Genomic DNA, 130,086 nt, shown 5'->3' with positions numbered 1-130,086 from the left:
ATAAATTTATTTAATAAAAGTATAGGAGAGGCAAAGTTAACAAATACCAGGAAAAAAGATCACAAGTAACAACATATATATGGTATCGTTAATTTGTAATGCATAAAAATTTCTTAAAATTCCTAAAACTTCTTAAGGATTTTTATGTCTAGGTTTGTCCATGTATAAACATTCTACAAAATGCCTAGGAATGCTTAAAATACATAATGCATTTCTTTAAACACCAAAGAATATTTTGCTATATCTTTTAGAATTAGTTGATTGAAAGTCTGAAATCGCAGAAACAACCACAGGATGGAAGATTTCTTTTTCAAGATTTGTTAAAAGTCTCGTTTGAAATCAGAAGCCTATGTGGTTGATTTTTTTCTTTAGATTTTTCACTGAAAATTTCAAACTATGATTAGGATAATATCGTATGCCGCTGCCTATGAATTTATATTTTGCCTCTTATATGATGTGATAGGTTGGTTTGAATACAATATGATTTTGAAATTTGTTTTCAAGTAAAGCACAAAAAGAAGGGGTGTTAAAGGGAGACTACAAAAAAAATTAAACAATGTAGCAGATAAGCTTCTCTATTGTCCATCTACTGAAATTAAATGTAGCACAAACAAGACATTATTGATATTAAATGATGAAAAGGAAAAGGAATTATACTCCTGCTTATGACTCTCAGCAAGAAACATCTATTAGTATAATTGTTGGACTAATCTTTCTAAAAGATGAAAAAGCTAGGAAGCCTGTTGAACACTTAAAAAATTCAGAAATATTGGTTGAAATTGGTGGATGTAGATCAAAATAGCACATAATAGATGTACTGAAAAAGAGAGAATATAAAGTCTCGACCTATTGAAGTTTATAGTCCATTGCATTCAATTCAGATTTTGTTTATAAATACGAAGGTCCATAAAACTTGCAATTACATATACTCTCCTATCAAGCTTAGCACGTTATAAAATCCTGTAATTATTGGCTATTAGGAAATAGATATGATCATAATAGTGGCCCTAAATAGAAACTCGCTGCCGTAGCTTAAGATTGGAGAAGTCAATTACATAAACCTGATGGATTTTGTCACAACATATATAATACAAAATCTTTTGGGTGATGTGGAATTCAAATCTTTAGCTGAGATATAAATGAGACAAAAACTTAGTCTCATAGTACAGCAGACAATACAAAATCTTTGAGTTTTGAGATTTTTATTGATTATACATCAGTGCTAGGACCAGCAGAATGCCAACAGAGATACTTTAAAAATAAGAAAGGTACAACAACCAAATTCTGGGGCACCTGAGCAATTAGAATGCCAAGGGAACAAATTCCATTTCAAGAGCTCTTGATTTAATGGAGCACCATGAAACATATAAATTATGCATATCTAAAAGATTTGCAGCTTAGATGACTGCACTCTTCAGTTGCCCGACAGCTGAAAAATAATAAAAAGCATTCATATTGATCGAGAGACTTTGAAGTGACAATAGCGAGCTGGTAGTATTCTATAAAGATACTCGGAAAATTATTACATAAACAAAAGTTAGCAAACCTTGGATCTAGACATCTAATGAGCCTGTCAAATATATTACATCATTGAAGTATTTCATAACCAAATTATGCATATGGCACACTCATGTGATGGACTGGTTAAATATGCCCTCAAATCATTTAGGGCATTAATTGTTTGTCAATGAAACATAGATACATGGAATTCACAACCTCAAAACTTAGACAAATATATGCTCATGAGGCTTCTGTAGTTAATACAATAAACAACAATAATACAGTGAAAACATCTTGTGTTGTGCCTTAGTGATTGTTAAATAAATCCAGCGATACCATGAGCAAACAAGATAGTGAAAGGGCCATTTCAATCTGATTTAGAGTTTACCCGTTGAAAAAAATGAAAGCAAGAATTGATCAAAAATAGATGATGCATAGTATATATGCATCATGGATGCTACTTGCCTCATTCCTATGTCAAGTCTTTGAAGGGGGAAACTGACATGGATGAGGGAAGGTTTTGGAAATTGGCAGGGACAAAACTAATTTTTTTAATCTATAGTACTCAACACTTGTTCTACCTAGGAAATGCCAAGAGAACTTGCAGATGAAAGATACAATTTCCAAGATAGTTTCGGTCAATTGCATGGAAACTTAAAACAAAAAATTGAGAACCCTAGCAATCTTTATCTTGGAGACAAGTAGAAGGCTTTTTATCCAAATCAGCTGTTATGTTAATAAATGAGTAGAAGAATTCAACCCTATGCTGAAAATCACTACCTATCTTCGCAAAGTAAGGTTCATAATTTAATTATAACTATATATGTTAGTTGCTGAAGCCTCTCATATTTATGTTTCAAGTCATAAAGATATCTTACAATGTTATAGAAAGCTAATCAATCATGAATCACATGGATCTGAAATCTTCACAGAACTTGGATGTCCTTTCTAAAGATTCATTTTAGGTGATGTAAACATTATTAGGTTAAAATTACATGATCAGCAAGTTATGCCTTTTTTATGTGAGAGGCAAGAGCTAGGGTTCTTTGAGCAAGATGAGTCATTTGATTCCTAGTAAAATAACTCCATGTGCTGCTCGCCATGCTTTTGGACTACATATCTTTTGTGCTTGTCATAATCATGTAGGGAAGCATAAATTAATCAATTTGTCCTTTTCTTTGTTGGATTTCTCAATGTTGTATAAATACTTTCAAGAGTCGAAGCAAGAACTATTCTAATTATCCTTGTATAAGTATATTGCATTTCTACTACAAGCTTTTATTTGTCTTTACAAACTAAATGCGATCCATGCATAGAGCTAATTCTTAATATCTTGACTTATAGAACAGTTACAATAGTACTTTGAGGATGTAAGCACAATTACATGAAGCATGTAACTTGTTAGTGTTAAAACGATACTTGTGCCACTGCATACAGATCTTTATTGGCACATTATAGTGTGTGACTTAGAGAAATAGTGGTTTCATAGTTATTTCTCAATCATCAAAATTAAATACCACATTGATGCTCAAATTTGCTTAAACCATCTATGAGTAATTTAAACTTGTTGTAATCCTATTGTACACTTTAATGCCCAAGCATGTGTCTCAAGCTTTTCAAGATAAGCTCTGGTCTATTTAGATGAACTTTTGCATCATATCGGATGGTTTCATGGGAACTAAAGGACAACATCTTAATAAAATACTACAAACTCTATTCTTTACATATGCTCATTGTTCTTAAGAGTGCTCTAGATTTGTGAAGTCTCTTTCTATAGATTTTATTGAATGCTTAGGTATATATTTAAAGTCATTGACTATAGGATATTTGCTTGAAAGATTCATGGTTTCTATAATGTGGGCTTCCTATTTTCTTGTTAAAAATATATAGACTGCACCCTTAGTGACAAGCCATTCAGCTACTCTCAAGAGCCATAGCATCAGGGCCTTGGAAATTTTTAAAATTGGCAATAAGTAGTAATGGACAAGGTAAAGAATATGTTCAAGAAAATCAATTTTGCACAATATACACATAATATAGTATAGCATTCCGACTGCATAACATTGATCGCATTCAACACCAATTTTACGTATAAAACAGATCGCATAATATACATTATAATCACCAAAACCAACTGCTGTCCAAGATTTTATAGATGTACAACTAAAAGGTTTGGATAAGCAGTCGATATTTGTATGTTTGAAAAGGTTCCAATTGCTATCTGACATCAGCTTGGAAGGTTCCTAACCTGTTTAGCACAAGAATTTCTGAAACAAAGAACATCATTAGTAGGTTTTCCTCTTGCATGGTGCAGATGAATGATTAGTATGGGTTATAGCTTATGAGAGACATCATCTCTGGTTTATAACATTACTCATTCCTCTCACAGTGCAGATGTGGTAGTAGATCTATTTGCACTGGATGAAGTTAAAAAGATAAAATGTTTAAACTTCAAGTGTTTAAATATAAAAGAATCTTTCTAGAAACAAGTCTACACCATAATTGTTATCTCATGGTCAATCTAATTTGGCTCAGAAAACTTCTATAGTTGTATCTTTTCTTCATGTGACAAGTAGACTAACACCTAGGCCAAGTATTTTGCTAAGCTAGCCATAGCAGGTTGAAGCTAACTCCCATCATATATGAGATCCTATATTTGAGGAGGAGGATAGAACGCCACCCACCAACATTGATTTTTAGGAACTTCTAAAATAGAAGATGTTCCTTTGTTTGAGAATCCAACTGACGCAATGTGCCTCAAGGAATACCATTCGAGAACCCAAAGGCAGTGAGTTTTTAACACCTACAAACTTGAAACATCATATTTTAATTGCTGAAGGGGTATTTGCTCAAGGAAAAATCACCCAATGCAAAAAAAGATCTGAAACATAAACATAGATATTTGCATTGATATTTTAATCATCAAGAGGAATAAAAAATGAAAAAATATTTTCTTTGTGCGTAGAGAGCATGCAATCAAATAATCACCATATATAGAATCTGACTGCCTTCAATTTTGAATAAGAAATATGAAATAATTGAATTTTTTTTCTTAATGGGATATAATGAACCATAGATAAAGGATAAAGAAGTAAAATGATGAAAACCTCTCAAACCCACTTTTCTTCCTTACCTTGAAAAACCTTACAGTGCAAAAGATCAAATGATAAGTAAAGCATGTTTGGTTGGAGGAAGTTGGACTCTAGAATGGAAATAGGAATGAGTGACTTCCATTCCAACCGTTTGATTGAGGAGAATTCCATTCCGATTCTGGAAAAATGGGATACCCCAATCTCTCAAAATTCAATCCCTACTCTCTCCTAGTATTCAAATTCCATTCCGATTCCAGTAATTCTATCACGAACTAAACACATTGGGGGATATGGCTGTTCCGATTTCCAATCCAATCATTCTAATTTCGATTCCGATTACGAACCAAACACACCCTTAAAGAGAATGAATCCAAAGAATACATTCAACTCCTAAAACACCTCCATGCCTTAAAACTCATTTGGAAAAGGGGGTGATTGGGATTTGTTCTTTTGCCTTTTTAAAGTTTAGGTGGAATTTACCAATTTAATTAATTTCAAGCCAATGAATCATCAAGAAATCCATTTTCTCTTAAAAAAAGAATTAAAGGAAAGGAATAGGATCCAAACATTAAATCCAACCATCAAAAAGTACGATGCCAAATGTGTTCACTCTCAGATAGCTGAAATAAGACACAAACAAAAACTAGCAGAGAACAAAGTATGCATTCTTCCATGCAAACAATCTCAATGAACATATTAAAACCTCACATTACAAGGGAATAGGAGGAGAAGAAGAAGAGAAGAAGAAGACGAGGGACTTCAGGACAAGATCACTCCATCTAGAATCCAGTTCTCTTCGAGTAAAACTCGTCAAAATCCATTAAAGCAAGGGCAAATTGGACATTTGGAAAATTGCAGTCTGCTGACTTTGTTGGTGTTTTTGGACTAGGGACTGATTTGGATACCTTCTAAGAAATGTGCAGATTATGCAGCAAGAATTTGAAAAGTGGAGGTATTCTTGCAGTTTAGACAAGGCGGAGATGATGATGCAAGACACCTCAAAGTTTATTTCTTAGTATCTTTGCCACTTTTTATGTCAAGAACGCTGACACTAACTGATCTGTCCAGTCACTTTCCACTCCAAGAATTGCTTAAATCCTACACCTAATGCACCTGTGTTTTAAAAGCTTGGAATTTAATTCATCAGTGATTGGTAAAAGGATGCAATCAGAGAAAGCTCATTTCAGATCACTTCCCACAATCAGTCATTAAGTCATCCAACAAATATGGCTTAAGTTTACCTCATGCAATACCATGCATCATACTGTGCACCATTGGTGATGCCAAATTTAGGATAAGATTCCAATCAAAATATTCTGTCTATAAGATTTGATTTATTAAATTTTACCCTGCTTCAAAGATCATGAATTCAATACAGTATATATTCAACAATCTGCTGCAAATTATCAACGGTATAGCTTTTACTCACGAGGAAACCTCGGTGATGAAATTCTAGAAAATTTTCCATCTTCCTATTTGGAATTGTAATTCCATAAGTGAATTCTTGTTTATGGTGGGCCTGGTGCTGTTAACCATCTTGAACCATTGGCTCTCGGGATCGCACGATTGATCTTTGCTTAGGCACCTGCATGGATTTGTAACAATACTCCTACCATCAGAGCCAACATCCAAGCACAAACTGCTGCTATTGGATGAACTCTTTGTAGACACATGCATCTTGCTGTCTGATATTAACTCCCATTTCGAACGAGTGTCGCTGCAAATGATTCCAAGCTTTGCTGGTTTGCTCTCGCCATCAGCTTTCAGACAAATGAGTGTATCTTTCAGTGCTATGGTTTGGTCTGCTGTGAATGTCCAGGCTTCTGATTCGTTGCAAGGGCCTAGCCCAAGTGGCTCAAATAAGGACTTCTTTAGAACACATAGACCAGTTGATGGATGAAAGATTATTGTATAAGGCTGCATGCTGGAAAGCCCTGGACCTGCATGATAAAGTTGATAGCCAATGGAAACAGTAGGAGGTGAGTAAACTTTTCTGTAATCATACATCTTGATTCATGCATATCTATAATATAGCCTGAACCTTTAATTGGCATTTTTATTTGAGTGAATGTCTTTCCAAGTGCTTTTTGACTCTCTCTCTCTCTCTCTCTCTCTCTCTCTGAAGAGAGCTGTGTTTCTTGAGTTAGGATTTCTTAGGTTGAAAGGTAGGGAACCAATAAAATGAATTGGAATGGAGGTTAGTAGAAACTTTAGTAAAGGTGTTGCAAGGGCGTGGAGGTATTAGGTGCCTTTGGACGAGAGGGTTCTTCATTCTTATAGTCTCTCTCTCTCTCTCTCTCTCTCTCTCTCTCTCTCGCTCTCTCTTTTGGAGAAAACAATAGGATCCTATTGAGATTCATCTCATCAAGATGATGAAATGACAAGAGAGGAAAAAATCAAACTATTGAGCTCTTCTGTTTTCTTCTTTTAAGACAATGGATCAGGCTGATTTGGTGTCCAGAATTTGAATATTTTGGATGAAATGTATGAAAGTATTTTCGGATGATCTTATAATTCGATCACTCAAACAATAAATCAAACCTTACACTAGTTAAATCTAATTTTAGCGAATAAGAATCATCTACCCTCATATAGGTCCAATGTCTCCAATATTATCTAAATACCATGAGATTTTAGCTAAATGTTGGGCATGAGTTAGGTAGCCTTCTTGTGAATTAAAACATAGAATAGTGATTAACTATTTGTGCACTAAATCATTGAAGCCTTCTCACCAAAACTTGATAGCATCTATCCTAGTTGCTTGTAAATCTCAATCATTATTTTTTACTCTTTCTAATAGTAATGGTTGGAAAGCCAACTATCAGAATATGAGAGGATTATTTGAGCTTAAACCATCTGGCCCGAGTCCCATTTGGATACATTTAGATGTTCGTTTCCTCGAAAAGTTATGAAGATAGAATTATTTCCATGGGGAAGACAGATACCTTGGAAGGGAGCTTGTATAGATTGAATTCTTTGCAACATGCTAGAGTTCCTGATCTTGCACCAATCCCAGGCTAGCACACCATACACCTCATCTAAGCCTAGATTCCCTTCTCTGACATAGTAGTTTCCTTGCAAGGCCCACAGAGCCCAGTCCAAATCCAATTCAGCTGCAACCCCTAGCATGCAGCCCAAGTAACGGTTGTCGTTCACATTGGTACCCCTTTGATCCACTCCAAACTCACTCAAGAACAAGGGCCACCCCTGATCTAGCAGGAATCCTGCCCTCCTCATCACATTTGCAGCAACCCTTCCACACACTTGGTTTGGGTTTCCATTTGCCCAGGCCATGCCATCGGAGAAAGCATACCAATGTACCTCGAAAACAAGCTTTCCTGCGAATGTAACCTCGACTTGTTTCTTCGAAAGATAGCTCAGATCATTGTCGAAGCTCAGACCGGACAGTATAACAAGGATGTCCGGGTTCGCCGAATGCACTGCTTCTGCGCCCCTTTGCATGTACCTGCATGGTTTTGTTACAAGGATTAGTAATTTGGCTGGTGCCATAGATTATATTATCAATCCAACCTCCGATATGATATGATATGATATGATATGAATTGAACCTAGATTAGCCATCCCAAACCTAACTAGATCATAATCTCCAATTAGGTCAGACTGATATTTTCTTCCCTGTTGGATAGCCATCTAAAGCCAATTGAAGTCTGATTTCAATCAACATTACATGCATCCTTAGATATAGATCATCATAATTACCCAATAACCGAAGTGGCTGCAAATTTATGATCATATGGCTATACCTGTACCAATCATTAACATTTTGCCTAGCTCCTCTGAGCTCGTTTCTTAGGCTCATGCCAACTACATTGGTCGTGCCATTGAACGTTGTAGCCATTCTTGTCAGCCCCTTGACCCAAACATCTGGGTCAAAGTACTTGTCTCCAAAGAAGCCATTGCCATCAAAGTTGCTGCAGCACCACCCTGGCTTGCTTATATGATTGTCCAGTATCACCATAATGTTGTTATCTCCAAGGTTGGTCACCACTGCCTGGTAGGTTGCTTCCAAGTGTAAGTAAAACTAATATATTAAGAAGAATGCACTGATCGACGGATCTAAATCTTAAGACCACACCAGTGTCATTAGTTTTAGGAACTACAGACACTACTAGTTTAGAAAGATGTCACCTTGAATGCTTGGATTAGTGGAAGATCCACAAGAGCTTGGTTGTTAACTCGGATAGCAGCAAGGGACTCGGCGAGACCGAGAGCTTGGAAGGACTGTTGGACAGTGAGGTTGGCCAGGGAATCGTTGGTGGCCAAGAAGAGAGGCCAGGTAAGCCTGACACAGTTGAAGCCCATGGAGGCTATCTCCTTAGAAATGGTGTCCAGTGGCTGTTTCCCCATGCCCTCAGCCAGCACTGTTTCCAGATGCGATGGCCAGTTCACGCATGCCAACTTCACGCGCTGGCCGGACTCGTCGACGATCCACCGGGAGCTCGTGGAGAGTGGTAAGGCTGTTGTGGGCTTTTGGAGGTTGAAAAGACTTAGAGAGAGGAGGAGCAGAGGGAGAAAGGAAGGGAATGGCCTCATGCTTGTGTTTTGTTATGTTCGCAAGAGGGAACTGACACGGTTTGAGGGTCTGGTGGTGGTTTATAGGCACCACAACGTTTGCTTCACCTTAAGGAAATTGAGGCTTCTAAGGCTTCTGAAAGTGCCATTTTGATGCGTGGGAAATTAAGCAATGCGTAGGATCTCGTAGCACCTTGGTCTTTGTTGTTTTAAGCTTTCATACAACCGTTGTGCGCTTCAAGGGTTGGCATTCAAATGAGATCATTGCCTTGCTCCTACCTCATAGTAGTTGAATAAACTATTTGGTTGGTAGAGAGTCGATGGATGACTATCTTCTCTCGTTCTTTATTTATGGGGTGTCCTTTAATTAATATGGTGCTATTATTTTGCCCAAGATGGCGACCCATGCAAGGAGTGCCTCCAGTTAATTTAGGTGCACTACAAGAAACAGGGGTTTTAGCAGACCACTGGAAGAAGTAAGAAAAACCGTTGAAGGAACTTTTTCCTACGGTTTTTTCTGATCGCTGCTATGCCGCTGGCAAAAGCGCCATTAACTCCGACGCTTTTCACAGTGCTGGGGAAAGTGGAGTTTCAACGGTGGGTTTTTTGAACTTTTACCAACCGTTTTGACCACTGGGATGAATCTTTTAGCAATAGTTCCGACCGCTGGAAATAATGTTTTTGCAACGGTTTTGACCTTTGGGAATAATCTTTTAGCGGCGATTCCAACCGCTAGGAATAATCTTTTAGCAGCGGTACTGACTGTTGGGAATAATCTTCGAGCGGCAGGTTTGACAGCTGGTAATAATCTTCGAGCAGCGGTACCACTTAAAGATAAGCTATATATACTACTTAATTTTTGTATTTCTTAAGGGTGGAAATATAGGTGTAGCAATAAATTTTACGGCTTGCAAGTTGGAATGATGGAAGGTGTTGCTGGAAATTGGACCCAGGGGCAATCTTCGGTCGAGTGAGAGGGAGCAGCGGGTCACCACGGCGGGGCGGCGACCGGTCGGCGGGCGGCGTCCTCCGCTTGGGGTGGCCGGAGAGAGGGAGCTGGGGGTCCTCACGGCGGGGCGGCGATCCGTCGGCGAGCGGCGTCCTCCGTTTGGTGTGCCTGCAAACAAGCCGGTGGCCGGGTCTTCCGGCGCCGGCCCTCCGACGCTCAAGTCAGGGAGGGGGCAAATAGTGTTGAAGAGGAGATAAAGTGTTTGTAGAGCGTGTAATTCCCCCCCCCCCCCCCCCCCCGCCTGAGAAGCCAAGGTTCCCTTTTATAGGTGGGGGTCGGTGTACCTATGATGTAACGGGGCGAGGCCGTAGTACGGCTTGGCATGTTGTCCAGGTCGGCGCACGGTCAGGCGAATTATTACATCGATGTCGGCGGTGAGGTCGTCGTACGACCTGAATTGGGGCGCTGCCAGGCGAATTATTGCATCGGTGTCGGAGGTATGGCCGAGATCGGGGACTTATCATGGTTGACTAGACTCTGCTGGGCTAACTTGCCGTGGAGAGCCGAGGATCCGTAGATGTCAGGAGCCATGCGCATTAATTGTGGAGTAAGCCGGAGATCCGCATTAATTGTCGAGTAAGCCGGAGATCCGCATTAATTGTCGAGTAAGCCGGAGATCCGCATTAATGGTGGAGTAAGCCGGAGATCCACATTAATTGTAGAGTGAACCGGAGGGTTACAGCGACCATGCGCAATAAATGCTGAAGCAGTGGCAGGGTATGGTCCTCAGTTAGACCTCGGAGGAGTACGGCCGTAGTAGGTGGCTGACAAGGGTAGACCTTGAGCATCAAGATTTTCCTAGGTCGGATGTCTTGAGGTCGGGCGTTCCGAGGTCGGACGCCGACTTCGGCTGTTCAGGGTCGACGATTGTGCGGCTTCTTGGGGGCATTCGTGTCACTTGGGGGAAAAATCTTATTCTCCCAACACTACCCCCCGACTTCCGAGTTCGAGCGGCTTGCGGGCTCGGACGTGGGAAGTAAAGTCTGTCATTAGAGTTAGGGGGCGAATCTCGTCCGCGCCCTCGTGTTTCTCGGAGTGTTTATGGCGAGACCCGCGCCCTTGGGCGTTTCGAGGTTGCTTTATTCAGCGAACTTATGGTGGAGCCCGTATCCTTACGTTTCTCGGAGCGGATGTAACGGGGGTGGCGTCTCTTGGATCGCCAAGACCGCTTCGTGCGGCGGACCCATGATGAGGGTCCTCGGGCTCAACGAGGCGACGCCTCGATCCTGTAATCGGAATTCTCCGCTCATCAATGAGCGTGCCGTTACGGGGTTCAAAACGGACACGCGGCATGACCTAGGATCGGACGCTTCCGATCTCGTATTACTGGATCATGGATCCGGCGAGGTGAAGGCTACGTCGGGGCTCCACGTGCCCCAGGGCCTTATTAAATGAGGGGAGCGGAGGTGCCGTCCGTTCGTTCTTCAAGGCGATTCGATTCTGCGGACCCATAATGAGGCCCCGAGATCCGATGGGACAGGGCTTCGATTTCGTACCCGATTTATTGATCCGGAGTGAATACGGTGCCTCGGTCTCCGAGGTCAACACGTGACGCAATCCGATCGGGGGATGGGAACCGACCCTGCCGATCTGGACCGCCGAGGGGGTCTATATAAACCCCTCGAGTTTGCCCTAAGGGTTTTACTTGGCTGCTTCTTATTTTTGTTGTCTTTCTCCCTCGCTTCCTTCCTCAACCGAACCTTGCCGTCGGTGCCCGGAGCGATTTCCGGCGATGTCTAGTAGGTTCCTACCCTGCAACTGCTAGGATTCCCCTTCCTTTTCCTTCCCCCGTTTTCATTCTCTGCTTTCGATTTCACTTCGCTCCTGTAAAATGGGTCTTGGTCCGGAGGAGGTAGGGTCCAGCCTGTCAGGGGAGGAGTTGGAGTTAATCCGCTCCCGGTTTTTCTTCCAGCCCGGGTTTCGTCTCGAAACTGCGGGGCCGGAAGATAGGGTGACGCGGCCGCCCCCAGGTCGGATCGCGATTCACCGCGAGACCCTCTGGGCCGGCCTGCGGTTCCCTGTCCACAGGTTTGTGAACGACTTGCTGGTCGAGTACCAACTTGTCCCAGCACAGCTCGCTCCGAACTCGTGGAGAACCATCATCGGGTTCATGTCTCTGTGCCTTGGGCATGGGGTCCCGATTTCAGTGAGTATTTTTCGCCGGTGTTTTCTGTTGAAGAAGAACCCGGCGGACGCGGAGTGGCTATACTTTGCCTTCCGAGGCGGTATGTCGCTCTTCCGCGGGGCCCCTTCCTCTATACACGAGTGGAAGGAAAAATTTTTCTTTCTGGCGTCTGAGGCGCCGTGGGGGTTTAATCCGAGGTGGGGACACCCTCGGTTGAAGGCTCTCAACAAGCTCTCCGAGCCCTCGGGGAGGGAGCAGAGGACCCTGGATTCTCTCCGAGCCCTCGGGAAGGGCTACGACCTGACTGAGCTCCTACGGGAGGACGCCCTGGCGAGCGTGGGTCTGAGCTCGGCGCGCCCCGAGGGTAAGGGTAGTTACATTACTTTTTTTTTTTTTCTTGTCCTTTGTTTTTACTGCTAATGGTCTAACACTTGATGATATTTTTGATTTCAGATATTCTCCATATGCCGACCAGCAACACGTCGCTTTTTTCTCGCCTGAGGAGGCGGGAGGCCGAGGCCGGGGGAGTTATGCCCCAGCCTCGGAAGAAGGCGAGGCTGGCCGGCGCTTCTACGTTGGCCGAGACGAGCGGCCCCGAGGCGGGGGCCTCCTCAGCCGACCCGAGGCGGGCGCGGGTCGTCGACGACGCGGGCCCCTCGGCCCCTCCTTGCCCCGCCCCCGTTTCCCAGCGGGAGGGCCCGGCTTCGGGTTCCTCACAGCGCCCGGGGCCCGAGCCGACCAGGGGCCCTGAGGCAAGCGGCCCCAGGGTCCCGAGGCCAGACGCGCCGAGCTCCTCAAGGTACTTCGAAGAGGAGTCGGATGAGCCGGACTCCCCTATCCCTGTGGGGAGTTCGGCTATTCATGATGCTGAGGTCGCACGCGTCGTGTTTCGGCGTGCAATGCTTCCGGCGGACCGGGCCGAGTTCCGGAACATTCCGTTGAAGGACATTGTTGACAGTGCCTACTGCAACACTGCCCGGGTAAGTCCTTTTCTTGATTTCCTTAAAGTTATTAGCGAGTCTAGATGTTTTTAACTCACGATCATTTTGTCTCTTTCTTTACAGCATATTCACGAGCTCGACTCCCTGGTGTTCATCGCCCGGGGATGTCAGGAAGAGACCCGGCGGGTCAGCCGGCTAAGAAAAGGATCGCCGAGTTGGAGGCGGCGTTGGCCGAGGCCGAGGCTCGGAGGGCGGCCACCGAGGCCGAGCGCCTCGCTATGGCGGAGGGGCTCAAGGAGGAGAAGGCTGCTCACGCCCTAACCAGGTCGGCCTTGCGCGCCTCGGAGGCGCGCTTGGGGGAGGTCCAATCCGAGGTTGCGGGCCTCAAGTATGAGGACGGGGTTTCCCGCCTCCGAATCGAGCAGCTCGAGGCCCGAGAGAGGAGGGCACTCGAGCGAGCTGATCATGCCGTGGAGCTCTTCAAGGGGTCGCAGGAGTTCCGCGACATGTTAGAGGAGGAGACGGTCGACGGGTTTCTCCGGAGTTTCGAGAACTTCTGGCTGCAGGTGATCCGGTACTGCCCCCAGTAGGACTTTTCGACGATCCGTCCGAAGATGAACCTGGGCTACGGGTCCAACACGGAAGACATTCCTGCCATTTTGACATCCGAGGCGGGATTGTACGAACAAGACCCCGCCGAGCCTTCGACGAGGGCGGCCGAGGCGGACGGCATCCCGGAGGCGGCACCGGCGGCCGAGACGGACGGTGTCCTGGAGGCGGCACCCGAGGCCCCTGCCCCCGACCCCGAGCCTGTGCCGGCTGAAGATCCCGAGGTCATCACAGTGCCAGACGATCCCCCGGATGTTGCTGCCGCCGCTTAAGGCTTGGCGCATTTTTTTCATGTCAGCGGACGAGATCGTGGAGGCACAGGTGGAGAAGATGGATCCTTCCCCGATAGAGATGCTAAAGAAGCGTGGGCAAGACAAGTTAGGGAGAAAGAAAGGTGCTGACTTGAAACGGGAAGGGGGATGGCATGATCTGGAAAGTGCTAAGCCAGTTGGAGAAGACCCCGAGCCTGTGCCGGCTGAAGGTCCCGAGGCCATCGCCACGGACGACCCCGCGGATGTTACTGCCGCCGCTTAAGACTTGGCGTATTTTTTCTTTTTCATTGTATCCGAGGTCGGCTCTTGAATGGCCAACCTCCAATTTTGTAATTGGCCTTCCGGCCCTTTGTCAATGAAAAATACTTTTGTTATTTTGTGCTCGTCTTTCCCTTTCTTGTCGTGAATGAGGCTAGAGTCTTAGCTAACCGCCTCGACGACCTCTAACTCTGTATTTTAGTTCTCGGGCTACTTAACGAAGTTGCCCTTTTCCTGAGTTATATCTTAGCCTTCTCGGATCTTAGTCATTCCGAGCAATGGGAGCTCCGAGCTTAGGTTTCCAGAAAATTTTTCTAAGTCCTATAACTCGGATCTTAGAATCGCGAAAGTCGTCACGTTCGGCCTTTAGGGAAATCCCAAGGCATTGAGGTCGGGCCTTAGCCCTTCGAGTAGGACCGGGCTAGGTCTGTTCGTGCCGCTATTCGGAGAGTTTAGTCGGGTTTCCGAACTCAACTCCGGACCCTTCGTGGGGAACGTGGGCTGATAATTAAGTTATTGCCGAAGATTTCCATAGTTATCGTTCTCGAAATTTACCGAGATTTCGGTGAGTAAGGCAGGAATCTCTAAAGATCGCCTTAGTATCTGTGTTCGGCTGGTATGCTCGTGGCTGAGACCACTTTCTCAGCTAGACATCGGAGTCTGTGTATGGGGGCCGAGTTGGACCCTAATTTATGAAGATTTCGAACAAATTGTGGAGACTCGGCGGGCGGAGCATGCATAATGTAGTTAGGAGATCGGTCTTAAGCCAACCTGTTGGGGTAGCCCGGCTTTGGGGCGAGATAAGACTCCAACGTTGGATGAGATCCCGCTTAGCAGTATGTAGATAAAATTTGACAGGGAGGGCGTCGAGTTAGATGTACCTCTTGCCTTCTCAAGAGTTGTGCTTCACATGGCGGAGTAGGCCGCTTCACTCCTTCGTCGACCTCCGGAGTCATTTTTGACTTGTAAAGGGGGCTCGAGCTTCCGACGGCACCCGCCGAAGTTGAAAGGATCTGGAAAGGCTTTATTGATTTGTAGCTCTTTTCGAGGTCGAGGGAGCTTGAGACCCTATGGTCGGACCTCGGGGCGCCCCAACATTGGTCGAGGGATCTTGCACCAGGTTGGCGGGTTTGCGGGCGCTCTACCGAAGTAGGATGCGCGCGCAGCTCAGTGGCGGAGCTCTGCTCCAGGAGGTATTATCCGCTTTGGGGATCGGGGATCGTCGACCGCTCCCGGGGGTCCACTTTGTGGCGCCCTGGGTGGAACCACCCCTCACGGCTTCTTTCCGAGGTCGAGGGAGTCTGGTTCTCTATGGTCGACCCTCGGGGCATCCCGACCTTAGTCGAGGGATTGTTTGTCAGGTCGGCGGGTCTGGACACGCTCTACCGACCTGCGACGCTTCCCGAGGTCGAGGGAGTCTGGTTCTCTACGGTCGACCCTCGGGGCATCCCGACCTTAGTCGAGGGAAAGTATTGTCCGCTTCGGGGATCGGGGATCGTCGACCGCTCCCGGGGGTCCACTTTGTGGCACCCCGGGTGGAACCGCCCTTTCCACCCCTCACGGCTTCTTCCCGAGGTCGAGGGAATCTGGTTCTCTACGGTCGACCCTCGGGGCATCCCGACCTTAGTCGAGGGATCGTTTGTCAGGTCGGCGGGTCTGGACACGCTCTACCGACCTGCGACGCTTTCCGAGGTCGAGGGAGTCTGGTTCTCTACGATCGACCCTCGGGGCATCCCGACCTTAGTCGAGGGAAAGTATTGTCCGCTTCGGGGATCGGGGATCGTCGACCACTCCCGGGGGTCCACTTTGTGGCGCCCCGGGTGGAACCACCCTTTCCACCCCTCACGGCTTCTTTCCGAGGTCGAGGGAGTCTGGTTCTCTACGGTCGACCCTCGGGGCATCCCGACCTTAGTCGAGGGAAAGTATTGTCCGCTTCGGGGATCGGGGATCGTCGACCGCTCCCGGGGGTCCACTTTGTAGCGCCCCGGGTGGAACCACCCTTTCCACCCCTCACGGCTTCTTCCCGAGGTCGAGGGAGTCTGATTCTCTACGGTCGACCCTCGAGGCATCCCGACCTTAGTCGAGGGATCGTTTGTTAGGTCGGCGGGTCTGGACACGCTCTACCGACCTGCGACGCTTTCCGAGGTCGAGGGAGTCTGGTTCTCTACGGTCGACCCTCGGGGTATCCCGACCTTAGTCGAGGGAAAGTATTGTCCGCTTCGGGGATCGGGGATCGTCGACCGCTCCCGGGGGTCCACTTTGTGGCGCCCCGGGTGGAACCACCCTTTCCACCCCTCACGGCTTCTTCCCGAGGTCGAGGGAGTCTGGTTCTCTATGGTCGACCCTCGGGGCATCCCGACCTTAGTCGAGGGAAAGTATTGTCCGCTTCGGGGATCGGAGATCGTCGACCGCTCCCGGGGGTCCACTTTGTGGCGCCCCGGGTGGAACCACCCTTTCCACCCCTCACGACTTCTTCCCGAGGTCGAGGGAGTCTGGTTCTCTACGGTCGACCCTCGGGGCATCCCGACCTTAGTCGAGGGATCGTTTGTCAGGTCGGCGGGTCTGGACACGCTCTACCGACCTGCGACGCTTGCCGAGGTCGAGGGAGTCTGGTTCTCTACGGTCGACCCTCGGGGCATCCCGACCTTAGTCGAGGGAAAGTATTGTCCGCTTCGGGGATCGGAGATCGTCGACCGCTCCCGGGGTTCCACTTTGTGGCGCCCCGGGTGGAACCACCCTTTCCACCCCTCACGGCTTCTTTCCGAGGTCGAGGGAGTCTGGTTCTCTACGGTCGACTCTCGGGGCATCCCGACCTTAGTCGAGGGAAAGTATTGTCCGCTTCGGGGATCGGGGATCGTCGACCGCTCCCGGGGGTCCACTTTATGGCACCCCGGGTGGAACCACCCTTTCCACCCCTCACGGCTTCTTCCCGAGGTCGAGGGAGTCTGGTTCTCTACGGTCGACCCTCGGGGCATCCCGACCTTAGTCGAGGGATCCTTGCGTCAAGCCGATGTTTCATCGTCCTGCGATACTTCTCGAGGTCGAGGGAGTTTGGGACTCTACGGTCGAGTCTCGAGGCATCCCGATTTTGGCCGGAGAATCTGAGGATCACAGACGGCCCAACATTAGAAGAGAATTACAGTCATCAAGATAAAAGAATTATTTGCAGAAAAGGAACTGAGTCCATTGTCCTGATTGTCTTGAACCCCTAGGGGTTTTACTGGTAGTACATTCGTAGATTCTCGGAGTTCCAGCTTCGCGGGATCAGGTTCCCCTCTAGGGACTTTAATTTATACGCCCCTGGTCGTTGCACCCGGGCGATTTGATACGGCCCTTCCCAATTTGGGGCGAGCTTTCCTTGCTCGGTCGGTTGAGAAGCCTCGGCTCTCCTGAGGACGAGGTCCCCCACTTTGAAGAGCTTGGGTTTAACTCTGGAGTTGTAGTATTGGGCCGTTCGCTGTTGGTATCTCGCCATGCGGACCCGAGCAACCTCTCTTGTCTCTTCGACGAGGTCCAAGTTGCTCCTGAGCTGGGAGGAATTGGTGTCGGGGTCGTAATGCTCCACCTTTGGAGAAGGCAGGCCGATCTCCAACGGGATGACGGCCTCAGTGCCGTATGCTAGGTTAAAGGGGGTCTCTCCCGTGGGCAGTCGGAACGTGGTCCGGTACGCCCAAAGGACATTGTACAAGTCCTCGACCCACTGTCCTTTGGACCGATCAAGCCTAGCCTTGAGTCCCTGCAAAATAGTGCGATTAGTTACCTCAGTTTTTCCGTTTGTCTGGGGGTGAGCGACCGAGGTGAAACGGTGATCAATGCCGAGCTCAGAGCAAAATTTCCTGAAATGAACATTGTCAAATTGTCGACCATTGTCAGATATAAGGATATGGGGAAGTCTGAATCTGCAGATTATGGACTTCCACACGAAGTCCCGCATCTTTTGCTCGGTGATCCGGGTAACGGGTTCGGCCTCGACCCATTTGGTGAAGTAGTCGATGGAGACGACCAGGAACTTTCTCTGTCCGGTGGCCAGGGGAAAGGGCCCCAGGATGTCGATCCCCCATTGGGCAAACGGCCAGGGGGCGATGATGGAGGTCAGCAGGGCTGAAGGTCGGTGCTGGATATTGGCGTTTCGTTGGCACCGATCGCACTTCCGGACGAAATCCGTTGCATCCTTCTGGAGTGTGGGCCAATAATATCCTTGTCGCAGGACCTTATGGGCTAATGCCCGACCCCCCAGGTGATTTCCGCAGATCCCTTCATGGACCTCTCGGAGGGCATAGTCCGCCTCGGAGGGGCGGAGGCATCTGAGAAGGGGAGAAGTAAATGATCGCCGATAGAGTCTATTCTCGTACAAGACATACCGGGGGGCCTGGCGCTTGATTCGGCGAGCCTCCATCTCATCAAGAGGTAGAGTCCCGTCTTGGAGGTAGCAGACGAGCCCATCGATCCAGCTCGGCTCAGAGTCGATGCACATGGTGGGCTCGGGTTCCTCCGTGCTGGGATCTGAAGGTACTCGAGCGTTGTTCCCTTGGGAAGCTCGCTCATGCGAGAGGTTGCCAATTTGGACAGCTGGTCTGCCCTGAAGTTTTTCGCTCTGGAAATGTGCTGAATACTAAAAGAATTCAGGGTAGATGTGAGTTCTCGCACCTTTTGGAGATACTTTTGCATGGATGGCTCTTTAGCTTCAAAGTCTCCTTGAATCTGGTTCACTACCAGCTGGGAGTCGCTGAAGGCCGTCAGGTCTTCCACTTTCAGTTCTTTCGCCAGCTTGAGCCCGGCGACGAGGGCCTCATACTCGGCCTCGTTGTTCGAAGCCGGGAACTCGAGGCGCAAGGCTTGCTCGGCCACCACTCCGTCTGGACTGGTGAGGATGAGTCCGGCTCCACTACCCCCCGAGGTTGAAGACCCGTCCGAGTGCAGGACCCATGGCTGCCTCGGGGCTTCCTCCGCGGATACGGGTGGCAACTCGGGGTCGTCCGGCAGGCTGCACTCCACGATGAAGTCGGCGAGTATCTGAGCCTTGATAGCCGGCCGGGGTCGATACTCGAGGTCGAATTCCCCGAGCTCGACCGCCCATTTGGCGATCCTCCCCGCACGATCCGACCTTTGCAGTATTTGCTTCATGGGCTGGTCGGTCAATATAGCTATTGTGTGGGCTTGGAAGTAAGGCCTGAGTCTCCGAGCCGAGATAATGAGGGCGAAGATGGTCTTCTCGAGCTTAGAATATCGGGTCTCGGCATCCCTGAGAACCCGGCTGGTGTAATAAACCGGCTTTTGGAGCTTGTCCTCTTCCCGGACGAGGACTGAGCTCACTGCAGCTGGGGAGACGGACAAGTATAAATAAAGGACCTCGCCCTTCTGGGGCTTGGTGAGCAGCGGGGGAGAGGCCAGAAGGCTCCGGAGCTCTTCAAAGGCTCGCTGGCATTCTTCTGACCACCGGAAGTCTTTCGGCCGTTTGAGGCTCTTGAAGAAAGGAAGGCAGCGCTCGGCTGATCGAGAGACGAACCTTCCCAAGGCGGCAACTCGCCCTGCGAGCCGCTGCACCTCCTTAACTGTCTTCGGAGGCGACATCTCTTGCAGTGCCCGGATTTTCTCCGGGTTGGCTTCAATTCCGCGCTGGGTCACTATGAAACCCAGGAACTTGCCCGAGGTGACCCCGAACGCACATTTCGCCGGGTTGAGCTTCATTTTGTATCTTCTGAGCTTGGCGAATGTCTCGTCGAGATCGGCTATGTGGTGTTCCGCCGCTCGGCTTTTCACTAGCATGTCGTCCACGTAGACTTCCATATTTCGGCCGATCTGGTCTTTGAAAATTTGGCTGACCAGTCTCTGATAGGTGGCCCCAGCATTTTTCAGGCCAAAGGGCATCACCTTGTAGCAGTAGGTGCCCTTGTCGGTGATGAAGGCCGTCTTCTCCTCGTCTTCTGGCGCCATTCGGATTTGATTGTACCCTGAAAAGGCGTCCATAAAAGCTAGCAGTTGGTGCCCTGAAGTAGAGTCGACGAGCTGGTCGATGCTTGGAAGGGGAAAGCTGTCTTTCGGGCAGGCCTTGTTCAGGTCGGTGTAGTCCACGCACATACGCCATTTTCCGTTGGCCTTCTTTACGAGGACTACGTTGGCGAGCCAGTCCGGGTAAGAGACCTCCCGGATGAAGCCGGCTCCGAGGAGTTTGTCCACCTCCTCGGCCGCAGCACGTTGCCGTTCCGGGGCGGAGCCCCTTTTCTTCTGCTTTACAAGCCTGCTGGTTGGCCTCACCTGGAGTCGGTGAACCATGACCTCAGGGTCAATCCCCGGCACGTCCGCAGGCGTCCAGGCGAAGACGTCAGCATTGTCCCGCAGGAAGCTGACGAGGCGATCCCTCTCGCGGGCGCCGAGGCCGGAGCCGACCTGCACGGTTAGCTCAGAAAAATTTTCTTTTAGTGGAACTTGAACAAGAAGCTCACCGGGCTCTACTTGCTTCTTCCAGAGGGTGTCCCTCGCATCGAGGGTTTCTATGGGCAATGAAGGGCCCGTTGGCTGAATTGTCGCCTCGGTCGGTTGCTTTACTCCGTGGGCCGCCATGTAGCATTGCTTGGCGACCAGCTGGTCTCCTCGGACCTCGCCTACTCCTTGGCCGGTGGGGAACCGCATGAGCAGATGGTGGGTTGAAACTACGGCTCGAAGGGCATTCAGCCCTGGCCGCCCAAGGATGGCGTTGTAGACCGAGGGCAGTCGGACCACCAGGAAGTCCGTCCTCACAGTGCTCTCCCGGGGGGCGAGGCCAACTGTGACAAGGAAGCTGGTCTCACCTTCGACCGGGACCGAATCTCCGGTGAACCCGACCAGTGGGGCGTTGATCCTCCGGAGATGTCCTTCTGTCAACCCCATTTTTTGGTAGGCATGATAATACAAAATGTTGGCTGAGCTTCCATTGTCAACTAGGACACGCTTTACATCAAACTTATTTACAATCATTGAGATGACCACAGCGTCATTGTGAGGGGTCTCGACCCCTTCTAAGTCCTCGTCCGAGAACGAGATGACTTCATCAGTGCGTGGGCGTTTCGGGGGTGCTCCCGGGGCGGCTGCTCCTGCTGAGGCCCTTCCAATCATGTTGATGGTGCCAGCAATGGGCCTGTTGTCGTCCGGATTTTCGGTTGGTACGACATCCTCCGCCGGCCTCCTTTCCTCACGCCGGTTTCTCACGAACCGGTTGAGTACTCCTCGACGGATGAGTGCTTCTATCTCGTCCCGGAGCTGGAAGCAGTCCTCCGTGTCGTGCCCACGGTCTCGGTGGAAGCGACAGTACTTCCTGGGATTACGGAAAAATCCCGTGTCTCGCATAGGCGGCGGGGGTCGGAAGAAGTCCCGACCCTCGATTTCCATCAGGATCTCGGCCCGGGGGGCGTTGACGGGTGTATAGTTCTCGTACCTCTCCGGGTACGTCCGAGGCCGTGGTGGGGACCTCGGTCGAGGAGGGGTCCTCTGCTGAGGTCGCCCCTGCTGACGGGGCGGGCTCCTCAGTCTGGGGAGATTCTTCTTTCGACGGGGGGATCGGCTCCTTTGTCGGTCGCGCTCCTCGCGGCGCTTCTTCTGCTTCTTAGAGGCGGGCTCAATTGCTCCCCGCCTAGAGGCAACTGCCTCCTCGGCCTTGGCATACTTCCGGGCCCGGGCCAACATTTCGGTGAAGTCGGCCGGGAAGCTCTTCTCGATGGAGAAGAGGAATCGGTAGGAGCGAACCCCAGTCTTCAGAGCCGACATGGCTATCGACTGGTCTAGCTCGCGAACCTCCCATGTGGCGGCGGTGAAGCGGTCCAGGTATTCCTTGAGGGACTCCCCCTCTTTCTGTTTGATGCCGAGGAGGGAGTCTGACGTCCGTCGCTGGCGTCGGCTGGCAGCAAAGTTGGTGGCGAACTGCCTGCCGAGTTGCTCAAAAGAGGACACCGTGTTCGGCTTCAGTCCAGAAAATCAAAGCCGAGCGGTCCCTCGGAGGGTTGCTGGGAAGGCCTTGCAAAGTATGGCCTCCGAGGACCCTTGTAGGGCCATGAGGGCCCGATAGCTCTCCAAGTAGTCGAGAGGGTCGGTGATTCCGCTGTAGGGCTCCATCTGAGGCATTTTGAACCTCGCGGGAACCGGCTCATCCTCGATCCGGCTGGAGAAGGGGGACTTGGTAGTGAACTCAAAGTCTCCCTCTTGCCTCGCCTTCTTGCTGTGGAGTGCCGCGATCTGGCGCTCCAGATGCTTAACTTTTCGGTCGAGCTCCCCTGCCTGCGGAATTGTTGCCGTGGTTTGCACCGGCTCACGGCAGTCCGGAGCTGACTCAGCCTCAGAAGGCTGGAGTCTTCTGTCGAGATCTTCCCTCGGCAGCTCTCTCTGGGGGGAAGTCCGCTCCTCGTTATTGGCTCTGGAGGAGCCATGTAAATTCTGGCCGGGGAGAACCGGGCCGTTGGGAGGAAATTCCGGCGGGAACTGGGCCCGCGGGGGAAGCGTTGGTAAAGCTTCCTCGCGTCGCAGGCCCTGAACGGCGGCGGCCAGGACCTGGACTTGCTGTACTAAGGCGTTGAACTGTTCCGGCTGGACCTGAGGAATTGGGTCAGCCGGAGTTGGAGAATTCTGGACGGAGCGTCCAGGACTTTGCGGGGGACGCCGGGAGACGTTGGAGGCTCCCTTACTTCTCAACTTCATGACTGCTACTCGGGCCCTTCCTCTAGCGCCAACTGTTGCTGGAAATTGGACCCGGGGGCAATCTTCGGTCGAGTGAGAGAGAGCAGCGGGTCACCACGGCGGGGCGGCGACCGGTCGGCGGGCGGCGTCCTCCGCTTGGGGTGGCCGGAGAGAGGGAGCTGGGGGTCCTCACGGCGGGGCGGCGATCCGTCGGCGAGCGGCGTCCTCCGTTTGGTGTGCCTGCAAACAAGCCGGTGGCCGGGTCTTCCGGCGCCGGCCCTCCGACGCTCAAGTCAGGGAGGGGGCAAATAGTGTTGAAGAGGAGATAAAGTGTTTGTAGAGCGTGTAATTCCCCCCCCCCCCCCGCCTGAGAAGCCAAGGTTCCCTTTTATAGGCGGGGGTCGGTGTACCTGTGATGTAACGGGGCGAGGCCGTAGTACGGCTTGGCATGTTGTCCAGGTCGGCGCACGGTCAGGCGAATTATTACATCGATGTCGGCGGTGAGGTCGTCGTACGACCTGAATTGGGGCGCTGCCAGGCGAATTATTGCATCGGTGTCGGAGGTATGGCCGAGATCGGGGACTTATCATGGTTGACTAGACTCTGCTGGGCTAACTTGCCGTGGAGAGCCGAGGATCCGTAGATGTCAGGAGCCATGCGCATTAATTGTGGAGTAAGCCGGAGATCCGCATTAATTGTCGAGTAAGCCGGAGATCCGCATTAATTGTCGAGTAAGCCGGAGATCCGCATTAATGGTGGAGTAAGCCGGAGATCCACATTAATTGTAGAGTGAACCGGAGGGTTACAGCGGCCATGCGCAATAAATGCTGAAGCAGTGGCAGGGTATGGTCCTCAGTTGGACCTCGGAGGAGTACGGCCGTAGTAGGTGGCTGACAAGGGTAGACCTTGAGCATCAAGATTTTCCTAGGTCGGATGTCTTGAGGTCGGGCGTTCCGAGGTCGGACGCCGACTTCGGCTGTTCAGGGTCGGCGATTGTGCGGCTTCTTGGGGGCATTCGTGTCACTTGGGGGAAAAATCTTATTCCCCCAACAGAAGGATATTAAATCCGGTTATTTGTAAGTAGAGCTGCAAATAGGCCGGGTCGACCCGTGACCCGACCTGATCCAACCCGACCCGCGTAGGACCCGACCCGAATTTTAGGATCCACGGGGCCGAGTCGGGTCCTAAATTTAGACCCGTTCTATTTTTTGGGTCGGGTCGGGTCCACCCAATCTCGACTCGGATCCGACCCGATCCATTTTTTTTTTGGGTCAAATTTTTTTTTTTAGACCTTCAAAAGTTAGAGAGTGACAACATCATTTGGGCCTACCTTTTGGGTTTGGTATGGGTTATACATGGACCCGACCTGATCCAAATGATCCGTCGAATCAAAATTTGTAGGCATAGACTCGACCTGACCAAATCCGATTTTTAACCGGGTTGGGTCTAGGTCCAAAATTAGAACTCGAATAAGAAACTGGGTTGGATCGGGGTCACTCAGGACCTAACCCGACTCGATCCATTTGCAGCCCTATCTGTAAGTGGTATATATAGCTTTAAATACACAGAAACATTAAAGTAGTATATATATCTCTAACCCCAACAAGGCTAGCCAATCAGAACCGGTCCATCCTTGGAACTAGTTTTTGGGAGGAGAAATTAATGGCCAGTCCATCTTTGGACCGTGCCTTTAACTGTTGGTCCCTATGGACCAATTTTATAACAACTGGTCCACATGCAATTTGAAATTAAACGATCCATTCCTTCGGACGAGAATGCCCTCCATTTTTCGTCATCCCCAAATAGTCTTTTCCTAGTTTTCCAACCGTATTCTATCAAAGGCACTTCCTAATTTTCCAACTGCCTCCTTTCCGATTTTCCGACTGCCTCCTTCCGTGATTTTCTGGCTCTCTCTCTCAATCGGCCTCCTTGCTCGTCCAACATGGGATTCTCTCATCCGACTTTCTGATCGAAATCCTACGGCCAGTCGATCATACCCATTATTCCCAGACCCTCCCGACTTTGGCCAACTCGTGTTCAGTCGAAGTCTCCTTCACAATTTTCTGAATTCTTCTCACTCCGCCTACTCACTCGATTCACTTTCTTTCGACCAGTCGGAAACGTACTTCTCAAATCCTCTCATCTTCCCCACTCCTCCGTTCAGCTGATATCCTTGAAAATATCTCTGTGGCTTCGACACGCTAATTTGTAGTTTTCCAACTTCCGCACTCCTCCATATTTTTCTCTTCCGCGTGCATAGGCGTTTGTCATTTTGTCTCTGGGGTGGGTCATCTTTGCAGCCTATCTCTAGGTAGGTTAATCATTAAAGTATAATTAACCTCAATTTATATAAATACCAAATTGTTATATAGTATTCTAGGTCATTAGTTTTTTTGATAGTAAGAAAGATCAGAATTTGAAAAAATAATAGATAGAAAGTTTAAGCTAGTACATTAAACATATTTGTCATTAAAAAATTATTATAATCTTTCATTGATAGTTATTCAATGCTATTTCTATTATTTATTAGTGTTATGAAGATCATTAATTAATGTATGATGATTTACTCAAATACACATTTCTAATTTTGAAATGATATTACTGAAAAGTATTGTTTGAATATCATTTGTGATGTAGATATCAAAGATGGGAAGGCTAAGAAGGAGCAACATCAAATCTGAAAAGCACCTTCTGTTGGCTCGAAGAATATGGCCGATGGAAGGTGCTACTTTAGCCACTCATATATATCACCGTCATCCTTGTCGAGTCCATGTATGAGAAGCAAAAGAAAAGGGTGACCGACACTCCATTTGGACATAAGCTAGCTCTTCCATATATCAAGCAAAGCAGGCCAGTCCTAGATACATTGCTCTCCTTTTGAAATGATGATGAGGAGGATTTTTGGTTTGGTAAGGTGCTTGTGCCTTTTGTAGGGACCATTTTTGTACTCATCCTTGGTTTGAGGGCCATGGATGATGAGGCCGAATTGCAGAGAGAGAGGAGGGTTAAGTCTGACCTCATTACCCAATTTTTTGAGGGTAAGCACAAAAAGGCTAACAAAGATATAGTAAAGAATAAATTAAAATATCTTGTTGGAAAGAGTGGACGATAAGATGTAGAGTATTTCACAAAATTATGGGTTCTATCCTCTTTGTGACTATTCTCTTTCCAACCATACACTACCATGTTCCTAAGGCATTGTGTTTATATCTTAATGTTTTAGTCCGCTTAGGATCATTTAGTTGGGGTCATGTCATTTTCACTTTTCTTGGCTAGCAGATATCTAGTCTAGCCGAGAGTATGAGGAGAAGGAACATCACTAACAAAGGATCTGCTAGGTATAAGGATGGTTCATAACGCTCTGGTGGCAAACATCATTATGTTTCTTTGTAATTTCATTGTTGAGATACGTATTGATATGATGGTTACATTTTTTTTTGGCTGACATAAGCTATTGAGTATGCAAATAGCCTTCAAGAAAGCCACCAGCCACTGTTCATGTATCTACGTCTCTTGCATTGGAGCAAGCGCTGCTGAGTTACCCCATGCGCGATGTGACGATCGCAGTGGAAATCGCGCACGAAGTTTGTTCATCTCATGAACTTGCCACAGATCGTTGAATTCAAAAAAAATTCTGGATTCAATAATCCAGAAGATCTCTTTGAATCCATAAGAGAGAGGAGACTAAGATTAAAAATTTGATTACAAAACCAAAAACAAAAAATCAGAAGTAAAGATCTCATCTTTACATTTATGCGTGTAGAAGCTCGCCACAATCTGATGATCATTGTATAGATTCTTCTTGTAGCCGCACACGTGTCCGGCCTCTACAAGTATCCACACGAGGATCTAAAAATCAGAGAATAGGATCTCACTGGGGTGCTAGCTCCTTGTAGAGATCTCTCCTGATTGTCGTAGAAGAAAGGAAGAAGAACAACAATCAATCCTTGCTCCTTGAAGAAGAAACTCTTTCTTCTTCTTCTTCTACCTTGCTTGCTTGTGATGGAAGAGGAGAAGGAAAGGAACTTTCCTTGCTGCCTTGGAAGAGGAAGAAGGAGAGGAAGAGGCCTTAGGCATGGAGGAAGAAGAACTCCAATGATCCTTCACACGCCTCCCCTCCCTCCTTCTTATACTAGGTGTTTAGGGTTTAGTCCATCATTGGATTAATGCCAAGTGTCCATGGCGCCTTGATCAAGAGGATTAGAATCCTCTTCATGCCACCCTTAGATGCATGCCATGTGTCCCATGGCTAAATCATAATCAAATTAGGAGGAGGGGAGGCGCCATGCATGATCCTGTGCCATGTGGACTTTGGACTCCGCATGGTGTGAACACGACTTAAGGCATATTTATCCTACATTGCCATGGGACTTTAGAGTACGCATGGTGTGAACACGACTTAAAGCATATTTCCAAAAATATACCTTGATCTAATCAAGGTTGACCCAATCATGAGCCCAACTCCATTTGGGTCGAACCCAATTTGATTTAGCTTATCAAATCAGCCCAATTGCAATCCAGTTGCAATCAATTCTACTCATTTCTTCTTCTTTTAACTCATTAACACTTAACGAGTTAATTCAATCACCAATCATATTGATAATTGACACCAATTGTGATTCTAAATCACAATTACAACCATTTGACTAATCAAATTCTCTAATGTGCGTGACCCCGTAGGTTCTATTCTGTCTGGTAGTGATATATATTAAGATCCTCATCTCAATATCACTGACACTTCTTTCAGTGGACTGAAACGATTTCAGTTCTACTCATCAGAGTTTACCAATCATCAGATAAATACCCGTGAGTCTCACAATCCACCAGTGACACTTAATAGTATGTAGTAGCAACTCTGCAGAACGGAATGTATGAACCTTTAGGTGCAGTTAGCGTATGATATAGTCCCTCTATCATGGATTCCGATAGGACGGAGGTTATGGATAACTTGTCAAACCTCATCGTCTATCATATGCAAGATTTATTTGACTCTAGTTCGAGATTTGGAAAACTCCTTTTCCAAAATATCTGGCGAAGAATTTAATCGAACTCAGTCTCATAAATCACATAGGATCACTCTTAATCTATCAAGGTCGATAGATCCCTTCTAAATGCACTTCTATTCCTATAGTGAACCTGCTGCAGCCAATCTGTATGACAAGGACCCGAATGGCTAGGGCCCATGTGTATGTACTCGTCAAACTACAGCAACCTCACAGTGAATAGCCAGCCAAAGCACCGCAGGTCAAAGGACCAGTCATACAACTGCAATATAAGTATGTCACTGACGAGTGGATAGATATCCATGTGACTACTTGCTTTGGTCACGCTCAGTACCCTTGTTCTCTAACAAGCACTTGCACAATCACTTCAGTATCCCCACATTGTGGACCATCCTTGTGATGATCCATCGATCAGGAGCATTTAGGAATTAATCACTAATGACGCATGCCTCAAATTCTCAACTCTTGAGAATTTATATCATCTTATTAATTTTCTGGACGATTCATAGACACATACAAACATGAATGAAAATAATGCCCAATCTTATTAATAATTAATAAGGGTCAAGTATAAATTTATATTTCAAATTACAAATATGCGTCAGCCACATTGGCTTCTAGGACATAGTTCTAACACGCCCCATTCCCTCGCAAGGTGGATGCGATCATTGAAGTTATGAATAATTAAAAAAATTTCAGGTTTTTAATGTTTATTTCTAACATTGTAACTATTTTAACCCGATGCAAAACTTAAGTTTTTGCCTGTATCAGGTGATTGAAAAGCTAGAGCCTAGGGAGGAGTTACACCTTCTCTCGCAAGGAAGGCCACAAGTGCAAGCTCCGATAGAGAAGCGAGGAGATGAGAGATTGCAAGAGAGTGTGGGGCTTTTGATGTAAGCTTGCTAATTACCTTATGGACAACATTCAGCCTTGGAGTCTATGTGGCAGCATTTAATAAATCAAGCAGCCTCTTTCTCTCAACTACATGATAATGAACAAGCACCTGCATTGATAATTATCAAAGGATCATACGTAGGGCTACAAAAATTAGTTATTAAACTTCTAACTTAAAATTTTAGAAAATGATGCTGCAAATCTGATTTTTGAAGTTGTCTTTTGCGTCACGGATACAATATGAGTGGTAACTACTAACAAAATATTTCAACATTGCTTTAATAATTTTCTGAAGTTTATCCATCATAAGCGTGAACTGTTGACCATGATAGTCACGGTAAATATGAGTTGCTTCTTTCAAAATCCGACAAAACCATTTCTAATTATCGTCAGTCTCTGTATCAACCACAGCATATGCTATGGGGAACATATTATCATTGGGATCTTTGCAAGTCATGCCAAGTAGTACACATCCGTCCTTATGCTTTATAAATATTCTATTCATGAAAATCAGAAGTCTACATCCTTTTATTAAACCCATTATTGAAGCATAAAATGAAATGAATAGACGTGTGAATCGACCCTCACTTATTTCATACTCCATGATGCTGCCGGGGTTGGTCAGAAGAATGGCATCGCAATACTAGTGTATCTGGTCATAAGATAGTGATTTGTGACTATAAAGCTCCTTCATAGCCACCTCCTTCCTATGCCAACCTTAATAATATGGAAATTCAACAACATATTCTCGACAATTATTTTTTACCATATTACTCGGCCTATATAACATCATATCTTAAAGTTTCGAAGCCTTATTATGAGACTGAACTTGCAACCCTCTATTCTTACTATTCATTGTTTTAATTGCAAACCTTTCTTGATTTCCAAATCAAGAGGCATGAATACACCATTAACATTCTTCATATCCACATTCTATGGTCACTCGCTGACAATCGTTCTTCACAAATACAAAATCTCTAAAATTTGTGATGCAGAAGTTATAAATTGTGTCACGAAAAGTTTCCACATCCTTGAACTCCTGACCAACACCCTCTATAGAGGTTTTCCAAGTATCCAAAGAATTTCTTTGACTAGGTTCCTCTTCAATTGCGACTCTTGTTTCTTCGACAACTAGACCGAAATTACTTGAGCTGCCAAAAGTGGTAAAACATAAGAAGCTATTCTTTGAATCATCCTTGTAACTGCCTCTATACTCAACATTTTGGGATGAGCCACTATCCCTACAATATATTTTTTAAAAAATAGCATATTAACAATCAATTTTGTGCTTAAAATAAATTGCAATACAACACTAATTAAAACTAAGAATACCAAAATAAAAAGGGATGCAAATATCTTGTGCATTACCTCATATCGATTAACACATTAGTAGCTTTAGACAACCATGGAGAATGACTAGCAACCATTCTGATCACCGACGCCGCTAAGTTAACATGTATTTGATGCATATTCCGAATATCCTTATCGCCTATGGGCATAATAAGCATTTTCAACTTGTTGGGAATATAAAATTTTACTTCTATCATTGTAGTAGGTAGATGTCTCCACTATTCCACTATTTTATTGTAAATTCGATTAAGATTTCTGCCTCAAAGATGGAAATAATATAGGTTTCGCTACCATAAGAACAAACAACCATAAAAATTGGGCTACTTGTGTTTTTTCAAGCTATGACAACTAAAAAGCATGGAGGGATGAAGAGATGCTCCAAGATGCTATTTCAATATTTTTTGAGAAGAAAATGATGATATAGAGTGAGGAGGATTTTTCTTCATGGACTCCTTTTACGTATTAATAGACTAAAAATTGGGACTATTTTCGGTTCACATTTTACAAGGAGATAGAACCAAATGGGAAATAAGAGATTTGGCAAACAAGGAATAAAAGATTTTGGCCACTTGAATAAAGAAGCAATTTCAATATTGGCGATCACCCAGGATATCGGAGAAGAATAAAGAAGCGATTTCAATAAACGTGTTGATTTGCATAAATAACATATTTGGGGTATGCATATAAGATCGTCATGATGCTGCTATGATTAATTCCCTTAACGGAAAGGGATTAATTGCGATCAGCTAGGATATCGAGAAAAAAATCAACGCATTGTAACCGTTTTGGTGGGGGTCGTGGGGGCATCCTCAGGATTTTAGAATATTGAAATGGCCATTAAGGATAAGAAATTATGAAGACCCTTATCTATGGACCAGAAATAGCAGTTCTAGTCAAGGAAAAAATTTTGTTATAGCATGATCATCGAGAGGATGAGGAATTAATTTCTGCTTTTTTGGGAGAAATAAAGGGCCAATCCATACTTGGACAGTGCATTAACTATTGGTCCCTGTGAACCGATTTTATAACAACTAGTCCATATGCAATTTGAAATTAAACGATCCATCCCTTCGAACGAGAATGCCCTTAATTTTTCATCATCCCCAAATAGTCTTTTCCCAGTTTTCCACCTGTATTCTGTCAAAGGCTCTTCCCGATTTTCTGACTGCCTCCTTCCCGATTTTCCGACTGCCTCCTTCCAGGATTTTCTGACTCTCTCTCAGTTCGCCTCCTCACTCGTCCAACCTGAGATTCTCTCATTCAACTTTTCGATCGAAATCCTACGGCCGGTCGATCATATGCATTATTCCCAAACCCTCCTGACTTTGGCCAACTCGTATTCAGTCGAAGCCTTCTTCATGATTTTTCGAATTCTTCTCGCTCCGCCTCTTCGCTCGACTCACTTTCTTTCGACCAATTGGAAATCTACTTCTCAAACCCTCCCATCTTTCCTACTCATCTATTTAGCTGAAATCCTTTAAAATATCTCTGTGGCTTCGAGGCGCTAATTTGTGGCTTTCCAACTTCCGCACTCCTCTATATTTTTCTCTTCCGCGTGCATAGGCATTTTTCATTTTGTCTCTGCAGTGAGTCATCTCTGCAGCCTATCTCTAGGTAGGTTAATCCTTAAAGCATAATTAACCTCAATTTATATAAATTCCAAATTGTTATATAGTATTCTAGGTCATTAGTTTTTTGATATTAAGAAAGGTCAAAATTTGAAAAAATAATAGATAGAAAGTTTGAGCTAGTATATTAAATATATTTATCATGAAAAAATTATTATAATCTTTCATTAATAGTTATTCAATGCTATTTCTATTCTTTATTAGAGTTATGAAGATCATTAATTAATATATGATGATTTAATCAAATATACATTTCTAATTTTGAAATGATATTATTAAAAAGTATTGTTTGAATATCATTTGTGATGCAGATATCTAAGATGGGAAGGCTAAGAAGGAGCAACATCAAATCTGAAAAAATACCTTCTGTTGGCCCAAAGAATATGGTTGATGGAATGTGCTACTTCAGCCACTTCATATATCTCACCGTCATCCTTGTCGAGTCCATGTCTAAGAAACAAAAGGAAAGGGTGACCATCACTCCATTTGTACATATCTTAGCTTTTCCATATATCAAGTAGAGCAGGCCAGTCCTAGATACATCGCTCTCCTTCTGGGATGATAAGGAGGAGGGTTTTTGATTTGGTAAGGTGCTAATGCCTTTTGTAGGGATCGATTTTGTGCTCATCCTTAATTTGAGGGCCACGAGCGATGAGACCGAACTACAAAGGGAGAGGAGGGGTAAGTCTGACCTTATCACCCAATTTTTTGAGGATGACCACAAAAAGGTAGGGAGAGATGCAATAAAGAATAAATTAAAATATTTTGTTGGAAAGAGTAGACAACAAGATGTAGAGGAGTTCACAAAATTATGGGTTCTATATCTTTTTATGACTATCCTCTACCCAACCATACACTATTATGTTCCTAAGGCATTACTACTTTACTAGATCATCCATGCACCAAAAGGAGGAGCTAACAAAGCCACCATCCATCAAACCATCCGAGCACGTTTGGTCACATAGAAGAAAGCCCCACCAAACCCTCACTAGAACTACAAAATCAACAAATAAACCAGCAACAAAAATCAACAAACAAACCAGAAACAAAAATCACAAGAGCAAGAAAAAATGCCAATGATTAAGCTCATAATCAATTGAAACACTTAATAGGAGCATTGCAGCAAAGGCAACCACAATATGAGAAGCCAAGCAAAGTGCCTGCCGCTCAACCAATCAGCCACATTTCACCAAACATGTTGAGAACACCTTAACAAAACTCCCAATGATAAAGCACAAAACAAATCCAAGCACTTAGTAGCAGCATCGGAGCAATGGAAACTATAATGGGAGCAGCCAAGAAAAGCACAGGTCTCTCAACGATTGATCCATATTTCATCAAACACCTACGACAACACCAAACAAAAGTAAAGTACTAGCAGGAGGACCATGAAGAGGATGACACATCTAGGTTGATCCCAGCCGACTCCCTCACAGCTCCTCCACCCGATGCCAAACACGGACAATTCGTGCAAAACTTAAGGGCATTGCAAATCTACTCTTAAAGGAAAGTATACCTCAACAATCCTATCCATACTCAACTCTTATAAGGTATGTATTTGCTGATTTCATCATAAAATAAGATATATCCGATATATGATGAATTCTTTACAAATCATTATTTCCAAATAATTAATTCACGTCAAGCAGACCATTTAACATTAAAATAAAAATAATAATTTCAAACCTTGAATTTGTAGTTGCACTTTCATGTTGGCAAAGTCCCATCTCTTTGCATTTCTGCTGGAAAGATTTGTCCAGCCGACTATGCTTGGGAGGGTAATTTTAAATGAGTAGTTTGGCTCTCTCTTTCTCTAGTGCTTCTGATAATTTTGAACCATTGGCTATCTGGATTGCATGTCCCATCCTGGCTTAGGCACTTGCACAAATTAGTTATGATAGTACCGTCCTGGCTGATATCCAAACATACAGTGCTGCCATTTTTGGGAAGCTTGGATGAAACATGCATCCTGGAGTCTGAAATTAGTTCCCAAATTGAATTGGAGCCACCACAACCAGTTCCAAGCCTTGCCCGCCGACCTGCGCCTTTGGCTAGCATGCAGTATTTTGTGCCTTCTAGCATTACATTCTGCTCTGCTGTGTAGTTCCAGGCTTCTGAATTTGCACACAGGCCTAACTCAAGCAGGTTCTTTGATGAAGACTTTTTTACAACACAAAGTCCAGTTAATGGATGGAAGATTATATCGTATGGAGAATTATTGGATAGACCAGGTCCTGCATTATAAACATGTTATCATTGCAATGTTGTTAAATGCAACCTATGGTAGATGAACAAAATAGTTTTCTTTGCTATGGTTTCATGAAGTTATCAAGTATGCTAAATAGATTCTTATTAATAAAACATTTGATGACATACCTTGGAAGGGAGCTTGTAGAGCAGCAATTCTATTTACAAAACTTGAATTCCTGGCCTTACACCAATCCCAGCCAAGCACACCATAGGTCTCATCATATCCCAGTTGCCCCTCTCTAATATAGTAACTCCCTTGCAATGCCCACAGAGCCCAATCCAGATCCAGTTCAGCTGCCACACTTAGGAAGCAGCTCAAGAAGCGGTTGTCAGCCATATTCCTTCCACTTTGATCCACCCCAAATTCAGAGAGGAACAATGGCCACCCTTGTTCTAATAGGAAGCCTCCATTCTTCGTCATGTTATCCACTACACTTCCACAGACTTCATTAGGGTTCCCATTCTCCCAATCGCCACCATCTGAGAACCCGTACCAATGTAGCTCGAAAACAACCTTGTCTGTGAATGTTAATTTCACTTGCTTCTCAGATAAGAAGCTGAGATCTTTATCATAGTCTAACCCTGATAGTATAATTAAAAGATCAGGATTTGCTGCATGCACTGCCTCTGCACCTATTTGCATGTACCTAAGTTGTAAAAAAAATGAAAGATTCTGTCAATTAAATGAGAAAAGCCATGCCATGAACGGCGCAATTAAATCTGTATACCTGTACCAAAGGCTAATATTCTGCTTGGGGCCGCGGAGCTCATTCCTCAAGCTCATGCCAACCACATTGGCCGAACTGTTGAACATTGTTGCCATCATTGTTAGGCCCCGTAACCATTCATCAGGATCAAAGTATTTGTCTCCAAAGAAGCCATTTTCATCAAATTTGCTGCAGCACCACCCAGGCTTGCTTATTTGATTGTCCAGTATGACCATTATGTTGTTGCTGGCCAGATTTGACACCACAGCCTGTTTCATGTTTTTCTAGTTTTAATTTGTAGAATTTGAACCTCTTAAAAGTTTGATTGTGTTAACTAAAGCTTCGTACATAAGAAGTTGTTTGAGAACCAGATGGTATGAGCTATTTACCAAAACCATTAAAAGCAGACTGCAAGTAACTGTCTTGCGTTAGCTGTACTACCTAGAGAGCCTCATCTTATTAACTTAAATAAGCAACTAAAATCCATGTCATGGTAAACTTAGAAGAGTATACAGCCTAATGAGCATCAACAGAGCAATACTATCCTGTTGGATCTTCGGAGGCTGACTACTTTCATGGTTTCTTATGCTTATCAACCATCCTTTTATTCTATGCTTGTGGATGAACACTTGGATGAGACCATAGTTTCTTTTGGTAGTTAATGAGGACATAACATCTGCCATTAAATCTTCTATAACAGGTCAGGTACAGTCGCAAACATTTTCAAGCATACAGCCTAGAGAAGTTGAGCAAACAGGTTTGAGCTAGAAAATTCACAGAATAGCATACACTGTTGCCTTCTAGTTACCAAAGAGGGTCATTACTTAATGAACCAATTGTCAACCGAATTGTAAAGAAAATGTTTAGATGATTGAGTCCAAACTTATCATATCATTGACTAATAATGATAGTATTTGATTCCTCAAACAAGCAGGGCTTAACGAAGTTGGAATTTATTTTCACACCCCAAATAGGGATGTAGTTTGAGGGAAGGACCAGTGGAACAATGACCTTAACATTTTTTTCTTTGATGAAGTCTAGAGAGGAGAGGCCTCTCTAATCCTCTGAATCTTGTACTAGATACTTGATTTTCAGAAATAAAAAACCACATCACTCTCCTATAATCTGTGAATTAGATAGGGCATGTTTCTTATAGTTAAGAAATCATGCTTATTCACAAAATTGTCAAGAAAATTCCTACGTTTGATTAGCAACATTCATAAATATGATGAAAATATCTGCAATATCCATGCATCAGAGAAAGCAAAGCTTATAACTATTTTCGTCACCTTGGAAACCACTTCTAGTTGGTTGCTTGTCACCAGCCTCCTAAATTAGATGGTCTATGTTCAATTCCGTTGAAGGTGATCATAAAGAATTTTTTGACCCTTTTTATCATGCAGGTGTTATGGTTTGTGATGCAATTAAGGCATGGTATGAGAGCATTGATGTATAGAAATTAAGTTGCATTGTTTGAGCACAGTGCTGGATCAGGCTGTCCTCTATTTTGGCAAATCATCTATCCAAAGTGTTAGAAAAGCTTGTCCAGGGGGTCTACTAGCAAGACATGGTGGTGGGATTCTTGTAATTAATGTGCAATTTGTATGTCATATGACTAACTTCAAAATTCAAAAATTGAAGGAAATGATCGACGGGATCCTCTAGGTTGCGACTTTTGCAACTACATAATGCAGTACTATCTTAGATAGCTACCACATCATCCATCTTGGAGATAGATAGCTCTCCTTCATATTCGCACGCACTATATATCGTACTGAAAAATATTTGGACATGTTCTCGGGACAAAAGAGAGCCATCCGTCTTCGAGATGGATGATGCCGCAACTATCCACAATGGTATGTGTTGTGGGATTTTTTGGGCCCGCGCAACAGCATAGCCCACACCGGCCGGGCAGAGAAAGAGACCGCGTCCCCCACGAGGTATTGTTCGCTTTGGGCGCGCCTGCACGCCAGGGGGTCCGCGTAGGTACTGCCCCTAGGTCGTACGCCACGGCGGTCCGCGTAGGTACTGCCCCGACTCTCACAGTTTTGTCCCACAAAAAGGGCCCTCGTGAGGAAAGGGCTTCGCCCTTCTCATTATAAGGCACAGAACCTTTCCGCTGCTAGTCGATGTGGGACTATGTTCGGCCCCCCCACAACATAGCCCCCCCAGCAGGAAGGTTCAGTGCGCCTCCCAGTCCCGGAGGTAGCCTGCGGCAAAGGGGCGCTTCCCACAGACGGCGCCATCTGTTGTGGGGTTTTTTGGGCCCGCGCAACAGCATAGCCCACACCGGCCTGGCAGAGAAAGAGACCGCGTCCCCCATGAGGTATTGTCCGTTTTGGGCGCGCCTGCACGCCAAGGGGTCCGCGTAGGTACTGCCCCTGGGCCGTACGCCACGAGGGTCCGCGTAGGTACTACCCCGACCCTCACGGTTTTGTCCCACAAAAAGGGCTCTCGTGAGGAAAAGGCTTCAGTGCTTATTTTAAAAGTTTGATTGTGTTAACTAAAGCTTCGTACATAAGAAGTTGTTTGAGAACCAGATGGTATGAGCTATTTACCAAAACCATTAAAAGCAGACTGCAAGTAACTGTCTTGCGTTAGCTGTACTACCTAGAGAGCCTCATCTTATTAACTTAAATAAGCAACTAAAATCCATGTCATGGTAAACTTAGAAGAGTATACAGCCTAATGAGCATCAACAGAGCAATACTATCCTGTTGGATCTTCGGAGGCTGACTACTTTCATGGTTTCTTATGCTTATCAACCATCCTTTTATTCTATGCTTGTGGATGAACACTTGGATGAGACCATAGTTTCTTTTGGTAGTTAATGAGGACATAACATCTGCCATTAAATCTTCTATAACAAGTCAGGTACAGTCGCAAACATTTTCAAGCATACAGCCTAGAGAAGTTGAGCAAACAGGTTTGAGCTAGAAAATTCACAGAATAGCATACACTGTTGCCTTCTAGTTACCAAAGAGGGTCATTACTTAATGAACCAATTGTCAACCGAATTGTAAAGAAAATGTTTAGATGATTGAGTCCAAACTTATCATATCATTGACTAATAATGATAGTATTTGATTCCTCAAACAAGTAGGGCTTAACGAAGTTGGAATTTATTTTCACACCCCAAATAGGGATGTAGTTTGAGGGAAGGACCAGTGGAACAATGACCTTAACATTTTTTTCTTTGATGAAGTCTAGAGAGGAGAGGCCTCTCTAATCCTCTGAATCTTGTACTAGATACTTGATTTTCAGAAATAAAATACCACATCACTCTCCTATAATCTGTGAATTAGATAGGGCATGTTTCTTATAGTTAAGAAATCATGCTTATTCACAAAATTGTCAAGAAAATTCCTACGTTTGATTAGCAACATTCATAAATATGATGAAAATATCTGCAATATCCATGCATCAGAGAAAGCAAAGCTTATAACTATTTTCGTCACCTTGGAAACCACTTCTAGTTGGTTGCTTGTCACCAGCCTCCTAAATTAGATGGTCTATGTTCAATTCCGTTGAAGGTGATCATAAAGAATTTTTTGACCCTTTTTATCATGCAGGTGTTATGGTTTGTGATGCAATTAAGGCATGGTATGAGAGCATTGATGTATAGAAATTAAGTTGCATTGTTTGAGCACAGTGCTGGATCAGGCTGTCCTCTATTTTGGCAAATCATCTATCCAAAGTGTTAGAAAAGCTTGTCCAGGGGGTCTACTAGCAAGACATGGTGGTGGGATTCTTGTAATTAATGTGCAATTTGTATGTCATATGACTAACTTCAAAATTCAAAAATTGAAGGAAATGATCGACGGGATCCTCTAGGTTGCGACTTTTGCAACTACATAATGCAGTACTATCTTAGATAGCTACCACATCATCCATCTTGGAGATAGACAGCTCTCCTTCATATTCGCACGCACTATATATCGTACTAAAAAATATTTGGACATGTTCTCGGGACAAAAGAGAGCCATCCGTCTTCGAGATGGATGATGCCGCAACTATCCACAATGGTATGTATTGTGGGATTTTTTGGGCCCGCGCAACAGCATAGCCCACACCGGCCGGGCAGAGAAAGAGACCGCGTCCCCCACGAGGTATTGTTCGCTTTGGGCGCGCCTGCACGCCAGGGGGTCCGCGTAGGTACTGCTCCTGGGTCGTACGCCACGGCGGTCCGCGTAGGTACTGCCCCGACTCTCACGGTTTTCTCTCACAAAAAAGGCCCTCGTGAGGAAAGGGCTTCGCCCTTCTCATTATAAGGCACAGAATCTTTCCGCTGCTAGTCGATGTGGGATTATGTTCGGCCCCCCCACAACATAACCCTCCCAGCAGGAAGGTTCAGTGCGCCTCCCAGTCTCGGGGGTAGCCTGCGGCAAAAGGACGCTTCCCACAGACGGCGCCATCTGTTGCGGGATTTTTTGGGCCCGCGCAACAGCATAGCCCACACCGGCCGGGCAGAGAAAGAGACCGCGTCCCCCATGAGGTATTGTCCATTTTGGGCGCGCCTGCACGCCAAGGGGTCCGCGTAGGTACTGCCCCTGGGCCGTACGCCACGGGGTCCGCGTAGGTACTGCCCCGACCCTCACGGTTTTGTCCCACAAAAAGGGCTCTCGTGAGGAAAGGGCTTCGCCCTCCTCATTATAAGGCACAGAACCTTCCCGCTACTAGCCGATGTGGGACTATGTTCGCTCCCCCCCTCCCCCCCCCCCCCCCCCCCCCAACAGTATGCAAAATCACGAGATTGGGAATGAGACCTTAAACCTATCTCAAAGGGAAATTTGGCTTCCCTCTCATCCCAAAGTGGTCAAGGTTTGTATCTATGTACATTGTCCATCATCTATTGGCCAACAATTGGTGCCAAGCAAAATTTTTCAAACCAATTGGTATCGTACTATATCAAATGTAACATGCCATACTGAACCTATATGCTATATCATAATACTTAATGTATCATGTACCGTGTACCGCATTATAATTATAATAATAATGTAGCAGCATGGGGTTGCTGAGACAGTGATGTTGGTGCCAAGATAAGAATCAATACTGCAACACCAATATCTCACGCAAAAAATGTACAGAGCTTACACGTCAGCTAAGTAAAGTTTTCTTGTCGAGACTTTTTCGTGCTGCTGCTGAGCAAAGCTTTGATTGGAGAATTGAATGGTGGGATCGGTGGCTGACCTGAAAGGCCTGGAGGAGAGGGAGATCCAGCAGCGCTGGGTTGTTGACGGCGACGGCGGCGGCGGACTCGAGGAGGCCGAGGCCGGCGAGGGAGGCGCGAAGGGGGAGGGAGCCGAGAGAGGCGTTGGTGAGGAGGTAGAGTGGCCAGGTGAGACGGACACAGTTGAAGCCCAGAGCGACTACTCGCCGTGAGATGGTGTCGAGTGGCTGCTTCCCCAGCCCCTCCGCCGCCGCCGCCTCCAGGTGCGCCGCCCAGTTGACGCAGGCCAGCTTCACCCGCCGGCCGTTCCCGTCCACGATCCATCGCGAGCTCGTCGACAAGGGGAGAGACGGCGATGATGTTGCCAATCTCGCCTGAAGAGAATTGGATGGAAGGAATGAGAGGAGGAGGAGATATAGAAGGGGTCTCATGGGAATCTTCATGTAATTTTATCCCTTAGGGGTCTTCTCGCTTGTTAAAGAGCGAGACAAGGGTGGTGGGTGTTGAGTGGAAGCGACTGCTCATTAATTTCGATACGCAACAAGATTTATAGTTCCCGGCTCAAAAGAGAGAAACATTGACTTAGAAGTTGATCATAGGCCTAGAAGAGTGACGTTGAATTCTAGGTGGCATTTAGCGATCTAAACAAGATGATGTTAGATTAACGGTGATTCTTATCTCAAATAATATAATTTTTTGATGATTCAAAGTTACTATACCTAGCATACTATATTTTAATGATTATTTTTTTTGATATTTGTGAGTAACCCGTTGGGATTCCAAAATTACTTGCCATATAAGACCAAAATTATTTCTGATATAAAAATATATTTATTAATCATATAAATTATATTATAATAAAATTTTAATATATATGTTAATATATTAATTATTAATATATTTTATAAAAAATGTATTTATTTATTCTATAAATTATTAATTCTATAAAGGTATATTAATTGTTATTACGGAATTAATATTTTTATTTATAGTTATGATATACTATGTTTAATACTAATATTTATTTTGATTAGGAAAATAAGACAAATAGAAGTAATATATTAAATAATTTAATTATATAAATATAAAGTAAAATAATATATTTTTACTATAATTTAAAATTATCATAATAATAATATAAAAAATATGATTAATATATGATATAATATTGATATAATATATTAATGGTATATTGATAGACCAATTTTTTTTACTAAACTAAGCGGTATTTTTGTCGTCAAATTTCAGTTCAATATCACTGTCTTAGAATGATCTTGATTACCTGACCTTAAGGACAAGTATTCCATCGCTGGATTATGTGATGATTTGAGAAGTGTGGATGATTTGAAATCACTACTATGTACGACTACTATTGTGCAACTAAATGTGGTGGCCTCATCATCTCCATCCGCATCACTCTTTATCTTGGGATGTTCGTCCCATACCAAATGTTTTTTGAGAATTTTGTGTATCTAATCCACTCAAAAAAAGGTTTGAATAAATCCAGTGATGAAGATATCTCATTTTACAATGTTTTTTGAGAATTTTTTTTTTAAAGATAATATCTCAGTTACAATCGAAGGATGGGTGACACGATTCGTGAGCTTAGGGACATAGAGAGAGGATTTCCCACACAACTTAAATTTGATACTATGGGAGAAGAAGTAACAATGGAAAGATAATAACTCACATAGTTTACAAACAGGAAGATAAAATAATAAAATATATTATTTTTGATATTCACTAAGAATATCATTATTAGCTTATTTTTTTGGATAATACTTCTGTAAAAAACTAAAGATATTTTGGTTGGTACATTTGATAGAGGAATCTATTTGACATGTTTCCTTTTCATTTTATAATGAAGTATAGATACGGTCGAGAGTTCCAATTTGGTCGGACCCGCCTTCAAGGAATAGAGTGGGAATAAGAGTAAAAAGATGAGGATTAGGAAAAAAGAATAACGTTTTGTTTCTGGGTGCCAAACATGTATATAATTTGCTGGTTGATACTACTTTTGCAGGCTACTCTTTATCCTTTGCCTGGAGTTGGAAGTTGTATACTCCATGAAAGTTAAAACTTTATGGTGGAAATTAGTATAGTTAAAGATATCTTGTAAATCGGTCCTCCATAGATGTGGAATTATTGGGTCTGATTCTCAATTTTATGATCATTGCCCAAGTCAAGTGGAGGAGTACAAGTATGTTACTATAGCTTCTTCTTAGCAGAGCAATACGGTACTGTGAGCTTTTTTTCTATCTCTTGCCAGTATCAGTGGATGTTTTGTCCCTTGTGCAAGTAGAAAAATGAGTAAAAGCAACCATAGCATGTATAGTATGGCTTATTTGGAAAGCTAGAAATGAAAGGGTCTTTCAAGTTATGGTTAATCCACCTGCAGATGTGGTTAGAGGAACACTCAATTTGTATTTGATTTTATCCAGAGCCATTCACTGGTTGTCTTCAACTCTATCACAAGGCACTAGAGTAACCGAAACAGGAAGCCTTCTTTTTAGTAACTTGGTTACCCCCTCTCCTCAGTGTATTTAAGTATAAAGCCATCCAAGTTTGGCCAGAGGGTGACTTATGATAATAATCTCCTCAATAAATAGGAAAGATATCCATATGCATTAAACTAACCCTCTGTTACAAGATATTCTGCAGCTGAAGAAGTTTTTTTTTTTTTTGAGCTTTTCAAGCTTGTCACATTTATACAGGAGGTAACCAGATAGCCGATTAGCTGACATCGTTGGCATTGGAAGCTTATTCAACCTGGAAGAAGGGTGATTAACTTCAAGCAAAGATGTTGCTGATGCTTATGGCTTCTTGCTGTAAATGCCTCCCTTATTGTACAAACAAAAAAGGAAAAAAAAATTTGCATATACTACGAGACCTGAGGATTATGAATCATGCCATTTTTCTTATAGTAACTCATCAAGAGGCATTTACAACAAAATATTGGCTCGATGCGATATAGGAAAGACCTGGTGTGGATAATCTTGATCGGATCTAGCCCCATTCGATCCAACAACCCGACCAAATCTCTCTCATCTAATCGCATAGAGGGTCGTCTCATCTCTGCCCTCTCCTCCACCGCCTCCCTCTTCTCTCTCCATCCATCTTGCCGCCTCTTCTCTTCCTTGCTACTTGCTAATGGAAGACCATTCTATAATAAATCTAAGTGCACTACTGTTAGGCGCAAATATAAGAATTAGAAAAAATTTATTTTATTTAGGCTAATTTTATTTTATTTAAAAATTAGAGAATTTTATTTTTATTTGGAATTCTATTTTTATTAGGACTAAACTTTTGTAAGGACTTCAGTGTTTTGCGTCGATACAGACTCTTACTAGGATAATATCGAGTTGCCCTTCCCATGGATTCTTCTTCTCCTTCCTCACTATTTTTCCCTCATCTTCTTTCTCCTCTTCTTCCCTCTTCTTCTTCTCCCTCTGTCCTGCATTAGTTGGTATCGGAGCTAGGTTGATCCACCACCACTACCATATCATTGCCGCTCCATCATTGCAGCCCTAGCAACCCTTTGAACCACCCCCCCAAGATTTAACTTGTCCACCGCACCATCGCCAAAGGTGAAAAAAAATGGAAAAGAAATCACCCAAATCCCTATTCATCCATCGCAACTATCGCACCCATCCGGCACACCAATATTTAGCATCTCTGGCTTCCGGCCACCCTCGTTCCTCGAGTTCGACTCTCCACTCCGACAATAGAGTTCTTGTCTTCAGCTCGCTCATCAGACTCCGCCCTTTTGCCGCTTGATCGGATGCTCAAACCCACATCCCTACTTCCTCCAACTACACCACAACACCTTAGATATTTTGCTTTAAAGTCGAAGCAGATCTAGGTTCAAAGTCAAATTTGATCCACAAGTTTGACGCAAAAGAAGCTTTAGTTGATCCAAATTTGAATCAAGATCTGACCTATTCGCTTGATTCAACCCACAAATTCGGATTTAAACCTTATTTGACCCGACCCAACTTAGCAACTAGTCGATACATCATAAAGGCAACAACCTTTGACTTGTCATCACAGTCATGCAGTCCGACAACATCATCGGCCGTGTCAGCACCACATTAGCGGCTTTGCCACATCAACACCACATTAGCACAAGAACCTGTCCTAGCTAATTTCTACATAACATCTGTTTCTATTGTTTTAGCCTCTATAGTGAGTTTTCTTTGGCTAGAAGATAAAGTAGTAGTTTAAAGTGCTCTTAGTGAGGTAACACCTTCCCTTTGAAAGCTTCATTGATATTTATTTGGTTAGATAACTAGTAAATTGCTTAGTTCAAGTTTAACTTTATCCCTTTCTTCTAGCTATAAAAAAAGAAAAAAATATTCTTGCGCCTAACCCTTATTTGCACCCTTCTTAGTTTTTAAACTTTGGCATATCATCTATATTAAACTTATTAGTTTTATGTGTGTACATCATATAGTTTAAGCATCTTAGTTTATTATTATAATTTTTAGTCTCTCTCTATATAATTTTATTATCCTGCACCTGAGTGCATCACACTATGACCAGAAACAAACAGAGTGGCCACTGATCTACTATGGACCAAACTACCATAAATTCTGTTGACCCTCAATCTTTATAAGCTTCATAGGCCAGAAAATTGAACAAATGAGAGAACAATATGAGTAATTAAGTTAGCAGGTAGTTTGCCCTAAGAGGTTTAGGGGTAGACGAGTCTGCTAAGCAACTTGATGGATCTCCTCATTCAGATGGGTCCAGGGTATTCTTCTTACTCCTATGTTAGTTGTAGCTACTAATTGAATGCGTTATGCTCTTAGATATGCCAGAGTTTTACCTAGAGATCCTTATTATAATATGGAATTTAGGGCTCTTGATAATGTTCAGGAGAAGGATGAGTTTATAGAAGAGCATTAGATTTCTAGGCATCAATGTAGACAGAACCATAGGTAACTAGTTTATGATTGTCTAGGTGAAATCCATCATATGCCAATTGATCAACATGTTAGATATCATGATAAGATCAATATGCAATTTCCTCCATCTCGTAGACATGATTAGGAGGACATTAGTGGCATTACTAGGTTGGCTAAGGTAGATATGTGATCTTATGATGGTAAATTAGACCCTGATACCTTCTTAGATTGGTTGGATGAGCTTGAGGATTAATTTAATTGGTATGATACGTGTGATAGAGAAAGAGTTCATTTTACTAAGATGAAGTTAGTAAGAGCTGCTAAAAAATATTGGCAGGATGTCCAGCAAAATTTTAATGTCTAGATGAACTATTTATCACCTACTGGGCACTTATGAGACATAAGTTAATGAAGAAGTACCTACCTTCCTATTATATGAATCAATTATTTGATCAACTTTTGAATCATAGAACACCCTCAACTATGTCCAAATACATGGAGAGATTTGATGAGCTTATGCTTAGCACCAGGATACAGGAAGACCCATTCCATAAAATTAGAAGATGTATTAATGAGCTTAGGGAACATATTAAAAGGGAAGTAGAATTATATGCATCTGATTCCTTAGAGGCGGCATATCAAAAGACCATTACTATAGAAATGTATCTTGAGACTCCTCAACGTAGGTTCTTTTGTCAGGTGAGTGACTCTCATTAATCTAGACTTGTTTCCCAATCGAATTTTACTATCCAATCTAGGGTTGTTTTCTAGATAGCTTCTTGGGATAGTACTGTTAGGAGTAGGAAACTTTAGCTTGTTATTCATTCTAGTGGCTTCGTCAGTGATCCTTGTTCTAGCGGTTTTTCGATACAGTGTTATCATTGTCATAATAAGGGTCACATAGCTGCACGTTGTCCTCAACATGCTTTAGCCTTGAAGCAAGAGTTTGATGATATGCAAGAGGTTGAGGACCAAGTAGTTGATCCCGTAGAATATTCTGGTGATGAAAAAGAGTTTGAGTATAATTCAGAGATCGTTGACCACCATTATGATATCATTAGGTATGTTTTACCTGCTGCTACATTTGCTTATAATAACTTTGTTCATAGATCATGGTTAAGAGCCCATTTGAACGTGCTTATGGATATCAAACCCGTATTCATGTTGATCTCGTTTCTTTGGCACTTGATAGCTATATTTCTAAAACTGTTGAAAATTTTGCCCCACACATGTATGATTTGTATATAGAAATTAGGCGCAAAATTGTAATAAATAATGCAAATTACAAACTTGCTATCGATGTACATTATAGGGCTAAGGAGTTTAACATAGAGGATAATATCATGGTTCACTTTCGTCCAGAACGATTGCCTAAAAATTCTTTCAAAAAATTAGATGCCCAAGCCATGGATCCATTCCCTGTTATTTGAAAATTTGAATCTAATGCATATATACTTGATTTACTTGATCGAATGAATATTATTCCTATCTTCAATGTGGAGGATTTATTCTCTTATCGAGGTATCTTTAAGCCTCCTACTTTGCTATCTAGTGATCCTATAGGTACTTCAATTTTTAAGGTGTTGCATCTTCTTCCGCAACGAGATAAAATAGAAACATTTTTGGATAACGAGATTGTTACTTCTTCTGGTGATAAATTTTATCGTTATCTTGTCAAATAAAAAGGCTGCCCTTGGATTGTAGGGGATGAGTTTTATGTTTTAAATCCAGAGTTTTTTTGAGTGGTATTTGCAGTCAAATTATCGAAATTGAGTTTTTTTCCAAATGAGGGAGTATAGTGGAGGACTATTTTATAAGAAATCTAAGTGCACTATTGTTTAATGCAAATATAATTTTTTAAAAAATATTTTATTTGGACTAACTTTATTTTTATTTAAAAGTCAAAAAATTAATTTAATATTTATAGTTATTAAAATTTTGTGAGAATTATAATATTATTTTTATACGAATTTTTATTAAAATTTTGAACTTATAAATATTTACAGGACCTGTGTTGCCGAGATTTGATAGTATCGAGTTGGCCTTCCTCTTACTCTTTTCTCCTCTTCTTTTTCTTCTTCTTCCCTCTCCTTCTTCTCCCTTTGTCCTGCGTCACCGCCGCTCGATCCTTCTTCTCCCAGTCCGCCTCCTACAACTCCTCCGATCTCCGTCGAGTTCGTCAAGCTCTCCACCGCCGACTCCTCGTCCTCCTCTGCCCCTCTTGACCTCCCTCCTTCTCGGCATCTGTTCTATTTACAGAGATTAATTTTGTTTGAATATGTAAGTTGGATCAAAACCTGGTAACTGGTGTTCCGTCAGCAAAATTCTAATTATTATTTTTCTTATCTTGGAGTTTTTCTCGAATAATCCTATATTTTTCTTCTCTTTCTTGCAGGGGTTTCGTTAAATTAGATCTTCCATGCCCTAAGAGCTCGGCGGTGGTACATTCCGCCGATCCCGAGCCGCGCTGGACGCTTGACGATCTGCTCACAGAGCTGAACTCGTTAGAGCGGCAGCTTGGTCCTCCTGTGCCTCTAAAACAAGCAGACTGGTAGTCATTACCCCTCCTCATTTGTCTTAGCTTTTTAGGCATATCAGGATTCATGTGTCTTGTAATCTGACCTTTTTTTTTCTCTCCAGGGATTATTCTGAAAGAAAGGAGACAGGTGGGAGTGGTAACAAGCCCTTTGTTATGTGCGTTTCTGATGATGATATAGCAGGAAGTGAAAGCGATGATGATCGAAGTGTGGTGACAGGAAAGCGATTTTCTTGCAATGATATTTATTTGAGGTGTGCGTCTTTTCTGTCATATGATTCGGTTATTCAACTATCTAGTTCTTAAAACTGATGATAATATTGACTGCATCAGTTGATATTTGTTAAAAATCTCTCCATTCCAAAATTTAAAATTGGGCTGATGACTGGAAGAATAAGGGACAGTGGGAGGAAAAGAATCGAGAAATGGCCACGATAAAGTGAGTAGGAAAAGGAGCTGAGAACTGGTATTTACCAGGTTCAGCTTCCTAATTAGAATGTCATTGATACTGTCAGAAGGAAGGGCTGATAAATGGAAAAAGAGAGGTTGTCTAGACTGAGGCAGATCACTACTGAAATATAGGATTGCAGTTCTCGCCCTTCACTGGGATAGGTCTCTGTTAACAAATATATCTTGGTTTTGGGAGACCTGACTATTTTTTAACACCACATGCACAGTGAATTGTGTTGATTCCATGTCAGCTATATAAGTTGCTATGCTACATGGACTCATATTCTTGTATGTTGGGTTCAGGTATGTGTCTAAGCATCAGATCCTTTTAATATCTAAGAATTTCTTTTCATGGAGTGTCATACTCATGTTCTTGTTTAAGTGTCAGGTGTGCATATTCTAGGCTAAATAGAAGAGTGGGTGACATAGGTGAGTAGAGAGACATGGGCTGTTATGTGCTGGTTTGGATGAGCTGCTAGGTGTAAGACTGGTGAATATGGAAAGAGTTGGAGGAGATTAATGTCCAACCAGGTCAGTGTACTTCTGTTTTGGGGTATAAAATTCAAGAAATGGCATGAATGCTTGTTGAGAAACAAAGCTGGCTGTTAGTTAGGATTTTTATTGATTATTTTTGTCTGGAGAAAGGGACTTCTGGCTTTCATAGGTGCTTTTTCTTTTTCCTTCAAGTTTATTTTGTTTGAAGGAAGTCTATATTTCTGTAAAGATGTGGGAATATCGGGGAAGCTCTCAAACAATGGTCCGTCGAATTAACCTAATGCTTTGATGCATGTGGGAAGCTATATTCTACCTACATTGGAAGATATTGGCTGTTTAGTTGATGCAACTAGAAATATACCATCAACTGGACTAGATCATTATGAGATAACTTAGATAATATTGGATGCATCCAAAATTAAATAATCTACTAGAAGGATTAATTTGACCAATAAACAGAGAAATAATATATTAACTATGGCAATGATCATGTTTGGCATTGTAATGGAGTCCCTCGCCTCTGTGGCACTTTTAGTGCTTGAAGGACTCATAGATGGGCTCGTTGGATACATGGTTTGCATTGTTTACCCAATAGAGGTTGCCCTAGTACTTTTGGAGTGTCATATTGGTATGAATGGAACCACCAATACGTGACACTCCAGTTGTAACATGACCACCTCAATTCTCGATGTTGCATCAAGAGACGGGCTATCTTAAATGTCAAAATATTGCCATTGTTGTTTATTTTATTATTTCTTTGTTCATTGGTCAAATTAGTAGCAATTTATCTCATCTTGGACACACTACAATTTTTAGTATCATTCATTAAGTCACCAATCTCCAGTAACCTAATTATTCAATTGTTTAATGTAGAACTCTAGTTTTTTAATTTTGTTTTAACTTTGAGTTATGTGAAATTATATATTCAACTAACAATTGAAAAACTTAAGTGCACATCAAATAAGATAGAAAGAGCATTTAGATCAATAAGCTTACTATATTTATGCAAAAGCATACCATTAAAGCAATAAAACATAGGAGAAAAGACAAAAAAAAAAGGAAACTGAAATAGGCCATTCAAAGGTGTAGTAGTTGATATTCTTTGTTGGTATGGTACACAATATATGTATTCCACCAGCCAGCCATCAGTACATGCCCTTACCTTGAGATTCGAATGCACGATCCCTACCTAGTTTCTTATTTTTTCCCTTGATTTAGGTTCAATTTTTTTCGGAAAAAGAGTGCAAGAGAGACCATTACCTAGCTAGAAGCTTGCTTCTGGCGCCAAATTCAGTGATTGGAGCTCTAAATACACAACGCCTCATTGTTCTTACCTTTATACTCCCTCTCCCGAGTCGTTTTACAAAAAGAGGTCCCTTTAACAAGCTGTGTTTGATACCAGGTGGTACCGAGCAGTTTTCCTTCTATGCAGGCCAGATTCACCCTGATCTAGTGAAATCTAGGTACTTCAGGCTCAATTTAGCCAAATCAGGGCATCCCAGCCCTGATAGTACCAATAGTCAGCTGATACGGGGCTGTTATGGACGGTTTTTTTTAAACCTTGATCCATGATGAATTTCTTTTAGTTCACAATTAGTTTTCTCACCATCTTGACTAGCTACAGTGCTCTTCCCATGGCTTGTACACTTGGTGTGGTAAATATTGTTAATCATCTCAGTTATCTGGTGTCCTCAACTTGGTGAACATCAAGTCTTCTGTTCCAGATCATAACCTCTTGATCCAAGTCTATATAGTTACTTTAGTACCTCTACTGTGAAGATGACATTTTTCCATCTGTTGTTGATAGCCTGTAAGCTATGATCTCTTGTATAGGAGTGTTGTTTGCTTTTCAGCTTTGATGTGGATGGTCTGGGTTAAGAGTTTATAAACAAAAAAATTTCTGTTCCATCTTTCCTGTGTCTCTATTTCACATTATCTAAAGCTTGACTGGTCATATTATCACTAGTCAAACACTCAACCTGTAATATCTAATTGGTTGCCATCAAATCTCCTTTAGCTGCCACTTCATTGATCACTGAAAATATTGGTCTCCATGATAACTTGACATAGCTGACGAATCCTGTTAAAATATCACTAGTCCTTCGGGAGGATCCTTATGAAAAGTTCTTTACATATCCTCACAATTAAGAAACCTACAGTTCACTCACTTTGACAATGTTCATTTTGTGTCTGACTGTGAGACACTGAGACTTGTTCCTCCCCTCTTTTATTCTGGCATTATAGTCTGTTCTTTCTGCCACTTTAACTGTTGAATGTTGTTGACCATCTATCCATTTTTTCGTCATATATTAGGGTTGTGTAAGCCATTCATTTCTATAATAATTTCAGTTTTGGTCTGATAATGACTATAACATTCCCTATCAGAAGTCTAGAGTCTTGTATTTTCATCTCCAAGGTCAACGGGTCTGAGGATATTCATATCGTTATCTGTCAGTTTCTTGTCTTATATCCATGAATTAACATTTAGTTTGGGCCACATTGTATTCTTCTGTTGTTTGCTGAATTTATCCTGAAGTGTAAGTTGACCTATCAAGCTCTCTTGCAGTCTTGTGGTATAGGCTGCTTCTTTTCTTCTATTAATTTGGAAGGAGATGTTTCAAACATTATAATGATCATCTTTGGCATATGATTTATTTGGAATACTAGCTCTAGGATCTGAGTGAATTTCATTTGCACATATGATGGTGGAGAATGGTTTGAGAATTACATCATATATGCTACCAAGCATTTTCTAGAAATATGACAGGGATATTAAGATTTAGCTTCTCAGAAATCCAAAAATTTATAAAAGATTACAGGTGACACATGATAAACCATGGTGATACCTGGCAGACTTGATTATTGTAAAGGATTTGTATATATGAAAAAAATTAGTTGAACTTATGTGTTTGGTGGCCTCACCTGTGATAACATGTTGGCATATTACAGGTTATACAATTAGTGTGTTATACAATCAGTGCTAGCAAAATTGCAATTGCACTTGTAGAGTTAGCCAACATAGCCAAGGGCAGCTTGAGAGCATGAAAATATTAACTTCTGATGCATAAAAGAGTAGACCATGGTAGCCAACCCTTGAGTTATCTTTTACGACTTCTACAATTTTATGTTCTAATACTCATTATTTGCCATTGGTGGAGTTTATGCCTATGATGTAGTCAAATTTATGATGCAAATTGTGTATATCTGTAATGATGTTCGAATTTTCTTCATAGATTTTACTTGCTTTTTCCTACTGTATCTTGGAACATATACCATGAAATTATATCTAGAAAATAAAAAGCCTTTGATCATATCTTTCGATGTGTTGCATCTTTTTACTTTGTATGCATCTTGCATATAGGTTTTATCTTCCATTTAAAATATACACTGATTTTCCCATTTCAGTGAGTCTGATGAGTCTGATGATGAAATGCATACTCAAGCAACTGAATCCGATTTGTTGTACAAAAGAAGCAGGGAGGAAGGCATTTTGTTTGAACTTGAACGTGAGCACCAGCTAAAAGTAAAGGTGTGTATCATGACTTAGTTTTATTTTATTGTGATATATTCTGCAGAAAGACAAGTCTTGATAATGCACAAGAAAATAATTTTTATCTCAAACGTGTTTTTTTTGCCATAAATTTTAACACTTCTATTAATTCCTGCATATCTTAATTGTCTTTATATCAATTAATATTACAAGATTTCCTTTAACTAATTTTCACTTTCGCATGGTTGTCAGAGGTGCCTAGGCAGTCTTCAATAGGTGCTTGGACAACCCAACTGCCTAGGCACCTGCCACTTTCTAGGCCTTAAGGCAAGACGGCTTCCCAAGCACCTAGTTTAGCACCTTGGTGGTTACACTGTCCACCTTGGGACTGCTACTGTCTTAGATGGGGGGCATATTCATTGATTTTCTTTCTTTGAGGGCTTTGAAGCTTTAAACTAATTTGTTATTTAAGTAAAAAAAATAATTTAGTTTAAGAGAGTAAGAAGTGGGTCCATTTATAACATGCCCCATTAATAAGAATGTACTTACTTAAATAGTAAGTATTTCTAGGAAGTTGTAAACATTTAAAATCACCTACAGAAAATTAAGTAAAACTCTAGTAGTTAAATCAAAAATTTCATTGTTGTATAATCTTAAGTAGTTATAACCATAGTATTTATTAGTATGATGAAATTTACATATATTTTTTGATCATAACATTAGCAATTACACTAGGGATGCTGCTTTATTTCTTATTGAGCATAACATTTGATAGTTTTATCGACCATAATATAAGCTAGATTTAACTTAAAGTCATTGTCTTTGAGAATGCATCTAAGAGAAATAGACCGACTTTTCTGTAATCTGTTCTCCTGCCGCATAGGCCGGTTACTATACTCAGTTATCCATTTTGTATTGCAACTATATTGGGTCAACATAATTGAAATTATTAATCCATAGTAAGAAAAACTCAATCCTCAAAGGAGATTATTGCATATCTTGGTCTCATATCTACATGTATATTGCCTGTCCGTGGTTGTAACATATGATGGTCATCTCCAACAAGCAAGAATTTGGGGGATGCCTTTTTCTGTGAAGATGCCAGCAATCTTTCTAGGTCATTCATGAGAAATGCATGATACAAGACCCTAATCCTTAGATCATGTTCTTTTATTGTTAGACTTGATATTGTGGGATTGTTCAGCTTGACCATATTATTTTATTTCATGCCTTGGTGCCGAGAATCTTCAACCTATGCAGTCCCATCCACCCGAATATCTCACTTCCACTCCTACACCACTTCTTGATGCTTCAAAGTTTGAACCTTCTCATCGGTCCATTTAAGGTTCGCCATCTTGGTAATGGATGCCATACTGGTACCATGTTGAAATAGTGTCGGTATGCCCGGTATGAGGAGTTGGTCTGGCATACATGGCATACCAAGACTTAGTACGTTTCCTGGACTGAGTCTTGATTTGGTACAGTTATGGTACGATCATCGGTATGGCAAACCTTGATCCATTATCTTTTATTTAAAAAGAATTTTTTTTTTAAAACTTTTTTTGTTGTTTTATCAATTTTTGAGTTCTTTTTCTTGTTTGATTTAAAAAATGAGTAGCCAAAAAAGGAAACATATAGTATTCGATCAAAATTCTTTCTAGATGCTTCCTCACCTTAAGGATGTGTATGCGCCATCTCCATGCTCCCTAACCAAAGTTGGCTCCATGCAACATTTCTGTTTTTGAGTGAACCGCTACACTTCACTGGGAAGAATGGACATCCTTGTTGATGTTTAGTGAATTTCTAGGGGCCGACCAGGTTTATATCTGAATTGGTTGAATGAAAGGTCGTCTTAAAATAGAAATATCAAGTACCCATAAAATAGGATTAATTTTTGCTTAACCAATCCCCATTTGGTCTTTTACTTTTATGAATATGCTTTTCACTTCAGCATGCTACATATATGTGCAATATATATAGTTCTTTTTTGTGATATCTAAGAACTATAACCTGAATGGATGGATATACCTGATTGTTCTCTTGTTGAAAGCTACCATTTCATAACGAAATGCTTCAATTTCCAGGCAGAAGTTAGGAGTAAGTTAGCTGAACTGGAAGCATATCAGAAGACTGAAATTGAGAGATCAGTTTCTGCCATGGCTCAGGTTGAGAAATATACAGAAACAAGGCGGGAGATGGATAAAAGATTAGACAAGCAATATCAACGAAAGATGTATGTTTTTTTTCTGCTTCAGTTATGGTTTTCATAATGTTAATATTACACAAGGCCTTCTTACAAAGCCTTAGTGTATGGTTATTGCTATAGGAGGTGTTTGCCTGCTCATAACCAAATAACATGATATTACATTGTTCGGAAACTGTCTTCATTTCTTGTTAATGGTGGTTTTGGATGGAAGCTTTTGATACATCCTATGAGCTGCTAAACAAATTTTAATGACTTAAAGTTGATTTTCTTCTTGTATCATACTAAAATTTTCCTTCATTTGTTATATCTTTTGGTTATCTGTCAGGACATTATTTATCCGTTTCGGCATAATCTAGTGCCAACATGTACATTTGCTTTTTCTTATATGCACTTGTTTCAAACCTAGCAAGCATGCAAGATGAAATATTTTGTAATTTCTCACTCATTACCTTGCCAGTAAGTTTTACAAGTATGTGAACTAGGTTGGCCATGGATTCTTTATTAACGTCTTAAGAAGTGTCTTTGTAACACATATGATGTATATAAACCAAGAACCGCCGAACCGGTCTTGAGATCTATACCGGTCGGTACGGTTCGATACCGAGTCGGAACGTGTAGGGCGTGTCGGTTCCGTAACGGCATGCCCCTTTTTTTACTTTTTAAGAATATTTAATTGGTAATCACCCTTTTTAAATTTTTTAATGATTTTAAGTCTAATTTGATTTTTTTTGTGTTTTCTTGATTTTTTTTGATGTTTCTATGATTTCGATGTAACCTAAATGATGCATTTTATTATTTTAAAATAATACAAATCATAAAATGATTAGTGAGATATTGCATGCTACAAGAAACAATATAAAATATCCTCAAATCAAGTAGTGATGTAAAAATTATAAAATAATACAATTACTTACATACATTTAAAGTACAACATACATACTGATATCTATTGCCACTCGTAGATATCCGGATCATCAACATAGTCAGGAGGCACATCAACCCACCCCTCTAACCAAGCGATGCTGTAATCTTGTACGTTCATACTATAAGAAACGCGCGCCGGATTATAAGCACTCTGGATCTCTCGCTGAAGTTCTGGCTCTAAAAGATGTCATCTGGCTGATAATACGGCCGTAGAAGGGCCTATCCGAGCATACCGATAGCAAAATCCGACCTGTGAGATGCTCCCGGATGTGTAGGATAGTAGCCATCGGATGATGTCTCAGACGCACCATATCTATATCCGTATTTGTATGAGTCATAGGCTGTCTGTGGCTGCGAATAATAGGATCCGGTATACGACTCGGAATCTGATACATCTATGGATTCTACTCTGTGTGAAGTCATCTGCAACTGCATCGTATCCTCCTGCATGACCTCGAGAAGCCCGTCTTCTATATGCAATTGTATGCTCGCGGGCTCTACGAAATCGTGCACCGTTGTCCCTATCCTATGTAGCATGCGTAAACTGGGACTCACCGGTGAATCGAAGACCACCTTGCGGCTGTGTCTCATAAACAGCGGTCTCTTATTCTCTACTCTCTCTATGACAAGCAGATTCATGGCTACTAGAACTGTCATCACTGCTGCTACAGGTCTCTGAATCTGAGTGCATTGACTCCTTCTCGACACTCTCCATTGGAGTTGCAGGTGCCTTTTCTTTTTTTTTTTGGTGTGCTCGGCAGCTGCCTTCTTACCCTTCGTACCCCTCTCTGCCTGGCTATGTCGTCCTCCTGACCGAGTCGACCGGATAACATAGTGGCCTTGTCTAAGTATCTCTCGATCATATTTCTAAAAGGATGTCTCGAACAAGGAGGCATGTGGTGACTAGCTGTCCTATGGCTGTGGTTGATCAGCTGTAGGAATGTGTGGAATATTGTACTCTGCCCATTGCCCTGCATCGACCCTAGCCTTGCTGGCTATGAAGCTGGCTGGTCGTGGAGACGATCCTTGCTCGTTAAGCTTTGGTTCCTATTGCTGGTTTACAAGCCATCCGATCATAGGATCATTCTCATCATTAACAAAAACACTATGAATCAGATCTGTATACTTGAGCTCCACTTACTTCTGAATGCACTTCATCCTCAACCTCAGATTGTAGTGACATATATAAGATTGTTGAAGCGCTTCTGTATCAAACGGTTCCTCCGTCAAACGGTTCTTTTGCTTGCTGTGGATGAGGGCGAAGGTAGACCAGTTGCGCTTACAGCCACTCGAGGAGACCGTTTGGGAGAGGATCCGGATGGCTAGTCGCTTAAGATTTTTGATGGACAGCTCAAAATAAATTCACAATTCAGTGGCAAAAATATTGAAAAAAATTACATATAAGATAGTACCATATTAGTAACCATCTAATGCTAGGTAAATGTCTTTTTGATGTGTAACATACCTGGATTTATACTTTTCTTACTTACGATAGTTGCCGATACTCCAAGAAGCTCACCGTAGATGTTCTTCGGGCTTGGAGGATCTACATCGGGATCGATAGCCTGTATGGTAGAAATGACAGACCTGTAGTACGTATTGTCTGCCACATTCGCTGGGATGCGGCTAAAATGGAATTAGGATCCAATAGCCCGCCAGATATCCTTCTTCTTATTCTTCTTCAGCATTGAATCACCATTCTGCTGCTTCGAGTCTCTATTGGAGAAGACATGTAGATCTAAATTATGGATTACCGCTCCTGGTGGACTTTTTCTGGATGACTTCTTTTACTTCCAAAAGCCCTCAGCATAGATGTAATTCGATCACCGCCTCTGCTGACGGCCTCCTTGATTGAGGAGATCCTCCTGAACTCTGGAGTTGCTCTACTGCTTGCAGAACTAGAGCCCGACACGTAGTACGAGGGTTCATATCGAGCTCTATGCCCGGCCACCTCATCTTGCTGCCACTGATCATCCAGGCTCGCCTGCATGGCAACCTGAATTTGTGCCTTCTCGTCATCTAGAGTGGACGCCTCCTTTGACTTCCTAAAATGATAAAAGGTGGCTCTACTGCTCGGCGGTCCACCTCTGCCTTCTTCTTGGCAATCTTTTTCTTCGCTGCTTTGAAATCAACGAAGTGCTTCTTTATCAGCTACTGAAACTCTTGTAGGCATTTGCAGCACATAGATACGTCGGAGTAACCATCAGCTAAGTGCTGCTTCAGTCTAATTACCCCTCCTCTCTTGAACTCCGTGTTGCACTAGTTGCACTGCCAATGATGCCGGTCCGAGAGAATTTGCTCATATCCCCAGCCAATATCACACTCTGTATCCTTTTTCCTTGATAGCTCCATTCCTGCGGATTTATTAAATACGCCAGTTTATCAAGTACGACGATAACTTTTTTTTACTTCAGAAAATACATTTGATTTATCTAATACATAACCCTATTTTTTCATATTTTTTATTTATTTATATATTTTTTATAATTTTTAATTTAAAAAATATTTATATATTGTAAATTCCGAAAAATATGATTTCTATTTCAGAAATTACTTCTGAATTATGTAATACGTACTACTAATTTTTCGTAATTTTTGGTATTAGTTATATATTTTTTTACAGTTTTAAATTTTAAAAATACTTATATATTGTAAATTCAGAAAAATATGATTTCTACCTCAGAAATTACTTCTGAATTATTTAATACGTATTACTAATTTTTCGTAATTTTTGGTAGTAATTATATATTTTAATTATTTGTTGAATTTAAAAATAATTTTTAAATATTAATATTTTAAAAACTTAATTTTAGCTTAGATCCATGTAGAACTCAATACTGGATGCTATATATATTTTTCTAGGCCCTCGGGCATGCATCAAAGGCTATTTATTTTTTAATTTTTTTCAAATTTAGGTATAGGCTACCGTGCGCATGATTGCATCAAAATTTGAATGAATGGACACCAAATTTTTATAGAGAGTAGCTTGCATACCCTCAAATAAGTTTCTAATTTTACAGTTTACTTTTATCTTTATTTATTTTTTAAAAATTATTTTTTAATTCAAAAATATATTTTTAATTTTTAAAAATTATATATAATTTGAAAAATTAAAAGTTTTTATGTTAGTGTGTACGTTGTCCATAGATCTACAATATATAAAAAAATAAGCCCAAATCAAAAATTTTGGCATGATTTTTTTTTATTTTGCAATTTTGGAGCTATTTTTTCAAGCTCCCCCCAAAAAAGGAGGAAAGAAGATAGGAAAGAGGAAGCATACGTTATTTAGCCTTGGATTTTTCTTCTGATAGGTTGAATTGGTATTGTTTGTGGATTTTTTGGAAAGGAGAAGTGGCAGAGCCGTTTTCAAATTCCGTTGGGAAGGCCTTCTCGGGCCTTCCCACCACCACCTGATGCTTGGCTACCATAGTGGCACTGTGGCAATAATGCCACAGCCAGTCCGGCTCGAAATCGAGTTGACTCGGTGGGAACCGGATGGTTCGCATCGAGTCGGCATCAAACTGGCTAGTTTTGGCCGGTCCAATGGGCGTTCCGGCCGGTAGGGGCCGGAACTGAATTGAAATACCGAACCGACCCGGTTTCGCATCGGGTTGGCTCAATATTGCCTGAATCGGGTGGTTCAGCTCATTTCGACAGACTCTGATATAAACAATATATGATCCATAATGGCATGAAAACTTGAAAACTGAATAATGTGTTAAAAACCAGAAAAAAAGAAAAATGCACTAGTGCAATGTAAATATAAACTGTGATGATTAGAGGAGCATTCCATTTATGAGAGGAAGAATAGGACATGAAATTTCAGACTGAGTTTTATATATGGAAGTTGTTCTGCATATGGCCACAAATATAACCATAACCATTAAACATTTTTCTATTTATTTGAGGAGAAGTTGTTTTAGACATGTAAGATTCAATTGCTATATGTATTGTCAGGTTGAATTGTCAACTTGTTGGTTTTCTAGCACTTCAGTGTCACCTTATTAACTTTTTCATACAATCAAATTTAGTTGGGTGCTGCTTATAATTTTTCTCATTTCCAATGATGCTTAACAATATATAAAGGTTCTGCAAGTAATGCTTGTTTGATTGATGTTAATGCCGATGAGATGATGCTTGTAATGGGTGATGTAGTCATGAAATTCTCACTTGATCGATCAGATTGATAATGATTTTCTTATTATGAGATCAAAAAGTAGGCTTATTTACATCTTACATGCCATTGCATTATAAAAGCCAATTAGGTTTGAGCTAATTCAACAGATACTGATGCCATGTTCTTCATATCTTGGCTAAAAGAAATAGACTTGGAGGAATCCAATTGAATAGGATTCTTTCTGACCCACTCATTATTTTTATAGATTGGTTATATGTCCAGCTAGGAGCAGAATCAAGGTCTTAAGACGTTTGATATATTTTATTTATGAGTTATTTTTGTTTGGCTAAGTTGCATTTTGTGTTTACATCGCTTATTCTGAATGCTTTGGATAAATATATACTCTGTCTAGCAAAAAGATTACATGCCTCCTGTCACTAATTTTAGGAGCAGCTAGCATTACAGTAAGGTGGCTGGTACATATGATTCCAGTTTTCTATTTGAATTATTGATGCTTGAAGACTAAGGGTTGCCATTATTTTCTTGTTGCATAGGTAGTACTTAGTAGTACAACCTTTTCTTACATGGAAACAGTCACATTGCATCTGCTTGCATCACTCTAGTGCAGAAGTACTTGATAAACACTTATCTGCCATCCAAAGGGATCACGAGCAAAGATCCCAAATCGAAGAACGGAGAATAAGAGATGATGCAGCTCTTGAAGAAGCTAAAAGGAAGGAGAAAGCTCTTCATGAGGAAAAAGTGCGTCAAGAAAGAGCTAAAGCAGAAGCAGAGGTTAGCTTTACATACATATATATTCATATACATTCATATGTACTACATAAGCACATGTATGCACACAAATGTAAGCATCACATATGCAATACATAAATATACATACTAGAGATAATTTATTCTGATAAAAGTGACTTTTCTAATTTAGAGTATCTAGACTTAATGCATTCATTGGTAATTTACTCTCTCTCTCTCTCTCTCTCTCTCTCTCTCATCTCAATGGTACGGTACCAACAAGATGCGTTGGTACCATTGGTACATGAATCCTTGCAAAGACTGTACACAGTTACTATAGTTCTATATGTTACTTTGTACTGTGACTTGAATTTATGTGGATGGACAAAGTGCTTGCATCCAGCCTCTAATAGGTTTGAGCCCTACACTAAACTCTTATTAGATCTCTTTTACATTTACATCTCATTTCTCATTTTAAATTCCACCATCTTTTCAGTAGGCTTTTTTTTTGGTTTCTTTTCTTTTTCTTGCACTTCATATTGGCCATCTAAGACTTGTAACCTGTAATGTGTTGTTAAACTTCCCCTAGTATCATTTGCAATCCTTGCATGCTCTTTTCTTAAGAGAAAAGGCAACTTATCAGGCATCAGAGTCATATTTGATCCACTTCTAAAAGTAATAAAATGTTCATCTCTCTTCTTGAAACAAGGTTTGCCATCTTGGTATTGGTCTTATATTGGTAACATCTTGGTACAGTATCGGTATGCTTGGAATGGGGGTCAGTTTGGCATATCGACACTTCGTACGCCCCCTATACTGCTTACTGGTTTGGTACCAGTATGGTACGGTACCACTAGATATGCACAAGTACTTACAGTGTACCATCTGTTGAAATATATGTTTGCAATTTGTTGATTGTAAACCATTTTAAACCCAGATCAGAATCTTCGTTTTAATTCCTTGCACTAATGTACTACTGTTTGAAAAATTAACTTGAAGCAATGTTGACACAGTCTAGTTATTAATGATTTTTTAAATTAAACTTGAATAATTCTTGTATTATTTTTGTGATCTGATTATTCCTTTTGCAGCATTTATGCTTACAAGAAAATTTGAGCTGAAAACTTCAATTTGTCCCAAAGATCTAAATACCATGATGTAGGAATTGTATGTACTGCCTATACCAGTTTGTATTGATGTTGTGCTAACCTCTACTAGTACAAGGTAAAGACCATGCTAGACAGACGTATGTTGGTACAAGACTATACGGCAATTCATTCCCTTATAGAAATCCTATTCAAATACTCAGCAGTCCAATTAGAATTCAAATCTCCTGATTTGCATTCTTATAAGCAATTATATTAAATATGACTTAGGAAAGTCCATAGCTGTATTTCGAACAAAGGCCCACAGGCCTTTTGTGATTGAAACTTCTAATTATGGAATTTTAGTATGATAAGAATCCTTAGACTTCTCCAATTTTCACTACTTAGGGTTCGTTATTTTCATGGTCTTTCCTTCCAAACTGCAATAATTTTGGATTATAATGTGTCCTTTTCTTTTCTTTTTGGGAGAAATAGTTTGGCGTTGTAATTAGAATTTGATTAATTTTATGCAAATAGTGGTTTGTGTCATTTCATTTTGAAGCTTACCTCAAACTTTGTTTTTGTTCTTTAGGGAAAAAAAAACTATCAGAATCTTTCCTTCAAAAGAGAGAAAAATGTAATCCAATTACTAGTGGTGGAGGAAATAGTAAAATAAGAGGGAGTAGCCCTTAAATTTTTGGCTAGTAGCAAAAATTCTAGATACGACCTTTCTACCCATCTATTTGATATGCATGTGAATACTATGAATATTTGTTTCGATCAAGATAGGCGCACTGTAACGAACCGGATGGTACGAGGCGCATTATACCGAATCAGACGGTACGGGGCACACTGTACCGAACCGGACGGTTCAATAAGGGTACATGGTGTGTGGGGGCGTACCAACACTCGGTACATCGAACCGGCGCTGTACCATACCATACCGTTACAATGATAGTGTGGCACTGGTACAAGATCCGGTATCGAGATAGCGTACCTTGGTTTCAATTGATTGGAATTTCTCAAATTAGGTTTATAGACTATACTTCTAATAAGAAGTAAAACTTGTTGGTTAAATTCACCATTTGAGGTGTGAGGTCCCCATTTCATACCAATTCTTTGGATGTGATTCTGAATCATAATATGATATATGAAGCAAAAACTGATTTCAAAATAGTTCAAAAGTTAGATCATGTTTAGATCTTAATAGCAGCAATCGTCTATCTAGGGTAATGAACTTGGTTCAGAATTTTCTTAGAATCTTGATCCTGCGCATGTCTCCTAAGCACTTCCTTAGTAAAGTGTTGTTAAGGCATCCATTTATCTGCATCCGCACTTTCATCAGCTCCTATATCAGTACCTGATTCTAGATGGTGTATAATATTGTCAAATTTATAAGAAGTCTTAGTCTAAAACTTGATTTGTGGATGAGACATGGAGGACAAGTTGGCCTTGGCAGTAATAATGACTCAATCCAATCCACATTGAATAATATTTGTTGTGGATTGAAGGTGACCATAGTGAACATAAACAATCAATTTTGAAGACCTTTTGTAGGTGAATTTAAATTTGGGGGGATGTGATTATGAGATCAAATAGTAACCGACGCATCCTTGGGCGCCATCCTATTGCAATGAATATTTGTAAACAGTAACGCCATGTTCATCCAGTGTGAATTCTTGGTATTTGGCTTTTAAAATTGGGTTGTATGTGTAGTTTGTGATTTTAAAAGGGGATCACTTGCTGTTCGCGTCATTTCAGCTTTGAATCGTGGTGCTATATTATTTGTGGCCTAATTTGGAGTTGCAATGAGTTAAATAGGTAAGTGGCTTATAGGCTTCTAATGAGATTTGTTTCCATATCTAATGCGATTTCTTTCTGTATCTATGAATCCTGATAGGACTTAAAGCTTGCTTGAAGACAAGTCAATGTGGGGTTAAAATTATGTATTCAGAAACAACTTGAAGGGAACTGTATGACCAATTCCATTCCGTTTTGGCACAAAACCGGAAGGATGCTGAAACCCAATTTATGGGACGTAACAGCTGTACTAGTTTGTATTGGTGCATACCAATATTTTATACTGACCATACCAATACATACCAATTTTTTATTTTTTAATATTTTCAATTTTGGTACATATTAGTACTGGTATTATGCCCATTCATGTGGAACAATGTTATAGGGTTTGGCAAGGTTTGCCGAACTAGGCTGAACCTCCCGGTTTGGCCCATACCGAGCCGAACCGCCCAGTTCGGCCCAATACTCGGTGGGGGACCGGATTGGTTCATTTGTTTTTTTTGGAACCGGCCATAACCAGTCCCAAACCAATAGGAATCAGCCGAAACCGGTTGCGAACCACACGGACTCGTTCTGAATCGAGTGGTTTCGTGCGGAACTGGTCCGGTTCACACCGAGTCGAATCAATTCCGAACCGGCTCCCTCCCCTCTCTCTTCCTTTTATTTTAAAGGTAAGTTGGGAAGGCCCGAGGAGTTTCTCAGGCCTTCCTAACCTCGAATAGCCCCCCCTTTCACACGGCGAAAAACATGCTGATTCAGCACGATTGAAGGAGGATCCAACCCTAAATAAGGTATGCTTCCTCTCTCCATGTTATTTTCTCTTTTTTTTGGATGCCAAAAAATACCTTGAAATTTGTAAAATAATGGGAGATCATGCCTAAATTTTTGATTTTGGCTTGATTTTATGATAAGTTGTAGATTTATGGATGATCTACATAATCATATAAATTTTTTTAATTTTCAGATTATATATAATTATTAAAAATTAAAAATATATTTTCGGATTAAAAGAGATCTTTTAGGAGGACACAATGCAGCTATAGATGACCTCGCACGTGGAATAGGATCCGTAGACGTATCAAATTTCGAGTCGTATACTAAATCCTATTACCTATAGCCACAGGCATCCTATGACTCATACGGATATGGATATGGATATAGTGTGTCTGAGGCATCGTCTTTCGGTGGCTACTATACACATTTCGGAGCATCTTACAGATCGGATTTTGCTGCCAGCATATTCGGATGGCCCCCTCCACAATCGTATTATCAGCCAGATGACACTTCTTAGAGCTAGAGTTTTAATAAGAGATCCGAAAATGCTTATAACTCAGAGCGCGTTTTTTATGAGATTAACATACAAGACTACAACGCTGCTTGGTTAGAGGGGTGGGTTGATGTGCCTCCTGACTATGCTAATGATCCGAATATTTACGAGAGACATCACCACTTGACGAAATTTTAGATATTAGTATGTATGTTGTACTTTAATTTATGTAATTTATTGTATTATTTTATTTTTTTCATATAACTAGTTGATTTTAGGATGTGGCATGTTGCTTTTTTAGCCTGCAATATCTCATTATTTTATGTTTTGTATTACTTTAAAACAACAAGATGCATCATTTAGGTTATATCGGGATCATAGAAACATCAAAAAACATCAAAAGATATTAAATTATATTTAAAATCATTGAAAAACTTGAAAAAATTGATTACTAATTAATCAAACTTGAAAAACTTTTTTTAAAAAAAATTGGGCATGTTGGCACGCCCAAGCATACCGTGTGTTGGTATGGTACCGAACCAGTACTGTACCAACCCGCCCGCCGACCGGTATGGGTCCCGGCACCGGTTCGGTGGACCTTGGGTTTTGGTACTAGTATTTGAAACCTTGGTTTAAATATACCTAATGGCGGAGTGTTCTTTTCTTCTTTTTTTTTTTCCCTTTTTTCCTTTGTCAAAGAATTGGGTCTGGTTCTGCTCTCTTGTTTCCTCCTCATATCTCTTGCTTTAAATTTTTCCGCTTCCACTCTCCTCCTTTCCCTTAATTACTGGCTTCTGATCTCTCTTGCTTTAATAATTGTCTGAATTCCTTCTTTCCCCCAATTTCTGGTTTATATTACTCTTTTTGCTGTTTTGCAATTACCTGATATGCCAATATATCTCATGTTGCAAATGCTATCTATCTTCTTACTAATTGCATTTCAAATGTCCTAATTGTTCATATTCCCTTAAATTGGCTGCTATATGCAGGTTTTTACTCTTTGTGAAAGTTCACTTGCTTTTGATCATCTACTTGCAGTTTACCCCATACATACATGCATATATGTTTTAGCCATGATAGAGTTAAATTGCTGGCTACAGCACTTGCTCCTAATGGAAAACTAGTTATTACCCTTGAATAATTGCATTGAGCAGCTTTACATAGATTTGAGTGTTTTGATCATTTAATCCATGCTATAGTTGGAACTTCCTTTTTTCTTTTTATAATAATTGCTCCACTTTCGATGCCATGATTGCAAGGGTAAAATGGACCAAAATACACATGCAAAGAAAGTTGCACAATGTAATTCCTTAAGAATGAAAGTAACATTCTCGGTAGGAGCAATTTGCAACTTTCTTGTCTAGAGCACTCTATCTCTGCCCATATAGACATACAAATATATATGCATATATATCAATAAACATTAAGATACGCCATCTCAGTACCCGGCCTCGTACCAGTGCCACCCTATTACTATATCGGTACGCCCGGTATGGAGGCCAATTCGACGACCGTACCATATACTGATATGGTACGGTACACTCCTCATACCATATTGGTTCTGCATGGTATGGCATATCTTGATAAACATTGACACATATGTATGCTTGTGTATGTATTTTGGTAGCACGTATCAGATTTTTCACCCTACGATAGAAATTCAAGTCAACTATTGACCCTTGTTGATCACCTGGTCGACACTAGATTCTCACTTTCTTCAAAATCCATGGAAAAATTTTGACCCTGCATGCTCTATCTATCTTTTTTGTTATACAAGACAGCTAGACATTCTTTTCATGAAAAATCTACTCAATTTTCTTTAACTTTAAGTTCCATGAATGCCCTAGCAGGCCTTCCCAATTGGTCATGCATCAGATGATGAGCCAAGTGGGAATCGATCTTGATGTGTTCAGTCCACATTTGGAGGACTAGGATTTGCCAAGAATAATCAGCAGTGGTTATTGTACTTTGTATAGAAATGTTTAGTCTACACCTGCATCCACGACGATGGACAAAGTGGGAACGAAATTGATCTGCTCGGTCCACTAATGTAGCACTGAATTGCTGATGACCTGCATAGCCAGTTATCCCAGGAAAGAGAGGCAGTGTATGTGATATTGTTGTGCCATCAAGAAGGCACTAGATGTGGACAAGCTTAACAGTGGTATTGACAATAGTGTAATTTATGCGTTAGTTGACTAGAATGAGACAATGTCTGGCTATCTCTCTTGGAGATGAAGGGTCGCCAAGAATGATATTAAATAGGGGAGAGTAAGTCTTTGGTATTATCGATGGCCCAACCAACATCATATACACAGATTTGAAGAGAGGAGATCATAATGAGTAGCAATGCCTCGATGGTTGTGCCCTTGAAATAGCTGAATGCTTACGTACTTTCTAAGTAGAAAGTAATAGGAGTCTAAGATCTAATGTATTACCATGTATCTGATGTCGGGTGTTAAATGATGAGACAAAAGTCATAGTATATGTATTGTTGATTGTGAGACCATAATGAGATAAGCAACGTCTTCAACAAGTCTCTATGGTTGGTGGCATCATTTAGTAACAAAGCATGCCGTACCGGCCCGAACCGGGCAGTATGGGGTGTACCGTACCATACTGGTTTGGTACCAGTACCTGGTATGGATGGCATACCGACACTGGGTATGCCAAAAAAAATTTCGTACTGTACCGTACCAATACTGTGCTAATGTGGCACTGATACAAGGTCTGGTATCAAGACGGCGGACCATGCTTAGTAATTCATTGTCATCAATAGTGACTCTAATTCAGGCATGCATTAGAGAGGAGATAATTCTTGTGCATTTGTTGAATTAGGTGACATCAAGTACTAGGAAGTTGACATGGTGACATAGGATCCTTCATCTCAAAGTCTTGTACTAACATTAGTCATGTTATTGCTATGGGTTTGAATGGTGTAATTGTTTGAAGAGGTATAGAAGAATATGGCACGATCATTCTTGTCAAAATTCGGGCTGGTTGCTATGATTGTATGACTAGATTTCTTTATGCTTGGCACTTGCTTGACACTTGCTTGACACAATTGATTGCCTAAAGAAGGTAGTAGGCATGTTGAGGAGGATGGTAAAGGCTTGGGGAGTACTATTTATAGACCCTATGACTCTTTATGAAGATCATGATGCCGAGACACATGTTTTGGTACTAAAAGAGTATCGGGGCACAAAATTGGTTACAACTGTTTAAGACAAGGAATGAAAAGTGGACTTACTACCAAATAGGAATGGAGAGCTTCATTTTATAAGTAAACCCAAGAACAAGGTCCGCAAAACCATTATGGGAATTGTACCAATATATTATTAGTTCGGTTTGGTACAGTACGCTTCCTGTGTGAAGACAGTCTGTCGACACTTTTTTCTTACTCTTAGCCATTATTCCATGTGAGACCAAGAGGTATAGTTCGATATAATGCGATACCTTGGGGGAGGGGGGTGTTTCTGCTCGGTTCGGACTGCTCGGCTCATATAACAAACTGAAACTCAATGCTTTATGAGTACCTTATGACAAACCTTGCCTTGGAGGAGGATGGAGGCAATGTGATGGCTTTGTATCAGTAGTCATGTCGACCTCAGTTGAGAATATATGATTGAATCATGATATGCCTGATGAGCTAGTACTCGCATTTCTATTAACACTGCAATGGTATCTTTAGGAAATTGCAGCCGAACAAGACAAATATTTAACTAGCAACAAGTTGTATGCCAGCCCCAATAAGAAAGTTAGACGACCACCATAGTTGAACAAGAAATTGGTAAGGAAAAGAAGCCTGAGTGCGAAAAATCAAACTAGAAGCTGAAATGGTTGATAGGGCTTTATAGTATTGTTACCAAGGACACTTGCATCAATCTCTAAGTAACCCTTTATAGATACTAGGCACTAAATGGCAAGGATTATAGTTTAGGGGAGAGTTAGATTTGACAAGTCCAGCTCTATATTTGAAGTGATTTTGATGGAGCTTCATCTAGGATGTAGGCCTTAAAAAAGTTTGCAAAATGCCATGTATTTATTATCCTTGAGATTGGAGTTTAGATGAGGCATATGTAATTTGATATCATTACTATTTGTAAGACATAACACTAACTTATAGGTATTTCTGAAGCAATCAAAACATAATGTCGATGTTGATCTACTTCAACATGAAGTATATTGTACCTCCAATGCACATTAGATTATCACGATCACTGAAGTTTACTGTACTGGTCGGTACTGGTGTGTACCAACCGTACCATACCGGTACAATCAATACGCAGTATGGAAGGCGTCTCGGCACTCGGTATGCCAAACCGGGTACCATGATCAGCATACCGACATTATAATAGGATGATACTAGTATATGGGGTCTGGTAACGAGACGATGAACCTTGATGGATATGTTTGGAATCAAAAGATATATATATATATATATATATATATATATAGAGAGAGAGAGAGAGAGAGAGAGAGAGAGAGAGAGAGAGAGAGAGTAATGCCATCTTCCAACTTCCTATTGAAGTAAATTTATATGTTTTGGTTTTTCCCAAATGAGAATAACTTTGCACTTCTTGATTTGTCTCATCTATTTGTTAATTATTGTAATTTACACATTTGATATATTTGAAGGCATTTAGTTGCTCTATCCGTGCAACAAAATTCTTTGGCTTATTGAAAGGTTTGATTCCTTTGGTCAAAGGTTCTCTTCGTAGATTATACTAGATTTTAAAAAATGATTTTCTGAATTTATAGTGACTTGTGGATATCTAATGATTTTTTTTTTGAATTCCTATTTCTCTCAATTTCTCCTATTCATTGAGTTGCTTTTAGTATTTTCCAATTAATATTCACATTTTTGTTTTTAATTTTTGACGTACTCCAAATTTCTCTTGATTTTTCACCAAATTACGAATTGCATACTTTTATTAAAATGATATTGAATCTTGAATTTTAATAACTCTACTAACAAATGGCTTTTGTCTGCTTTTGATTCTTAAATACGTTTCTGTAGTATAATAAGTTTTCCTTTGATTGAATGCAGGCTAAAATGAAGGCTGAAAAATTAGCTGAAGCACAAAAAAAAGCTTTAGAAGATGCTGCTGAAAGGGCAGCTAAAGAAGCTGCAGAAAAGGAAGCTGCAAGAACTAGAGAGAAAGCTGCCGCTGAAGTTGCACAGAAAGGGGCTATGGAGCAAAAATGGGCAACTGGTGCAGAAACAACTAGTGAAGTAAAGGCTGGAAATTTAATGTCAAAGGATGAGCGTACTATTGTACCAAAAAATGTGCAATTGCCAGGTACTTCAGTTTTCTCCTGCATCATGTATTTTTATACTGAAATTTTGGCACATCTTATTAGAAAAGCCCAACATCTTTCTAAGGGTTGAAGTGAAGCGAATCATGCACCTGCTAGGGTGTAGGTTGAATAATGTGTGGTACTGTGTTCATGCTTGGCAGGCACCCATAGGGAAATGTATGCACTAATTCTTTTTTTTTTCCAAAAAAACATCGGCTAATTGAACTGCTTTTTGGTAGTGTGTAGACTGTTTTAGACAAACAACCATTTTACCCAAGGTTTGCCGTACCGGTTGGTACCGTACCATACAGATATCGGATTGGTATGCAGTCTCGTACTGTACGGATACTCTATACGCCTTGCCATCTCGTACTGCACCGTATACAGACGTTGTAATAGGATCGTATCGGTATGAGGTCTGGTACTGAGACGGCGAACCTTGATTTTACCTATTGAAATCTATAATAAATCATCTTAGATATCTTTTAGTTGCCTTTTAAGGTGTGTAATTCATTATTCAAACTAACATTGGACTTGTATAAACATTAACAACAGAAATAAGCTTAGAAATTAACCCCCCAGAAATGTTTTCTACGTGAGTAATATTGCATTGTAGCTAATTGTGTTTACAGTTGACTTTACATTGTAGGTATTGTACATATTTTGCTGTTTTATTAATACTTCATTTTGGTAATACTATGGAAATCTGATATATAATTTGCTACCTTTGCTTTTTAAGTTTCACGTAATGTAGAATGATTATACTTTCTTGTTACCATGTCCAATTTTTATATTGAATGTTCAACTCAACAAAATAAAATTGAATAGTATATTGATATGCAGCAATATGGGGTGCTTTAGGAAGAAGAGGGGCTAGAAATAAGTCCTCGAGTGTTGAAGTTATGGAAAATATGTAAAAAAATTTGGATATAAGTTGCAAAATAGGATTTGAAAGGTGTGCTTTGATTGAAAATTTAATTGCTAGATGGGTAAATATATTATTCAGTTTTTTCAATCATTGTTAGATGGGTGACTATATTTCTTATTCTTATGATTATTGTTATTTTCTTTTGACTGTTTTAGAATCATCTTTTGGATGAATTCATTTATGTCCCTTTGGGACTCATCTTATCTGATTTCTCGTTCTACATGCTAAGGATTGAGGACTTGATCCATATTGATGGGACTATATCGGAAGAAGAAAGTCTAAGTCCTCGGATACTCTAGAACCCCGGGTGATAGGGTCATCCTGGCTTAAATGGACCAAGATGGTCGTGTCTCGGCACTTGGGATGACATGGTGTATGAGGACACCAGTTTTTTTTCTCCTCTCTTCATCTTGTTGTTAATGGTCATTCCAGTTTGTCCTGATACTGTACTGACTAAGCCCCAAACCAACATGGTCCCAGTACTAGGGTTTAAACCCTTGTAAGTGCAACTGACCTCAAAAAGAGGTGGCTTTAACTTTTTGATGCTTGACTAAGTGGTTCGTTTTATTATAATATTGACATGGAGCATATGTATTTGAAAACTTTAGTTTTTTCGGAAAGGAAGAATATATAAATATAAAATAAAGAGAGGATAAATCTGAAAAGATGAGGCTAGAAATTAATTATAGAAGTTACCATTAAAGGATAAAAGGAGTCTAATTAGTTGCGATGGATGGCTTGTGCATAAAAGGCCTTACAGGCCTTGATATAGTAAGAGTCTTGTGAGAGATTTGTCACTATTCCGATGGATGGTCTTTTTGTTTAGCTAGTTAACTAACGAGATAGAAGATAGTAGGTAGATTTATATTATTTCTCCAGTTCATCCTAACAACCACCTCAATGCTTCTTTTGCCACATAATACAAAAGTATAAACCTTGAATGATCTCCTCTAAGTGATCTATCCAATTTCTGTAGTTTAACATAAAACTTCCTTTCAGACATGCATATCTCTCTCTATCTATCTTTTTCTCTCTACATCCCCTAGCCCCCTTGCAGTGCGTTTCACATGCTTTTTATCACACATTATCAATAATAGATAGTTCTTTTTGATTTTCTTATCAAGATCCAAATATGCCTGATTCTATTCTCTGTGTTTTTTTTTGGAGCTGTCTAAATAATAGGACCATCACCATTTTTTTAGATTCATATTGAAAGTCAAATGAGAAACATTCAAATTGTTTTGAAGATAATTAGATAAACTAGTTTCTCAAAGTTCTTTCTTTCCAAACTTATCTGAAGTCCATGTACCACCTTTATCAATTCAATTTAAGCTAGTGCAAGTGCATGGTGGCCTTGTTAACTAAATTGTCTTGAGTTTAGGTTCACGTATGCATCAATTAATGTTTGGTCTTGGTTTGATGTCTTGAAACGAGGGCCTCTTACCATTTCGAAACCTGAGAGGGCAGCATATAAATGGAAAAACTCTGGACAAGTTCATGTAACAATAGGAGCCATTAATCATCTTCTCATCCTTGCTCCTATAACCAGATAAGCCACTGCAACTTCTTCTGATTCGATCGACCAAGATCATAGAATGTATGCCACGGGAATGCATGTGCTGTTATCTGCAGTTTTCTTTAGTTACATGCAGAGCTGTAATATATGGACTTTCAGTTGGAGGTGTGCCATTTGACATATCCTTAATATCTCTCAGGGTACCAGGAAATAATTGACAATAATGCTGCTTGCAACATGATCTGACAATGAAGAAAACATTATATTTCACACTATCAGATGATTCATATATATTCATTTCTAATTAAGAATAACATTTGATAACTTAATTCAAATTGTAAATATAATGTTTGCAATACTTGCATTTAGGATTACAATGCTTATAAGAAATAGAATTTGTCAAATTATGCATGACAGGGGTCAAAGTTCTGGCTGCTGAGGCTGCACTAAAAGTGGAGGCAAACAGACTAAAGATATACAATGAAGTGGCCGAAAAAATCCATTTGCTTGCTCAAAAGGTTTGGCTTGTTCCCTCAAGGTCATATTTCTACTTTCATCATCAACTTGTGCCCCGTTTTATTTAATTGACTTAATTCTTATGATTAAGAAAGCCATCGTTTTAACTCTTAAGGACCATACATTGTCTATTGATACTCTGGACATCAGAACTGATTGTATATAAATACTTATTTGAAAGCATATAAATACATTTATCCAATAATTTATGTGTTTCTCTATGTAACTCGCATTCTTTTTTGAACCATTTTTATAGTGCTAAATTTCCTTGAAGGCACTTTCATACTTTCTTCAACAAGTCTATGCTCATGGGCAGGATATTGATAGATGTGAAAGACAGATCACTAAGTATGTAAACCAAATAGCTGGAATTATAGAGAACGTAAGGTGAGGAACGCTACTTTGATAACTGGTACCTTTGATATTGTTTAGTTGCATGTTATTTTTTTTATAAACTCTTCTTTGTTAATGAAGTTCTATATCTGTATCAATCTGAGGTTACTTCAGAGAGTTCCTTAATTCTAGCATTTGTATATAAATAATTAAAACTTTAGTAGTTAAGGTATGACAGAAACATTCATTACAGTGGACCGCGTAATTGTTTCTTTATTTTTAGGCTTGAAAGTCATTTTCTTCTCACTGAATGAGATGACATCTTGCGGCAATTACTGATGAGCGAAAATTCAATAATGTGAAGAAACTTTATTTACATATATAGAAGAAACCCTAGCATAAAATTCTCCTTTAGGCTTATTAAAGTTGATAGTGACTATATGTTCCAAAATCCACCAGCCTTACCCATAAGATTAATAAAAAAAAACAAAGCTCTAAATGAAACTGAAATATTCATTTGTTTTAAGTTCATTTGAATGTTTTTAGGAAAGGTTACTTAGTTGTCTTGTTGTTTATTAATTTGCACTCGAGGGAAAACTTAGAGCATTGCTATCTTGTTGTATGAGCTTGAGCTGCGTAATTATAATTTGAGTACCTTCACCACTACCTGGCTTTCAAGTTGCTGGCCAGCCTCCTCTTTTGTTAATGCTGCTTCGGAACCTCACGTGATAAATATGAACATAGCAGCTGCAACTCACTGCCTTTCCTCCTTCATCTTCCCTTGCTCTTTATCCCCCTATCCTTTCTCTAGGTTTTAGTATTTATATCTTAATGGAATTCATATATGCTGCAAGTATCAATCCTACTGTTGGAAAAGATGAAAGGAGAGGGATATCTTATGGAAGCAAATAAGGCATGCAATGCACATTAGAGGAAATGACTAATCAAAATTACTAAAATGAATATTTGAATGGGGAAAATAAAAATAAAATTTAAAAGAACTAAACAATAAGACAAATAATACAAAAAAAATAAAACAAGAATATATAAATAGAACGGAAAATAAATGTGAGAAAGTATATAGTGGATAAGTGTCACTTTATCAAGCAATGATATATTTGGAATTATTCATTTGCTTATTTGTGCTTGTGAATTTTTAAGTATATCTTGCCTTTTACTGTCTTACCTTTTATTTATCCTTTTGAAAGAAAATGAAGAACATATAAAGACAAAGGAGTGTATATTATGTGATTGTAATGAATGGTGTTATCCCAATTCAAATGGAATAAAGCAGCGACATCTTTACTTATGACAATGGGATATCTTTACTATTGGATGCAATTTGTTTGTGTCATATTTTTGTTCTCAAACCCTATTTGTAACTGGCCATCAAAACTAGCTAGTCCACAATCCACAATAGGCTTATGAACCTCACCACTGTCGACACCTCCTGCCTCAATAAATCCAGAACTGCTGCTATTCTCTTCCCCAACAACAATAGCCTGTGTAGTTCTAGTGTAGAATTTGAAGTGGTGTGGCCTTCTTTAGCAGAGTCTAATTAATGGAATCACCACTTTCTTACTTTCTGTCAAACAAATTGGGTTTGATGGCTGGTCACCCTTAAAAATAGGTTGATTTATTTCCTTCTTTTTACATCTTTGAGGTGATGAATCTAAATTAGATTACCTTAATGGATTAACCTTACCAACGTGCCTTATCCTCTCTATATATTGTTGGTTTAAGATGAGAATTCCTAGTCCCTAGATACTGAAATAATCTTTACTGCTCTCTCTTATGATAAATGAGGGGATCAGAGAATATATGTTGCATGTTTTGTTAGCCTTTTTATGAAAGTAAATAACATCTGGCAGAGTTTTGTTCAATCTTTTAATCCAGAAAGTATGAAAATCTGCTTGATCATCTATAAAATTAGAAACAGTAATTTCTATCTGATTTATGCTCGGCACAGAATTATTTCGAGGGATTTTCCCAATTATACTGTTCTTCCTGAAAACCTGAATCCTCAACTTGGTGACCTCTCTGCTTATTGATATGATCTTTAAAATCAAAACTCTTCTGCATGTTGAGAACAACAAACTGACTAATGGTTTAAATCTAGATACCTACACCTGGTCTAATCTGGTCCTAGGTTGGAACAGTATCGGGATGGTCCAGGACAGATGGGTACAGGCTGAAATAGTCATTAACAACAAGAAAAAACAGAAAAAGAATTGCATCCCAGGATGCCAAGCTGTCCCAAGTATTGGGACGCAACTTTCCCAATCTGTCCTGGTCCATCTTGATTGGTACCAATTGGGACATTGCAGTATCCCTGTTCAAGACAGAACTGGTGCTCCCCACACCTGTCCCAAGTACCATTCTCTTACTGGAGCAGTACCGACAGGACAGACTAGTACCATTAGTGACATGAATCCTTGAAACCAGCCTTGAACTCTTCACCCTATAACTATGAAAAATGATCTTTTTTTTTGGAAACCTATAAATTGGGTACTGAAATAGGATGATATCATGTCAATAGCACACATATAATGAGATATAGATGAAATAGCTAAAGATAGCTTGTCACTTAATGTGCCTTATCACATGATTTCTTTGCATCCACTAAGCATGAATATTGATACTAGATGAGGAGACAACAAAAATGGATACAATGATATGACAAATCTTGAAAAGTTGAAATGATATGATAAAACAGGATGTACACACACATATGCATACGATTATACATACATCTCTATATGTGTGTGTGTGTGTATCTATATGGATATGTGTATTTATGTATGTACATACATATATATGTACTTATGTATGTATTTGTGTGATGTGGATCGAAGTTCCTGTAGTATTGCATCATAGAGCTGCAGCTTAGAGATTTTATTAGATTGAATTAAGTTATTATTTTTCTGTATTTTTCTTTTATTTTTTTTGGTTATTTTCAGTTTTAGTTGGTTATTTTGGAGTCTAGGGCAGGGATTAGAAGATCTCAATGCTTATCTGAGAATTTAATTGCTGTAGCACATTACTGTTTATGGCACTCTTCATGCTACAGTAATTGTGAACAGTAACCATGCGTTATTAGGGGTACTTTTGGGATCTTGAAATAGTGTTTCTCTTTTGTTATGAAAAGAGACTCTTAAAGTTTGATGTAATAAGATTTTATGTAGATTATGAATGAAATAATGGAGTATTTGTTACTCTTGTGGCGTGATCCTCCAATAGAGGTGTGAGGCCTTCAAACCTTGGGTGTGATTCTTAGGTCCTTGAGCGAGCCCAGTATTATTTTTAGTAATAATCCGTGTTTTGCTTTACTTATTCTTTCCTTTTTGCATCTATTTTTTCCCTTGTTTTCTTCTTTGTATTGATTCCAAATTGCTTCCTTTGATGTCTAAACAACCTATGGACCGGCTATAAACCTCGCTGCTCAGATTAGTCTTTCAATATCCCTTTAAATCCTTTTGTTTCCTTATTTAGATTTCTCCCCACGAGTTAAACCCTAGTTTCATAATCTCTAGGTTTTGTTGTCACATCCATCATCAATTTCATGTTAAAATTCCAGTTTTTATAGTTCAGATTTATATAAAACTCAGCTCTGCAATTAAAAGTCCAGCACCTTTTAGGTTTCAATCCTCTCCTAAACCCTTGTAAATTCCTGTCCCTTGACTGTCCTACATCATTGTGTCTGAATATGTATAGAGGAAATCCAATAATCATAATGGTTGTTCAAATAACATTGTCCATGCTTCATGAACAACATCAACATCTCGTACCGTAATATTAATCATCTACCGTGTCCATCTTTGGAAGGTTAACATTCATTTTTTATATATAGGAAACCTGTAGTTGAGCAAGCGAAGTTGGACTCATTTTTATTTGTTCCATGAGATGAATAACTTGGCGGGACGTGTTATTGAAGTATGTAACAGAAAACCAGTGCATGTTCAACATCTCACATCCATTGCACATGACATGTGAAGACTCGTGCTTCCCCCCAAAACAAATTGTACATGGGCATTTCCCTTCATATGCCCAAATCATTCTCAGATGCCCCGAGAGGCATCTTTCCTTAATTGGGCAACGAGCTTGTGTTTAGCCTCAGGTTGGCTATGCAATGGGTAGATCCTGTGTACATACCGAAGAGCCCAAACAATACCTTCCGGTTAACCTTTTTGGGTGAGGTCCTAGGTTGTTACAAATGGTATCGGAGTGGATTTGGCCCATGGCCCATGTGGACTAGAGAACACTATAGCATAGGTCTAGATTGGATTTGTGATACTTATGATTGGGTTTGAATGGATTTGGACCATTAGCCTGACGAGGACGTCGGGGCTTAAATAGAGGAAGTATGCGAGTATGTGAGGACCATGTGAGCATGTGTTTAATCCCACATTAGCCATGCAAGGAGTAGATCCTGGGTATGTATACAGGACCAAGGAGCCTAAACATTACTTTTCGACTAGTCTTTTTGGGTCATTCCTAGGTCGTTACATGACAAATGCTAGCTAGATCCAAAGAAGGGACTTCATGCATCCTTCAAGCCATCTCTGAAGAGCAGCTGATCACATCCACTAAGATCTTGAACCTTTTTTATATAAAAATTATGGAGATATGCACACATGTATCGTAGCTGTAGCAAGTATCTGTATCTCATACGTATTGAATATGGACACGAGATGTAATTTGAAGTATTCATGCTTCTTATCTTAGCATTACTTTCTTTTACTTTTTCTTTGAGTGGTATGTTCGTTGTTTGGTATTAGTTATACCAATTTCAAGCACTTAATTTTAGTTCTGATAGTGAAGAAACTAGTAATGCAAAACTTCATCTTTAAGCAACAAAGTTGTTTAATTCTCTCATCCACTTCCCAATTTATCCATATGTATAACTCTAAATATTTAATTCTTTGTGCAAGTTGTGTTCGGGAATATACTGCATTTATCTTATTACATTATAATGTTATAACTTAAATGTGAGAAGCCACATGATAGTTGCTTGCTTGTGTTTGTGTAAATTTACCAGTTTAATAGAAAATAAGTTACTTGTATTTATGTAATCTTTGAAGTGGTTGTGGTACTTTTTCATTTTCCTCACTGTTAAAGCATATTTTTATGCAATACAATTTTTGGTTTTCTTAAAATGTAATGGAATTGCCAAGGTTCTTATGTACATCTTTTATTTTTCTTCTTTTTTTCCTTTTTGTTTCATTTTTATATACAGAGCCAAGGCACAGGCGCTGATAAATGTAATCAAGGATCCTGCATGCCCTCCTTCTATCTCTATCTTGTTATTTTCAAAGAAGGTATCCGACATTATTAATTGTTTTTTTTGGCAGGATTGGTTAATTTTTAATATTTTATTAATTTTACCTTTGCCTCTATACATTAGGGTTCCAACTTCAACTTCATGACCTAGTGAATTGCTGCTCGTTGGTGTTTTTCTTTGATAAAAGAATTTTTTATTTAATAGGCCTAGTCAAGCTATCCGTTGGAGCACAACCAATTACAATTCCCAAGTCAGAAACATGGAAAACACCTTCTAAGGTTCGAATGGAGAACCGTGGGCAGGTGCAACTGCTGGGCTATGGCCCAGTTTGCATGGACATGTCATGTGATACAGTTGTAAGAGAATAAGCTATATTCAGGGGTCATATTAGTGATCTTGGACAACTTAAGTGTATTATTAGAATTTTAGCTATCAACCTTCTCTGATTTCTCATTTTCACCTGTAGCAAGATCATTTCTGAACTAGTCATGGACTCATCGCACATCACGAAGTTTAGAGCTGAGGATATGTTGACTATAGACTAAAGAAACATGCTTTCTTGATGAAACTAGATGGTATTTATTTATGGGCACGAGTTTTATGATAGGGCAAATAGTTTACATATGCATCACATTCAAGGTTTATTCATGGCTTCCATCAGAAATAATCAATTAAGGTATTGATGGATTCAAATCAGAAATAATTTATCCACCAAATCTTTTTAAGGCTACAAGCCTTACTTCATTAATCTAGTTCTAACATTGGACTGCTGATATTGGTAGATAGTACCTCCCTTGTAACCTGTTAACATGCTGATAATAACAGCTAGGTTGCATTTTACTTCAAGTGAATTATTTTCACTTATGTACACCAGCTATTTCAAATCTTTGCCCTTGCTTTTCTGTTTCATCCTGTTTTCATTTGTTGTACATCAACAATGTGAAATCTTGGTTCATTATGGGTTAAAACTAGATTCGCAGTGGTAAATAAGCTCTTATGAACTCCAAATATTTTTGAATAGAAATTGTTCCATGCTTCTTATAATGTAAGTCTAGATATTCTTGAGTAGATTGACGAATATATGTATGAATCTTATAGAAAAAGATATTTTTTTTGTAAGAAATGCATTTTCCTTTTTTTTTTTGCTCAAAGTTATGATAAACCTAAAAATGTAATTTACAAGGCAGCAACAAATTTCTTGCTAACAAGTCTTTGTCACAATACCTATGCCTGTGTTTGTGGAATGCGATTGCGATGTTGTGGTGCATGGAGTAGATGAGAGAATGACGTGTCATACTATGCATTTAGAATCATCCTATGGTATTAGCGATTAATCAATACTTAGATTCAAATATCAAGGTACAAGGGTGTGGTTATGGCCAGCCGATATGGTATGTGTTGTATTACATGCTGTATTGACAAGTGGCACCAACAAGTATGCTTTGTTATGGCTAGGGCATCCTTTGTATTGCCTATTTTGGCCTACCAATTTGTTTTTTGATTATGTTTTTTGTTTTAATGCCATGATTCTGCATAATAGATTTGTAAGTATTAATTTAATGCCCTAACTATCCAATTAAATGTACATTGAATATCTTTTGCCAATTTAACACATTACATTACTTGCAATCAGAACTTTATTAAAAACTATGTAAGCATTAGCAATCAAAATGTAATTAGGTTATCAGCAATTAGTGAGTTAATGAATGATTTTGAAAATTGCCATGCATTCAAGGTTAAACAATCTACTAGTAGCATTGGTTTGACAAATGAACAAAGAAAAAAAAATTAAATTTTGCATAATGTTGAACAAAAATGATTATGTTTTTGATATAACCACATTTTTTCACTTGATGTCATATTGGGTGCTTGGTGGGCTCATAGATATGTAATAGCCCACCATATACTTAAAGGACTATATATGCATATATGTCACAATTAATTATTAGTTTCATTTTTAGCGAGATGCTTTAGAGACATACAAATTATTGTTGTTGGGCTTTTGGGTTTTAGCAATGTTAGAACAAAATAAAAATTATGAGCCTTTAAGATTTAAGAAATGGCTTAGCACTAGAAAGTTGGACATTTTGACCAAACCTTAGAAATCTAGAAAATGAAGTAAAATTGAGAAATCAGCATTTTTATTCTTATGAATTTTGAATCTTTTGAGTATTTTCACTGAACTCAAATAAGGGGTTGTTCCTTATCTGTAATTTTATAAATAAATATAAAAATCATGGAATGCCGTACCGGCCGGTACGTACCGGTCCGGTCCTAGACCGGTACTGGAACCACAAGAAAACCGGAATCTCCGGTTTTCTTGTGCGTACCGGCCGGTACGGAGCCGGTACCGGCTTCGTACCGGTGCGAACCGGCCGGTTCGCACCGGTACGAATTTTTTTTTTTATATGAACCACAGCGCGAGGCGCTGTGGTTTTTGGCTCGCGGTACCGGCCGGTACTGTACCGATACCGGCCGGTACGTACCGGACCGGATCGGTACCGTACCGGTCCGGCCCGCCACCGGTACGCCGACCGGTACTGGTACAGCGGACCTTGATAAAAATTAAATGATATTCATGTAAATAAATTTGCATTTATTAGCTTATATGCCTGCTTATAGATATTCTTCTTTCTTCATGGTTGTTCCCACCTTTAAATGGTAGAGAACACAAAGAAGGGGTTTAAGAGGCTTTTGACAAGCAAGGTTTTAAGTCTCGTGGGATGGAGGTGTCCCAGTTTCTCCATGAAATGGGATGCCCTGCTGTCCTACTCCATCCTAGTGGCTGTCCCAATCATGTATTCCAATAGATATCCGCTATCTCTCTCCCCTTCTTCTTTCTTTTCTTTCTTTCTTTTTCTTCTTTCTTTCCTTTCCTTTTCTTCTACCTTCCTTTTCTTTCCTTTTTCTTTCTTCTTCTTATCCCTTCTTTTATTTCTTTTTTCTTTTTTTCTTCTTTTTCTGTTTTCTTTTTTCCTTCTTTCTTTCCTTTCTTTTTCTTCTCCCTTCCTTTCTTTTCTTTTTCTTCTTCTTTCCTTAAACTTTCTCCTTTTCTTCATCTTTCCTTTCTTTTTTTTCCTCTTTCTTCTCTCCCTGTATGTATAGATTTTGGAGTACTGACCCTGTCTTGGTCCTGTTTTCTTATAGGAATGAGATGAAATGGCCAGGATGCCCCCCGATCCCACTGGCACTTAAAACCTTGTTGACAGGTACTAAGAGGTATTGGTCCTATCTTGATCTATCCCAATTCTGTGTGGTTTGAGCAATTTGGGTCTAGTTAGGCCAAACTAGGGCATATTGACTTAATAGTACCAGCACCTAGCTAGTTGGGGCTACCGGAATTGTCCAAGATTTAAATATCTTATTGGTACGAATCATGGTCTACCGAACCGGGCCGAACTGCCCTGTCCGAGCAGTGTCGAGACACCGGGTCGGCTCACCTTCCATTTTTAATTTTGGCCCTGTAATGGGGAATCCGTATCAAATCGGTCGGAACTGGTCCCGAACCGATTGGAATCGCTGAAAAGGGTTCGAATTTGCCGAAACCAGCCGGTTCAGTGCAAACTCGGTGCCAACCGGCTAGTTCGCACAGAGTCAACTCGATTCCAAACTGGGTTGTCATTGTGGACTAATCTGATGCTTTTAAAACATCATATTGCTGTTGGGAAGGCCCGATAAGGCCTTCACAACAACAAATAAAAGCGGCGAAGAGATTTTCGCCGCTTTTCCTTCCCAAACAATCAGGAAACCCGCCGATTCAGCAGCTCAGAAAGAAGATCCAAGCCTAAATCAGGTGTGCTTCCTCTCCTCTATCTCATTTCCTTAATTTATTTTAGGCTTGAAAAAATAGCATGAAAATTGCAAAATAAGGAGAGATTATGCCAAAATTTTCGATTTAAGCTTGAATTTATTATATGTTGTAGATCTATGGACGATCTACATGATGACATAAAAATCTTAAGTGGCTAGCTATCTGGATTCTCTTTTAGATGGTCTTTTTGAGTGGATGTGAGTGCAACTGGTCCACCTTTGCTCTCATCCATAGCAAGCAAATGAACCGTTTGACATAGATGCGCCTCAAGACCTTATATATGTTCACTATTATCTGAGGTTGAGGCTGAAGTGCATTCAGGAGAAAGTGGAGCTCAAGTACACAGATTCGATCCATAGTGCTTTCGTTAATGATGAGGATGATCCTATGATCGGATGGCTTGTTGGCTTGTAGCAGGAGCTGAAGCTTGATGAGCGAGGATTGTCTCTACGACCGGCCAATTTCGTAGCTAGCGAGGGCTAAGATCGATGCAGGGCAATGGGCTAAATGGGCTGAGTGCAATATTCCACGCATCCTTCCAACTAATCAGCTACAATCACAGGGGAGCTAGTTACCACATGACTCCTTATTCGAGATATCCTCTCCCAGATATGATTGAGAGATGCTTAAACGAAGCCACTACACTATCTGGTCGACTCGGTTAGGAGGGCAACATGCATTCTCCCAACATAGCCAGGCAGCGAGGGGCACGAAGGTAAAAAGGCACCTGTCCAGCACACCAAAAATGAAAAACAAAAGATACCTGCAACCCTAATGGAGTGTTGAGGAGTCAGTTCACTTAGATTCGAAAATCAGGAGCAGCAATTTTGGTGGTTATGGATTTGCTGGCCAGAGAGGGAGTGAAAGATAGGAGACCACTGTTTATGAGACAACCGCATGGTGGTTTCAATTTACTGGTGAGTTTTAGTTTATGCATGCTACACAGGATAGGCCACGATGCACAATCTGGTAGAGCCTGCGAGGATATGATTGCATATAGGAGATAGGTACTTCGAGGTCATTTAGGAGGACAAGATGCAGCTGCAGATGACTTCGCACATGGAGTAGGATCCATAGACGTATCAAGTTTCGAGTCGCAAACTGGATCCTATTATCCGCAATCACAGGCAGCCTATGACTTATACGGATATGGATACAGATATGGATATGGTACATTTGAGGCATCTTTCAGTGATTACTACCCTACGCAGTCCGGAGCAATCTCACGGGTTGGATTTTGCTACCGGCATATTCGGATGGGCCCCTTCACAACTGTATTATCAGCTAGAGGACACCTCTCAGAGTTAGAGATTTAGCGGAGATCTGAGAGTGCTTATAATCCGGCACGCATTTCTTATGGGATTAACATACAAGACTACAACGCCGCTTGGTTAGAGGGGTGGGTTGATGTGCCTCCTGACTATGCTGATGATCCAGATATCTACAAGAACCATCGCCATTCGACTCGATTTTAGATATCGGTATATATGTTGTACTTTAAATGTATGTAATTGATTATATTATTTTATAATTTTTACATCATTACTTGATTTGAGGATATTTTATGTTGCTCCTTGTAGCATGCAACATCTTACTAATCATTGTATAATTTGTATCATTTTAAAACAATAAAATGCATCATTTAGGTTAAACCGGAATCATAGAAACATAAAAAAATATTAAGAAAATACCAAAGAAAACATCAAATTAGACTTAAATCATTGAAAAAGTTTAAAAAGAGTGATTACAAATTAAATATTACAAAAGCTCCAAAAAAAATTTTGGGCGTGCTGGTACGGAACCGGCACGCCTTACCCATACCGGCCACGGTACAGTACAGAACCGTACCAGCCATTGACCGGTACGGGTTCCGGTATTGGTTCCGCGGACCTATTATGAATCTTTGACTCTATTGGACATAGGTTAAGGCATATAACCATCACATTCTAAGGTTTAAATCCCATCCTTGGGACCCATATCAGTCCGAGTCTCGGTTGTGACATTTTTTAACCAAAGTTTGGGAAATGTTGGCACCATGGTGATTCACTGGGATGCCCTTTTTAGTTGTTATATATATGTATATATTATTTAGAGGTTTTAGGTGTTTGCTGAAATGTAGGGTTTAGAGTAGGTTTGTCATACCAGTTGTTAGGTTTATGATGTTGATGGTTTCAAAAATTCAAAAATAATAGTAAAATTTAAAATGCCGCTTATTTATCATGTCATGGACAAAAGTTATGAATTTAAATAAAGATACAAGAAATCTCTAAAGAAACATTTAAAGCAAGAAAAAAAAAGAAACAAATAATAAAATTGGTGTCCTAATGAATTATGGGATGCCAAGCCATCCCATGTGTCAAGATGCATTTTGCTTGGTTCGTTATGCTAGGATGCACTAGAATGGACTGGAACAACATGGTCTAGAGGGACTTGGGATCCTGACCCTGTCCTAGAAGATGGTCTCTCTTTGGTATGAACCTAGGCCAGGTCTTAAATCCTTGACTACACTTCCTCACATTTGTTGTCTTATTTATTCAATCATTTTATCAGTTTTGCATATAAAGTTATTACCCTAATTGCATTTTTGTGTACATTGGTAAAAGACATGTTTTTGTTTGCTTTTTTGTAATTTAAGAATTAAAGGTGTTCCTGATGTTTTCTTATAAAAAAAAGAAGAAAGAATTAGATGATGATATTGGATCTCAGCAATGTTAATTCTTTATCTTTCAACAAAGCCATGTATCTTGCCATGACAATGGGAAAGCAATTAAAACAGATTAAAAGGAATACATATTTCAATAGTGCTTACTATGGCACCAGCTGTTCATCTCTTAACATGGTCAGGCTGATGCCAAAAGTGCATATATACCAAAGATTTAAATGTTGCTAACATGAGGCTGGCCGGCCAATGGCTAGCATGTGCCTGCTACGTTGGGCTATTCTATGCTGAAAACATACAATCCCATGCAGACATAGAATAGAATAGGATTGAATAAATAAATAAATAAATAACTTAATAACTTAGGGCCCCCTTTTCACTTGTACCATGTGGTATGAGGCAGCTCACTTGATACTTGGTATCATTTGATAGCAAGTGACTTGCTTGGTAGTTGGTATGGGCCTAGTATTAGATGTCAATATTGCCCGTGGGATCCGCAATATATAATCTTCCAAAGATCTGATTTGCATGTATACCCTTCCTTTCATGTTGTATTAGCTTTTGTTATCCTAAGCTTAATTTACTTGTCCATCGACTATTTTGTTCTTTGTTATTATATATTTTTTATAATGTGGTGTTGCATTTTGAAACTTTGTGCAACGACATATATTGGTTTTTCTATGACAAGCAAATAAGCAGTAAAGCACTATATGAAAAGTTTATATGTAAAAATTACTGAAGGGGTTAAATGATAAAACAGTGAGGTACTGTTACTTTTAATTTTTAGGATGTCATATCGTGATGGGGCATATATGTAAATTTGAGTTTTTTTGAAGGCATATATGCAAATTTCAGATATTTGGATGGGTTTATATATAATTGAGGGGTATGTGTACTCATATTTTCTCTTGGATGAGTAAATAAGCTTGTGATGATATGAGCATATTTTGAAGGTTATGTATATGCAAGAGTTGACTATCATTCTAGTGATGATATCATCCCTTTTTCCTATAAGATTTCAGTGAATCTCAGTCCAACTTGATCTGTGCTTAGCTGAAATCTTTTCATATTAATCTAGATAACAATTCTTGACTACTATTATTGATTCCAAGAAAACCTTTAATGTATTTTCCCTTCCATAGTTAGCTTAGAAACCTTCTCATTGAAGTTCAAACCTTAGATAACTTTGTGCTTTCTAGTTTCTACCTTATTTTTTTCATGCAAAATTTCTTATTTTAAACACTTAGAAACAAGGTTCGCCGGACCGACCGTACCGACGTACCGGTGAGCACCGATACCGATTGGAACCGGTACCGAACCGGAGACGTGCTCGTCTGCGGCCCCGCGCATGCGCGGACATTAAAAAAAAATAATAAAAAAAACAACGCGTCCGCGCGTGTCCGCGAACGCGCGTGGACGCGTTAAGTGTCATAGAGTGGCATTAAATGGCCCATGCGGGCTGGCAGCCCACGTGGGCGCGCTGCCCCGCACGAGGAACCGCGTGCGGGCGCGATTCCCTGCTGGGGAATCGGTTGCGGGCGCGGTTCCGGCGCGGGGAATCGCGCGTCTGCGCGCGATTTCCAAAAAAATCTACGCGTCCGTGCGCATCTGCAGATGCGTTAAATGCCACAAAGTGGCATTAAGTGGCCCACGCGGGCGCGGGCGCGTGCGCGCGGGGAAAAAGTAATTGGGCCGGGCCGGCACCGGCCCTGTTCGCACCAGTACAAGTACGGAACCAACCGGTTCCGACCCAAACTGGGTCAGAACCGTTTTTATACGCTGTACTGTACCAGTGCCCTTCGGCACCAGTTCGGTACAGGCTGAACCGACCGGTTTTGGTCGGTTCAACATACCTTGCTTAGAAACCTTCTCATTGATGTTCAAACCTTAGATTACTTTGTGCTTTGTAGTTTCTACCTTATTTTTTGCATGCAAAATTTCTTATTTTAAACTTTATCAGCTCAAATTCTTGGCTGAACCATTAATTGCAGCTATATATCCTGTCTAGTTCAAGCCACATCAGCTGTACTGAATCCTAGTCCAGGCGCTCTCTTGCATCATAGAGATTCTCATGTACATGAAAACTAATGGAGCTAGATGAACACTCTTTTTGACAATATAAGATCTCACCTACACTTCCTGCTTTGCTGCTATGGTAGTCCCAGGATTGAGGTGCCCAAGCTGCTGCATCTGTACACCGGTTAGTGCATACAAGACTTGCACACATAAAATAAATAACAAGAGAGAGTAGCTTTAAAGTAGAGAGAGAACAGCTCTCAGCACTTGCCTCTCTAGCAAAAAGAAAAGAAGTTTCTTTTGGGTGGGAGAACAAAAAAACTTTATTTGATGATAGATATCGTTAGGTTACATAGAGTAGTATATATTACTACTTTGATTTAGTTTGACTAGAATTGAACTAAAGAACTCCTCTACTCCTTTGAATAAGACAAGATTCCAATTTTGGGTGGAATTCCACCTCATAGCATTTAGAGCATGGTATGCCGAACCGGTCCATACCGGCCGGTACAAACCGATCTGGCCAGCTACCGGTATGTTGGAGCCGTGAAAACCGGTACGGGTTAGTTTTGTGCCGAAGACGAAGAAGACGAAGAGAAGAAGAGAGAGCGCGGGGAAGAGAGGGAGGGAGGAAACCTGTGGCCACCATCGGAGAGGGCGGCGGGGGACGGGGGAACCCGCCGTCCCACCGTGGCTCTCCGATGGCGGCCACAGGTTTCCTCCCTTCGTCTCTTCCCCGCGCTCTCTTTCGTTCTCTTTTTCTTCTCCGGCTCCAGCAGGGAAGAGCTGGTCGGTTCGTACCGCTCGATTCCGGTACGAACTGGAACCGTACCGGTACGGTTGGCGACCGGTACGCCTACCGGATCCGTTACGGCGGACCTTGATCTAAAGTATAATGCTAAATTAAAGCTTATATTGAAGTTACCACGTCCCACCAAGGGCTTCAACAACTCAACGATTGTAGGTCTACTACTCCAGATTCTAGAACCATGATGAGGAGAATGTCTGGACATCAAACTTGGAAACCAACTCGGACTTGGCAACACCATGAACTCGACGTCGACATTATCTTTAGCATTCCCACATAATTCTAATATCCTTAACTTCAAGCGCATCTCGGCAAAACACAAACATCTACGATGGCATCAGCTATGTAAAGATGTTGGCAAGCTACTTCTCCATAATGCAGTAAATTAGTTGTATGCTCCTATTGGCAATTTGTTCTTTGATGGAGCAATTTTCATTCTTGATGTGCTCTATGCACAACTATAGAGAAATCTGTTGGCACAATAAGCAAGTTCTAGAGTGATGTTTTGAGGTAGCAATCTTTTATGTATTAAATGATTCTAGGGAGAAGAAGCACAATTTTACTAGAAACCATTAGGCCAACACTTTAAATAAAGTCTAAAGATACAAAAATATGGATTATTTGCTTACATATGATGATCTGATTTATTTTGGGAACACTAGTAAATTGATTTATGAGTTTTAAGTCTTGCATGATTAATGAGTTTGAGATGACAATATGGTTTGATTGAATTCTTTTCTTCATTTGGAGGACAAATAGTGCGGCACTCGGACTTTTATTTATTAGATAAAACATAAGTGGTTTGAAAGTATGCGGTGCCGGTACTGGGCATTGTACCGATTGTCTGGTGGTACAATATGGTATGGTACTATGCCCATTCCGTTTTTGGCTTTACCGACAAAGCCAAAGTTGGCAAGGGAGGGGGACACGGAGAAGGGAAAAGAGGGAGAGAGAGAGAGAGAAAGAGAGGGAGAGGGAAGGAGGGAGGGAGAGGAAGAGAAGGGAGGGAGGGAGAGGTAGAGGGAGGGTAGAGAGAGAGAGAGAGGCGGAGAGAGGGAGAGAGAGGGCTTTCGAGCCCCCATCTCTTCCATAGGTGGTGGCCACACGAAACAGGGGCTCCTGCCCTAATTTTTTTTAGAATTTTTCTAAGTGAAGTCAGCAAACTGTTTGATTTGGTGTCTACTTTATGTCACAAATATGAGGCTGAATATCATGTAGGCTACTTGTTGTCTGGATTTATGCAGAGCCCAAGTAAAATTAATTGGGTTTCAGTAAAGAAAATCCAAAGATGCTTGAAAGGGACAAGTGATTATGGCCTATAGGACACTAGTGCTAATGAATGTAGCTTTTCTAGTTGTTCTGATAGTGATTTGGTAGGTTGATAGATGATCACAAAGGCACCACTAGATCGTGTACATTATTAGCTTGAGGGCTATTTGTTGGTCCTCCAAGAAGAAACACTCAATAACACTATCATCTTTAGAAGATAAATACATGGCAGTCACTGCAGCAACTTGCCGAGCTATATGGAAGCGACAATGTGCTAACTAACTTGAAGCATGAACAAGTAGAGATGATGACCACCTATCGCGACAATTGCTCCATTATCATGATCATGAGGAATCTAGTGCATCGCAGCCATGAAAAGCACATTTTGAGATTTGGCATCACTTCATTTGTTAACAAATTGATAACATGAGCATCCAGCTGATTTTGTTGCATTACTAAGAAACAGCTCGCCGACATATTTATGAAACCATTACCGTTGGAGGAATTTATGTTTTGCCAAGATACAGTTGAAGGACATCTTTATTATGAGGGAGTCTTGAAGATAATGCCGATGTTGAGTTCGTGGTGTTCAAATCCGTGTTGGTTGCCAAGTTTGATGTCGAGGACATCCTCATCATAGTTCTCTTATTTATACTAAATCCAGAATCTTAGAAGTGCAGTGTATGAGCTTTACTGTCCTTGGTGGGGCAAGATTTCTCCAATAGAGGTTTTAGTTTAGTTTTGTATTTTGGAAGCTATGAGAGGAATTACACCACAAATGGAATCTTATCATATTCGAAGAAACAAAGGAGTTGTTTAGTTTAGTGCTAGTCAAACTGAGGTCAAGTGGTTGTTATATATAGCACTCAATGAAACCTAACAATATCCATCATTGAGCAAAGGGAGGAATTACACCACAAATGGAATCTTATCATATACGAAGGAATCAAAGGAGTTTTTTTAGTTTAGTGCTACTCAAACTGAGGTGGAGTGATTGCTATATGTACCACTCAACATAACCTAACAATATCCATCATCAAACAAAATTTTTGTTTTTCTTCTCCACCTGTGAGCATTCTCTTTATTTTGCCGTGTGAGGCGAAAGCTCAGAGGCATCTCCCTCCCTCTGTTTTGAAGCTGTTGTCTCTTATTATTTATTTTGTTTATGTGCGAATCTCATACACACTGTCATAGAGATGCAGCAGCTTCAATGTCTCGATCCTAGGTTACCATTGTAACCTGCCAGGGTTTTCACTATCAATTACTTACTCGCTTACAATTTTACAATGGAAGTGGTCTTAGAACCACACAAGTCAGTGACACATTTGATTTGTAATATACAAATCCAAGTTTTGGTCTACCATGCATTTTCTTAAGTTTAAGTTGCTTCTTAGAAGTAAAAGTTGTCAAAAAAAAAAGATTTTGGTTCAGTCACAATCTCTGGATAAATATATATTCTGCGCATATGTTTCCTCCTTAAGTAGGTCAGAATATAACTTGAACTAGCTATTCTACTAGAGGTTTAAAAAATAAGACTGAAAGAGTCAAGCTTCAAGCAAAAGAAAGAAATAAATAAGTGATTGGACCTAATGATGCTAAATGTTGTGAAATTTCGGGGGTCTAGATGTTGATCTGCACTTCAATTGGTTGAAATGGCTAATTAGACATCAGATATCAAGAGTTTTAAATTTTGAAAGCCTTGTTTTGTGCTTATATTTTGAGTAGTTCGACATTTGTGAGAATGTCTTCTTTTCTTATGTTATTTGAATGCATTATGCCACCTAGTTTTGCAATCTTGACACTATCCAGGCCCTCATGGGGCCCGAGTCAATTGATTGAGTCCAGCACATTATATGATGAACTCTGGGGTACAACTATTGGATTTAAAGTGGCAAGGCTCGTACTGCAACATCACACCATGTGGGCTATGTACTGTTAATATATTCTTGCTTGTCAAGTGTCCTGCCCTTTTATAATATTTGGTCCATGTTGGCATGTTCCTACTTGCTGTCTTATTACCTTTATCCACCACCTTTGGTGGTATGCTTCAATGCCCCTTGTAAATATCTCAGGGCTATGCCTATATTTGGTGAAACCTAGCTGGGTCTCTGAAGCTCAATGGAACCTACATTGACACTTCAACAAATACCCTGGTTAGAACTCAGAACCATGGTCACCTTCAAAGTTCACATCTTCACATGATGCATCAAGCAAAATGCAAAAGCACTTAATGGCCTTTGAGCTTGCAATTTGCTTATGTATTATACTGAACATGAATGAATATGTACTGCTCTTAAAACATATACTTGTAAAGAAGACCTTGTCAAGTTTATCCTACATTTCGGGTATAAATGGGTCAACTAACCAATTGCTTATCTTAAGCAAGTAAAGAAAAACCATGTATGATCTGACTTTTTATACAACCCAAGTAAGGCAATTTTAACTGGATATGTAGGCACCCAGTAAACAAAGTCTTACTTTATTAGGAATTATTTATCACTTGAAATTGTTCATACATGAATACTAATAACTTAAATTTAATTACCACTTATGTGATGCATGTTGCTTGTTACAATATAATCAGTAATTTGTTTTTTCAACTAATATTTAATATTGTTTATAGGTTGTCTCTTTATGTGGAAACCCAGTTGGAAGTTTTGACCGCACTGCTTTTGCTTGTAGCCATGTCATTCTCCTTGTTACATCACAGGTTTCACTCTTCCTTACTCTGATTTACATAATTAGTAATTAGGAAATCTTAAGTCTGCTAAATTCTTTATCATCCTTGAATTCTTTAAATTATATTCAATTAATAGTAGGATATTTCATTGCGTTTGTATCAACTACTTTTGTTTCTTTTCTTTCCTGTGATAGGTATTGTCCTCTTTTTGGCTGCCCAATAGGATGTATACTCTTTTTTAGTATTATAAAGCAAAGTTCTGGACATCTTGTATTGATCCCTTTCTGTAATATTCTTATGTAAACATATGTCATTTTTTCATGTTAGGCCTGTTCTCTCCATCATTGTTACATAGACATGCATGAAGATGATTGTGACGGATTTTCAATTAGATACTCTTGAAACTATGTAAGGCTTATTTGACCTGTTGGATCTCTAAGGATCCTTGACTAATGGAACCATTTGATTCATAATTTGTCTCATCAGGACAAACTGATGCTTACCTAATGCTAGCACGGTGCTGAAGAGTTTAGTTCTTCAAACTTCTATATGATAGAAAAACAAGCAACTTTTTTGAGATTAACATAATTCATAGTTCTGGAGTTCTTTTTTGGAGATATCCTAAAGCCAACTTGAATCTGTAAGCATTCTTGCATATGGTTGGCAGAGCCATTTGAATCATACTTCACCTCACTCAAACCATGGTCAGCGGAATCGTCTTGAACTGCCCGGTTTGGGTCGTCCCGAGCCAACCTCCGGTAGACCGAGACAGTTCTGGCAACGAAAATGAGACCGGCGACAGAGAAAGAGAAGAAGGAAAAAGAGGAAAGAGAGAGAGAGAGAGAGAGAGAGAGAGAGAGAGAGAGAAAGCGAGAGGAAGGTGGAGGCTGGCCAACGGAGGTCGAAGAGTTGCCACATGGAGGCGGCGGAGGTCGAGGAGCCACAGTAGAGGGGCTCCACCTCTGAGCCCCTGTTTCGAAGGAAAACAGGGGACCAGAGCTGGAGCCCCTCCGCAGCAGCAGTTCTCCGGCCTCTTCCTCCTCCTCGTGGCAGTTCTCCGGCCCTCCGTTGGCTCTCCACCGGCCTCCCTCGGCCTTCCCCTTGTCTCGCTTTTTCTCTCTCCTGTTCTCCCTCTTCCCCGCCTCTTCTACTTTGTTGGTACAAGCCTAATACGACACAGCGCCGGCCTGTACCGAACCGTGATGTCGGGCAACCAGTCTGGGGCCCGGTACCGGCACAAGCAGACTACTCAGGACAAATGATGATACCTAATGCTAGCATAATGCGAAAGTTAGTTTAAATCTACAGATCCCTATATGCTGGAAACATAAATGAAAGTGACGGTTCTGAGGTTAGCATAATTTATAATTCTAGAGATCTCCTAACTAAAGTCTCTCAATATTATCAAACATGTCGTGCAAGTGCCATTTGCTGCATATTTTTACATTAGCATATAATTAATGCTTGAGGAAGAGTATTTAAGCTCATTGTATTTGTGTCAACGAAATGTATTAAAATCACACATGCAACATCCTTGATATTGGTGCTTTCCACGATGATGAGCTCGAAGAATTGAATTTTTTTACATTATTGAAATTGAGGGGGGTGGAGGCAGGACCATGAATTGAAAAACAAGTGCTGACATTAGATCTAGTTTTTCTTCTTTTTCTTTTTACTAGTTTGTTTCAATCAGCTAACATCATGGCTGATACTTTAGGCTGGAGTGGTATAAGATGGTTCATTTTCACATTAGTTATTTACTTATTTCCTTCCTGTAACAAGTCGGCAATCCACTCTATCCATGTATTCTTCTATCAAAGCATACTTAGTAACAGTGATTTGAGTGATAATAAAGATGATAATGCTAGTGAAATTTAAGAAATATTATTTCTCGTAGCAGTGGCATATGCAGGGTGACAAGTCTAATGTTGTCTTTTATGCAGCGCTTTTGGAGAGCTACAATCAACTTGTGAGAGCACCTGGAATGGGAACTTGGATGCAATAACATTACATATAAAATATGCCTCAAATTTATGTCATTTAATGAAGACTCATTGTTTTCCAATGGATTCTCTGCTTATTGTTCAAAATATTCATCCAAACCCTGCCTCACAATTTGGTGCTGTTTTGATTTGCACTATCAGAGATAAACCACGTTAACCAAGCCCAGTAAGAAAACAACAGAATAGAATTATAGAAATTATAGAATTATGGCATTTTTTGTTGAAAATAAATGTATTCCTTTTCCAAAGATGCAAAAGTAAAACTTTTGAACTGAAATTGATTTTATCAAAGGAAGAACTTACAGTGCTTTTCTTTTTTATTCTTTTCATTTTTCTCAAGTACAAAAGTATGTTTAACTAAAGGATTCAACTTTATAAGAATATACTTTTGTGGAAGATTTCTCATTTTGGAGTGGTATAAATATATAACATAAAAACATAGAGAACATTCTTCACAAATTCCTCAAAATCATAAGTGGTTCCCAGTTGCACCAGCAATTCTCTTGTAATAAAACACAAACATCTGGAAAACATCTACGTGGTTTTTGCATGACCTGCGCTCTTTGCATACTGCACTCGTCCATGTGATCCAAATGAAGACGCCTCAAAAGACAAAGCTCATGCCTTCTGTTCTTTGTGCCTGTATCTGATGGTGCAAGATGTTTGCTTTTATATTAAACCAACGATTAGTGACTATTTGCATTCAATAATTTGTCCTCCAACTGACCAAGTACTCTTGCATAGACCTCCCAAAGGACATTGAAACATCTTATATGAATCCATTTACATTAGCCAGGTGCTCATATGCACACTGCCTGCACATAACTGATTCTATATAGCATGTACATCTTTTGCTGATGCAGCACAGTCCACCCAGTAGGCTTCACCCCGTGATGGTCTGCTGGAAACATAACATTAGCATATATAAATATACTATATTAGGTTATGGCACAAAGTAGATGAGCTAGACAGTATTGACTATGATACATTAATATATCCCCAGTAAGTGAGCTTGCTTGTGATATATTTTTTGATTGATATCTCATAAAACTTTCATCAATTCAAATAAATACAAAGTATGATTTTTGGAAAAATTATAGTTCTGTATTTTTTGTCGAAAGCAATTTTAGATTGCACCATTTAATTGAAATATAATATTAATTTATCTTAAATCATCTTTATCCATGACAGATGATTTTTAACAAAAATCTAACCCATATTGGTAGGTTCCGGATGTAGAGTTATTTTAAAGTTGTTAGATCTGGCAGATGGTTAAATGAAAGGCCACTTTCAATTTCAATTTGCTTTATACTGGTTGATTTAATTAGAGACCCACAATTTTGGTAGAAAAATCCATTAATCCATGTTTATTGAAAATGTTTGAGTTTTGCTTTATTTAAAGAAAAAATTCAATTTGCAAAACTAAAAATTCCCTCATAATTTCTTTGTTTAAAACTTTAGCACCAAAAGCAAATCAATATGACATATTGCTGCAAAATAATGGTAGTTCTATTTGGTGCACCTTGGAATGCTCCTGACCACCATAGTTACAATGAGTTGGAAAAAAGTTCAATACGTGTCGACTGGTTTGAATATAAGATATTGGCCATGCATACATATCATGAGAATGATTGGTTTGCATTACCTGGTTGTTTTGGCACATTACATTTATCCATAACATATTTGAGGTAAAAATCGTATTGTCCACCCTGAGTGATAATAAGTAAATTTGCTTGTGTTTGTCCTGTTTTGCATTCTAATTTGCAAATCATTATCTATTTTCTCTATATGTTGGAAACTTCATTACACACTTTGACCCGTGGTGTTAGTAGAGGTAGGAAATATTTGCTGCCAAAAGTCTTAGATTTCTAGTTGCCTATTGGTAAATATTGGTTGCAAATAGATGTTAAATTCATTATTTTGTTATCACATGTTATTATGCATATTAGCATTTCAAGTACATGAACTGACTATTTGGATCATCCTCAGATCCCAGTTACAATGGATTTTGTTCTGGCTGAGTTCCACAAAGCTTGCATTTACACTGTTCCAAAGCATCTGCAGAGTTCAAATGTGAGGCCAGCTATTGTTTTTCTAACTGTAATTTATCTACTTTATATTGCATTAGTTCTTAGATGGTGTACGTTTTAACTAACAACTATAGACAAAACAATAAAGTTGTATTCCAACTTTCGGCATTCTACTTATTTTTTTCAAATGATGCTTATGCTTTTCTTCAGTATTCAAAAAGAAAAAGCATTTAATAATACTAATTTCTTAATCATCACGTAAAGGTTATTTGAGAAAACAATAATTCGATTTAACTGCATTTGCAGTTAATAATGTAATCAATTTTAACAACTGGTAGGCTATTTTATCTTATTGCAGACTCCAATAACATTATATAGATTTACTATGAAACTTATTTTGTGTTAAAGCACAAGTTTATCAAGTGGTTCCACATCTTTGAGAGCGATCAATCAAACAAGACAATAGGTATGATTAGCCTTCTCAAGTGACTCTGAAATCTAGATAGTACTATTCTTTTATGGAAGATATAAACAAACTAATAATGGAGGATTATCCAAATATAATTTGGATAATTGCAACAGATTAATGGTTTCAGTGAATTTTAGAAGCATGATGAAAGTCTTTTATTGCACAAATCTGACTTCATACTATACAAAATACAACTATTCCATTTTTTATATTTGAGAATTATATTTAATGTATTAGTTAAATCTTCTAGTAGCATGAATTTTTGAAAGATTTTTTAGTCAATTTCTTACTCATTTCAGCCAGCACTGGGAACCAGAGAATACTTGAAAATGATTGGTTACCGTGAAGAAGATGGGAAGATTGAAAGCTCTCAAAGTTACCTGAATCGCGTCAGGTCTTATATGAAATTATATGCTGCACTCATTCAGGTCTCTATATTTATTTCTCCTATTCCTGGATGCTAATGGTGTCAAACAAAATAGTACTGTAGAATTACAATAATACTACTAAATTATTTTAGAAATTTGCATGTGTATTTTCTCTAGGGCCATAAATACCTCAATCAACACCCTCCCAAAATGTCTACCAGATCATTATCTGACAAATTCTCTCCTCCAACCATAAGCATCTCTTAAAACCATAGCTGCCACCTTCCAAATGGAACTAGGAAGCAGTATGTAAGAGTGAAGGGAAATGCTATGGCTAGACAAATTTGTTGAAGTAAGGAACAGGAAATAATGACAAAATAGGAGAAAACAGTGAGAAACATGAGAAAGAAAAAGGGGAATTCTTTAGCTCCAGTATTTTCTTGCTGGTCTGGACAACTAATACAATTATTTGATTGAGTTCTACCAGTTTTCTAAAGCATCACCCCTTTTTTATTGGGGAAGGGAAGAAGGTGGTGCAATTAGGGAACTAAATAGATAGAGTAGGAAATTCATTTCTGGTTAACTGTGCTTAAATATTGCCCATAAATCATGCATCTCAATGCAATGCCTTTTCTACCTTCACTCTCTCATGAACAAATTGTCCCCTTAATTGCAATAATAGCAATATATTAAGAATGAAAGAAAAATGTCAAAAGCTAGGAAATTCGAAAATAGTATTATTTCTATTTTATTTGATATTTGCAGTGTTACATTTTGATACATGTTCGACATAATTGTTAAACATCACAAGTGTTGGCCCAACTGAACTTAGAAGGATATTAGTGTAGAGGGAGATATTGGTCAAGCTACCAGTGTTGTTCAGATCATGTTCTGAGGCACTTTTGCATTTTAGTAAGAGCAAAATCATGGTAGTGGAGCCTCGCCATTCAATCTGGTTAACCTAGAAATTTTGCTTTGACTGCTATTAATTCCAAGGATCCATTCCTGTTACGAAGGATTGGTTTATATTAGATGTTCATGAGATACCCTATGAATGTACCAGTATCCAACACGAAAATGCCATTTTTGTGTCTTGGCAGACAGAGGTTGAAGGTATCAGAAATCCTCATGGCCTAAAAGAAGGATGGGCATGGCTTGCAATGTTTCTGAATGCACTTCCTGCTAACGAATACACTGCTGCTGCTTTGGAGTCCTTCCTAAAGGTTAATCTGGCTTCTTGACTCTCCCATATTCGCTGCATACTTTGCTGCGCTTCTCATAGCTAAATTAGCTTTTACGTTATCAGATGGCAGGCTTTGCTCTATTTAGGAGATACAAATCTCAGTTTCTGAAGATACTGGATGTCATCTCCCGTAGCTTTTTGCCTGCTCTGAAGAAACGAGATCAAAACAAGGGTGATATTGCACTAGGACTTGAACAATATTTGGATGAGAAAATTTACTTAAAGGAGCCAGAAGGGTGGCGCCTTCAGACCTCATCGCTATCAAGAGAGTGGAAATGACCAGCATCTCTCACCACCTTCGAAGATGTTCTCGAGGTATATGACTTAAAATAACCGGAATTGTGGTGCCTACAAACCTCAGAACTGTCGAGAGAGCATAAGCAGGACTGACATTGTATTCGAAGATGTTATTATAAATCTTGCACCGTTCAGGCAATTTTTTTATTAAAATGCTGAGATGAAATCTGGCTTTGTATGAATACTTGCAAACCTTTTACAAAAGCAGGTAATCTTGTCCTTTTTTTTTCCACTAGTGTTTGTTGCCGTTTGCATCTAAGATTAGTATTTATCTTTTCTGTATTTATATTCCAATCCTCGAAATATATTCTTGATCAAAGAAATCAATGTTGATAAGGTCAAAAGTGACCATTATTCTTGCCATGTAATTGCTATCGTAAGAGAAAAACTATGGACTATCATTCGTCATATCAATGGGATTAACAACACTTTGTTGCTCAATTTAACCTTTGATTGAAAATTTATTTGGAACTATAAATAATAGTCATAATCTATTGGATGCAGAAGTTTTATATGGAATTGAATTCTTTCTAGTACTTGAGATGTGCATGCATGCATGAATATATATACCAAAGATTTTTGGCATAGAATAAAATTTTAGAAACACTATGGCACCCCTTCAAAAAAAAGAAGAAAAGAAAAAGATTAGCAAAGATTGGGTGGTAAAATGCGTCTTCATGAATGTGTTCAAAAGTTATTTGACATATTACTTTTTTGGTCTAAATAAGTTTAACTTTTGAAATGAGCCCTAAATTTTGGGAGGACACTGGACTCTAGTTATGCACGTACACTCCCCTAGAAAGCCCAACTTAAGAGTAGTTTCCTCCTTGGACTCCTTGAAGTCCTGCAGACTTAAGTCTCTTTAAAAAACTCTAATTTGGTTTAAATCTGTAAACGAAAATCTAACTATGATTAGGGTTGTGGGAATTAATGAATTGGAAAATATACTTAAAATCATATAGGTTAGGATGTACATTCATGCATGCATGCATGCAAATGTATAACTACATGCACACCCATGCGCATGAGCACGAACACGCATTAGTTTAAATATTTGCCTGCACGCACATACCAAACCAAGGAATAGCCATCACTTGATTTTTGAAATTAAGAATTAGTATCATCAATGGCTCCCACTCTTTGTTGTGATTATCTGAGTGTTATAACTATTTCTTCAAGATCTTCTATGTGAGTCGTTTGCTATTTTTGAGCATTATAATATTAATGCTTTCTGATGGTTTCATTACCATCGTCTTTTTCAAAATAACAGCAAAGTTTGTTATTTTAACGTTAGCTGATGTTATTAACGCAGTTTGGTAATAGTACCTTCCTAGTAGCCGGTAACCCATGGTATGTAGGATAATATTAGCTAATAGCTTTGACATTCTCCCCTCTCAAGCATTTGCACCGTTAAAAGTTTTCTTTTGGTGGAGATAGTACATTGAAGTCGGATCGTAATAAGAAGTAATTCAGTATGATGTTGTTGGAATTTGTAGTGGAAGTCTCCTACATATAACTCGTACATAGGGGGTTCTATTGTAAGATTAAAGTTTCGATTCAGTGTTCCCCTAAGAGCACATTAAATTATATGGTAAAGACAAATTATGGCTCCAAGAGGTACACGGATTAAAAATTATTGTGTGATGGTGATAACGAATCATAAGTTAAAATACTCGGTGCGTCGCAGCTAATGGAACTGTAAACTGAAGGTGTTTGAAACTTCTGACAAAGAAAGACTTACACCTTTCTCTGCCTGCAGGCAGTGGCGTTCAGCCACCCAGCGAAGCTGGCTGTCATATGTAGTCCAATGAGCCATTTAGCAAGCAAGCTTCTGATGGAAACATTGTGTGATTGGATACTGATCCGAATTATTCCACCATATCTAATCTATGCTGTTGGAAATCAGAGTATGATGCACCAAAAAATTGCTATTGGTGATAATTTCAATTAATTAAAAACTTAATACAAAACCTTTTTTTCAAAATCAATTGGTAGTAGTAAGTTTTCTTGGATTGAGGTGTGTGATGCACATTGCTCTAAAAACGTGATTCGCCCTTTACGTATGGATTTGAGGCAATCTTGTCTTCAAAGTACAACAACCCGGCTCAACTTGATCCTCCTCTAACGAGCACAATCGCTGGAGATGCTTGATCCAAATGACTCCTTTAGATGCCCAAAAAAGAAAAGGATATAAGCAGAAAATTGAATAATTGAAGAATTTTGTATGTGGAAGAAACTCTTGAAAGGAGACAGAGCACTAGTGAATGAGAGAGAGAGAGAGATCGGGAATTGTGTTTGATTGATACCAAATGTTGATCCAGAGCCTATTTATAGACTCTGTCCGATGACCGACAAGACGTGTTTCCGAGATACGTGATGTTTCAGAAACATCGCATCCCATTTAGAAAACAACGTTTTTTTCTAAAGAGTCGCGACTCTTCTGAAAAAAGCATTAAAAAAAAATAAGTATATTAAAGTATTTAAACCAACTAAAATTTAGAGGATAAGGCTGGTTTTTTTTAAAAAAATAAATCTTTTCATAAATTTTAAACTCAAGCAATCCCAACAAAAGATTTAAATTTAGAAAAAAATAAAAAAGGACATCTCATCAACTTATATTGTGCAATGGGTGAGATGTCCTGGAGACTTGAACTTTACTTAGTGTTGACAGTATCCATCTAAAGGAACCATAGAGGATTAGACCTTGAACTAGGTACTTTATCTCATATTTCTACTTATCACATACACAATACAGATCAATCAGGTCTTTGTACGGTCAGCAATATTTAAAGGCCTTGCACTTAGTACCTTGATTTTTTATAAAAATTTGTTAGAATTAGCCCAAACCTCTAATTGCGGCCTATACTACAATTCGTGCATAGGTAAGTAATCCAAAGATATTTGTAACCTAATACCCTATAGTATTTCTGTCTTGGACTTATTAAGAGTATAATTAAACCTTTCCAATATAATTTTGTCACTGATAAGAGGTATCATAGGGATAAGAGGAGATATACTCCGAAAAAATTTACTCTAACACTATCACTCAATTAGCTTTGTTTCTACTATTTTGAACCTCCTTTATAGGATCTCCAATTACAAAGGTTGGGTATCCTCTATCGGTGAATAAATAGTGGGCTTAAGCCCCATCCCCTCAATGATTCTAGGACTCCTCTTCTAGAAAACTCTTGGTTATTTATCTGCAAATTTTTATTTAGAATTGACAAATTTCAAGAAAATGACATTATATTTTTTGAGTTATCTTATAAATTTATGATGAATCCGGGTATGTCGGTTCATCTTTTTATTAGTATTCTTTTGATTTATCAATTCTATCACAACCTTATTATCACAGTAGATTGATATGGCCGGAACTGGCTTATATACTAAAGATAGCTTTGAGATAAGATTTTTAATCCACTTCACCTCAATACAGGTGGTATCCAAAGCAATCAACTCAATCTCCATAGTGTTCTAAGATATAATAGTTTGTCTGGATGATCCCCAAGCAACAACAGTAGCATTGAGAAAAAAGAGATATCTGGTAGTTGATTTAAGGTCAAGAGAATCAGTAATCCACTTTGTATTACTGTAACCCTCAACTTCCTTGAGGTATCTAGTATAAAAGAGAGATAGATCAAGGGTTCTCTTAAGATATCATAAAACCCTCTCAACAGCTGATCAATGAGATTGATTTGGATTTTGAGTATATCTACTTAGTCTCCCTATAGCATAGAAAATATCTGGTCTTGTCCTGTTTGCCACATATAGGAGAAAACTTATGATTTGAGGGTATTTAATTTGATCAACTGGTTCATTTAAATTATTTTTGAGATGAATACTTGGATTATAAGGAGTGGATGTAGATTTTTGATCAGAATAACCAAACTTTTAAATAATTTTCTCGATGGAATGAGCAAAGGAGAGAGCTACTCCTTCAAGAGATCTGATCAGCGTCATCTGTAGGGTGATATTTCACATCAAAGTGATTGGAAAGAAATTATTTGATTTCTGATATAATTTTAAGAGAAGTGTCAAAGATCAGAATACCATCAGCGTGTAAACAAAAGGATCACACAATCATCGTTGATGATTTTGGAATGCATACACTTGTCATGATCATTGATGGAGAAACCAAAGAAAAGGATGGTTCTATCAAACTTTTGATGCCATTTTTGAGGTCCCTGATTTAGATCATATAAAGACCTAACAAGTTTGCAAACTTTATTTTCTTGCCCGTTTACAATGAATCCTTCAAGTTGTTCCATGTAGATATTTTCATCTAGATCTCCATTTAGGAATGCAGTCTCTACATCCATTTGATGAATGATCAACTTATAGTTGGAAGTAATCACAAGAAGAGTTCTAAGGGTAGAGATTCTAGCTTTAGGAGAACAGGTATCAAAATAATTTAAATCTTTTTCTGGTTATACTCCTTAGCTACTAATCTAGCTTTATACTTTTCTATAAATCTATCAGGTCAAAGCTTCCTGTGGAATACCCACTTACAACCTAATGGTTTACTATCTCGAGGAAGATCAGTTATGATCCAAGTCTGTTTTTGGATAATTGAGTTGAATTCAAAATTAATGGCTTTTTTTCAGAAAGAGACATCAGGTGAAGACATTGCCTTTGTAAACATGGAAGGTTCACCTTTAACCAGAAAAGTAAAGAAACCTTCACCAAGGTTCTTTTCTTTTCAAGTCCCTATGCTCCTTTTAGGTTCCAAAGGTTTATGATCAGGATTAGAGCTCTTTCTCTTTCTAGAATTACAACGAACCTCTAATTCAACAAGTTTGGGATTAGAAGATAGATCAGATTGAATTTAATTAGATTTTTGGTTTCTAAAAGAAAAAATATTTTCAAAATACATAGCATCTCTAGCCTCGATGAGAGTGTTATTAGATATGTCACTTATCTAGAAATTTATTATAAGGAATCTATTTGTGCTACTATCTAAGGAATACCCTACAAAGATTGTATCTATGGTTGTAGGTTCAATTTTTCTTTTCTTAGGTTCAGGTATACCTGCTTTAGCTAAGAACTCCGACACTTTTAGGTAATCTAATCTAGGTGTTCTACCCTTCTAGGGTTCAAAAGATATCTTATTACTATCCTTAATCTATTTAGGATGCAACAGGCTACTAAAAGAGTTTTTCCCATAAGTTCTCGGGCGCACCTAAACTGATTAACATTTAATTAACCATATCTATTAGGGTACGATTCTTCCATTCTGCTACACCGTTTGACTGCGGAGAGTAAGAAAGACCAACGTCATGAATGATATCATGCTCTTGACAGAATAGCACCAATTTATTCAAGGATTTTTTCAGTTTGCGTTTCAACTTCAACCTTATATATTTTAAATTTATCTAAGACTTTATTTTTAGATTTGATTAGATATGTATAACAATACCAGAAGAAATCATCAATGAATATTACAAAATAATGATTTCTTCTTTGAGTTGAAATTTTGGTAGAGTCACACACATCACTATAAATTAAATTAAGAAAGTTAGAACTTCTATTAATAGATTTGAAAAGTTTTTGGGTACTTTTGGCTTGAACACAAATTCCATATTTGATCTATTTATCCAACTAGATCTTAGGCATCGAATTCAAGTTAGTCATGTGATGGATCCAATCAAAATTCACATTACTTAGCCTACCATGTCAAACATTAAAGGATTCAAGATTTAAAACAATAGGATGATCTTTATTAGAATCTTTACGAATTGCGCTCAATTTGAATAGACCTTCAGATACAAAGCCTTTTCCAACAAACTCGTTATTACGAGTACTTACAAGCTTATTAGATTCCAAGACAATCTTGTAGCCTCTGGATACAAGAAGAGATCCATTGATGAGGTTCCTCCTAACATTGGAGATGAACAACACTTCGTAAAGGATTAGAGTTTTTTTAGATGTCATCTTCAGGTCAACTCATCCTTTATCTAACACTTGTGCTGAGGAGTCGTTTTCAAGCATTAAACCTCCTCCACTTGATTCCTAAAAGGTAGAGAATCAGGGGCGGTCAAACTAAGCATGCACATTAGCTCCATAATCAAGCCATTAATCACAAGAAGAATGGACAAGAAATACTAAAGGGCTTGGACTTTCTAATCCGAAGGAAGATCCAAAACCATTTTCAACCATGTTCACTTGAGGTTTAGGTGATTCTTTCTTCCAAGTTTCAGTCTTCCTATGGTATAAATCATTCGTCATGATATGTTCGCTCGCATACGAAGCAGAAGGTCTCCTTTCTTTTTGGCCTCTGATTTGGACAGTTTTGGCTTCTAGGAGTTTGGAGGAAGATACAAGGTTGAAAGGATTCTAAGATTTTTTTCTTATAGGTTTCATTTGATTCAGTCAAATTGATTTAGTATCCAAAATCAAATTTAGGCTTATGCCTATGCTCTTTTTCAATCCTGACAGAGTTTATAACCTTTGATAGAGTTAAGTCACCATACTTATGACTTAATTCACGAGAATAATTCAACCAAGATGTAGGGCAAAAATCAACCAAGTCTTGGACTCTAATACTCTATAAAGGGCAATACAATCTTAGGTTTTAAAATAAATGCAATAAAGGGCAACAATAACAATAAAATTAAATAACTACACTAAGAGAGATATAACAAGTATAAAAATTTTGTAATTTCTAGATATTTTTCAAAGCAGCAACAATTGAAATTTTGAAAAAAATAATAATAATATGCACCATTCTTAAAGCAGCAGTAATTTTTACACAATTTTCAAAAGATATAGAAAATTTCTGCATAGGTTTTTACAATATAGAAAATTCTGCAGAATATAATTCGCACAAAATTTAAAGCTATAAAAATTCTGCGCAGATCGTAAAGCTGCGGTAATTTTCTATACATATTTCTTTTATTCTGTACAAATTTTAAGCACTATTTTAAAGCTGCAGAAAATTCTGCAAAGATTTTAAATGTGTAGAAAATTCTTATATAATTTTTAAAGTTGCAAAAAACTATTTGCACTAATTTCAAAGCAATATGGCTTTCTTAAAAATAATTTTAGTAAAGAAAGCAACTTTTTAATGAAGTTAAGGCTTTCCAATTCTATACAATTATATTAAATTTAATTTTATGCTATCAAATTAAATTTGATAAATAATCAAATAGCAATTTCTAGTATGATCAAAAATTAATGTTATTAGACTATTGGAAATCAAAGTATGATGCACCTAGAAATTGCTATTTGTGATACAAAATAATGAGTCAAAATTAAAAAAATAATACAATTTTTTTTTTCAAAATGAATATTAGTAAGCTTGTCTGAATCGAGGCGTGTGATCGACACTATGCTAAAACGTGATTCGTTCCTTACATGAGTATCTACGACGATCTTGTCTCCAAGGTATGACAACCATGCTTAGCTCGATCCTCCTCTTACCAAAACAATTGTTGAAGAGGCTTGATCTAGATGATTCTTTCAAATGCCTAGAAAAGAAAAAGATAGAAAACAAAAAATTGAAGAATGAAAGAACTTTGTTTGTGAAAGAAACTATCAAGAGGTGACAGAGCAATAGTGAAAGAGAAAGAGAGAGAAATCAGAAATTGTGTTTGATTGATCCTGGATGCTGGATCGAGAGCCTATTTATAGACTCTATGATGACCGATAAGACACTGAGTTTTCAAGGTATGTGATGTTTTAGAAATATCATATTCCTGTCAGAAATCAACATTCCTTTCCAAAAAGTAACAACTTTTCTGAAAGAAACATTTGAAAAAATATATTTTAAAGTATTTAAACCAACTAAAATTTAAGGAACAAGCCTGGTTTATTTTTTAAAAAAATTTAAATCTTTTTATAAATTTAAAACTCGAACACATGCAAGGGATTCAGCAACGCTGGTGCTGATGCTCTTAACTCTCTGATTGGCAGTGGTTTAGATTGATAACAAGCTATCGAATGTGAATGTAAATCTAAAATAATTTCATCATGTCCATCTTTTCTTTTTTTTCCTTTTCCTTTTCTTTTTGGAATTATACTGTAGCAATCAAACATAATGGATATAAAAGATTTTGGTTTCTTGCTACATTCTAGCAAGTGGTAAGAAACAACTAGAATGCGGCCCTCTCCGCCTACTCCTTATGTCGATAATCGCATATTCTCCTTCTCCACTTTCCTCCTTCGCCTTTCAGTATTTTCTTGTTCCACCGGCTCTCTATGCTGGCTCGAGTCCAAAAGTATTAACGTTAGAATATTATATACGACGAGAAAGAGGAGTTTCTTGAGCTTTCTTACTATTAAGATATGTGAGAGTTGAGAAAGAGGAGTCTCTCTTGAGTTTTGAGAGAAATTTTTTTTTAAGAAGACGCCTTCTACAATATGGATAATTATAATTAAAAGTCCAATTATATGTGTGAGCTTCTTCCATTAAGATAATAGAGATAAATTGTTTATTTTTTATTACGTTTGACCATTAAACAACCAATTATTGATCTTCTTTAACATTATAAAAGATATAATAATATATATTGCCATAGAAATTTTATAATATAACTAATAACTATACATTTTTATTTATTACTGACATTTATGATTGCTATTGTTATATCAAAATTAAAATATTATAAAATAATCATAGCTATTTACAAAATTAGATATTACATGTTATATTATATTACATTATTATAACCATATATACTTATACTTGTGATTTTATTATATAACATTACAATATTATACATTAAACAACTAATATAATACTAGAATGTAATACCATATAATTATAAAATTTGATTATATTATAAGTCTTCTTACACCATTAAAACATAGTAATATGTTTGAATGGATATATTACACTATTAATGTGTTATTATATCATAAGATTTAATTCATTCTATGAAAATATATCACATGATATATAAATTAATACATTATCACAATAAATTTATCATTTTATTGTCATATCATAATGATTTATATATATATATATTAGAATTATATATAATATTTATTGTAAAAATATTGTGTTGTATTGTGTAACTATTATGATTCATAATGGGAATTATGATCATTCCTTATGATTTCTTTATTATTATAACAATATGGTTATTACTATCATATGATAATTAGAATATTCTAGTAAGTATTATAAGATACTAATGATGACTATAATTGTAATATTAACATTAAGGTAATAAATAATAATTTTGCTATCTTTATAATTGTAAGAATGACAGTAATATTATTATTTTGTGATTATTATAAAATTATAAAATTTTTAAAGCGTTATATTTTGATAAATATTTTATATCGTTATCATAATGTATAATAATAAATTAAGATGATAATAACATAGTATAATAATAATAATACTATTTTTTATTGTATGTATTATTATAATATTTTTTTAGTGCTCCCATATTTTGCAAGAGGAGCATGACACAGAAGTGGCAGCCACTCCAATCAAGAGTTGGAGGCTAGGAGTGAAGGATACAAAAGTGCGTCTTTACTTTCTTTTGATTTGGCAGGTTGGACCCACGTTAGAGCTATATAAAATGTCATTTTTACCCAAAAAAATACAGAAGTGCGTACGGCCAACTTTGGCAACACGAGCTTCTACACCAAAAGCCCCAAAAGATCTGTAGGCAACCAGACACCTATAATTAACCATTTGCAAATTGCAAGTTCCTTGCTGCAAGTGCAATTTGCAGGTTTCCCAGTTTCAAGCAATCTTGCCGCCCTAAATCAAACAGGACTGGTTGGACCGTGATATAAATTTTTCTCAGTAATTTTTTTTATTTTTTGATAAAACTCAATATAATATACTTTATCCTTGCAATAAAAAAAAGGCATATAACCCACACTACAGGAATAGTAACTTTTATCGGCATTTTTCATAGCCTTTACCGACGCTAATAAGCATCGGTACAAATCCTGTCGACGCCAGAACAAGTGTCGTAAATACGTCGGCGATACCTAAGTGGGAAAGATTTTTGCCGATGCTAACAGAAAGCGTCGGCAAAACTCGAGATTTACCGACGCTTTAATAAACATCGGTGTAAGTAGTTTTGCCGACGCAAACACGCGTCGGCATAAACTACTATTTGGGTGTGCCGGCATAGTTGCGTGGGTTTTTGCCGATGCTTATAAACGTCGGCGCATATAAGTTTTACCGACGCTTTGAACGAGTTGGCAAAAGCTTGCGTGGTGCTTTTTGCCGACCCTTTAAAAGCGTTGGCGAAAGCATGCCAGACCGTGCCAAAGCTGGTTTGTAGCAATGCTTTAAAGTGTCGAGAGTGGATTTTTTTAAAAAATATATATATTAGAAAAAACACATGTATATCATAAATCAACATTTACATCAATATGAACATGTATTACATTTACATCAACACAAATATTCAGATCATTCAAAATATTCATATTGTCATATATGATTAATAAGTTTAGAATTACAATGTGCTTTGAAAAATATAAGAAAGATACATATAAAACTCCTTAAATAATAGTCTAAAAAGTATCAGGGACCGAATTCAGCACCATTATCTCTACGAGCTGTTGAAGTATCAGAAATCTACAAAAAAAATGAAAAACTTTAGAAGTTAGGAATATGAAAATCATTAACTCAAATATATATAATTATGTAAAGTCATCAAATATATATAGTTATTTATCTGAGGAGGAAGAAATCGTTGTAACATAAATGAAATATACTCAAGCTGAGACTGCAAAGTTTGTTGGTTCTGCTTGAGCTCCGTTAACTCTGTCTGATGGAGATCCTTCATATCTTCAATTGTTGCGTGAAGTCTACTAATTTCTGCATTGCTACTACCTTTTCCAGCATTTCTTGTATACATGCTCACCGCAGACAATTGAGTGAGGATAACTCCAATGCCATAATGCTCTGGGCCCAATAATTCAGCGATCACTTGAGCTTCGACGTGACTGGTCACGTCGGATGATGATGACTCCCCGACGTGATCTAAAATAAGAGTTGTTGCCCTGTCCTATATCTCTCAAAAGAAAAAGTCATATTAATATATGCCAATAATAGAACTAATAAAAATATCGTTGAAAGATTCAAAGATGAATACATACAATTATATCTCTTGACTCCTCCCGAACAAAACTGCCATCTCGGTGGGTGCGAGTCATTTTATAAAACTCCATCTTACCAGGCTCCCTCCTATTATCATCCATCTACAATAAAAAGTATATTGGCAAGCTAGTTATCATGACACATGTTATATAATAGAACAGTTTAAAATAGTTTCAAAGAGTTTCAAAAATACTTACGAATTCAGCTCTACGTCGAACATAACTCATCGAGCCTGAAGTATGAGAAACAGTCTGAGAGACTCGTGCAGCTCTACCAATGTTGGAATATATCTTTCCAAAAAAGAAAAATAATATAAATTTGTAATCTAAATTATTAGTAAATATAATCTAAGGTATTGAAAAAATATACACAACCTGAGCTTTCTCGGAAAATCAATAGTGGACAAGCTCCCTCCACTGATAAGGGATTACATCAGGAGGACAAATGTGGGTAACCTCCTCTTCTGTCATACCATCGTGCTTCCATTCCGCCTTTAACTTGGCCCTATATTCTTCCCACTTGCGGTTGACGGATTTCAACACCCAATCATGGCTCTCTTTAGTGAGCAAAAACTTTTTCTACACCAAAGTAATTAAAGAATGTTATAACAATGTTAAATCAAAAAATAAAATTATGATAGTAAGCAAATTCAATTCTTTACCTTAATAACTTTAAGAAGCTCAACCTTATATTTCATTCCATTTTATATTGTTGAGCGGATATAACTGACCCTTCCGCGCAACTAATGCTAGAAAAATCGATAAAATGCTTGCAACCCTCTTGATGGGCTGCCCTAGTTCATTGCAATGGACCACGATTTTCTCATCCTCGCATAGGCTCCACACATCCCATGCTCGAGTAGATCCTCGTGTCCTCCTCACTCCCCCCAGTCCATCTATAAAAATAAAATAAAATATCCATTAATTAAAACATTAAAGGCAAATAATTTAATATAATTAGATTGTAAGAAAAATTAATATATAAAATGTAAATCAAATTACCCTGGATGTGCATGTCATCCATGTCTGAACAATCAGCAGGTGGCATGTGCTCAGACTGAGACTCGTGCTGAGTATGGAACTCATGCTGAGAATGGGACTCGTGCTGTTGGGGCTCGTCAGGTTGCTGGGACCGTAAGGACTAATCGGAAGAAGATCTCACGGATGTGTGCTGAAACTCAATATCTCTAAATCGTTTTTCTCACGGCATGTTGTTACCTAGTATACACAAAAAGAAGCAATATTAGTTAAATAATAAATAAAATCTAAATGAATTGCTAATTAATTAAATGAATAGAAGTAATTTTTTTCTTACCATTAAGAAACTTAAGTGGCACATTCAACATTCGTCCTAACCAAACTCGTAGTATTCAGTTCATCAATTTTAATAGTAACAATAAACTTCTATTAGAAGATTCCAAACAAGTATTCTATAGCATACTTCCATAGCATTACTCAAATTCAAGAAATGCAGTAATACCCGGTAGAAACAGATAGAAACTGTCACCAAAACCGTTAATTTCATAAGCACTCTACAAATTCCTTCTAAAATAAGCATTCAGCATACGAATCATTAAGATGTAAAGCTTCATTTTTGTAACCTATCTTTGCCTCTAAAAATCTTTTGAATTACCTCTTTCTCAAGTGGAGGGAGATGGGGTTGGCCGGTCGGCGCCGCAGAGAAGGGAGGAGGAGAGGAGGATGCGGACAATCGCTCGACGCCAGAGAGGAGGGAGGAGGAGAGGAGCTTGTCGTCGGACGTCGCTCGGCGCTAGAGAAGACAAGGGTCGGTTGCTCGTCGTCGAAGAGAAAGGAGGAGGAGAGGAGCTAGGGCTTGATCGATTAGGATGCAAAATGAGGAGAAGGGGGCCGGCCGCTTGGTTTTGTTGTTAATTTGACCGACGCTTATACGCGTCATCTTAGACATGTGAGTACGTCGACGCTAATAAGCGTCGTCTATTACTGACGCTTTTTAAAAAAGTGTCGGCTTTTTCTATAGAATTACGACGACGCTTTTATGCGTTGTCTATTCTTTAGAATTACCGACGCTTAATTAAAGCATCGGCAAATTTTAGCGCGGTACCGTTTTTTCCCGACGCTTCTTCCTAGGAAAAAAAGCATTGGAAAAGGCCGATTTTCCTGTAGTGCCATATACATACTTCAATTTCTTGACCCTGCTATTGGTGCAAATTAATCATTAACCAACAGCCTAATTTAATGTCAAATTTATAACTTTATCATCGCATTCACTCCAATTGAGTTTATACTCCCAAAGAAAAAAAAGGGGAAATTACTCTAAGATGATTCAACTCACCCAAAGACTAATACTCCGCAAGAGAAGAGAAGAACAGAGAAAATTAGAAATTTTCTATCCACTGGACATTTACAACGGCACAGTAAAAACTAAATAAATTACACGTAATGAAAGAGCCAGAAAGCTCACGAAGAACCTATATATATCCAACCCCTTTCATTCATGGATAAACCTCACCCATTCGGACTTGCTAGGTATCCCTCCATTAACCACGGTAAGCAAGTAATACCCAGAAGGAGCAACAACAGGAGATGGTGGAGCCTTGAGAACGGCATGCGTCCGGCCACTTACGTCCCTCACCATACTTCTGCACTCAAGCTTCAGCATCCTCTGGTTCATGGACAACGAGTGCGTTGCAAAGGGCGGCGCGTAAGCATAAAACTCCACCACATCAGCTGGCTTCCTCTCAAGCTCAAACCATACACCGAACTCCTCTCCATACGTAATCCCATCACTTCCATGATCACACTGGATCGACAAGTTCCAAGGCCTCTTATCGTCGAAGAACCGCCCCATGTAGTAAGGAGTGAAGGCCTCCACCCTCAGCTCGGTTGGATAGGCGACGCCGAAGGTGTATAGTCGATATGGATTACTTCCTGCCACCAAAATCCTCCCATCTGGGAGAACAATAGCTGAAGAGTGGTACATTCTTGCTATCCCGGTAGAGTTTAGCACGGAGAACCTGTTCCCCAGGCTCTCCTTGGGCTCGTACAGGTAAGGGTTGTAGGAAGCTGTCGTGGCCATCTGCCACCCGGCGCACCCTTGCTTCGCCCCATTGATGATGAGGATATGGCCGGTGGGGAGGATCAGCATGTCGTTCATGACCCGCGGCCCGGGCATCTCCTCCATCGCCCACTCGGGGTTCTCGTCGGTGATCACCAACCTACCGCACGAGCTCAGGGCATCCAAAAACTGACCCCCCTTCGCCGCCCGGGGCGCTCCGGCGACGGCGCCCCCGCATACCATAACCTCCACCTTGCGGAACCCGTCTTCGTGCTCCAATGGGAGCATCACCGACGACCCCGTGCTCGGGTAGTTCCGCGCCCCGTCCCCAGGGATCCGAGGAAAGTTCTTGACGACCTGGTGCCGGTGGTAGTCGAAGAGTATCGAATCGCGGTTGGCAAAGATGAATAGATTGCCGTCGGAAGAGACGTGCACGAAGGGATATAAATTGTTGCCCTTATCCACCATCCGATCACGAGTCCGGCGCAGGAACGGCAGCTCGAAGGCGCCTTCTTCTTTCTCCGAGGACCTGGGAAGGAACTCATAGCTGAAGGCGTCGAGGCCGCCGACGATGACAACTCGGTCCTCCTCCGGGAGGATGTGGTTCGTCGCGTACCACCGGTTAGCTGCGAGCAATTTCTCCGACTCGATCCACTCGCAACGGCGGTCGGAGCAAGGGTTGAAGTACCGAACTTTCCGAGAGCCGTTGCCGAAGCCGCCGGTCTGGGCGAGGGTGCCATTCCCGAGGAAGGCGCCGGAGGAGCACCAGGTGTCGGTCTCGATGACGAGGGGTCGGATCGTGTTGGTGGCGATGTCGTACTCGACGGAGTGAGCCCAGCAGGAGGGCTCGTAGCCGCGGTCGTCGCACCGCTTGCCGGAGGGGCGGAGGCGGTACTGCGAGGGCCCGGCGCTGGTCTGGTCGAACATGATGACGGTGTTGCGATGGGTCAGGGTCATGTGCATGGCCACCACGCCGGAGTTGTTGAGGAGAAGCTCCCACTTCCCTCCTTTCCCTCCTCCTTCAGCTCGAGCACCACCAAGAGCGCACCACCACTCCATTAACACAAGCAAGAGGATACTGGCTGCTGCTTTTCTCATGGTGGTACTGGTACAGACTCGACCATGGATCGCCACCATCTTTAATTCTTAGAGACGGAGAGAGATGGGGTCCGATTACGAACGGTACGTGTAGGGAGACTCTTATAGGGGAATAATGTTGCAATGTGAACCGAAGGTGATTCTGGGGAAGAGAAGGGAAGGTTTCTTTCCGTTGTTGGAGATTCAGGCCCCTTTCACGCTCACCCAAAGACGGTTTGCTGCCGAGGCTTTCGCGGGAACCTTTCGTGAGCGCAATGCTTTCCTACTAATTATTATGGATGAGAATGCGTCACGCACGGGAAACTGAGACGAGATCAGAGCCGCCCATTTTAGGGCAAATGGAGGAGATGAACGGTGTGTTAGGAAATAATTTGCAACCGTGCACGTTTATATTAATTAGGTCAATCAAAGCTCGGACAATTTTGGTATTTTGGCTCGTTTATGAGCACTTGACTGCTCGCCTGCAATGTATTTATATGAGATTTAATTTGTTTGATGTGGTGAAAAAATCCAGATAGCTATCAAATAATTGTTTTGGCATGATTTTTAATTTAATGTACTAATGGCCGCTAGATTCGTTCCACCTGAGGCCATCTACATGCACGCGCCTGGATGGAGGTGTACGTAGGCTTGACGCATGATTTACATCAAAAAATAGAGCAATATTTCATCATGAAGTTGATGAACATATACATGGATACGGGAATATGTTTCACACAAAAAAAAATTTGTTATAAATTTTTTTTAATTAGATTTTTAGTGGGAAACTTAACAAAGGAATAAATAATTTTTTTGTTGATGATAAATTTTATGCATGAGGTATTTCTTCCTTTTTAAAGGTTCCTTTTATTTAACAATTTTTTTGATTCTAATAACGTTTGTTGGAGGCTGATCTATATCGGACAATGTGCTCATTGCTCAGGAATTCTTGTCTGATCTTCAAAGGGAGCTAAGGCGGAGGAGCCTAATGGGCATCAAGTTAGATATGGAGATGGTGTAGGATAGAATGAGATAGGACTTTGGGGCTCTTTCGTTGGAGTGCTTTGGATTCCACCCTCTCTGGATCAGATGGATTCAAGGCTATATTCACTCCCTGTCCTTTGCATTATTGATGAATGGCTCCCTATCATAGATTTTTATGTCATCAGTGGGCCTTAGATAGGGATGCCCCTTGTCACCAGTACTGCTGTTCATTGTTAGTGCGGATTATCTATCTAGGGCACTCCGGCTAGCTGCAGATAGGCAGGAGGTGGAGGCCTACAGGCCAGCGCCGAACGCGACTCAGATCTTCCACTTGCTGTTTGCGGACAACTGCTTGTTGCTGGCCCGGGCAACGAAGAGATCGGCCTAGGTGTTATAGAAAGTGCTAGAGGAGTACTATGGGGCTTCTGGTCAGCAGGTCAACCTAGCAAAATCAACTATCTGCTTCAGCCCGAAGGTTTGAAGAAGTCTATAGGCAACCATTATGGAGATCTTGGAAATTGGGGAGCAGGAGGGTATTTTGAGGTATCTGGGGAATCCGATCACTAGCTGACGCCTTTGCAGGGAGATTATCTTCCTTTGGAGCAGAGCATTAGGAGGAGGATGGAGGGTTGGCAGACAAGCACCTTGTCCATGATCGGGAGGATCACTCTGGTGAGGTCAGTACTCTGTTCAAATCTAGTTTATCTCTGGTCCTATACCTTGGTACCCACCGGAGTACTACAACACATTGAGCACCTCTTCAGGAATTTCATCTGGCGGAGGCAGGGGAGTAGCAGTGGTGTACACCTAGTGGCATGGGACACGGTTTGCCAGCCAACTAGCTGTGACGGATTGGAGATCCACTCCTTAGACGAGCGGCAGGAGATCTTCGCCACTAGGTTGGCAGTCAGATCTATTCTGAAGCCAGCAAGTCTATAGGGATCCCTGATGCGAGCCAAGTATGGGGACCCGGTAGATCCGCTAGCATTCTGCGTGGGCGGCGCAGTTCCTTCATCTGGTGGGAGATTTGTTTCTGTGGTCCTATGGTGCTTTCGAAGATCAGATGGGAGATTTGTGACGGGCGAGCGATGGATGTCTTAGGAGACCATTGGCTGGTTGACCTACCGTTATGTAGGTAGCCTACTTTGTTCGACCCCAGGGGGCTAGAGGGCTGCAATGTTAGCAACCTACTTTTCCTAGGTTAGCGGAGATGGGATGAGGACCTTGTTCAACGGGTCTTTGGCGAGCAGCTCGTTGAGCGGGTTCTAACGGTGCTGGTCCCGAGAGTGATGCTGAGGATAGGAGGGTGTGGGGAAGGATGGGCAGGCCAAAGGTGAGGTCCAGGGACCTATTGGCGTTGGTTAGGAGGATGTTGGCCCGGGAGATTGAGGGAGGTTAGATCTGGCGATTATGCATCCACCCCTGTGTGGCTTTATTTATGTGGAAGGTGGCGTGGGGATGCCTACCTACCAGAGGAGTGCTGGCCCGGCGTAGGATTAGTATTGCTCCAGATGTTGGGCCTGTCTGGAGGTAGAAGAGTTCATCTTCCATATTCTTTTTGTCTATCAAAGGGCTACTCAGAGTTGGGAGTGTGCCGCAGCTTCCTTCGGGCTGATGTAGAGGTGGACATCGACAGAGGAGTTTCTGACCTTTCTATGAGATTCCTCCTAGAGGTCGGTCCTCATAGAGCAGAAGATTAGGGCAACCTATTTGGCTTATCACTATTGGCTAGATAGGAATGCCCGAGTCTTTGAGGATAAAGTCGCGCATTCGAGACTGGTGGTAGACCGAGCCCTTATTCATACAGCGAAGGTCCTTAGTATTATTGCATCGTCATCCCTTGGGTTAGCCAGAGAAATATAGGGCTCTCCCTTCGCTCTTATAGCACCTAGGACTATATCCGTATCTTGAAAGCCCCCACCCCTTGGTTTTCGCAATGTAAACTTCGACGGCAGTATCAACGAGGAAGGAGGCAACGGAGGTGCTGTGTTTGTCTTCAGAGACCAGAAGGCCAGACTTATGGCGGTCCGCAGTCGACAGATCTTCGAGCAGACTGTGATTGGTGTCGAGGCTAGAGCTGCATAAGAGAGTGTTTCCTATGCGAGGCGAGTGTTGGGTGTGGACCGTATTGTCCTTGAGGAAGATTCAACTATGGTGATCGAATGGATCCAGAATTCGGATCGTGTTTCCAGTGGGATACAACTGATCCACGACATCTGCCTGCTTTTGGGTGAGTGTGCCTCCCATTGGACTACTTATGCCTACAGAAAAGTAAACAATGCGGCGGATTAGGTGGCATCCTTTGCGACTCAGCATTCTGAGGGTTTCACTTGGGAAGACCATTCCTTAGTTCCATCTCCTTTGTATTCTCTTATCCTTCTTGATATTATGTGACGCACTCATACCTGCTGTGTGTGAGTCGCCGTTGTACTAAAAAAAGAAAAAAATAATTCATTCATAATATTGTCTAAATTAGATTTTTAGTGGGACTCTTTAGAAAGAAATAGATTAACTTTTTTTTTGAGTGTTCTTTTTGTAAAAGAAAAATAATTCCTTTTTTTTGTTAGTGATATTTCTTTTGTGCATGTGATATTTTTTTCTTTTTGAACATTCCTTTGAACCAAAATTTTTTATTCTCTGACTGCTCAAATAAGAATAAATTTGATTTTCATATTAAAAGGAAAAAATAATTCATTCTACTATTTTATAAATTAAAATTTTAGTGAAATTTTTTGAAAAGGAATTAATTGTTCATTTACTAAGGAAAATTGTACGTGCACAAAAGAATTTACTCAAAAAATTTGACTTCTTATTTCTTTTGGAAATTTTACATGCACAAAGAAAGGGAAAAAATAATTCCTTCGCAATTTTGCTCCCCAAGTAAATTAGATTCTTAATGTTACTCTTCAAAAAGAAAAAACCGATAGAAAGGGAATGTTCAAAAAGTTTAGAAAGAAAAAAAAAATACTACACACATTAAAAAAATCATGTACAAAATAATCATAAGTATAGCAATTTATGTCAAAAGAGGAAACACCAATTTCACAAAAAAAAAAAAAACAGGAAAAACTGAAATAAATTCAGAAAAAAAATTTCTTTGTAATTAGGGGAAAAAGATGGCATTCTAAAGTTGTGCAAAAAAAAAAAAAAAAAAGAGAAGTCAACAAATTATACTTCAATTGGCTCTAGAGTAGTTGTTGCTGATGGGCGCCAGATTTTTGACATCTCTATTTTTGGGACGAAGCTGAGGGCTGCTTGAGCTGGGCTGTGTCATGCCCGGCGTGTGCTGCAAGCCAGCACAGTCCTTCTCGAGGGCAACTCAGCTACGGTGATTGGCTGAATTTAGAGGTGCACCAGCGACATGGGTGGCTGTCACCCATTGCTTAGTGATATTCGGGCCATAGTGGGTGGAGACATTACCTTTCAGACCAAGTATATATATAGAGAGACTAATAAGATTGCGGATTGGGTGGCCTCATATGTGGCTGACCACTCAGGAAGAGCTTTCTGGGTTGGTGAGAGGGAGCTGCCTAAAGTGCTCCGAGACTTATTATCTTTTGACTTTTTTGGACGTATTTATACTAGAAGTGTATGCATGAGTCATCCATTGTAGCAAAAAATATGCTCTTTTATTTATTTTGGATCTTGCCTGCCAAAGGAATTATGTATCTACCGTCTCCATGGGCATATAAAATTCTTTTTATATTTCTCAATAATCATCACAGAATAGAGGAGGTATTTATGAAATCTGTGTCTGAGAATGACTGGCGGTAATTATAAAAGAAATACAATTATGAGCTGAAGATTAGCCTTCAAAGAATGAGCCTGCGAAAGAAATAGAGAAATGCACAAATCATCTACGAGAAAAGTAAAGAGTAATTAGCCATTCTGAGCTTTCTACGTCCTAGTTTCAGGATCATTAAGCTTACTGATTGGGCAATTTTGAATGAACGAAGAACTCCATATGTTTCTATAAAGCCTGGGTGCTATTTTTGCCTCCCATTTCCCTATAAAACACAAACAAAAAAAAAAAGAAAACAAAGACTACATAAGGTAATAGAGCTATATATGATTGTCTATCAGTATCTCCAGAACAAATGTTGCATATTCAGAAAATTCCAACCTTTACAAGGTATCTTTGACTTGACAAGTGAACTATTTATCATCCTTGTTGAAGATTAAAGAGACAAAAGAATAATCTAGTGATGAGGCACGTTCCTTGTTCAAAAGAAATATCAAAGACCTCATTACTTAAGTCTTTGCCTTCTACTCCCTAACATTCTCTTTCTGGTTTCGAACATAATAGGCATGAGGGTTGTTATACTCGTTATGACTCCATAATTAAGCAAGCAGATTGTATCAAACCTGAGCATCCAGCTTTTTTCCTTACACCAGAGTCAAGCAAAACAATGTGCCTCATAAGATCGGATCCTCCTTTAAAAGTTTGTGTGATCTGGTTTCCATTTCCACATAGGCAAAGACAATTCTTTCTTCACGTTTGTACAGCTGCATGACAAATAGCTGATGTTCCTGCTAGCTTTGTAAACACCATCAGGCTAGGGCTCATTGTTGTCAGAATGTTGATAGCTTTTCTATCGGTATTTGGGTCAAAGCTAGCCTTTTAACTCCAGCAACCATTTGATTTGGGTCATTAGAAGCTCCTGCAGCCCCTTAGGTTGGGTAAAAGCTAGCCTTTGTACTCCAGCAACCATATGATTTGGGTCATTGGAATCTCTTGCTGCTGGAGGATTTTCACAAGGGAGGCCTTGACTTATTACGGTTGAACTTTGCTTACACATTTCTCATCTCGAAAAAAGAAGGTATGCCTACTGCACGAGATCCACGTCCGATCAGCCTTCTCAACAATCTATATAAAATTATTTTTGAAGGTTTTATAGGTGAGACTTCCCAAATTTCTTCCTATTCTAATTGATGAGTTTCAATCTGCTCTTGTCAAAGGCCGTTAAATTATCTAAAACTTTCATTAGATACTCACCTGCTGCAGGAGAATTGGACAGAAAGGTATCTTATGTATGCTAGATTTTGTATTTGCAGTGCCACGGACCATAGGCTTTTCTCATAAATGGATTGTGTGGGTTCGTATTCTTCTTTCCTCGATTTCTGATGCCCCTTTAATGACTGAAAGACCTAGAAGATAGATCAAATGTAGGCAAGATTTAAGGCGAGATGATCCACTCCCGCTAGCTCTCTTTCTTCTAATGGCTGATATTCTCTCTATAATTCTTAAACAAGCCAGATTCCTAGGCTTGATTGAAGGTGTGAGAACCTGTGCAGACATGTGTTTAGTCCTACATCGGTTATTCGATTGGAAAATCTTGGATACTTATATAGGATTAAGGAATCTAAAAAAATATATTTCCGCTAACATTTTTGGGGTGAAGTTTTGAATTGTTACAAATGGTATCAGAAAGAACTCGACCTATTGCCTATGTAGACTACGAGACACTACAGCACAGGTTTATAGAGGCTGACCACAGGCCGATCGTAGTGCTTGTGATTAGATTTGAATGAATTTGGAGCTCTTAGTAAGGACGTTAGGGCTTGAACGGGGGAAGTATGTGAAGACCCATGCAGACGTGTGTTTAGTTCCATTTTAGTTCCACATCAGTTATTCGTCGAGGAGATTTTGGATACTTATATAAGACTAAGAAACTCAAAAAAAATATCTTTCAACTAACATTTTTTGGAGAGTCCTGAGTTGTTACAAAAGGCATCGACAGTAATGAAAACTACAATAGCATTAAGAGACGGTAGTTTGCAGATGATCCGCTTTTATGCTGTTCTGGTAACAAAGAGAGCATTAAAACACCATAAGCGATACCTCTTGCTTTTGAAGACGCTTCAAGTTTGAGAATTAACTTTCATAAGAGCTCCATTTTAGACATGAATATGGATGATGGGGAAGCTTCCATGCTTGCCACCAGGATGAATTGCAAATAAGACCCTCCCCTAAACCTACATAGGTCTTCCTCTGTGTGATAGGAATCCTCCTAAGCAGTGCTGGCTGCCCCTTGTAGAGAAGATCAGCTCGATATTAGAGTCATGGAAAGGGAGGCTTTTATCCTGGGGTGGTAGAGTCACTTTGATTAACATAGTATTGCCAGCCTTGCCATTATATTTTATGTCAATGTTCAAGCTACCAAGTTGGGGAATAAACAGAATCAATAAAATGAGGCGAATATTTCTATGGAAAGAGAAGGAGAGCGTCAGTAGATTCCATGATCTAGTGAACTGGAACAATGTATGCAAATCCAAAGAATAGGGTGGTTTGGGGATAACAAATATTGACCACGTGAATCAAGCTCTTCTTGTAAAGTGAGCATGGAAGCTTATTAAAGGTTTAGATACCCCCGATGTCCACAGATTGGCAGTGCATATGATGCAAGAAGAAGATTTGGTATGAGAGTAAAGAAAAGTCTTGCCTGGATCTCGCTTACATGGAAGGACATCAGTAAGTAGGTTGATGCCTTTTGGAATTGTATTGCCTTTAAATTGGAAAATGAAAAAGACATTCGCTTTTGAAAGGACTACTAGATTGACTTGGTATCACTATGCTCTCTGTTTGAAGATTTGTATACAAGAGCCCCAAAGCCCAACACTTCAATGAATTCCCAATGGAGTTGGAGAACTCTATCTTGGAAAATTGAGCAAGGCCCATTTGACTCGGAATGAGGCAAACCAATTAGAGTCCCTTCATGGCATCATTTCATTAATTAGACCATCAAGGGTTGCTGATATTCCCGTTCGACAACTAGCTTAGAATGGTACTTTCAAAGTGGAATTTTACTACAGGTATATAAATAATGGTGGTTTAATTTGTCCTTACTACAAGACTATTTGAAAGGTAGCAACTCCAGAAAAAGTGGAAGTATTCGTATGGCTAGCTTTGAGGAACAAGCTTCCCACAAGGAAAACCTTCACTGGAAAAGGATGGCAAGTAAGCTCGGGGTGTGCTCAGTGGTTCAAGGTTGGAATCTGTTATTCATTAATTGAATGTTCTTTCACGATGAGCATATGGACTTCTATTAAGATCCAACTGAACTTGAGAGATTGGCTGAAAACCTTTATGATCTTTGGACTAAATGAAGGCACAAGAAATAAAAAAAGCAGTAGGAACTAGAATGAACAGTGCAGTAGCAATAAATGCGAGAATATTGACTTCCATAATCTCATTGTTTTTTTTACTTCGCAATAACTCGGGATCTAATCCCATAGAGATAAGAAATTTTACTCCTGTCAATTCAACGGGATGAATTGAATTCTGATGATACTGAATCGGATCAATATTATGAATAACGATCCTTTCGTAGGCGTTTGTCCCCAATAGGATCGGGGGATCGAATCGATTATAGAAAATGAGTTTAATTAGTCGATTTATTAGTGAACAAGGAAAAATATTATCTAGACGGGTGAATAAATTGACCTTGAAACATGCTAGAAGCATCCGTGCGGGACCGGATAAGTCGATGGTTGGAAGGACACTTAGCAATATTCTATAAAAACGTTAATCTCATGAGGCCGGCCCGTTGTGACCCTGACATAGCGTTAGGTCGACGTTTGGGGACGACCAAAAGTAAAGAAAATACAGGGCAGCATGAGTCAACAAGGTACTTATGCGGAGCGAAATTGTGAGTTGCTTTCTCAATTGATTGTGTTGGTGCTTTAGTTCCGTAGCTCTTGCCTGAGACGGAAAGTTGGCAAAGGTTTCAGACGCGGTCTCCGGTCTCCCTTTTTGGGCACGCGCCAACCGGTCTTAAAGCCTCGATGTCCGCTAAAGAAGATAGAGATCGAGAGATGTGGCTAAGTCATAAGGATAGCTATGGCCTCGCTGTACTTTGCTATGAATTTTTGAGCTTGAAATATCCAGACATAGTCAATTTGCTCAATTTGATTAACCTAATCGGTTGGTTTTGTTCAAAATTGGATAAACCGCAAAGCTATTGAACTTGGGTATGGTCTTTTGTCGAAATGGAATGGCCTTACTTTTTCTTTTTATTTATCGTGAATGATTCGATCATTACATATAGTAACCCCAACATCGATCCGATTGAACTTCTGACTCCTCGCTCTTCGCCCCTGCCCCTCCACCCAAACCTCCTGATCCCCAGACCAACCGGCGACGGAACCCTCAACAGCAGGCGGAGTTCTATAATCGGAACCCCGTCTAATGGAGCACCCTTTTTGGTAATGGAGCTATGGGCGACATTGAGAGAAAACTCGACTACTTTGAACCTGAAACTAGGGCTGATAAGATCGTGGCCGTCTGCCCGGAAGAAGAGCTCGTGGAGAACGAAAAAAGTTGGAATAAGCATCAGTTAGGAAAACAGAGGATTTTAGCTACCCTTTGTTCAGAAATTTGGTGGGAGAGAAATGCAAGAATATTTTTTAATAGAAATTTTTCCACTTATGCAGTTCTGCAGAAGATTCTACTAACTTCATTTCCACAGCTTGTGTCCTAAGAAAGTGGGGGAAAGCCATCAAATACTATGGCGTAGGATGGCTTCATTAATGTACACATCTCTTTAATTCTTTCCCTCCTTACTTCTTGATACAACGATGATTAAGTATTAGAATCCGAAGGGTTGGGACTTGGGATTCAACGGTCCAGGTGTTAGAGGGTCAGTGACAGTTTCTGGGATGGCAAGCTTCCACTTTAGCTGGCATGTTGATGTATTGGAAGAGGGCCCCTTCTGAACTTGGTAGGGGCTTAGATTGGTTGGTTCCCTGTCTCTTCTTGGGTCGCTGAGCTGAAGCAGTGGCAGGCCGTGCACCATAAACGGATGCATGCATGAACTCGTGCACAGAAACAGAAATATGTTACTCGAACTCATAGGCACGAAAAATTCGTGCGCCAACATATATGCAGACCTTAGTATAGACATCTAAGACAGCAAGGGAGAATGCACAAGAAACAGGCACAAGTTCCACATAGGCAGGGAAAAGTTTGCAGTTTTCTCCTGCCAAGCAAGGGCATTGCTCAGCGTCATCGTAGTTGTCAAACCACTAGATTGACAGGGAAATCTAGATAATCCACTCCATCCAAAAATATGATTTTCCTGAACAAAGTCCATGATGTTTAAATCACAACAAAAACTTCTCTCCATATGTTGCTGCTAAGAACTGATTGGCCCTTGCACTGCGGCGAAAGGCACGACGACGCTAGAGAGCTCGGTGGTCAGCTACTTTAGTCGAAAATAGAGAAGGCGAGTGGTGTCGGTCGTTGCAACCAAGCTCCTCGTCGGATGGTGGCACTCCGACCTAAAACAGCACACAGTAAAAAAGTCCTCAAGATGAAACGTATCCAGTGGAAGACCCTCCAATGCCTAAATCAGTATAGTTATCAGGAAACAGGAGGAGGTTGTCTTTTTAGTCTATTAGGGCATTCTTCTTGCTTGCTTCCCCCTCTGCCTCACTTTTTTTGTGTATATCGAGTGGAAGAGCCTACCTACTACTAGAGAATTAAGACACATGGATCGACCAGAGGTGACTGGCTTGAGTACGGCCTGGACATCGGGCATGAATGCTTCGTACATGGATAATGTTTTACCTATAACATCAGTGGGATCTCGATGATCACTAGGTCCTCCGGTTAGGATGCGGCCAACTATGGAGAGCTCCTAATATGCAAGTTCAGCAGTATAGCGCTAGGGCCGCCTAGTGGCTACTCTCATCCACCATGTGTTAGAGCTGTGGTGTGTTTTAATTGGTTGGACCTTGTGGTGAGTTGTAGCCGGTTTGGAGGTGTATCATTTGCCCCCACTTCTGCAACCGAGCTGAGCTATCCTGCTCGAGCTGCAGAAGTAGTTTTCCAAGAAGGGTCGCTTTAGTGAAGATCGTCGAAGAGGATGCATGGTGCATTCTTTTTGGGAAAATGGAGATTTTGCAAATCCCGCATTTATGAGAGGCGTGGCTTTGTTGTCCTTTCTGAAGCGCTATAATCATGGGCAAGGCGTTTGTGAGTTTAATATGCATCTTAGTTTCGGTGGCGATCCAAATAGGCCATCTTGGGGAGAACACCCAAGAGGCATGTATCCAAGGCTAGATAAAGCGTCGCTTTGGAAGGAGTTGCTTAAACCCTCGATAAATAGGAAAGATTGCAACTGCAGCCCATTCACCTCGTTCTTTTATTCTCCACAACCTAGAGAGAGAAGAGGTGTAAAGTCGCAAGGCGTGACTTGTGCACTACTTGTATCCTAGTGGGCTATTCTACTTTTTTCTCCTCTTATTGCCTTCTTCTCCTCGTCTCATTATTTTTTTCTTAAAGAACATTCATGGACCCATCTACTGGAGGTTGGCCTTCCGACGTTGAGGTAATAGGTCAGGGTTCTCTTGATCAAGTCTCTATGGCCTCGGGGGGGCAGTTCTTCCCAAGATATCTTTAGGTTTGGATACTAAAATAAGCTTTCTGAGGGAGTCCAACCTCGATCAGATTCAGATGGTATTCTCCATTTTCGAAAACTTTGTCCTTGAGCGCGCCCCGGTCCTTTAGATCGAGTGACTTCACTTGGGGAGAACTAGATATACATGTATGAGGAGTTCTTGAAAACGGGGCTAAGGCTGTTGATTCCATCGGTTATCGCCGACCTATTGGCCCGATACCAACTTATCCCCCCATAACTCGTCCCCAATGCTTGGAGGATGATTGTAGGTTTTCTTTGTTTTGTCCGGCTTCAAGGGATCACTCCTACATCAGGGATGCTTTGGTAATTCTTTCAAGTGAAGCCCATCCTCAGAATAAGGGGTGGTGGTACCTTTCTTGTAGGAAGGGTTACAACGTCTTTCCTCCTAGCCCTTCATCCACTCATGGGAGGAAGGGTCAATATTTCTTTGTGTCTTCAGCAATTTTTTAGAGTTTTTCGACTCTGTGGAGGACACCCGAGAGGCCGGCCTTGAGCCTTTTTTTTTGTTAGATGAAGAGTAGGAGTTTGTTAATCTGCTTTGTCTGATGAGGGTTCCACCTTTGGCTGAGCTACTTCAGGAGTCGGTGTTGGTTGATGCTGGCTTGAGTCCTGCCCTTTTTGCATCTTATTCTGCTTCTCTTTTGCCAATTTGAATATATAACTAACTTATTCTTCTTTTGTTCTTGCAGCCATGAAGTTTGAGGTGAAAGAACTCTTCTGCTCCTTAAGAAAAAGAAAATCTGGCGAGAGCCGTACTTCTCCAAGTAGTAGGAGGAGTGTACCTATGGGACCAATCAGAATTGAGGAGAGCCCGTCGGAGGAGGATCATCAAAGGTGGACGTACTTACTGCCCTCCCCATTAGTGCACCATCATCTGCTCCAGCGGCCACTCTAGTTTCTAGGATGGCCTCTTTGGCCGTTCTAGTTTCGTCAGCTATGCTAGAGACTGCTGGTCCTTCTTCGATTCGGACTAAGGGGCCGCCTTCTTTCATTGGTGGTGCCACCACCGGGCTACCTTCCGAGGCATCCAAGCCATCCTTCAACCCTCCTGTTGGGGGCTACGGAAGCATCAACATTTTCATTTCGACCAGTTCCACAGAGCATGGAGTCGAGACTTTTGTACCGAATGGGTCGATGAGGGTCTCCAACACCGTATTGTGCTAGAGAAATCCCCGAGTGATGTGGGAGATGGTCCAGAAGATTATGTTCCTTGGTGATAAAGAGGAGATGCAGTGGAGACCGCTGGAGAGCCTAATCAACTCATCCTGCCACACTGCCTTTGAGGTAATCATACTGGTTCTTCTGTCCATTTATTGTTTTTGAATAATCAATCTTTTCTTTGTTTCTATAAGGGAGTGTACGCCGCCCGCGTACTTATTGAGATCTTCCACTTCCATCAGCAGAGGTTGGAGGTCTCTTATCGCCTCCTCCGAGAGGCGAAATGCAGCAAGGCTCGTGTCGAGGCAAAATGGGTGAAGGCTGAGAAAAGAAGAGAGGAGGCTGAGGTGCAAACTTGCTTTTTCAGCTCCAAGAATGAAAGCTCCCAGACAGAGTTGAGACAGATGGTCATCCGGCTGTAGGAGATGTAGTGGGCTATCAAGGAGGAAGGGGGCCCCGTGAGGAAGGAGGCTGACACGGAGATGGCCCGCCTAAGCTTGACTTGAGCTTAGTCACTTTCTCATGTGAGTGCTCGGACAAGGAGGCCTTCCTTTAGGGATTAGGGAGTGAGGCCGAGGAAGAAGAAGAGGAAGAGGAGGAAGAATAGGAAGAAGAGGAGCGGAGAGATGAATAATTGTATTTGCCATTATTGGTTTTCTCTTTTTTCTTCTTTTTCTTGTGTTGGTTCGGTTGTGAGCCATTGTTTTGTACTTTTCTCTTTTTTTCTGATGAATAAAATGGCCTACTCATCTTTTTATTTACTTGATGGCTTGAATTGAACTGATGTGCTTTTCGTCTGAAAGGTTGTTCGGTCAAGAATAAGGATGCTCGGTAATCTTGCTATTACGCCTTTTACTTCTCGAAATGGTTGCCAAGGTTCCCACCTCGGTACTGTAGTAGATCCTGCTCAGAGTTACTTTCATTTCTCAAGATGGTTGTCAAGGTTCTCACCTTAGTGGCATGGTGGTTCCTGCGTGATAATTGTCACAGGGCAGGATCCAATTATCCCCTTAGAAAGCTATGCACATCATCATGCTGACTTGTGGCCAGTGTCTTATGCTCCTTTCTCTATCAAGGCTCGAACTTCGATGAGGTGATTATCCCAAATATTGCTGGGGTAATTAAGGGCTCTTATAGAATCCCAGAATTAAATGTAACCCGAATAAGGGTCGGATATGCATCCTCTAACTGGAGCTTAAGGGCTTCGATTCCTATGGTGGATCTTTGCCTATAAATGAAATGAGATCTACCTTTTAATTCTGTATTAGGGCAAGTACTTTGCCCCAGTACAGAATAATTGTGTTATTTAATTTTTTTAATTTTGATTAGAGAGATGATAGTAGCATCAACACTGATAATTCACTTGGCGAATAACAAAAACAAGAATTCACATGCTTGCACTAGTGCATAGTGAATTACGAGAAGCTTTTTAACCATCCTGATTTACACAATGGATGATAGTCATCCTGCCCTACTCTAGTCTATCAAGCTTCTAGAACTTTTAGTAGCAAATGCGCTAGAGAAAATATTTCTCACAGAAGGCCTTCTTAAACCTATCTTAGATGAAGGGTGCAACATAAACTTGCTCAAATATTGGATGGCCCACCCATCTCGTCCGAGCTCAGACCATTTCGAATGGGTTCGAGTTTTATTTTTAAGTCCAAAGGGTCGAACCAAGCCTGAAATTTAAACACACCCATTGAATAGCCCAAGACCTGCTCATCTCATTCTTCTCGTCTCTCTTCCCCCACCTCCCCCTCCTTCTCTTCCGATCACCTTGGCCACCCCTCATCCCACCTCCCCTTCCCCTCCTCCTCTTCCTCCTCCTCCCACCGCCCTAGCTGCTTCTCATCCACCCCCTTCCCCTCTGCCTCTTCCTCCTTTTTCCACCACCTGGCCAACCCCCATCCCACCTCCGCCTCCCCTCCCCCTCCTCCCACCACCCCGGTCACACCCCATCCCATCTCCCCCTGCCCTCCTCCTCCTCCCCACCAGTCTGGCTGCCCTAGTCGCCTCCCATCCTACCTCCCCCTTCCCTCCTCATCCTCCTCCCTCCATCTCGGCCGCCCCTAGTCCTACCCCCACCCTTCCCTCCACCTCCTCCTCCTCCCCACCACTCCGGCCACCCCGACCAGCCCCCATCCCACCTCCCCCTCCCTCCTCAACAAATTATATCCTACATCGCGTGGACCAACATGGTCATGCTCCATGCCAATTAGGTCATCTATTCTTGTGGGCCAATCACTAAGACAAGCGTATGATGAATAGAAACTACAGGAATGAGTTTACTTATTAGCGTAGTGCACGGCCACATGGTGCACGCAGTGTAGGATATAATTTCTCCCCCTCCTCCTTCTACCACCTTGGCTGCTCTCCGTACTACCTTCCCCTCCCCTCCTCATGCTCCTCCTCCTAGTTCGGCCTCCCGCCTCCCTTTTCACTTCTCCTCCTCCTCTTCCCTTCCCCAACCAGCCTCCCCCCCCACCCCCCACTTCTTGCCCTCCCCAAGTGATTTCTTTTTAAGATAGAGATACTTTAGCAAAGCTCCATGGCCCGGCCTGAAGCCCAATAAATAGCAGATTCAAGCCTGAAAAGTAAGCCCGAATGCCAGGCTGGGCTAGACTCGGGCTTGAAAAAATTAAGGAGTACCTTAGGCTGAGCTCAGCCCAAACCCAGCCTTGCCCACCCACTGAGCAAGTCAATTACAGTGTCAAGCCCTACTTTTTCTTCCTCCATTTTCCACCAGCCACTTGTCTCCCATGCAATATAAAGCAAGCGTAAGGAACCATCTCCTCATTGGAACACTTTAGGACCTTGAAGGCCTTTTCTATCTCGCTCAACCAATTCTCAACCTCCAACGAATTAGAGTTACCCCTAAAACTGGTGGGAAAAGCTCTTAAAATTTACTAGGCTAACACGATTCTTCTTATGAGCTCCAACATTTTGTTGTAGTTGAGTTAGTAATTGTTGCTATTGTTGCAACTAGTGCTGATGCAATAACTATTGTTGCTGCAACATTTGATATTGTTATTACATAAACGGTGGTTATAGTTGTTGTTACTGTATAAATTGCTAGTGTACTGTTGCATCTCTATCATTCTCACCATATCAATCTTGGTAGCAACTTGTTATTGCACCATCCGAATAAATGCTTGCATCAACTAACATGGGCTAACTTGCTCACTAGAACTCTTCTAAGGTTCTCCAAATGCCCCTATCCTTTAGGCACCAAACTAATAAGATTTTTGGGATTCTCCTACCAGTGCATGCCACGTGCTGTTGTTGTATTATAGTATTATAAATAATGATAATTATTATATTATATTATATTATATTATTGAGCCATCAAAAAATATTATTATAAAGTATAGATAACTAATAGGTTATTTTTAAATTATTTTTTACTAAAATTTTATTGTTGCAACTCAAATCTAAGTATCTTAGGAAAACAACTTTCAGATACATCTCAAATAGAGCTTTTGCCTAAACTATAAATTGGAGCTTTTTCTAGTAGACTTTTTCCAACTTCTTGAGGAGCTAAAAAACTATTTCAAAATTTTTATCAAATACCTCGAAATCACCTAAAAGATCTTCCAGCCCTCTAGGAAGTGGCAATACCAAAGTAAATAGGTAGTAGATGGTAGATTACAGAACTTATTTAGGAGCCATAAAACTTGATGGATAAGTCCATCTATATGTGGATCAATTTTATGGATTCTCATTCGCAAGCATTTCTATCAAGGGCAATATCTCATGTTATTCTAAATTTCTGTATATCCTTTCTGGTAACCTCTATCCATGTTAATTTGGATATTTCTTTTCCATTCTTACAACCTTCAGTATTTCTCTTTATGGAGTCTCTTATGTAGAAAAGGGCAAAAAAAAAAAAAATTATCCAATGCCAAAAGAAAGAAATGATGCTTTTGTATTTAATTTAAAAGAATTTACTGGATGACCAGTTTAGTAAGGTTTCTAATCCACCATCACTTTTCATGAGGGTTTAGTTAGCTAGGTGAAATATTAGAAAATAGATAATTTTAAACTCATGTTGAGCTCAAAAACTTGGTAGCAAAAATAAATAACATCAAAAATATAGATTAGGAATGATTTTTTGTCAGTTATTATGTCTCTTTATATTTTCACCAATTCCCTTGGCAATGGACACAATTTAAAAACTGCAATATTAATTAAAATTATAAATTACAAAAGAGAGACTCATTTTAACTACCAAAAATATTTTTACTAAGTTTTGCTTAATCACATTAATGATCTTTTTCTTATTACATGTGGTAAAAGTTATAATGCTAAATATGCTTTTTTTCAATTCAAAGCATCTTTTTTTTTTTTATTTTGTGCAAATTTTATATCATTATTTAAGTTACTGAATTAAGATTTTTGCCAGGGATGCACTGCATTCGCCGAAGACAAAGTTTTGGAAGCTTCAAATCGGAGAATTCCAAATTAAAATCCAAATTAACATTACTACCAAGGCAATTCAGTTTCCATCCAATACCGCATGATATTGGAATTACATATTGAAAACTGAGGTGGATCTAAGCGGTGATGTGTCCATTTACCCTTCATACCATTCAATATTCAATTCTAAAATTCAGTCACTCTTTTATGAGTCATGCAGCTTGTGTGAATATGACATTGTTTACTCTTCGAATTTCATAGAAAATACCACCATGAGAGATCCGTCCCGCCCACCATCCATTCATCCTCCCTTAAGAGTTTTCTTTTCTTTTTGAGATAACCTCTCTTAAGATATTTTGGTTGCAAAGAAGTGCA

At 40.3% G+C, this 130,086-nt stretch overlaps 4 protein-coding genes across 9 annotated transcripts; 1 reads left to right on the top strand and 3 right to left on the bottom strand.

Annotated features, from left to right (window-relative positions):
- Window positions 1-5,909: 5,909 nt before the first annotated feature.
- On the bottom strand, window positions 5,910-9,210 carry LOC148714076 (glycosyl hydrolase 5 family protein-like). The gene is made up of 4 exons (XM_088719885.2): window positions 8,742-9,210; window positions 8,357-8,604; window positions 7,538-8,058; window positions 5,910-6,532 (listed from the first exon to the last, which is right to left on the bottom strand). Exons 1-4 carry the CDS (start codon window positions 9,144-9,146, stop codon window positions 6,045-6,047), a joined length of 1,662 nt encoding a protein of 553 aa, XP_088576011.2. The 5' UTR covers window positions 9,147-9,210; the 3' UTR covers window positions 5,910-6,044.
- A 24,180-nt stretch (window positions 9,211-33,390) lies between these two features.
- Window positions 33,391-40,545, bottom strand: LOC120108340 (glycosyl hydrolase 5 family protein-like). Its single transcript, XM_039121931.3, has 4 exons — window positions 40,008-40,545; window positions 34,836-35,083; window positions 34,234-34,754; window positions 33,391-34,091 (listed from the first exon to the last, which is right to left on the bottom strand). Exons 1-4 carry the CDS (start codon window positions 40,428-40,430, stop codon window positions 33,622-33,624), a joined length of 1,662 nt encoding a protein of 553 aa, XP_038977859.3. The 5' UTR covers window positions 40,431-40,545; the 3' UTR covers window positions 33,391-33,621.
- A 6,368-nt stretch (window positions 40,546-46,913) lies between these two features.
- GLE1 (nucleoporin GLE1-like protein) lies at window positions 46,914-97,774 on the top strand. 6 transcript variants are annotated; one of them, XR_005509320.3, is made up of 15 exons: window positions 46,914-47,174; window positions 47,290-47,445; window positions 47,535-47,684; window positions 51,781-51,904; window positions 53,950-54,098; window positions 59,736-59,907; window positions 69,065-69,317; window positions 72,177-72,277; window positions 72,592-72,662; window positions 77,845-77,926; window positions 91,076-91,162; window positions 95,125-95,208; window positions 95,934-96,028; window positions 97,103-97,225; window positions 97,309-97,774. XR_005509320.3 is itself a non-coding variant. In XM_039120944.3 (15 exons), coding segments are annotated over exons 1-15 (1,899 nt in total). In that variant the 5' UTR covers window positions 46,914-47,172; the 3' UTR covers window positions 97,525-97,774. The 6 variants fall into 6 exon arrangements, 4 of the variants coding, with proteins under 4 accessions (XP_038976872.3, XP_088576008.2, XP_088576009.2 ...); XR_015977179.2 differs by having other exon boundaries at window positions 72,550-72,662; XM_039120944.3 differs by having other exon boundaries at window positions 95,934-96,062.
- Window positions 97,775-108,040: 10,266 nt separating this feature from the next.
- On the bottom strand, window positions 108,041-112,792 carry LOC149767793 (aldehyde oxidase GLOX-like). The gene is made up of 4 exons (XM_089930387.1): window positions 111,110-112,792; window positions 109,075-109,197; window positions 108,384-108,527; window positions 108,041-108,094 (listed from the first exon to the last, which is right to left on the bottom strand). The coding sequence occupies exons 1-4, from the start codon at window positions 112,790-112,792 to the stop codon at window positions 108,041-108,043; spliced, it is 2,004 nt and encodes a 667-aa protein (XP_089786513.1).
- Window positions 112,793-130,086: the final 17,294 nt, after the last annotated feature.

The sequence above is a fragment of the Phoenix dactylifera genome, chromosome 4 (assembly GCF_051530095.1).
Source record: "Phoenix dactylifera cultivar Ajwa chromosome 4, Ajwa_hap1_PhDact_Kaust_v1.1, whole genome shotgun sequence".
NCBI classification, from domain to species: Eukaryota; Viridiplantae; Streptophyta; class Magnoliopsida; order Arecales; family Arecaceae; genus Phoenix; species Phoenix dactylifera.
The sequence above is the reverse complement of the archived record's forward strand: the minus strand, read 5'-3'. Positions and strand labels throughout refer to the sequence as shown.

Excerpts from the sequence above, each read along its gene's own strand:
- GLE1 (XM_088719882.2), top strand. Across the intron at positions 54,099-59,735 it reads AAGCAATATCAACGAAAGAT|TGCAGAAGTACTTGATAAAC; the intron begins GTATGTTTTTTT and ends GCATCACTCTAG. Across the intron at positions 96,063-97,102 it reads TATATGCTGCACTCATTCAG|ACAGAGGTTGAAGGTATCAG; the intron begins GTCTCTATATTT and ends GTGTCTTGGCAG.
- LOC120108340 (XM_039121931.3), bottom strand. The coding sequence starts at position 40,430 with ATGAAGATTCCCATGAGACCCCTTCTATATCTCCTCCTCCTCTCATTC. Across the intron at positions 35,084-40,007 it reads CTCTCCTCCAGGCCTTTCAG|GCTGTGGTGTCAAATCTGGC; the intron begins GTCAGCCACCGA and ends AACATGAAACAG. Across the intron at positions 34,092-34,233 it reads TCTACAAGCTCCCTTCCAAG|GACCTGGTCTATCCAATAAT; the intron begins GTATGTCATCAA and ends TTTATAATGCAG.
- LOC148714076 (XM_088719885.2), bottom strand. The coding sequence starts at position 9,146 with ATGAGGCCATTCCCTTCCTTTCTCCCTCTGCTCCTCCTCTCTCTAAGT. Across the intron at positions 8,059-8,356 it reads AATGTTAATGATTGGTACAG|GTACATGCAAAGGGGCGCAG; the intron begins GTATAGCCATAT and ends AAAACCATGCAG. Across the intron at positions 6,533-7,537 it reads TATACAAGCTCCCTTCCAAG|GTCCAGGGCTTTCCAGCATG; the intron begins GTATCTGTCTTC and ends TTTATCATGCAG.
- LOC149767793 (XM_089930387.1), bottom strand. The coding sequence starts at position 112,792 with ATGGTGGCGATCCATGGTCGAGTCTGTACCAGTACCACCATGAGAAAA. Across the intron at positions 108,528-109,074 it reads ATGGTATGACAGAAGAGGAG|GACAGGGCAACAACTCTTAT; the intron begins GTTACCCACATT and ends TGAGAGATATAG. Across the intron at positions 108,095-108,383 it reads TCCTCACTCAATTGTCTGCG|ATTTCTGATACTTCAACAGC; the intron begins GTGAGCATGTAT and ends TTTTTTTTGTAG.